The 131322-nt window shown below is 39.4% G+C and overlaps 1 protein-coding gene across 1 annotated transcript; it reads right to left on the bottom strand.

Moving 5' to 3' along the window:
* Positions 1-19362: 19362 nt before the first annotated feature.
* Positions 19363-111579, bottom strand: PREP (prolyl endopeptidase). Its single transcript, XM_069011057.1, has 15 exons — positions 111333-111579; positions 109963-110037; positions 103602-103735; positions 100529-100659; positions 96793-97002; positions 95428-95549; positions 85847-85952; positions 67939-68130; positions 59165-59362; positions 55469-55572; positions 35389-35525; positions 29650-29744; positions 26406-26537; positions 21906-22062; positions 19363-21128 (listed from the first exon to the last, which is right to left on the bottom strand). Exons 1-15 carry the CDS (start codon positions 111552-111554, stop codon positions 20834-20836), a joined length of 2310 nt encoding a protein of 769 aa, XP_068867158.1. The 5' UTR covers positions 111555-111579; the 3' UTR covers positions 19363-20833.
* Between the last annotated feature and the right edge of the window lie 19743 nt (positions 111580-131322).

Genomic DNA, 131322 nt, shown 5'->3' with positions numbered 1-131322 from the left:
TTGTGTAGGTGAGTGACATCTTTCTGCAAGGCTGAAAAGCAGTTGCTTATTTGCATAATGGCATTCACCTCATTGTTGAAAGATTAGGATTCATTTAATGAAAGTGGTCATGGGCGGAGAAAAATGCTTTTGTACTGAATTTAAATAAGGCAATCCTGCGCTTAGGTATTCCTCTTTGGCTTCCTAGCATAAGACACATGGAAAACCTTGACTGCCAGCTATCCTTGGCACTGATGGGCTTCATGTCAGTGAAGATAATTAATAATGTTGCTTCTTATGTCCAGCTGCTTAGATGTCAGTAAGCAGGTTACTTTAATCTAGTAAGTCAACATCTGCAATTACATGGAAAGAAAGAAGCACTGGAGAATTAATTTAGTACGGTCTGTGCTACCTAATGCAAAGAGACCAATTTACAATGACAGGAAATGAGGGTGGTAGTAACTAGGAGTATACCACGTGGCTGTAGGATGCAATTCTTTCACGGTATATGGTTTAGCTAAAATTGATGAAAGTTAAAACAAAAACCGAAATACAATTAAGCCATTATGAAGAATATCCAGACATAAAGAATCAATCTTTTATGTGCTATCTGTATTAAAAATGTTTGATTCAAGTGAAATTTTAGTAAAAAAAATGCTCAGAGTTACCTGGTACAGAGGCTGCAGCAAAACAAAATGGTAACTTACAGAAGAAGAAAGTAAAGTTTTTTAAAATGTGAGTATTTTGTAAATGCTTTGGATGACAAAGAAAAGGTGGAGTGCCTGAACCACAGCTGACTGCACTTGATAGTGCTCTTTTTTTTCGAAGTACAACAATTACATGTAGGGAAAATGACATTTAAAAAAAAACCACAGCAAAGAAGAACACAGTTTCCTTCACCTATTAAAATTCCTCTTTCTTGGTTCAGTCCTGACTTTGTTTTTGCACATGCATCTCACTGAATTTAGTCAGTAGCCCTCTGGATGACCCCTCTCCAAATCCATCACAGAAAAGGAGACCCTTGCTGACTTCAGGGGAGCTTAGGGGTAGCTCTGGATGAGGAAGGATTTGGGGTAGGTTCTACTGTTGAAAGTCACATGAGGCAGAACCCACATCATGTTTGCACTGACTCTGTCCCTTTCAGCAGTGAGGTCCTGTGGCCTGGCCAGCCTGGAGAAGGCAGGCTCTGACCATGGGTGGCAGGATGATGGGTGCCTCCCAGGCCTGTGCATGGTGGGGAGCAAGTCCTGCAGGATGTGTGGAAGGGAGGGAGGGAAAAGCCAAGTAAAGGCTCTGTCCTTGCAGTCTGCTGGCGTTATCCTGCCTGGGCAGAGCTGCGGTCGGTGCCTCTGTACTGCGTATGGAGCCATGCGAGGGAGGGCAGAGGTGCCGAATGCAGGGCAGCAGCCCTCTCTCCTGGTCCAGGCCCTGACTTGGCACCATCTCCCTTGTTTGCTTGGGCAGAGAAGCCCTTGCAAGAGCTACTCGGCCATTCCTGGCAAAATCTGTTTTTCCCTGATACTGCCAGGAAGCGCCTGGCTAGCTGGGCTCATTAGCCTGAAGTAGCATCTGTGGCCAGCTTCCTCCTGACACATGAATTTGCTTGTTCCTTCCCCATGCATTGATGTACAGATGAAAAAAGATACAAGCATTGGGGAGCCAGCCCATTGTCTGTGTGGTGTGGCATCAGGACAGCTGCTGTTTCCTCAGAAAAACTCGCCTGGGGCTTCCATGGCACCAGAGAGCATCTGGCTCCTGGACCATTTCCACAGATGCCTCCCTCCTCCTCACCTCCAGATGCTTGCCCAGACTCTGCCCATATGCAGGACCAGACCGACCATGGGAAACAGCCAGAGAAGGAGCTGGGTTAACGATCTCCTTTGTGACTACAGAAGCAGATTTCTGTGCTGCAGAAATCAGCAGGAAGGTGCAAGCTCAACAGAATATGAAAATTAGTGAGTACTGGTACGTCAGGGCTCGGGGACTTCTTTTCCCCAAACAGGAACGTGCTGCTGTTGTCACTGAGCAGCAGTGAAGCACCTCTGCTGCCTGTGTATTAGCTGTACAAATATATTACTGGCACAGCCCAGTGGGGGGGAAATGGATACATTAAGGGAGGATGGAGTTCAGAATATATATACTCATACCAGGCACACATACACAAGCTTAGATAAGAAAATGGATAACAATTGAAATTCAATTTAGGGACTTCATGGACTTTATTTTTTCTGGAAAGTGTCATCCACTTCAATATATTCCTTTATCTTGTTCTTCCTTAATAAGGATATTGTCTTTCAATTGAGTTAACTCTCCTTGTTGCTTAATTACTTTAAAAGAGGATTTCAATTACTCTTTTTATAATCTGTTGTCAGACATGCTTGCCTGCACTTTTTTATAGCAACGGAGAAATTTTTTTCTTTAGTCTTTTCTGGCATTATCTTTGCAATTTGCAGTGTATGCTTTGGCTAAACACATTCAGCCAAAAGAATAACACAGACAGATCTAATTGCAGACATACAGGCTAAAACGTACCTTCAGTGGGATTGGTCTCAAGAAGTATTTATGAAAGTGGCAACTGAATTGTGTTCCTGGAGGCTGGAAATTTGGGAAGGTCATTCTGCTTACTAAGGTGGATTGCCTGCCACAATGCCAACAGGCTGTGTATCACTGCACACATAAAATTAATAGATGCTACTAAAAACTGCACTGCTTTTGCAGTTATTACATGCACAGAAAATTGTATCTGTATGGATGACATGCTCAAATACTATAGTGAATGGCTGCATATGGAAATCAAAGGGGAATAAATAAAAAATACCATGCTATTATTTTTTATTTCTGCTTCAGAGCTTTACTTTCTGAAGCAAACATGTGTGGACAGATATGTACCAGAGATTTATCCAAGTTAATTTTCAAACCACAGCCCTCCGAGCAGGCTAATTTGCTGTGCTACAGCATTTCTGTGCAACAGCTGTAAAGTAGACATACTTGGTTTAGTGCAAAGCTAACTCAGAGCTGTCTGTGCTTGCTTAGTCCTGCAGGCACATAAATGCACTAGAAATCGTGTCCAGAAGTTTTCAAGAAGAAAGATGGAACCTAGGGGCTTTAATATTTTACTTTTTTTGTTACTATTTGCACTGGTTACAAAGCATCACACAGGAAAAAATAAGAAGCGGAAACACAATTTTTACTATACTACATTTTACCAAATGGTCTGTGCAGTAAAGCAGCAACAAACTAAAAAACAACCTCGAGAGAGTGATATGCCTGCAGAACTCCAAAATATTTCCCAATGTGCTGATCAGCTCATGTTTATCATTGAACAATACTGTAGCACTAGCTGGAATACAATGAATAACACAAGATCCAGCTTGAACAGTGTGAGAATCTCATCCTGCTGCAAATTGCTGGGAAGGGAAGAGAAAGGAAGGGAAGAGCAAACTAATGTGAAAAACATGCAAAGCACAAACATTAGGCTGGATTTAGAGAGCTGCAAGTTATTTTACAAGCGTTATAAATGGAATGTTTTTTCATTTAAATTAAGATTTTGAGATCTCATCTAGCTTACACTATAACCCAAGCATCAACATTAAAATGAATATCATTAAGGAGTTGAAAACATTTGCAGACATCTAGTCTCAGTCTTTACCCTCATGTGCAGGCCAAGCAAGCAGTGCTGCAGCCTGGTGATTAGCAGGAAGCAATTCCTGTGTTTGGCTCCACAGCCTGATGCTCCATGCCTGGGGAGCAGCTGATTCTCCTGCTAATGCACCCTGCAAGCTCTGTGCTCCTTTTTGTCAGATGAGGCTCAAAGGAAGGAGAAATAACAGGATCACCTACTGTGTTAGAGTTCATCCTGATCTTTTATATTGAGATAATAATTTAATCCCTCCTTCATGAGTTTTGATATCCCTTCCTACGCTAGTGGAAAACAAGCAGAAGATCTTCAATTGTGGTTGCCAAACCTTCTTTGGAATCTTGCTGACTTCTTGATGTGGGTGATTTCCTCTGGAAATAAGTGCTGGATAATAAGTCATATGGAAAATCATCTGTTTCCTCAGTGATAGATTCCCTGCATTGTCATTTCACCAAGGAAATTTTCTAATAACAGCAATCCCTTTTCTTAGAGAATAATTGTTATAGCTTTTATAGATGAACATCACCTTCTCAGACCTTCAGTTCTTTAAAAATGTCAACAATAATTGAATAAGAAAAAGCTGGCTGTGCTGTCTACTGTAATTTCCAAAAGGCTTTCAGCAAGGTCCTTCACCAGAAGCTTTTAAGGAAGCAAAGCAGCTGTGCGGCAAAACAGAAAGTTCATGTGTGGATAAATAATTTATTTAAAGAAAGAAACCAAAGGGTGGAAGAAAATGGTCATTCTTCAAGTGGAAGTGAGATTTTAAGGGGAGTCCTGCACAAAATTCTTACTAGCAGTTGTGCTTTTCAACACTGTCATACAGGATATGGAAGCAGGGTGAGGAGAGGGGTTTGCTGATAATATGAGGTTAATAATTTATTCTGGATAGCAAAGATGATTATGCAGACTTGCAGAAGGGGCCTGCTAGATTGAGTGGGCAATAAAATGACAGATGAAATTTGATGTAGACAAATAAGAAGGTGGGGGAAAACCAATCCTGTTTTCATATATAAAAAGATGGGTTGATTGCTTCCCTCAAAAGCTCTGGGGTATGACAGATAGTGCCATGAAAACTATTCATGTTGTTATCTGTATGCAAGCTTAGGAAAAGCAAGTATGAACAATTGCCAGGAAAGAAAGGAAGAGAAAACTGGACATGATCATCATGCCACTTCATATGTCCATGATTTCTCATTTCTTCTATTCTGCATGCATTTCTGGTCTTTCTTCCTCAAAAAGCTGTAGAGATGCTGAAAATGTTTCAGAAAAGGGCTATAAGGATGACCAAAATTATGAAACTGCTTAGGTATGAGGAACAACAAGACAAGGGAGCAAAACAGTCTGAAAAAGAGTCAATGAAATAGCAGGGAAGGGAGCCAGCACAGAAGGTAATGAAGGCATTGAAAGAGAGGATCAACAGCACACTCCTGGTAGAGGAATGGGGCACTGGCAGATGGAAGTAGTAGGAAACAGGTTCAGCTGACAGCACCGGAGGTTGTTCCACCCTCAGGGTGTCCCTGGGCTGTGAGCTCCTGCTCACAGGCATGGATGTCCAAAGTTTGTGTGTACTTAAGGGGCACATGACAAACTCATGGAAAAGAGCTTTGCTGAGGATTACAGGGTGCTGCAAGTCACCCTCAGTCACTGCTGGAGACAAGGCACCACCTTAAGAACCTTTCTGGTCTTATGTTGCAATTAGCAGCTTTAAATGTTGAAAAAAAAGACGAAAAGCAGAACCTTTTTTTTTGGCCTATGATAAGTGATTCCTGATCTGAAATTTGGAAACAGAAACCTACAGTGAAAAGACAAATGCAGTTTGACCCTTTACATTTGAGCCTGGTGTTGCACCCTTCCAACTTACTTTACTTCCTTGCCTGTACCAGCTGGGAGCACTCATGGGGAACCCCTTGTTTGAGTAAAAGCTGTGTTTGTGGCCAGTGTGGTCCCCAAACTTGTTTCCACCACTCGACTGTAGTACAATGCAATGTTATTAAAAGCATTTGGTTTTTCAATAAAGGTGGCACTCCTTTGGCCAAAGCCACATTAAACACGACACTGAATCAGCTTTCAAAATGAGCTATCGAAATGTCCCGATCATTTTTTTCACTCCTACCAAGCTCAGCTCACAGTGCTACCTATCCTTAAGAAATTATCAAAGAAAATACACTTGTGTAAAAACTACTGAGCATGATTTCAAGCTGTGCAGGGAAACAGATAATGCTATGAACTGGAGTATAGCCATGCTTTTACTTAGAACTAAAAGCAACCTAAGGCTAACTATGAGTTGGTTAGACTAAGTGCTAGGCTGTGTTTAACATCGTGTTTCAGCTGCCATTTGTTAGCCCACTACATTTCCTTTGTGAAGGAGAAGCTTCAGTCTGATCAATTCCATTGCTGCTAACGATGGACGAGGGATTTTAGAAAGCATCCCCAGGGAACAGAGAGCACTGCTGGGCTGTTTGCCTTCCTCCCAGAGTTTTCCTGTGGAAGGCTACAATATAATTCTTTGGTTTCAGCAGTTAATTTACATCTGTTGCTGTCTCTCATCTGTTATTCCTACTCCCCATGCCTGAGACTGTCGTACTTTGTCCTTGGCATAATGATTTTCAATGAGTGTGTATGATGTAATGAAGAGGATTATTAGTTTCTAAATTATGATAAGTGAGAGCAAATGAAGACTTAAAGATATCAGTTCTCTGAGAAAAAGACTAGAATGAAATTAAATCAGAGAAGAAATTACAGAAATCTGGAATAGGAGACATAGACAAAATTGTTTACAATTAGCTCATTGGGTCTTTTCTGTATAGACTACATACTCTTTGCACTATTTGTTAAATAGACTAATGACTCCTCTGTGAAACAATCTCTTTGAAAACAGTCAGAAAGCCTTCTTTGGGATCACTGTTGTATATACCATGCTGCCAAGCCCGGCATGTGGCTGGGAAGCCGCCTTCACCCATGTTACACCTGGGACAGGGCAGGTGTGTGCTCTGGTACCACGTTTCAGGTGTGTTTTCATGCAAGGGTTTGAGTGTCTGGCTTGTAAGACACAGAAGTTTAGGTATGGGCTAAACTCAAAACATGCATTTGCATGTCCAAAAGATGACACTTAAGAAATTTGTGCATTTAAATCTAGATGCTTGTATGACAGAATTGGAAATAATCCAAGTAAACATTTCCAGTCTATCTAAGCATTGCACTTGGGGGGTCTGCAGAGACAAAGCTTGGCGCCCAAATGCCTTTTGTGGCTCTCTGGGGCACATCAGAGCTGGTGTGGAGTGAGTACATGAGACTTTTAGACAGGTGTAGGATGAGATCTCTGTTTCTGATCCAGTGAAAAATATTTTCTTTATTCAACAGATGAATGCAAAAAACGTGAGTTCAAAAACTCGAGCCATTTATCATTTGGAAGCCAATATACAGCATCTTCAATTTTCAGGTCTTCAACAAATTCGTAGTTGGTTTGTATTGAAAAATGGGCATATGAAATAAACTCTGACAGCAGAGAAGAATAGTTGAACAAAGCTGCCAGTCTTTGAAGTAACTCCTAAACCACCACAAAGTCCATACTCACACCAGTAACCAGAAAGCTTTGCACTACAAAGCTTCAGGTGCTGAGACAAACTCATGGAAAAACCTTTGAAAAGAGTTAAGTTGGTATCCCACTTTAATTCGTTGTCATCCCAGGAGAAAAACCATTTGAAAATAATAAAATGCCACCTGATAAAGACTGTATTCATATTTGTAGTTGCTGGACAGTTTCTATTTTTGAAGCCAAGTGAGTGAGTCGAGTATAAATTCTGTATTTGTGGCAGCACAGTAGTACCAAAACATATTTAAATACTTGGATTGTAAAGTTATGAGTAATCTCCTCAGAACAGGGATATTGGTGTCAGAGATGTGACTGGGCATCCACTTTCAAGCCCTGCTCTGGCAGACAAGGTAAAAATAACTAAGTTTTTTTTTTGGAGGGTGGCTAATTCTTGGATGACTCTAGACTTTCCTTCAGAAGTGCTTCAGCCTTACTGTCAATGTTGTGGACATAGACTGCACTTACATGAGCTTAGATAAGGCTTCCATTATGGCCCAGATGTAAGAAGGTTGTTCAGTTTGAGATGCCCAAGGGCTGTCCGTGATGTCTCTGCAGGGCTGGAACACACCTCCCAAAGCCTGGGAAACGTGCACCCTTGGGAGAGCCCCTCGAGGCTGAGGCAGTGCTCAAGAGCATCTCAAGTGTCACCAGATGTGTGAGCAACTGAACTGCTCCCCTAGTGACACACCATTGATCAGGCACTTCTTAGCAATCACCCATGAGCTTATCTGACACAAGGGCTATGAGAGACTTAACAGGTTACTTTTATAAAGATCTTTTAAAAATGTGACTCTGGGGGTTTTTTTGTTGTTTTTTCTCTTTTTTTTAAATTTTTTTTGTGCAACACAGATCTATAAAGCACACATACTAGCTAGCTGAACCACATTTTAACAGGATGCCCTTGCAGTCTTCATGCAGTCTCCATTCTCTGATTTGTTTATCCATAATCCCACCTTTTACTATTCCCATTTCCCCTGCTCTATTTATGAAAGAGACTGTGCTGAAAGCAGTCTGGAGAAGTGTAAATCATTGTAGCTTGCTTGAATGTAATGGAGTTAGAAGAATTTATATTAGGGAAGGATTTTGCTGTTTCATTTTCAGTTGTCATGGGTTTCTCCAGCTCCCTTTGCTGTAATACCCGAGGGGTGCAAACCTAGATGATGAAACAGATTTGTGTCGTTTATTCAGATGGTTAAGATTTATCTGTCCATTATAAATGACAGATTTCTGTTCAGAATTCATTAGGTTTAAAGATTTTGAGAAACAAAATTTTCTTTGTGATATTTTGATTAATTCTGATGTGATATGAAAGTCATCATGTGTCTTCCACAGAACACTCCCGTATTAGACAAAACAAAGACTTGGAGGGCAGTAATGGATGTCTGGTGTAAGAGTAAATGTACTGATGTGGAAAAATATTCTTTGTGTAACAGAGGCATCACAGCCTTTAAGACATCATTTTTTTGGGTATATAAGATAGAAGAAAACTTTTTCCTTTCAGCATAATGGAACCTTGTCAGGAATTATGAAGCACAATTTTTCAGGTTTTAACACATTGCTGAAGAAATGGAATTTTTTGCTTTTGACAGAGACAATAGCTAATAATTCACTGTGCATGAAAATAATACCAAGACTGAACAAATCTGCAAAAGACATTGTTAACAGAGGTGACAACAGCCGTTAATCTTAACTTTTTTTTTTTTTTTGCAGCTGGCAAACTAAAAGGTATTTTCCATTTCCCTCTGAAGATGTGTCTATGAGATTCATTGTAGCACTATGGTAAGAGGGCAAGAATGAACTAAAAATGGGATGTGTAATCTGAATTGTCTGAAGAATAAAGAGAAACCTTCCAGTAGGCTCCTCATAACTTTGTCTTGAGCATCTTTAAACTGAGCTCGGTGCACATGTGCCTCCCAGTAAAGTTACTGGGAAACACAGCATGGGGTAACAGCATCCCATTGCCCATTTTACTACTGGAATCATTCCTGCCTTTCCTTGCATGTCCAGAGCACCTGCAGCATCAGTGCTCCTGACAGGAAAGGCAGTCCTTGCTTGATGAGGTAGGGTGGCCACTATTGGCAAGTGAAAGTGAGGTACCCAGGCCCTGGAGGACACCTGGGCACTGCAGGGCTCAGCAGCTGTGGGGAGACCACAGAGCCCTGGTGGCTCCTGCGCTGCTGCTGCTGTGTTGCTGTGAGTCAGGCTTTGTTCCCTGAAAGCTGGAAATGATGAAGGAGGCTGAAACCCACAATTTCTCCCTACTGTTTCAGACTTGTCCTCGAGGATCAGAGTTTCCCCTGCTGCCTCTGTCTGAGACTCTAAGAGAAAGGGAAACCAAAGCACGCAGAAAGAGGTAAAGAAAAAAGCCCATCCACTGGGCAGAAGCATTTGAAGACGACACTGACAACAGGGCAAAATCTCACAGCCAAATATGAATTTAGGAATACTAAAATGTTACTGCTACAAATCCAATGGAGGACACATAGGGAAGTCTCTCAATCCAGCAGAACTGCCACTGCAGTTAAAATAATAAGCAAGAGGTCACTGATTATGAATGGAGGCTGAGAAATAATCCCCCAAGTGCTGTTTTGAACTGGCAAGAATTTGGCAGGAGGCACTGATTAATGCTATTGTGCTCTTGCTCCTGTTGAGAGCTTACAAGTTTTTAGCAGCAATCTGGCAGAAAAAAACAGAGGAGCAGCAGCAGACCTGCTGTTCTTTGAAGAAACCTTATAAAGGTAAAGGTGGAACCACACCAAAAATCTCTCACAGGCTTAGAAGAAGCATGGGAGTCTTATGATTATGTAGGAGCATGAAGGACAGTGAACAACAGTATGCTCAAACAGGACTCCATATTTTAGGACCACACCGTGATGTGTCCATGACACACTCAGTGAATTCTTGGAAAAGAGTCTCACAAAATATTGGCAAAATCAAGTAATTTTATTTTCAAATTGCCTCCATTTTGTGATGGATGTACTTTTTTTTTTTTTGTTCCTGGACAAATGACAAATTTTATGCAATTAAATATGAATTTTAGGACATGTGTTTCAGTGAGGAAAAAAAAAAACCAAGCAGCACACATTGAACCCAGTATATATAAGTTTGACCAGGAAACTGAAAACCACATTTTGCACCAATAGCAGAGGTGGAAAATGGAAGTGGAAAGGCAGAAACCACTGGCATCAATGTCAGCATCTACAGGGCAGTCAGTTAAGTTAGAAGAGAGAAGAAAAAAAAAAGAAAGGAAATCAGGTTAATTATCAGTTGTCGAGCCAGCTTATAATTGTGTGAGTAGAGCAAAGGATGTGTAGGTATTTAAAGGCATTTCTAGTAACGAGCTGGCACCAGCAGCTTAGGTTTGTTTTGATCAGAAATCAAAGAGCTCGGGAAACTCCTTGATAACCCTTGCATGAGTGCAAGTAGTAAGGGAGCAGTAATGCACAGGTACATACATGGTCCTTTGCATAAAACCATCTCTGAGCATTTCACCTGTTTCTCTCTTACAAAACACTGTGCTGCTCAACCTTCCCTCAGGCCAGCCAAGTCACCTCAGATCATCACAGGGGATGAAGACACACAAGGACTGAGCACAGAAGTGCATTCCCTTGGTTGAAAAATCCCAGCAGTGGTGGGGTGTCACATTAAGAGAACATGTGATCTTAGTCTTTATAACCTTATTCCTTTTTATATCTTAAATGGCTTCAGACTGACAGAGCTGGAAAGTGTTTAAGAATGGAGGAAAATGTTTCCTTTCTACAACCACTTCGCCACTTTTCTCCCACCATCTCTCTAGCGTGAACAATCTTCAGGATGTGTTATGGAGACTTGAGAACCATCATGTTTGGTTTTTTTTTTTCCTTCTATTTACAATTTACAACAGTAAATTGTACAAAAAAGTGATTTGCTCCAGCTCAGAGGGGATTGTCCACACTTTTGTGGTAAGGTTCAGACTTCCCAGGACTTGAAGTGGGCAGGTGCAGCAGGGTCTCAGGCTGCCACTTTTCCGATGCCAAGCCTCCCCCGGGGGCAGGGCTGAGAGGGAGATGTTGTTAGGAAAGCCTGCAGTGCTCCCTGGGGTGAGCTGCTGGCATGGAGGCAGGTGGGGAGCTTCCTGGGGATAGGGCACAGCTCCCTTGGCCTCTTCCCTTTGCTGGCCATTCCCTGTGTTCTCACCTGCCCCATCACTGAGGGTGGCTGTGATAATTAATGACCTGCAGTTCCCAAATTGTTCAAGGACTCAGTTAAATATAGGCACAAAATTAGCAGTGACAGAACTACCCTAGTGAAGTACACTGAAATATCTCGACAGGTATTTGAGGGCTCTTTCGTACCATCTACGCTGCAACTTCACAGTTACACTAGTGTGAAAATCTCCCTGCTGTTTTTGGGTCTGATCTGAAAGTTCATTGCCAAAACGGGAAGATTCACACGGATTGTTGTGCTTTGGATGAGGACTGCCTTCTGCTGCCAGTGATTTTTCAGCTTCCAGTACTGAAAACCTTGTGTTGGGAGGATGGTGTTTCACTTTGAGGAATCCCCAAACTCCTCCGTTCTGTTGGATTTAGTTTGAGTTAGACCTTGTTGGCTGTGTTTTCCTGAAATGAGAATAGGGAAATGCAGTGCCAGACATACTATTTGTGTGTCTGCAGGAGATGCTGTAATGAAAACAGCACGGAGTGTGCAGGAGGAGAAGCCCACATTGCCTTGGGGGGGGGCCTGTGTCTCTGAGACAATTACAGGGACAAGTGGCTGCTGTAGAGGCAGAATCACCATCAGGGCTGAAAGCTCTGTGAGCTGCCCATCTTCCAGCGTGGAAAGCACACTCAGGCAATGTCTTTTCATAGCAATTTCAAGGAATGAGACGGAAGAGATGCACAAGAGGTGGCAGCAGTCTGTGGGGACAGCTTGCCCTGGTGAAATAATGAGGGAAAGGAAGAAACAACAGAAGCTAAACCACAGCTAGTTCCAGCTAGAGGAGCTAATTAAACAGACCAGCAGGAAGTTCAGAGCAGCAGTATGTCTTGGGCATTACTTGTTTGTTAACTAAGGACATCCAATTCTCACAGAAGCAACTGGAGAGAAGGTTTTTCAGAGCCATGAACGTTCCAGAAGTGTTTCTTTAAAAGCCAACAGCTGGAGTTTGCAACAGATGGTGAAAGCACAGTGAAAGCAGGGATTACAACCAGAGGGCAAAATGGGAATTGTAATGCTAGTACTGAACATTCCTGATGTGTGAGATCTAGTCATCTATGGGTAATAAGCATGCTGTCGCAGTCCCTCTTGCAACCCAGAACTAAGATTTGAGCGAAACAGTCCTTAGGAGGGCCACGTATGTGGGAACCACATGTCACCCAAGGAGAACAACTAGTCTTCAGAAACTGGCTCAAGGGATTTCTGAATTTCTAAAAAGTGATCTGCAAGAAAGCAGAGAGAAAATGAAGCAAAACCCCAAGGAAAGGTCTCTCTCTGCATGTGTGTGTGTTAGCCGGCAGTTTGTTTGTTTTGCTATCAGCTTTTTAGTCATTCCCATATGTTGAAGCTCCAGGTAATTCCAAGAGTAAACAAAGTTAAAAAGCAAGACAGTCAATGAATGAAAAACGATCAGGTGTAATGTGACTAGGAAAGATGAGAACACCTTTTGGAGCTAAAAGGTAAGGAAAACTAGGTGTTCCTGTAACATGCAACACATTGTAGAGAATGGGATGGGAGAATGAGAAGGATGAAGCTGCTGCTGTAAGATATGGGCTCAGAGTCAATAGGAGGATCTATGTCAGAAAGGCTTTAGGTTTGTAAGGCTGAAGCTGTCATTCAGAAAACCCTGTCAATTCACTGCTTCCCTCCAAAAATACCTCTCATGCAGGCCAGAAATCTCCCTTGGTAGCTGGAGGTCTCTGCTGTGCCAAAGGCCTGACCTGAGCAGGACTTCTCCTCTGCACTGAATGACAGGCCAGGCTTAGTTTCCTGCCAGCCTCATGCTTTACAGGATGGCGGACAGCTGAAAAAAGTGAGCCAGTGGTAGAATTTTGGCAAGCCCTGGAGAGATTGGGGACCCCCAGCTCTCCTTGCCTTGGCTGCTGTTGCAAGGGGTCTCCATGCTCCTGGCATCTCCCTTATGTCTATGTGGATCCTGGGTTGGAAAGCCACGGAGATCAGCTCCACGCTTCTGTTGCAAGGAGGAAGACCCCAGGGAAGCTGGCTTCTAAGTTAAACTGGTATTTTCATTGAAATATGTGCTGGAGATAAAGATAACATCTTCTCCCAAAAGGCTTGCACAGCCTTCTAGGGCTTGACAGAAGAGTAATTAGCTTCCCTAGATGTCTGCTGTCATCCCAAACAGTGGAGAAAACCCACAAATGAGATGAGCAGGCTAATAAACTTGAAAACAAAAATAGCTTTGAGTGCAGATGTTTAAAGGAAGAGAAAGGTAGCCTCTGAAATCTGGCAGCATTCAGGCCTCTGCTGACGCAGGGCAGGTGGTCCTAGAGACCTCAAATTCCAAACTTATTTCCCTGAATTTCCCTGAGTGTAAGCCCATTTTTCTCCACAGCCAAGACCCATGTCACACAATCAAGCACCCAGAAGTATTTAGGTTGAAAAAGACTTCTAACCTTTGACCGATCACCACCTTGTCAACTACACCATAGCATTGAGTCCAGTTGTTTCTTGAACACCTCCAGGGATGGTGACTCCAACACTTCCCTGGGCAGTCCGTTCCAATGCCTAACAACCCCTTCTGTGAAGAAATTCTTCCTGATGTCCAGTTTGAACCTCCACTGGCACAGCTTGAGGTGAGAACCTCTGAATTTTACCATGGCAGCCAGGCAGGCAAATATGATTAACACCAGACTTCTTTCTTGTACCTTAATTCAGGAGAGGCATCTCCCACTAATCAGATCCTAACAGGAAACGAGGATCAAAAATAATGAAGCAGTCCAAAATCTCCAATGAAATGTTTTCAATAACTGTCTAACTCATTAGCTGTGGATACAATATTGCTGCTAGAAAGATTTTTTCTTGCTTCTTTCTAGGCCCGTGAGATACTTTTCTCTCTCACCAAGATATTTGCAGAGTCCTGTAAACTATGAACACCTGCGACCTTGTAGAACTATGTTTATGGTACAGTAGAAATATGTTTTGACAATGGATGTTTTAGGATTTTAGCCAATCACCCCCAAGGGGTGGCTGATCCTTTGTCCAATTAGACTATGAATAAAAAAGTCTATTAAAGAGTTTGTAAAATAATTAAATAAATCAATCTTGCTGCACAATTCCTGCCTGCTGGATCTTCTCTCCTCTCCTCCCTACGGCTGCAGGATACAGTAATAATTAGCTGGAAGCAATTTTGTAACTTTGATACCCCTCCCCCTCATTTGACTTCCTCTGGCAATCACAGTGGCCCTGGAAAGCTCCACCAGGCAGGAAGAATGGGCAGCAGGCCCATGGCAGCAAACTATTTAATGACTGGGTTGTTGTGTGAGTGACTGTCATCTGTGAGAGGAGGATGTTTTCCAGTTTGTCCTTGGCAGCTGAAGCTTTGCTGAAAGACAACCACATTGCAAAGACAGGGAATTTCAAGAACTGCTTTTGCTTTTAGGCACTTTGAGAGATGCGTGCTCTTAGGAAGTTCAGATTTTGATCTGTACTTCCTTTAAGCTCAAGGAGGGCTGAGCATCCCTAATTAGGAAAAGTAATCCCTTTAATTTCAAAATACAGCTGGAGGCTTATTTACATACAGTCAACCATAGAGGTTTCCCAAGCTCTTCAATTTATAGGCAGTGATCATCTATGGTTATTTCACTTTTTTACTGTAATGTGAAGTTCTTCTAGTTCAGTCTAGAAAAAAGGCGGCCTTGGGCTGACCTAATTGTGGCCTTTCAGTACCCTACAGGTATGAAGTCTACAAGAGAGATGGAGAGAGACTATTTACAAGGGTGTGTAGTGACAGGACAAGGGGGAATGGCTTCAAACCTAAAGAAGGCAGGTTTAGATTAGGTATTAGGAATAAACTCTTCACTATGAGGATGGTGAAGCACTGGAATGGGTTGTCCAGAAAAGTTGTGGATGCCCCATTCCTTAAGTATTCAAGTGTTCAAGACCATGTTGTTCAAGACCATGTCCTGAGCACCCTGGTCTAGTGGAAGGTGTCCCTGCCCAGAGCAGGGTAGCAGGAACTAGATGATCTTGAAGGTCCCTTCCAATCAAAACCATTCTATGATTCTACCTGTGTGTACCCAGTGAAACACAAAATGAAAGGTAAACCCTTCAGGAACTGAAGCTTGGGTCTCCTATCAATGGTCTTACGTCTAGAGCTTTATGCCATTTATGATGAAAACATGGTTTTAATGCTGAGAAGCTTTAAGCTAAACCAAAAAGCAGTTTCAGCAGTAGAATGCTAATAATTTACACAAAATACATGAAATAGGAAGTATTTAACAGCTTGGCCCAGCTACTGAAAGAGATACCTGCACCTACCTACATTACAAAGCTTGTTCTACTACACCAGAGCTTTCTCTGAAATAGCAGTACTACCAGAAAACAACATAGTTTGCTGAGAAATGATACTGTTTCATGTGAAACAATCAGAAGACAGTAAGTATTGTTTATCTGCTTCTGTTACTGTTCCAAAGGATTCGGAAGAGTGAAATGCCCAAGCCCTTTATTCAGTTTCTTCCTCAGGAAGGAAACAACAGTCCATGTCACAGCATTTTGTCACTTGCTGTCACAATGACATGTGTTGTTACACACCAGAAATGGCCTAAAAGAATAAATCAGCATGGGTAAGAGTTTTTCACCAGCTAAGCACTCTCCAAATTTCTAAAAAATTGTATTAACTGGTGTAAAACTAACTAATGAATAAACTCCTCTGTTATTTAGTATGTTCATGGTTGTCCAGTAACTGCTAGGTGGCAAACTTTTTTTCCTGCTGCTCTTGTTTTCTGACACTTTCAATGTCCCACAGCAGAATATTATTTGATGGCATCACTGAAATGCAATATATCTTCATGTTCATCTGTTCTTCTACTGAGGAGATGTCAGAGGTTAAGTAAGTACAGCTCTTCACAGGGAAAGAGAAGCAGCATGAAAACCATGGTGCTAAGAACTAAATGAAATTACCACCTCCTATTAGTTCAGGTGCTACTGCTGAACTTCTGCTTTTCTTCGGATTTATTTTCCCAATACTTTAAGAGTGAGACTAAGAAAATTATAGACAATAGTTTGGGCCTAGTGATGCCCTGTATAGGTTATAGAGAAGTATAAAATTTAATGCTTAGTCAGCATTACCAGATACCTACCTAGTACACATCTTGCCTAAACCACCATGTGTCCCCCCCACCTTAGGGGCTTCGAGAATGGTATCTCCTTCCTTTTCCTTCCGAGAGGCACTGAAAGCAGTGCACAAGCACAATTTACAGTTTTCTGAGCAGCACGTGGCCAGCTGGTAATGTCACATTTGCAGGGCCGTCATCCATACGCTGATTCCAGCTGTCATGCTGCATCTGCTGTGGGAACTGGAAATGTTTAGTGAAGTCACCACACACTGACTCTTCTTACTCAGACTTTCAGCACTAAACCTCCACTGTGATGGGCAAGGGCATGAGCACCAAGTTTGTTCCTTGCCTCTGTTACTCCTGGTAACAAAGCAGAGGGATGTCTACAGAAAAGAGAGTCTCACTAGTAGGTTATTGCTTAGCTTTGGTTTTAAATGTTGAATTTTCAGTTATTCTTATGGAAAATTAGGAGAAACAGCCAAATCACAGTCCTCCTAGTCCAGAATCTCAGTTAATTTCTGCTCCAGTAGCTAGTCCAGCTTCCACTGAGGGACTCCGTCACTAGGATTGCTCTGCCATGAATAAACTGAAGACATGAGCTTATTCAGAATTTTCTATTCATGAATGTTATCTTGAGGACACACTATAGTTATCTTCAGGGACATGAGCATCGGAAGGCTACCCCACCTCACTCTTCTACAAGAGCAAGCTAAAAAAAGCCCAAGGAATGCTATTTTTTCCCCGTGGCATGCCATATATGAAGGCAGAATTAACACAAGGAGAAATGAACAAAGTTGCCAAACCTGGCTGTTCAAACCAGCATGACCTATCTAAATTCTTAGAGGTCTGGACAAAGAGATAATTGCACAAAAGTGGTCTACTACAGATTTTCAAAGTAGAAGAGCTTGGCAGAAAAATGTGTGGTTGTTTATTAGCCTGGCTTTCAAGTCCCTCCCATGGCCTTCCCCCTAAATCCTACTCAGCTTGGAAAACCCCTTTCACAGGAGAGACTGTCAGGAAGTCTATAAGCAGATCTTTAGGCAATCCTGAGGGGCAACCTCAGGCTAAAAATAAATAAATGAGCTGGCAACACTGATCTTTGAAAGCTGCTGCTTGATGCATTAAATCCAAGAGTACTGCTGCTCATGTTTCTGCCTTACTACAGACAGATAGCAAAGTAGAGCCAAGTCAAGAAAATACTGGTCAAGAAGCCCTAGGTGCCAGGGACAGGTATCTCCAAACTCTGTCTTGAGTGCAGTTTATTCTTACATACCCACAGGCCAGCTGCCCTCTTTCACCCTTGGACTATGGAGCACAGCTCCCAGCTGAAATCAGTACATACATACATACAGATATGTATTTTTTTTTTCTTGCAGCTATCAAGATGTAAATTAACTCAAATGCAAAGGAATTCAAATATCTCCTCTGTAAAGAATATGAAGACTCTCAGCTCTTAAAAATACTTCTGACCTTTTTCACATAAATCAACTCTAATGCAAAGGTACACTCACAGGAGGAAAGACAACTAAGATACCTTGATATCAGCTGTGAAGAGTATTAGAAGGAGAAATATGTAAAAAGTTCATTTATTTCCACATAAAACCAGATTTTTCTTCATGTAGCATAAGCCTCTTACAGGACTTTTTTGGGGAGCTGGATTTTGGCACAATTCTAATGTAGTTTTGAAAAAGCAGATAGTTGTGAGGTTACCTTGCCCAGCTTGTGAATTTTGCTTCACATACCGGAAACAGAAGCCACAAAACACAAGAGTATTTTCATAAAATAGCATTTCCGCTATTGAAAAAGGAACTTAACCTTGTAACTAGACTAACAGAAATTTCATTATGTTTTATACAGCAGGAATGGTTTGGCTCCAGGTCTATTTAATCAAAACCCCGAAGGTTTAAATCCCACTATATTACAAGAGCATTACTTGCTCAGACTTAATTACAGATTCCAGTTGGATATGACCCTGTCTGCCTCAAAAGCAGCAACTCAGATAACAGGACAGCTTTGCAACATCATTATTTTGGCACCTGAATCCTGAACTTGGCACAGCTGATTAAGATCAAATAAATGTTGATGTGATGACCCTGCTACAGAAACAAAATGCCTTCCCAGTACTGACACTAGCATTCTACAAGTGATACTCTGGAACACTGTGAGTAGTGGCTCCAGCAAGCAGCTCCATCTTCAGCACTACTGATTGCTGCTCAAAGAGAAATGTTTGTTTCTGAACTCCCCAGATTATGGGTCATCTGTCACGACACTGAGTCATTCAGGGAACTCAGCTTTAACAGAAGGCTTCAGAAGGAAAAGGAGTTACTTTTAACCTGTTCCAGAAGTTTTGCACTTGAGCAACGGGAGAATAAGGAAAAGCATCTTTAGGAACAGACCTAGAGGTGATTGAGGTAGCTGTACCCAAGCATTTGCAATTCAATGCACTGACACAGTTCAGCTCTATTTCTCGAATGTCTGAGGACTGTGTTTCCACACACCCTATCCTGCAAAGCTCTGTATCAGAGGTGAAGCTCTGATATCTTGACAGTAACTATAAATTCAATAGAAGGCCACATGCCACAAATACGAATATTACAAGTGGAGATGGCAGAGCTTTATGTGCTTTGTTTCTGCCACGTGGGGAAGCTGTTGAAAATTTCCAATGATCAAAGCAAGCAGTTCATATACCTCTGGGAAAAGGGGGGTGCTAAACCTGCACCCTGTCTTCACAGCCTGGAAGGAAAAAAACAACCCTCCCTCAACTCCCTATTCTGGTTGTTTATTCAATGCTGTGATCAGAATGCAAGTCTACAGAGTCTTGTAAACAACTGTAATGCCTGTGGATCCCAAATAAACCCCCAATAACATACGGGTTTTAGGTGTGGTATTTCATATGAAAGCAGAAATAATTTTTTATTTTCTCCTAAAATCATACATAATAAAGGCCTGGAGAGGATAATCATTCCTGGACTCCAGAGGGAATCAAAAGAAGTCCAGATCATGAGGGAAACACAGAGTGACTCTGGTACAAATTTATTTTTATTTTTGCCCTCTCTTTTAAATACTACTCCCTCCTCTTCCTGCACCGAGACACTATTTGCTTAGAGATAAAACTCCTGAGCCCAGAGTTAAAATACAGTCCTTAGGGTCTAAGTATGAATGTAATGACAAGCATGATTCTGTAAGGTTAGATCAGTTCATCCAAAACTGAGAAACAGTGATGTTTTCTGGAGGGGCAACAAGACTAATAATAGTTGATAGAACACTTTTTTCTCTGCAAAATCAAACTTTAATTGCTGCAGTGCATGAGAGATTAGACAGGAGGCAAATACTCACATCTTCTTTATACCTCTTCAGCTTAGATGGTAAAAATGGCAGTTCAAATAATGTGCCTGTGTCAAATCATTAGGGAGTCTGACTACGAGCTCTTGTTTTGCAGCCAAAACTAGGTTATATGTGCATGTTCAGATTTTCCCTTGTTAGAGAACGTCTTGTCAGAAGCATCAGAAAAAAATTGAACCTGAACAATCTGGACAAAGCTGTGGCTTTGGGTTGGGGTGGGGTTTTTTTGTTAGCTTATTTTTTGTTCATTTATTTAAATCAGTGTCTGGTCTACTCTTCAGAAACAGTTAAAGAAATAACTTCACATGGGTTGTTGGAGGGTATCTGTATAGCTTGACTGAGATTACAGTGAGAATCTAAGACCTCTTCAAGTTTTTCAGCCTCCAGTTTTCTGTGCAGAAATAAATGGCAGAAGAGAAAACTGGTGACATTTTGAAGACTCTTTGGAAAGAAAGAACAATTTAGCAACATCATTATTACAGATTGTAACACGATAATGAACAGAATGTAATATAAGCTTTTTAATAATATTTGATGTAACTGGATTACTGTCTCTTCAGTTTTTCATGGTTATCACTGAACACCTTCAATTTACATTCTTAAATTACTGTGTAAATAAAATATGCTCAGAGTTCTTGTACGTGAACAGTACTTACATTTAATTACAAATGATCTGGACATGTTTATAGATGAAATACATTAAAATTGTTTACAGGAAATAACCTCAACTAGCACTAATTTTGAAATCTAAATTTTCACAACAGTACTGAGAGTAGCTCAGCTATTTTTTTGAACATGCTTTTCAAAATGGAATTTGGAATGCAGTAGAAAAAAAAATCAAAGAAATGCCAAAAAGAGGGAAGCACAGAAGATCAAAACTCCATAGCAGGTTGGATCAATAAAATATTAAACTGTAGTTCTTAAATGTAAGTACTACACCAAGTAGTAGTGTGGCTGTTCTTAAATGTTAAAGCCCTTATTTTCTAAAGGAGACAGTAATAAGCATTTTGCCTATTCAATCCACTCAAGATTTAGACATCGTGCTATAAAAGCAAACATATCTGACACTTCTTCTATAACTTTAGCAGTTGGCTTTCCTGCTCCATGCCCAGCCTTAGTGTCAACATGGATGAGAAGCGGATTGGTTTGTTTGCTGCTTCGGCCCACAATGTACTGCAGGGTAGCGATGAACTTCAGTGAGTGCAGAGGGACCACACGGTCATCGTGGTCTGCTGTGAGAAGCAGCGTGGAGGGGTACTGGACACCGTCTTCTTCTGGTAGTTTGACATTGTGAAGTGGAGAGTACCTGAAAAAAACACACAAACGTTTTCTTCAAGACTCAACAAGAAGGTCCTTTCCTATTGAAATCGTCACAGTCGCATTTGTTAGCATTCAGAATAGAAAGTTCTCAGTTACATTAATCAGAATTGCACTAATGGCAACTGACACACAGTCATGGCCACAGATCTCTGGCTCTGAAACATGAAGCAAATACATTTCTTTAGTTTCAGAGAGATGTATGTGTACATCTCACAGAAATGTCCAAAATATCATGAGTAGCCAGCAGGGTAACTGCAGTAAAACCTGTCAAGTCCATAGCAGGATCCACCCTGCTGGAAACAGGGAAATTGAGACTCTCAACAGAAGCTAGTAAATTAATTAAGATCCTAATATGGTCTAGTGCCATTCAATTCCTACAAATAAATCCCACCCACATTGTATAATACAATTCACAATGGTGACTGTCCCTTCCTCATGGTAAAAAATACAATTTTTGTAGGGGTCCACTTGAGAATACTCTGTTCTAATAGCCTAAAAGAATCATTATTCAGAAAGAAAACTTTATGACTGTTAAAAGCTGCTAGGAGAAAAAGGTCTTTGAAAATACGACCACTTGATTCAACTGGGCTTTGAAGACAGTCTTTTATTCAAAACTGACTTTTGGAAGGAAATGCTGAACTCCCCAAATTCAGTGTGGGAAAGGATGAAGTAATCATCAGAATAGATATTGATCATGACAACCGGAAACTGTTGAGCAGACTACATGTTTTAACAACCACAGAAAGTATTTAAGGGCACTTACTTGCACAGCCATTCAAACTGCTCTTTACAGTCGGAGCAACCATAGTCAGTGGTCCAAGCATGGCCGATGGTGTACTTGTGGAATTTGAGCATGTCCATCACTCCCACTTGGGCAATAGCACAACCAAATAGGTCAGGGCGCTGATTAGCACAGGCAGCTTCAAAAGGAAAACAATTCCATTAGCATTCAGATCTTAAAGAATTAAAACTCAGCAGTAAAAGGTTCACTACCAAGTCGCAGAAGAGAGAAGGCTGTCAGTGAATATGAAGTCAAATAAGACTTTCAAGCAAAACTGTAAGCAAATACACAAATGGATAAAAAATACAACTCTGAAAGATGGTGTGTTCAAAAGAACTTAAGAGCCATTTCTGTGCTCTTCAGACACCAAACATGTTGCTCTATGAAAACTGCCTTTCAAACCACCAAACTGGATCTGAAGGAGAAATGAACTTCTAAAGCATGCGACATTTTGAACTACGGACTGAAGGTACCTAAACCAGTCGCTGTTTAAACTTTTAATATTAGTATCAAGAAAGAAAAGGGCATTAAGGATCAAAAGCCCTCCATTTACTGATGCAAGTTGTCTTCCATAATTACTATGTAAACCCATATGAAAAGAGTTTTGATAAAAGCAGACTGCTACAAAATCAGTGGAATAACCTCAAATTAACAAAGGGAATTACTGCTGTTAAAATTTTCTTGTTCTACGGTTTTTATCTTCCTACAACTGGAAAGGACAATTTCTTTAAGAATAATGCTTACTTATGTATTTTAAAAATAACTGCAGTAGGCCCATCAAGCTCAGTGTTCAATTTGTAAGAGTGGCAACTGGCAGATACTCTGGGAAAAGGTGTTGAACAAATACTGGGAAATCTCTCCTTTTAATTATCATCTGATGAACTGTAAGTTTCTCTGAGTTGGAATTATCTCCAGCCATCCTATTAAACAGCCATCAAAACACACTTCCCCTGTAAATACAACTATTCCCTCTCTTAATGTTTATTCATCCAGTGTTCATCATATCCTGTAGCACTAAGTTCTTCAATTCCAATTCCTGTTTCTTGATCTAAACCTTTCGCCTGCTGATTTTACAAGTTCTCCTGCTTTTTTTGAATTTTAAGAAATAAGAGCACCGAAATTTTCACGTAACTACTACAATGGGTCCCAGAATCCCTTAATTAATTCAGAACTATTCACTGTGCATCAAGATGTAGGTATAATCTTTCCCAAATTCTTCTTAACTCCTCATTTTTGTCCATTGTGAAAATGGATTGATTATTGCCACTCTTTGCACCCCGCTAACCATGATATTGCTATGACATGACTTTGCTTCCAGCTCAGCAAGGACTTTCTTTCACAGCCTTATGTGAGGAAGCTTTTGAAAATCCAAGAATAACTCCTCCCCTAGATCACCATTACAAGCCCCATATGCAGCCTGACTCCTTCAGATAGCTCCAATACATTTGAAAGCTGCAGCTTCAGCCTGCAGAATTCTTTTCTGTCAGCTATTATTTATTGGTTTCAACTAGCTTGCCCATTAGAGAAGTCCGATTTACTCATCTGCAGTTTGTGTATCACCATGAACCATTTAAAACTTGGCATTACACTTGCCCCCTTCTGTTCCTCAGATATTCAGGCTTAGTAGCCTGCAATTTCATATCAGAGTTCACTTAGGATCCTGCATGTGCACCATCTGGTCCTGGCAACATACTGCTTTTCATTGGATTGATTCATTCCAGAACCTCTTCTGCTGATGCTTCAACTGGAGTCAGCTCCCCAGAATATTCCCCATGAAGACAGACTGGTGCAGGGAACTCCCCACACTCCACAGGAGGGAACATCAATACAAACAGACCATTCAGTTCTTCTGCTTTGCCATTATTTTTCTTTAATGCTCCTTTTACATCTCACTAACCTGCAAGTCCCACGGATCGTCTGGCCAGCTTCCTGCCTCTGATGTGCACAGAAAAATGTCATTGCTAATCTTAATATTGGAAGCAATTTGCTCATCAGTCTCCTGTGGTCTGTCAGTCCCTGCGAAGAGTTGACACTTTACCCTATTTTCTTAATTTAAACATGATTTTTACTTTCTGAAAGATGAAACTTTACTTCTGGTCATCTCTGATTTTTAACTATGCTAACTCTTCCTTATTTATGAGTTGCTTTGATAAAGTATATATAGACCTTAAAGAGATCTATGTAAAAGATCTTTAGGTTTTAACTGAAGCTTTTGATCAGATCCCCCCCTTTCAAGCTATTTTCTTTTATGAACATAAATTGCATTCTGGTAGGAAAAAAAAGCCAAAACAACTACCATAACATTTCATTTTAATAGTCTTTATTTCAGAGTATCTCTTGGAGCACTGTCTGTTGCTCAGGATTTTGTAAGAAATTGGTCCTTGCTAGTTCCTTAAGTAGTTACTTCAGTAAGAGATCACCCATGGAGACAACTCATCCATGCACACTGCACCTTTTTAATTAGCCATAATAATTATATTAATTAATGAAGTGCAATGTGGAACAACAATTTATTTGTGAATTTTATCCCTCTATACATAACTTTGAGCTTTAAAATTCAGTATGAAAATACGCCTTCAAAACGTCGGAACTGGTTTTGTCTAGCAAACATGAGAGGTCAAACACTGCTTTTGCAGGAAGGTTTTCAGCTCACAGCTGTGCCACTCTGCTCAGCTTGGGGATCACACTGCAGGACAAGGAAGTCTTGTTTTGTGGTTGAATGAGGCAACAGCTCAGGGCTTTGCAGTCCTCAGAGTCACCTCCTGTTAGTCTGACTGAAAGGAAACAGTATTTTGGAAGAGTGTCAATACTCTTCCTTGTCAGCTTTTTCTTCAATAAATAAGAACGGACAAAATCTGGCAGTGAGTCATTAAACCTAAAGGATGAGTTATGATCTCTAATGTTGCATCAACAGCTACTGCAAAATTCATTCTTGCTTTAATGAAAAAGACCTTACATGAATTTCCTAAAAAGACCTTACATGAAATTCCTAGGAATACCTAATTCTACCCAGTCAAGGAAAATCTCTATCTGGCTCATCAAGAGCATGGAAACCCTGCTTGATTGTAATCTACCAGTAAATGCAAGGGGAGGATTCTAACAAGATTTTTTAGAGCAGGGAGGTCTAGATTCCTAACACCTGTCTCCTATTAGAATGATGTATTCCCTGCAGATGTCACTTGCTTCCCCTTACTGAGGAGCCCAACTAAATAGTTCAGCCAGTAAACCAGGGGGTTTTATTAGTGAAGCTAGGTAGGATGAACCTCATCCTGACTGAAACTGAAGTCCACGTAAGCAGAGACCAGTATTTTCAGGCACTATGTAATATGTTCTAAGTTTAACTGCTTTTCCAAACATGTATTTAGGCTCACATAAAATTGACTTGTGCAATGCCCACATTCCCAAATGGAATGCAAATGCTTTAATCCTTAACCATACTCACCCATTTCTATTTTCAATGCACAAACACCTCCTGACACTTGTTACTGAGAAGCATATAAGCAGAAACCAAAACACAACTTTACAAGTACTTGTTACTTGATCTCTAAAACAACTGCTTTTTAAAAATAATAATGCAGGTCTAGCCAAGATGGCTTAGACCAAAGATCTGTACAATTCCAAATCCTGTTTCTTATGCTGGATGCTAATTCACTGAAAAATTGAATAAAACCAATAGAGTCAGTATACAGCAGCAGATAAATACAAAAAGGAGACCAAGCAGAGTGGGCCTGGTAAAACTGCTAGTTTTCTATAATTCAGTGGTTTATGAACTTGAGGTGCCTTTTTTAACCCCTTCTCACACAAGTAGCTCAAACCTTTCATACTGTCACTTTTCATGTTGCTTAAAAAAAGGCAAACAGACCCTGAAATTACTACTTTGTGTCTCCTTTTCCTTTCAAAATTGCAGAAAAAAATCAGCTTCTTTTTCTTCTGCTACTTTCGGACACTTTCAGATAAGGATCTTATCAGAAATAAATTTTGTAGCTCTTAGACTGCATAGAACATGAGATCTTTCTGTGACAAGACTTCTACTTAAGAGGAGGCTATTAATTTCCTTGAATTTAAGAACACAGCAGTGAAATTTAAGTGAACAAGATGCATTTGTAACAGACCACACACAGTTTCCCAATGCTACATAACAAATTAATAGTTCAGTAGTTATTTTGTAATGGTTAATCTTAAGAAAGAAAAAAAAACCCAAATGTTTTTTAAACCATTCTTATTTCTGTGTGATTCTACCACAGGGTTAGCTCTTACCACACACGACTGTGTGGCTTTTAACAGTCAGCCTTTGCCAGAGACTGCAGAATCCCAAAGTCCTATGCAAACAGCAAACCAAGTACTACTGTACCTATTTAACACCTGGTATACATTAATGCATTGACAATGCGGCAACTTTTGACAGGCAGATCTCATCAAATTTTGTCTGGTTACTTTAATAAACCCAGCACCAAACCTGGGAAATAGACAAGCAGTGCTTACCAACTAAGAGGCCCCCATTTGAGCCTCCATTAATAGTCAGCTTCTTTGGGGATGTGTAGCCTTCCTTGATTAGGTATTTGGCAGCACACTGAAAGTCATCAAAGCAATTTTGTTTGTTGGCCAAGATACCACCTAGCACGGAAACAAAACAAATCAGTTGATACCATCAAATCCTTTTGATACCATCTCTTCAGAAAAACATGTGTACAAAAATACCTGGGAACAATTCCAGTTTCATGAACATTTTAATAATTGATGCAGCTCGGAAAGACAGCAAAAATGAAAGATTCTGTCAACACAGAGAGGCTATAAGATGGCTGTGTCAATAACTCTGATGCTTTCAGAAACTCTGAATAATACATACCTATATTGTGGAGTGATGCCAGGTAATGTTCCTAACCAGTGAAAGGAAAGCTAAAAGCTTTGCACAGCAAAATATATACAAAATGACCACATATAATCCATTTGAGGTTTGAGCTAATGGGACTTTAACATCATTAAACTCAGTGACAGTTTCTTAATGCAGTAAAGATTCAGCTTATAAAATAAGCTATATAAAATAAGCGCTTCTGATTTCCTGGATATATAATATGCGGCTGGTAATTTACTTTTTTTTCTTTCAGCTGTTTTCAAACCAGATGATATATAGCTATGGTCAAAAAGGGACTTCAGAGTTGCATCTTGCTTTGGAATTTTATTCATTAACTTTCAATACGTAAATGCTTAAGATAATGCCATCATGTTGAATGAAATTCCAAATTTCATCAGGTGTATGAAGGAATAAATAATGACAGAAAATGTAGGTCTTGATAAATGTAAGTCTTAATTGATAAGACTCCCAAGTCTGAAAACAAAAAATTTTGCAGGGTGGGATAGGGAAGGAAAAGGATGGTTTTCCCTACAATCTTTCAATTATTTTAGTAGAAGAGTATCCACTTAGAGAACTCACAGTTGTCCAAATCTTGCCTGTTAGGCAAGGGACTAAAACTAGCTCCCCCTCAAAGGTTATCCTACCTAAAGACCATGGTAATCCCAGGCTAGGGAGAAATGGGAACTAGGAAGAAAATCCTTGTGTTCCTGTAGCAAAGGCTGTGGCCCACACAGGCAAGCGGGACTTAAAGGATGCAGAAATGGAAGCCCAGTTTTTTCTGCTTTCTTTGAAAGCTGGATGTTTATTCCAAGCTGATTGCCTAAGGTTCCCCCTATGGTCCAGGAACCTCCAGGAAAATTAACTTTACACTAAAATAAGTGAGATGATCTACAGTCTGGAGGTGTCTCTTTATCTCCGTTGTCCATTGAGTGATCCTAGACAACCAGTTTAGAATGGTTGCTTCGTTTCTATGTTGCAGAAGTTTAGCAAGTCTGACGTTGAATCATAAATATCTTGTAGAACTGAAACCAGTACATTTTAAATTTTTTGTCTTTTTTTTTTTAACAAATACACATCATTCTCATATTAACAAGACCATTGAAGAGAGACATACTGTGAAGAGAGACATACTGTGACAACAAAAAGGTCTTCAAATATGGGGCAATAAAGGAGAAATAAATCTTACTCTTTACTCAAAGTACCGGGCTGGTGTAAGGTCAGAATCCTATCTATACAATTAAACCTAAGCAAAAAAAACCTTCTGTAATTGCTTCTGGAATTAACAAAGAACAGATGCATATTTTATTTGAAACTGCAATAAAAGACTTTGGGTCAAAATCAAGCAGAAAATAGGTGGATCAAAGAAGCATTATCACATTAAGATAAATTTTATTAAAATCTATTACAAATCAATCAGAAAATTAAAATTAATAAAGAATACTTCATCTTTAGCAATAATATCCTGTATCTGCAAGCACATACAGTTTCTATTTATGAAACTATTACATAATTAACTCAATTGTGAGGAAATGACCCAGACAAATAGTTACCACAGATGAAACAGTAAAATCAAGATGCAATGATCTGGAAATACCACTTTGTCTGATAAAAAGATATTATGGATTACTGCCATGGCAAATTGCTACATCACAAGCACCACTGTTTTGGTACATTTGGCTTGCTGACAACATTTCTGGCAACTTATCTACCAGATTCTTGGAATATGAGTAAAGTATCACCATTAAATAATGATGGGTATGTTACAGAGATAAGAAGGACTTTTCAAGCTTTTTCCCCTCATAGAGGAATGTGGACAGTTGTCAACAATAAGGCAAGTGGACAAAGACAATTGAATGATTAAGACAAAGACTTGATGGGAAAAACATGGATATCGAAAGTGTTAAGAAAAGGGGAAAAGAGATTGGACAGAGCTTTGCAGTGTTTGACTTTGTTTTTCTGTGGCATAAAAGTCTACTTAAAAAAACCTAAAAGGTCAAATGGTTGCCTACAAGTTGGATCCCCCAAGAGTGTGAAGGAGATGATTTCAATGCACTTCTGGAGCTGTTGCTTTCATATGAACTTCAATCACAGAATCACAGAACCATTTAGGTTGGAGAAGACCTGTACGATCATCAAATTCAACCATTAACTCAGCACTGCCATGTCCCTAAGACACACCTATGTGTCTTTTAAGTACCTCCAGGGATGGTGACTCAACCACTTCCCTGGGCAGCCTGTTCCAGTGCTTGAAAGCCCTTTTGGTGAAGAAATTTTTCCAGTCACATTCATCAAAAAAAAAAAAAAAAAGTCTATTCATAAATTATGCAAAAACAATATGGAAGAATTATATTCTGAACTCAAGAGTTCACACCTTCTGTAAAATTCTGCAAATGATTTTTTTTGAGTGTGTGTGATACCAAGAGAGTCTAAATAGTCAGTGTTGTTGTCTTGGGGATTTAGAATTGAGCACCTGCAATAACGGAAGAGGTATGTGAAAGCAAGACAGGTCTTTTGCAATACAGACAGACATTTTTTGTAAGATCAGTTCAAGATAAAGAGCTGCTTTTTCCAGTGTTTAAGTCTACGGAACTTGATCTTGCTTAAAAAACCATAATTATTTTCTTGGAAAATATTGTCTTTGTACAAAACTGTTTTTAATTAGGGGGCAAAAATTAAAAGAATCTAATGAAAACCATCAGATTAACACTGGACAACGTACAGCTCTAACATGTAAGTAAGGAAAAAAATCTACTTTTTTTTCAGAGTAAGTAAAATGCAAAAGGAGATGTGAGCATGGAAGAGGGAGTGAAAAGAAAATGTTGCAATTTTCACTGCTAAGCCTGCAGTTTTGTTCCTCTGCTTTGACTGACTTACCTTTGTGCCAGGTCTCTCCATATTCACCACCGCCCCGGATGTTCGCCACTGCTAGAATACCTCCCAGGTGTCGCACAAAAATAAGTCTTGACACGCTGAAAAAGCAAACAGATAGAGGATTACTTTTATTTTCCAATTTTTATACACTCACCACTTCTGCAGAAATACTTTGAGGGAAAGATCTCTCCCAAAATCAATGATGAAATTGTGAATGAAGTCCCTCTTGATGGCGAACCTGAGTAGTCAGGCTTTTTACAATGGTTATCCACAGAAATGAAACTCCCAGCAGCTTTGGGAGAGGAAGGAACCAGTGCTGGCCTACTCTTCCTCCCTTAGTTCTGCTCTTTGAAGGAGAGTGGCCACTGGTTTGGCCTGACAGATGGCCACTCAGGACATGCCACAATTTTAAAGAATTATCTTCGAGGTCATTAGTGTGCAGATTAGAGTTATGCAGTACCACTGGGCCTCTGTAGCTTTCTGAACTGTTCCTTTTTCATGGGATCTCCGCTTCTTCAGAGAGGAAAGCAAGACTTAGCCCAAAGGAAGAAAGCAAAGAATTAAAACTTAAAATCAGCACTTGATCTTTGTTTATGAGCAGCTATTTTCAACCTAACTTCTGCTTAATATATTTCTTTTGGACCTTTGTAATACTGTGTTTGCAAAGAAAAATTCTGTATCTACCAGTCTTTTGTGCCATGGTCAGCAGTAAAGTGCTGGGCAATCCCATTCTTATTCATTTTCATCTTGCATTGCTAAATACAAAACAAATAGTATAACATAAAATTACAGGTTCTGCCTCCCCTACTATCTCCTGAACCTGTCTGAAAGCCAAAACAGCATATTTTTTTAAAATGCCAAACTGCAAAATGATCAAAAATATTACTATCATTTTTTTTCCAATGGACTGAAGTAATGTAAATTATATTTAACAATTAAAATAATTTAATTGTTGATCTGTTGAGGCAGTAGCTTAACATAGCAGAAACTGCAGAAGGCCAACCACACAGATGCCAAGGAGACAAGTAAAATATTAAAATTTAACCTCAACAAGTCTTTTTTTTCCCCTCTAGTACATTTAAGTTTCTTATTTACTTGAATTCTTTGCTCATCCAGAAACCACTGTCTGCAGAAATTAAATTTGTTCAACCACAAGGGCAAGGATTGGGTCTTTTTTAAGTCCCACTACTGCTTATCAGAAATGGCTTGAAAGATGGTAGTCCTTCCATGTGTCTCATGTGGATGTAGTATCACAACAGGTAGAATTTTCATACCTCCCAAAACAATTATCTACGTACTGGCACATGTTCTTGAGAGTATATACCAAGAAGTAAGGAAATAAAAACTACAAGGATAACTGGTAAGAGATATCTGCATTTTCATGACCATCAAAGGAAAGCTTTTCCACCTAGGCTGGTTATGTGGCCATCAGATGGCTCAGGAGGCATGAATTATCTCAGCTTCTGTAAAATCAATTCTCAACAGCATCACTGTAAATTGCATTTTCCTTAGATTGCTGTGACATGCTGATCAAACGCAAGATTGATATTCTGTAAGCACATTGCCCAAAGGCCAGAGAGCATTACACTGGCAAACTCCAGGACTCCTAATTTCAACAGATTTCAACACAGCTAATGTGGAGTAGCCTGACAGTAGGTTGCCTCATTAGACTGTGGCTTCTTAATTTTTGGTATGTAGAGTCACAAAACCTTCCAAAATATTCTCCACTTCTTTTCCCTGTCTGTGTCAAACGTTGGACCTCTTGGTCCAAAGTTACTTGATTCCCTAATAATCAGAAGTAGCAAGTGTAAGAATTACAGGTAAGGTAAGAGCTTGCTTCCCAAATATATTGCCTGAGAATACTGAAAAAATAAAATATTCCACAACAGAGTCCATCCTCTTCCACCTGCTGAAAGAAACTGTGCCTGTCTCAGGGATCATGGTGAGTCAGGACCCTAACTTGATCAATACTTTGAGACACATGCCATGAGCTTGTAACAAACTTTCTCAAAAGTACTTTTAAGTTCAAGGAACCAGGTTTTATAAGCATAGAATCTGAACTTGCTACTTTCTAAAAAAGTGAAACTTCCAGGTAATCAGACAGCACAAAGCTCAAGTTTCACACACAACCCTACTACTGCCTCCTGTGTTTTTCCAGGTGGATTCTTGCTTCCAAATTTGATTTCAAGTCACCTTTGTGGCTGAGTCACAGCAAACTGCCCAGTCAACCTGGATGGCTATGAAATGTCTCGTTCTGCAAAAGAAAGTCTGGGTCCCTGCTCTTTCCAACAGTCCCTGTAGCCTTTTGCTCATTACACCTGTTTTTCTTTCTCTTCTGGAAGCAGGATAAAGGAAAGGGCAACAGGGTCAGGATGGAGTCAGTGGAGGGATTAGAAGATAGTTCCCGCCCTGGAGAGCTCCTTCCAGACCCTCTCATCACTCTTAAGGAGCATAACACAAAAAATAATAAATCAGGTATTGTTTTCTACAGTAGAGAACAATGTGAGGATCTATGCTTCACAGAGCAAGAACACTTTTCCAGAATTACTGATCTGATTTCAGGTATTAGAGCTGACAGAAGAATGCAGGCTAGTGCACAGGTGATGGAGAAGAAGTCCTGAGTTCACTGGACTTGGTTGCTTTCTCAGTTTTTGTGGAGCTGAATGGAGCAGTAACAGAATAAGCAAAAGGAGTAATCCTCCACTCTGCACTGAGGGCTGCTCTGTTGCTTGACCTTTCTCCAGGCTCACAGTCTCTCCTCCCTGCACCACCTCTTTGCTTAAAGGCTGGGAACAACCTGGCAGTGAAATGCAATTTCACAGTCTGCTGCACAACCAGCTGTATTCCAGGATGAGTTAGAAATTGCTTCTCCTGTACCCACGCAGGCACACACAGAACAGTGAAGGGAAACATGTTGGTTCCTACAGCGTGGTTAGCCAAATCTGAGGCATTAGTAGTGGGTTTGTGATGGCATTTCCCCAGCAGCTCTGCCAAGGCAGTGGTATCAATTCCATCAGCCTTCACTTGCACTTGCTATGTGGGCTGTATAATTAATGACAGTACTCTAGCAAGCACCATCTCAAAATGCCATCAAATGCAGCTCTCCAGTCCAGAGAAGCATATGAAAGATGCATGCTTGCATTCAAAAATAAACCACTACTGTAACTGACTTAATGACTTTGGCCTGTCATTCTTGCAGTTATTTCTGGATCCTGTAACCTGTTGGTTCGTTTCTATTGCTTTCAGTGAAGATTTTTTCATTTTTGATGTGAAAAGGAATGCTAGTTTCTGAATTAAGCAGAAATAAGCTCCTCAAAGCAGAGAGCTGACTCACACTAATGGGTGTGAAATACCAGTAAGAAAATACTGTACTGGCTGGAAGACATACAGGACAGAATTGAACCATTGGAAAGGAGAGGATGAAGTGCTTTGTGGAAAGTTCTAAGAGCCTTAAGTTTAAATAAAACAACCCAGGAGTGTTTAGCTAGGAATTTTTTTTTTTGGTTTTTTAAAGGTAAGCTGGCTACTACTTGGTTACATTTCCATAGCTACATCTCAGCTCAGGACCAGGTGAACGATGTGGCAAGTCTCAGCCTTGGCCATCCTGTGGCTGCTTTCTAGCACTTGTGCCTGTCTCCATCAAAAAAAAAAAAAAAAAAAAAAAAAAGACCAAATAGTGGTGTTGGGCTGTGGCTGGAACAGCACTTGGACTTGGGAACTCCTTGTGGAGTACTGCAGTATACAGTAACAGGGATGGAGTAAAACATTAGTGGAATCTGCCAGGTAAAGGGTGAACTGGACATCCTGCCTTTCTGTCATAAATTCTCTCTCACATTTCCTTTCCCTGATTTTGCTTGCCTACTTTTGGAACACATTCCCTCACCAAGTACTCAATTCTCAAGTTATTAGCCATAAACATGCATTTGAAGGCTTTGGCTTTTTTTTCTTTTAGAAGGAGACAGCTGAGAAATCGTATCTTGATATTACAGGGAGAGAATAAGGAGGGAGGTGTAGCCAATCATGTTTTATTTACATTGTCAGTGGGATAAAATATTTAAATCTGAAGGTCACTGATTGTTCTCTGTGCATTTACTTTTAAGCGACTGTTACAGACTCATATTCTTAATTTATGAACTGTATAATGAAGGTTTCATAGGGTCCAGGAAAATATCGGTCACTGCTCCTATCTCCCATCTTCCTCTCTTCTAAATGTCAGCTGCACCCTCTTGCTGCTGTTTGCTGGACTCCTACGGGAATCAATTTTTAGCTTGCCAAAATGGCAGAAAACCACCCACTCTGTTTTGCTGGGATAGTTTTCTGTCATTCTTGTGAGGTAAATCAGCTTAGCAAAGGCTCCAGCAAGCACGAGGGCCCAATGGATGGGAGACAGAAGTAGGCAATGTGAAATACCTTCTCCTTTTGCCAGCAACCAGCTTGTGTCAGCTCTGCAGTATGTGAAACTTTACCTTAAATCAACAGATATGTAATATTTATTTTATGTTCTTTAAAAAAGAAAACATGGTAAGTTTTATCACAGTTTTCAGCATTTACAATAAACTGTAATAAATCAGTGGTTGAACTTTACTAAAAAGGAATTAAAAAACTATGCTAGTTATATAATTGTGTCTCTCAGGAACCACAGGAAATTAAAAGTGTAGCTTTATGAGGCAGATAAAAAGCTTACAAATAATCACAGAACACAAGATGGGAGGTCCATTGTTAGACAAGGTATTTGCTAAAAAGGATGAGAAACTGTAAATGCTATTCAGAAATACAATCACAGCAAACAAGAAAGGCAAGCACTACAAAGGATTTCTTGATATGTGCTAACTCTAAAGCAAGACTGGTAGCACCTAAACTTAATAGGACTGTTTCGTAACAGATTGTTTATCTGTGGTGAGTTGCTCTTCTGCTACCTGAAAAACTGTTCTCTATTCAGCCCTTTCCATTTGTTTTCCTCTGCCTCACCTGGAGCATTTCTTAAGTATTCAAACACTGCCTCTTAGCAAGTCTATTCAAATTGCTTTGTTTAAGAAATAAGCCTTTTCTTTAAAGAGATCATCTATGCAATAAAGCTTATGGCTTTTGAGAGCTACAAAGCCTGTTCTGCACACAGCATTTTTGGTTTACGGGTTGCTTTGCATTTGCAGAGACAGTATCATTTGTGTCTCAAGGCACAATCCTCTTTCCTCTTTCTTGATCGTATGGGACATAGAAGGATTTTGCTTCTGACGTAATCTCAAAAATGTAATACGAAAACGCAGCCAAATTTTAATTATTTACATTAATTTAGCCAAACATTTGATTTTCTATACTATCTAGACATAGCTAATTGTTTAACTTGAAAAAAGAAAACGTCCTATGTTATTAGTTCAGCAAAGGCTCAAATACTTCCTTAATATATATGTCCATGATTTTCTGTTGAACTCAGTGACAGAGAAGGAAGAGGTTAAGGCGCAATCCTAAAGGCTGGGTGACTGTTGTAAACCTCAGGAGAGCAGAGCACTTCTCTGCTCTGGCTTAATTTCTTCTGCGAGCCCAGGCAAAACCCTTGAATTCAGAACTAACAAAGCCTAACAAATGATGTCTGGGCACTGATGTGCAGGCAGCCCTTATGGTGCCCATCTTGCTCCTCAGGGACCTGAAATGCATCCTGTCAAATTCATTGTCCACTCTGCCCACAGTCTGTGACAGTTGTTAACACCAGATACTTCAGAAGAAAGTGGGAATCACCCTGCTTACCTGTAGCTTGGTGTAATTGATATGTTGAAGCCTCCATATCCATACAAGAAGGCAGGATGAGAACCATCTAATTTAATTCCTTTCTTGTGAATAATAAACATTGGGATCTTAGTGCCATCTTTGCTAGGGTAGAAAACCTAAGACAAGAGAAAAAGAAATACGAAATGCTCTTAGTGCTGTAACTCTCCTCAAGTGCTGTTAACAAGAATCAGAGGTGATTGTTTCTGTTGTGCCTGATGGGTAAAACCTTCTGAGCAACTTGAACCAATTGCCCAGGTCAGGTTCAGTAATGGGCACCACCAGCTTGGTTTCTTAATAGCTCTGGAAAATGTATCAAAATGAGACAATACAAATGATGGTATGATGGTATCATGTTTAGGCGTCTTATCTATCAATTCTACATACAAGAGGGTTTAAGAAAATGTTGCCAAAAGAATACAGTTCTCTGCAAGGGAAGGCTGTGAAAACACAAGGGCTACATGGTCCATCACATGTGAAAGGAGCAAAGACTGAGCTGGCACAGAGAACAGAACTAAAACCAGATTACCTGCACAGATGAATTCACCAAGGCAAGTCTGTGTCCAGCAAAAGTGGACTAAGCCCAGTCTTTCAAGGTTGTCTCAGAGACGTTTCACCTCACCAGGATGGAAACACAAGCCACGAAACTTTTGTAGCACTTGGTGCATTTTCAGACATTATGTAGCAACTAGAACCAGAAGTTGCAGGATCCCCAGTCCATTATGTAAGACAACTGAACTGCCCACTGGCTTTCAGGAAACCAGCTCCCAAAACATCAAGTATCCACATAGCACATGCTTTCATATGTCTTTCTATTGCTTGCTGCCACAGCACTGTGTGAAGCTAAAAGCTGAACTCCATGTACACAAACATAGACTATAATTGCTTAACACAGTTCCCACATCGTCTTGTTTTGATGCATGTCTCTGCCTGCATACTCTAATTTGGGATCCACTGTGTCATATTTTGCCAGTCAAGCAAAACACGTGGCTGTGAATGCAGTTTATTGCTTGTCCTAAAATTCTGGCTGATTCCTTTTCACTGCCTCGCTTTAACATCATTGCAGCTTCTACTCTAATTAGAACAAAAATGTAGTAAATGAAAAATGACACATTTTTATAATTTAGTCGCCTGTTTACAATCTCTGCTTTTAAAGGAAATAGTCCTACTGTGATTTATAATGCACATGATCAACAGGTTCTATTTTTACAAGACATGAACCTCACCAGTAATATGAACCTATGCAACACATTTATTCTGAGCATTGCCTGTAATGTGAAACATGTAAATCCACATGGCATGCTGAAAACAAAGTAATCACATTTAATTTTAGTTCAATCATTGCTAAGGAAATGTGAGAAATTTCAAACGAAATCACATCTACCTCCAAAGGCTTTACCAAAACCTCTAGACATATTACAGATAAAAATTCAGTATTTCACAATGCCCAGTAGATGGAAAAAAGCCCAAAAAACAAAAGTCTAAGGGCATTTTTACACAGATGAAATCACTGTTTCCAACTGCAGCCATAACTGTGCCTTAGCTGACAAAGTGCTCGTCAGAATGGTAGAATATAAACAATTTTCACTTTAAATATTTACTTGAACACTATAAACAAACAAAATAACTGATGAACAGGAGAACTGCTGAGGATGATGATGAGGAGTCCCAGAGACTCTTCCATAAAATGCCATCCACCAACTCCAGCTGTTGCTGGCAATTCTCGGGAAGCGAGCACCTGGCCTTTCCACATTTCCAGAAACTTACTGCTGTTGCCCAGTCCTTTCCTGATGATTAAAGTATGCCACGAATTTTAATGCTGGTTTCTGAATGAGGACTTTATTTTTTTTACAACTCCCTAAAAACTGACTTCTGTAGGGCTTTTATTGTCATCAGTTAAGATAAAACATGCCATTAAATGAAATCTCAACAGAAAAAAAAGATGCATGTCAAGCTGACACTTGCAATTTAAGGGTTTTCAGTACTATCTTTGCTAAAATAATGATTATCTCTCCCTGCAAGATGAACACACAAGAGAGGGGGGTGGAAATCAATTCAGCGAGACGCTAAGATATGTGAAGCTATTTAAGCATCTCCAGATAGACTATTTTCAACAACTGATTCAATCTCACCTTCAAATTAGCTGTTATCTCTGAAGCAAGTCCAATGGTTTATTCATGTAACCAATAAAGGGACGTGCTTCTATCTCAAAGATTAAGGTAAACTGCAAAGGGCAAGCCCTAAAAAGGATTTCCCAAGATGGTGTTTCATGCCTAATTTTAGATGCTGTCAGCTTTTACAATGGTAAATGCTCATAAAAGGGTACTACATTTTTCTGCTTTATCACAGACAGGAGTGATCCACTTGTGCCAGCCACATTATACTACTCATTGTTCATATATTGTCCAATAAGGTCTCATGTCACTAAACTCAGCATATGTAAGAACAGGACAAGTTAGAAAAATTTATTTGAAGGGAAAAGGATGGAGAAAAATACTTCAGAAGTATTTTTATGAATGCTGAAACTCACCATTCAAGGAGGGACCTGCTAAAAATAAGTATCTTCAGCCTTTAGGAATGCAACAGCAATGCTGTGTGGTAGACAGGGCACTCCTGCTGCGTGCAACCCTTGGTGCTATTCTAGGACCATAGTGCTGGAGCAGTACAGCAGCCCTGGAATAGCTGTAGCTTTGTCTCCGTCTAATATCCCTGTGTCACATGGCAGTGGGGTCTCCAGTGCCAGAATCACCTTCAATTCAGATGGCAGAACCTGAGGCATACATTTATAGCCTCTAGTCTACTTATTGTGATGCAAGGAAAAAGCAACACTATTTGCTATAAATTACATGACATTAAGCTGTATAAGCTACACAAAGCCCAATCTTTATCATTCTTCTTTAGTGCACACATATACGTTTAGAGAGTGGTGTGTTGTTTTGTTTTGGTTTTTAAACTTAGCATTTGAAAGCAATTTACACTCCATCTTCACCTGAAAAAGTCAGTGGACGTTTATGTCAGAGACAGTTTACAGAGTAAGTTTTACAAGCAAGTACAGTTAACAGCTCTGTGATTGGGCTCGTAAATTTACTTAGGGGTTGAACAGGATAAAAATGTTCTATACATTCATTCCTGGGGAGCTCTTTGTCCTCCTAATTATTATCTTTAAATGTGCAGTATTTATGCTAGGTGAATGTTCACTTAGGGAAGAGGGGAAATATCAGCTTGCATTGTAGACACAGACCCTAATTCAGAAAGACTCTATATTTATCCACCTCTGCCTCTGCTATGACAAGAAGCATCCTCTCCATCTCAAGTCACCAGGAGGCAAAACTAAATCTTTTAGAAAAGTAAAAAGATTTGAAAAACAGATGCTGCAAATAAAGTTTTTCTTTCATTTATCTACAGAGATAACACAGCCAGACATTGATACTTACACACAGAATTAAAAATAATTAAAAATAATTGGCAATCATCCGACATGCACTTCTCTTACAAGCAAATATGAAATCAGTATTTTGAATATTAAAGAAAGTGACGCAATAAATCCCCACAAATAAGTAAAACTAATGCACTCATATTGTGCCACATAACTAAAAATACCTAAAATTATTGACATTGAATAGAAACTTCAATTTTTAAAAATTAAAAACCTCAACAACTTCTGAGTTTTTATTTTCACTTTTACTCCCTTTCAGAACTATTTTTTCTGTTTATATAATGGAGACATTAAAAGATGCATGTAATTATAATTGTTGGGGTAAGAAAAGTGCACCTGAAATCATCTTGCTTTTACAAAACCTAAAATCCTTCTACACAAAAAACCAACTGCAAACCCATACACATTTAAAATTAACCTTCTAAGGTATTCAACACAGGTTTTGAAACACTGCTGTAAAACACGCATCTAAAATAATCTTGTCCATATTGGTCTAATGTATATATGTTTTGAACTGTGAACAATATCTGAATGTTCAAAAATCTTTTGTCATTTGCCTGACTCGCTCATGAACGGCAAAGCATTAAAATCCAATTAAAAAGTGATCAGTTTGTCTTGTCAAAAAGAATTATTTCCTGTAGATAAAACATGAATTTTTATACCTGAAAAGAAACTTTGATTTCTGATACTTGAAAACACTCCTTATGTCACAGTAGGCTAATTATTCTTAGGAAGGCAGTGGTTATTCTAATAATGTCTCTCTCAAACTCTCTTTCAAGATTAGGTATTACATACCAGAAATAGCAAATGTTTCCATGTCTACGTGTGCTTGATCAAAACCAGGTGAGAATTACACTTGTCATTAGATTGACATCCATTGTGTGAAATGCCAAAAAATTTTACAAAAAGCAATTAAAACGACATATAAATCAAGCTGGAATGCTCCTTATTAAAAATTCATGTTCAGTAATTTAGGTTTATTAACACCACAACAATGCCTTTAAAACAATTTTTTCCAATGTCTCCTATATTTTCTGAGATAATTCCTTTTCACTTGAAACAAACACAGGATTTAGCAGTTTTGTGAAATTTAGTCATTGTTTTCTGCTTCTAGGCAAGAGCAGCTGCCCTCACACACTGCTGCAGCCACCACAAAGTTACAGACAGCACTGCGGAGGCAAAACATTCTGTTCAGTCCCAGCAACCCCAGGCACAGGGGCTATAGGGAATGACTACTTCAGGTTTTACTTCTTGGAACTGAGTTTCAAATATCCAGTTTCACATAAAGTATTTCCCTTGTTAAGTGAAGATTTCTCATAACACTTACACCAACATTTGAGATTTGTGGAAGAAAAGCATAAGGAATTCATAGTAAATCATGTGACGTTGCCCATGTTTTCCGAAATGTCAATTCCCAAATGCATCGTTAAAGGCTCACTGTTTTAAAAATCCCCCACTAGTATCTTTGAAAGGTGACCAGGACAGTAAACTTAAAGGAGTAGTCCCTGGAGAAAGTTTTCCTCTACAGATGGAACATCAAGGTTTTCAAACCTATATTTAGGTACCGAGATAACAGTGCCTGAGGCTGAACAATGCCACACAGGAACACGTCCTACTGACAAGCCCTAACACTTGGTGCTTCAGGAGGGCAAGTCACAAAGACCCTGCTCTCACACCAGCAAGTCTGAACACTTCTGCTGAACTGGCAGGCAGGGAGAAATCCTCTCGAGATGCCAGGGCAGAAAACTCACTGATTCAAACAGAATCATGTGCTGCCTTCCACAGCACCTGTCCATAGCCCATTCCATCCCTCATCACCTCTGACCTTACAAAAAACCTGACACTAGTCTGGGGCTAAAGACTATACAGCTCATCAGAAGCAAAACTCCCTATTTATTGCAGCAGTGGCATGGACCCAAGGATAAGATCAGCAGTGGCCCCTTAGGCAGCTCTGGCAGCCAGCCAATGGCCACCCGTAAGAGCAGCTCTTACTAACCACCAGTTCTTGTATTCTTATATAGAGCATAAATCAGAAGTCAGGAAAAATAACAGAGAACTGTTACCACTACAGAGTAAATCCACAGGATCTGAGGTTTCCTTTCTTCAGAGGGGAATCCTCATCCATCTTCTTTAAGCCTCTTAAATTAGCTTCAAAGCAATTCTGTGTGGGTTGCAAAGCGTGCTTAACACAGAGCTGGAGAGGGGCCAAAGTAACTCAGTACAGTAAAAATTCATGCAGGTAAAACCCAGAAAGAAGAACACCCACCACAGACGTTTGCAAAAGCACTATGAAAATAATCAAGAATCTGCTCAGAAGAAATTGTTTCACCACCCACCCACCAGCACAAAAAGCAGACTCATGCTGACAGAGGCAAAGTGCCAGGAGATGGTCTTTTAGAAGAAATGTCTCCTTGCTACTAGGTTCAGCTGCCTAGCTGCAATTGACTGCAGGGAGGTCTCTCACAGGGTGGTGGGAGGATGTAGGGGAAGACAAGAGAAAAATACAGGTGAAAGATCACAAATCCTCCAAGACTGGCATGGCAGAAATTGCTTTTAAATCACTCTTTTCTAGATAAGCTAAAAGGTATCATCCCCTTTATATAAAGCCTTAGTGGTAAATGGGATCCAGTGAGACCCCTACACACACTCTACTTCTGCAACCAGAGAGGCTTCGTGCCTCTTCTGTTTATCCTTTGCCCCTTTCAGTGCAATCTCAGAGCTTCCTGCAGCAGAATAATTAGAATCTGTCAGGTACAGTTACTCCTTTCATCAGTTTGCCTTGAAGATGACTTAGTGTACAGTGTAGAGACAGACAGATACGAGAGATAAATTTACCTTTTCATTTAAATATACATTGTAGTCACATTAAACAGAAAAATGTCCCAGGGGCCTTTGTAAGTGACAGTCTCTTTTCTGAATTACCTCTGTGCTTATGCATTCAGGAAATGTACTACTATGTAGTATAGCATGAGACAAGCAAAGGAATGTCTCGATGGAAGCAGCACACCATTATGAATAAACCATAAATAACAGCTGCTAGCTAGTCCATTTTCTGTCATTAAATCATGCTTTACTTCACTGAATAAACTGCTCTGACGAGGCAACTCACTGCAATAGTGTGTAGGCATTAGAAAGTAAACACTACTCATTTTTACCATGCTGGAAATCAGTTCAAAGCTGTGATGAGAAACATGATAAGAACAAAAATGTACAGGCAACTTTCCACGGGTAAACAAGAGGGAGAACTCACTTTTTTCAAGCTACTTCACAATAACTATTCTTATTTATGGTTTTATGATGTGGTAGGTGCACACACCTAATCCAATGTGCTGAGAAAGAGATACATTCACTCAAACTAGCTAGTAACTAGCTAATTTACCTTTTTTCTTTGACTCCATCTTGCTTCAAACTTGCTTGGTCATCTCAACATAGCCTTATTGCTGACTGTTTACAAGCTTCAGGAGGATGACACAACTACTGTTGGATTTTCTCCATAACATAGGGGCAGCTACACAGTTCAGGGTGCTCAATTTTCACTTGCAAACCCATACCCAAATTCTTGCACAGAGAAAATTCAGTCTTGACAATGGGGATGTCAAGTGCCAGCTTGTGTCAAAGCCTTGAGAGGATCCATGCGTTTGCTGACATGGCCAAGAAGCTTTGTTCATGACTTTCAAATGCCAGGCAATTTCAGAAGGCTCTGCCCTCTCTTCCTTAGAGAATCATACCATGTTTATAGATGTCAAGTTGGCTACCCAAATGCAGAAGTGCTATAAATCACTAAACACCTACAAAAATTCTGCATGTGGCTAGTACAATAATAAAAAGCCATTCATGCTTTTTGGTTTGAAAGAAAACAGAGATCATCTACACCAGACAGTGCATGTTTCAAAATCAGTTCCAAATCACTTTTCCTGTGAATATTTATTCTGAAGTACTTACTGAAATGAATAGGTCATTAAAAGTATTGTGAAGCAATTCCGTGTGCATTTTCTCACTCAAATTATAGCTACATATAATTCACTTTCTGAGATAAACTTGAATTTAAAGTTACTCATTTGTGCCCCTACATGATTAAAAAACCACCAAAATGGTAGCAGAAGAAAAAAATCCCTTGAGAATGGTCGAGGAAAAACTTAAGTCCTGGAAAATATCTGGGGTGCTATCTTAGAAAAAAATAATTCTAAGGTTCAGATGCTATTGATTTTGAAAATTTGCTGTGGAGAGAGTACTATTGTTTTCAGATTTGCAGTAGCCATTTGTACAATGAAGAAAAATCACTCAGTGTGTAGCAAGAAGCAGAAGAGAATTATGAGTTTTCATTCATTGTTGTGACAATACTTAGGGAAAAAATTAAACCAAATCTAGTATAAAGCAACCCAGCAAAAATTTCAACTGCTGGTGTAGTTTCCAGACAGACGTCAAAACCAAGACTTTGAAGGTACTTCATACCAGGAACACCAAGGAGTGTGCTGAAGCACCCTTGTAAAACTCTTGGAACAGTGCAGAGAAAAATGAATAAAAAAGAGGAAGGCTTTTTTTTTTAAGAAGCCCTAACACTAAGGACAGTTTGCAGCAATCTTTCCTTTCTTAGGCAAAACATGAACAAGACAGTAAAAGCCAATAAACTTGTATCAGACATTAGGTAATCCACAACTAATAATCAACTATCAATAAATACATGTATCAAATGTCTAATGATGACAGATCAACTAGAATGAGTGCTATCAATTCAAAAACCATCAGTAAGCAGAAAGAAAAAGTCAGGGATGTTCCTCCTAGTAAAAGACTCCCTGATTTCAGGCATTCTACCATTATGCTTTGAAACTTTTTCTGCATCCAGACTATTTTTAGCTGCTAGCAGGGATCTCTGTACACTGCTACTTTCAAAAATAAGTGACAAATTGGATGAAAAGCAAGCAGTTCAGGGAGTTGTCAGGGAGAATTTATGTAGCAATTTTTCCCTGTCTGTGAGAACAGAAGCTGGAACTAAGGAAATAATCTATTTCTTTATATCATTCATCTACACAGTTGAAACACTGGTTACTGTGAATAAAAATGATAGTTTTTAGAGGCTTTCCTTGTCCCATAAATCTCCTGGGAGATGTCTCAAGGACAGAGCAGAAATAATTAATCTAATGAAAGATAATATTTCATCCGTACCTCTGAGCAGTGTTGATAAAATCAAATCAACTGCTAAATGAAGATGCAAACTAGATTATCATTAATAAAATTGCACACTGATGAATTTGTGCTGCATCATAAGCAGACAAAAGCCCAGAGAAAATTAGTGACTGAACTGTTTCTGGGTAGAAAGTGAACTGAAAAAGAACTTTCTTTTTTTTCCCTCAAAAAAGGATTTTTCAGGATGCCCCAAGATTTTGTGATTTTTAAGTTTTTACTACTTCAGTTTTTATACTGAGGACGAGTAAGAGAGGTCTGCAGAATGATTCTACTCATACGTGTTCCACTTACACAAGTTCACAACTCTGCATCTCTGGATACTTATCAAAGCACTTTGTGTTCAGCTTGCCCTCTCTCTTCAGCAATGAACACAATTTAAGAAAAAACAACCCACCAAATCTGTTGACAAAGCTATTGACTAAGCTTTTTAAGCTCTGTCTTTTTTTTCTGTGTTTAATATAAATGGAGACTATGCCCTTCAAAGTGGCCAGCAACACCAATGTATATATGCTAAGAGGTATGATTGTGCCATCATAAACTGGTAAGAGAGATTCTCCAACACCTCCTCTCTACTATTTAGCAAAAATTATTTGCTCAGTATAAACTGAACTGCTCACAACTATTATATGATCATCTTTGTTACCATGCATCCTTTTCTAAGATAATCATGTTCACAGTGAATGCTAGAGTTATAACTTTAGATTACAATACATGTTATAATTTGCTTCCCTTTTTCCCTTTCAATAGCAGAGTCTGCTCCAAGTAGTGGCCACACACACTCATTTACTTTGCAGAGGTTCTCATTTTCCATATGTCTATGTAAGATCCCACCAACATTTGAAACTGTTGTTTTCCACTCTCAGCTCTAGTACTCTGCTTTCTACCATGACGATGAATGTTAATTAACAACAACAACAAAAACAACAAAACCCCTAATCCACCAAGCAGTTTTGACCCTGGATGAGGACAGCAAGTATAATTTTACTGGGCTGCGGTGATTATGTGTGTGTATATACACATATCTCAAGAATTTATCTGCATTTTTTACCAGTTCTAATTTGGCTTTGTCTCCTTTAGGTAGCTAATGCATAGCCATCATTATTAATCTTCCAAATCTAATTTATTTCTCTCTTCTGCTTCAAGCTGTGGTTGATAAGGGCCCTGTGTTGGTCTGCATTTCCATGCTATCCAGCACACTGCTGATTGTGGTCCATGATTAAGACTCTTAAGTCCTGCAATAACCAAGTAAATAAAAGAGCAACAACCTTCTAATTTGTTGTCTGCAGGCTGCCCTACCTCCTTAAACCTCTTTGTAACAGTTGGATGCCAAGCCTAATAAATAACTGCATAAACTAGTTATGAACTTGTGTGTGCCTGGAGGCTGCAACTCTGAAACACAAACCTCCCAGCTCTGCCAGAGCCACGTCTATTCTGAAAACACTCCAGTTCCCTGGTTGCCTACAGGGACACTATTCAGAATGAGAAATGTATCCACTGTGAAGTATTTAAATGGGAGTATGGAGCTGTGGTGAAGCTTAATTGCTAACAGGAAACACTGAGACACTGCAGAAAAGAGGTGACAAGGGAGTGCTGTTTGGAAGGAGTAACAAACAGAAGGCAAAACTAGCTGAAATAGTAAAATGCAATCCAGCAAGGCCAGAAATACAACCTACTACAACCTGACAGATGCAATCACATAAAGAATAGTGAACAACTCACTAAAAAGTAGTTTAGAAAAGTATCTTAGAGTTGTAGACATGCCAAACCGAACTTGAACAATGAATTGTTAGGGAAAAGGCAAACCCTACATGAGGACATAAACCAAAGTCTCACCCACAAGATGTTATGAAGTAACCCCTCCTGCTGCATTCACATTTGCAAAGCCTCAGCTGGAGTGCTGTGTTCAGTTGAAACCGTGACACACCACATGCTGAGCATCTAAACAGATTCCAGGAAGAAAAAGCAGAGTGATAGGAGGCCCAGGAAATACAATCCACTAGAAAAAACTGAACAGAGCGCAGATTTTTTTGTTTGTTTGTTTGACTGTTTTTAGTCTAAAGGAAAACAAAACTGAGGGAGACACAGGGACAGTCTCTAAACATGCAGAAGTTGGCTGCAACTAGAAGAGAACTAACTGTCTTCCACATCAGTGAGGGACACAAAGCAACACATTTCAAACTCAAGAAGGGAGTTCAGGTGAGGCCTTTAGGTGGTGTATCCCCTATTCACTGCAAAAGCTTTTTAACAGTAAACTCGGTGAGAACCTGGGACAGATTGCCTAGGGAGTGAAGGCTTTTAAACACAAGGCAGACAGAAACCAGGCAGGAATAGTACAGGCAGAAGTGACCTGCCACAGTGCCCAGGACAGATCAGTGTGCTCTAGCCACAATGGCCAGTTTTGGGACATGGGTACATGCCCACATCACTACCATGTTGACATTCAGGAATTGTAGTTTCTTCTCTTCCCAGTCTTTTTGCTCCTTGTTTATTATGGCAGATTTTTCTGTTCACAGCTGCAGCCACCTGTTGGGCAGTAGGAGCTGGTTCCTCTCTTCCTGCAGGAAAAGCCAGTATCCTACCTCCTGCGTCTCCAGTGGGTTAGATGAGCTTCTGAGATTGTTCTTATACAGATTTTATATGATTTTAAGAAGAGAAGCTTCAAAAGCAGAAGTGGAAAAGACAGACTCTAAAGCAGAACTAGCGCCTCCCTTCTCACTCCCTTTTGCCTTTCATAAAACTATGACTGAGAAATGTGAAGGCCATCCAGGGAGTTTACATAAATACAAAATCTACAGGAATAGCTGGTGAACAGAGACATATTGAAAAATCCACCACTTGCATTACGGATCTGTAATAGTTAAACTTGAGAAAATGGTTTAAAAATTTAAATATTAAATATTTACATGTTAAAACCAAAGAAAACATTTTTAAAACTTGCCCATATGTATACTACAGATGTGCAAACACCTATTAACAGAGCGCCCAACACTTCAAGTAATATGAGCTTCACTATCAAATAAATGACTATAATTGCTACTGTTCTGGAAATCTGTTTGAATTTAAACACTGTCCTGTGGCACAGACAGATATATACCTGTGTATATAACTCTTACTAAAAGTAAATCCTCTTCCTCAGAAACTTAATGACTATTAAATGGACTTACATGACACTGCTAGCACAGTACTGAAAAATACAACCAGGAAAGTCTGGTTATCCTGGTGGCCCAGTAAAGGAAGTCAATGTGTCTCTCCCTGCTGGGTCAGTGGCTCGAATGCTGGCCCACACCAATGATGACTAACTGCAATCATCTAATGATCTTTTGCCAGCTGTGTGAATAAAACTCATGACTGTGGTCCCAGAGCAATCTGTCCTCAATGCAGCATTATCATCACAATTAAACCCCACCTCCCCGGCCAGGCTCCATGAGGCAAAGTGATGGGTGGGCAGATGAATAGAAATATTCCCACTCTGCAGAGGAGCACTCTCATTCTGAACAATGCTGGCATGCCAAAGTTTGACATTTATCCTTTTAGTGACAAAAGAAAAGGGGTAGCTATCACTTTTTTTTTTTTCAGTAGAGGACTATGTTGAAATTTCCCATTTTTATGACTACTTGGTTTAAGCAAGAATTAAACAGCTATAAAGAGGCTTCAGAGCATTTTTTTTGTGGAAGCATTCTGTGTTTGACCTTCCACCATGGATGGTATTGGCCATTCAATCTGCACTGTACAAGACACAAAAACACCATAATGATCAAAAGACTCCATGTTGTCAGCCTTTATTACTATTAGACGTATTGAGAAGGGGGCTTTTTATTGATGCTGAAGTTCTCTGAACTGCTATTTGTGTAAGATTTTAATAACTGTCTTGATTAAGTTTTCAATCCACATCTGAAAACTCAACTCTGAGGATCAGCAAGCCACTGCCATTAGAACAGAAAACCGTATCCCCAGAGCAACACCTCATCAATGTAGAGCCACAGACAAATTTCATTCTGAATGCTTCTGTTCCTGTAGAATGAAGTTAATAATATTCACTACCTTTGAGAAATAACACGGATAAGCCTGTACAAATGGGAGAAGAAAAGTTGGAGGTAGATTCCCACTGAAGAACATTAAATAGAATTCTTACTTATCTTGTGAGTAAGAGAGTTAATCAAAATAGCAATGTGTTTATGCTTAATTACTGGAGGTGAGCTCAATCAGAGGAGTGAATATGAAAGTTGGAGGAAAAATAGAAGGGAAGAAATTCTTCAGTGACTTGTTTAGAAAGAAGACAAACCCCAAGTATTTTCACTACAATATTGTGATTTTAATATCTCTTTATAAGCAAAGAACCTACCTACTGAGGTTCCTGAAGACTTCAACACGTGTTCATTTAAGGTGTCTGACTGAATGACTTTTTAAATATTTTTGATGGCAAAAGGTATTTTCCCATTTACTGTAAAAATCAAAACTATTTTTTATTTACAATCAACAATGCAATCATTTAAGACATGTGAGGCAATCCTTTAAGCTCCACTACAATTGCTTAAGCTCTTGTTTAAAACTCCTGCGTGTAAAAAGGAATTCACTACATTATGTTTAATGGTTACGGGTCTGTTTTAGTCCATGCTATTTTGCCTTGTGTTTTAAGGAATCCTGAGAAAGAAATGGAGTGTGGAATGCATCTTGGGATTAAGTAAGCCAACTAACATCTCCCTTCACTAGAAAAGTGGAAAACAAACCACTGCAAGTTCAAACAAAAGTTCTACTGAGTAAGGCATAAGAATAATATTTCATAATGAGCTTTAGTTAGACTACTAAGCAATCACTTCTCTTGTAGGCTTAAAACAAATGAACATTTTTATAAAGTCTAGAGGTTCTACAGACATTTCCATTTTAAAAAGCTCTCCAACTCCCTGCATACTCAGCAGAAAAAATAAACAATTTACTATTAAAAGCTTGGAACTAGTGAATCACAAAGCCTATATGACAATCCAAATGAACACAGAGAGTATTATTTTAATATTTTAGTATTATTCCCCACATTGTGTGGTCTGGTAGTGTGCTAATTCTTTCTAAGAGCAGTTCTGCACTCCCCTCCATCCTAAACCACATTTCCATCGTTCTGCATTCTGCTGAACAAAAGCTCCCAACATAAACTGTGCATCAGTCCCCTGTGGTATATGAGGGGATAGAGCAAATCCAGACATTTAGACCTTAAAACAGGACTTGAACTGGATTGATGAAGAAAGCAATGCAAAGTCTATTGCTTCATCCTCTTATTTAGAATAGAGAGATCTGGTTCCTACTCCAGATACCTAAGGAATCTCTGAACTGCATTGGATGGGGCTACTTAAATATAATAGATGTAGAGCCAACTGCTACTTTGCTACTCTGGCATATGGTTTTCAAAGTTCAAGAGCATTTAAGGTCATCATAGGAAATCCATCTCTTGATACTCTACCTAGATGTAAAGTCCTTGATTTTGACAATTTCCTCCTTTAAAAAGGAGTGTAATGTGGCTGCAAATAGGTAATATATTTAATATACAGTCTCTTGGCTTTCAAGAACTGCAAGGGCCTTTAAACTAGAGCATTACATTTTCAGTTAGTGTTTCTTCGTTGACCTCCAATTAGAAGAGGTAATGGCAGACAAATGTGGAGTTTGTAACAACCACATGCCACGGGCATAAGATGCTACATTCACACAGGCAAACTGCCAATGCTGTCACAGTTGTCACTGTAATTTTATTGATGTCCTCCAGAGTGAGACTGGTGCCTTGGTGCCAAAACACTAGGTGAGATCAGAGCCAAAGCCCACAACCTCCTTCCTGGGAGCTCTGAAAGAAGTGGCTCAAAGTTTACTTCCCCCCTGCAAGAGAGCAGGTGTCTGCCATAATGTGGCAAGCACTAAAACTGTGGTGTTTGTCACATTCCTTCTCCCCCCAGTATTTCACAGAATATGCTGAGTTGGAAGGGACCCACAAGAATCATTGAGTCTAACCCCTAGCCCTGCACAGGACCATCCCAAGAGTCACACTATGTGCCTGAAAGTATTGTCCAAACACTTCTTGAACTCATTTTCTTCCTTACTGCAATACAAAACCTCAAGGAAATAAAAAGAATAAAATAGAAACAAACAGCAACAGGCAACTTGTTTTCCCCAAGCATTAATTCTATCCTCCCATCTCATGAGATCACAGCAGGATTCAAACCCCAAATACTGTGAGAAGAAAGAAAGTCCAGCTCTTCAAAAATCAACCCCTTTTTGGTTGTGATGGATTCTTAGGAAAGGGATGAACACGATGCCAAAATGACTTATTCCTCTGTAGAAATGGGGAGAATTATTTGTCTCTGCCTAGAATCAGTGTAAAGTATATGCCTTTAGCTCTCTGGTGTAAAAGTGCTTTGTCTCAGCAGATAGATTCAAAGCTACTGAACTTTTCTCCAACTTACAATTGATGTATTCATATAGAAAGTTGCACTCAGAGTTTTGGTCAATGGGGGTGGCATTTGGGCCGGCGCTGCACAACATCTTTGTCAGCAGCATGGACAGTGGGATTGAGAGTATCCTCAGCAAGTTTGCTGACACCAAGTTGTGCAGTGCAGTGGATATGCTGGGGGGAAGGGATGTCATCCAGAGGGACCTTGGCAGGTTTGAGAGGTGAGACTGTGTGAACCTCATGAAGTTCAACAAGGCCAAGTGCAAACTCCTGCACTTGGATCGGGACAATCCCAACCACAAATATAGGCTGGGTGGAAACGGACTGAGAGCAGTCCTGAGGAGAAATACTTGGAGGTGTTGGTTGACCAGACACTCAATGTGTCCCAGCAATGTGCACTCACAGCTCAGAAAGCCAACTGTGTCCAAGGCTGCATCCAAGGAAGCATGGCCAGCAAGTCACCACTCTGGTGAGGCCCTACCTGGAGCACTGTATCTGGCTCTGGGGTGCCCAACATATGCAGGACACCAACCTGTCAGAGCAGGTCCAGAAGGGGCACACGAAGATGATCAGAGGGCTGGAGCACCTCTCCTATGAAGACAGCTGAGAGAGTTGAGGTTGTTCAGCCTGGAGAAGGCTCTGGGGTAGCCTAATTGTGGCCTTCTGGTCCCTAACAGGGGCCTGTAAGAGAGCTGGAGAAGGAGTTTTTACAAGGGCATATTGCAATAGAACAAGGGGAAATGAGTTTAAACTGCAAGAGGGAAGGTCTAGATGAGATATTAGAAATAAAGTCTTTACCATGAGGATGGTGGGGCACAGGAACAGGGTGCCCAGAGAAGCTGTGGATGCATGATCCCTTGAAGGGTTCATGGCCAGGATGGATGGGACTTTGAGCAACCTGATCTAGTGGAAGATGTCTCCGTGCATGGCAGTGGGGTTGGAACTAGATGATCTTTGAAATCCCTCCCAGCTCAAACCATTCTTTGATTTTATGATATATATTTAGATAAGGGGAAGAAACAACATTAAGACCACTTTACAACTACACTGAAAAAACCAGACCTAATTATAGTATCAGCTCTTGCACTGCTTTGCAGGTTGAGCTTACTACAGTTTTCAGAGGACACTGCTTTCCTCTGTTATTTTCATATTAATGAGGGAATCTAATGCTCATGGAATGGATACCACCAGCAACAGCAAGATCCAGGAATAGCATGGGCAGGTGCTGTACACAAGTTTCTCTGCCAATCAACCTCAAGACTGACTCATCTTCTCTGAGTGTTTCATTTCCCTGAAGCAGAGATTAATCACTGTGCCAAACTGTATGGTGTAAAGTTCCACTTGGAATGACAATGACTGTAGATAAATTTTCCCTATCAGTGCCTCATAACTTGAAATCAGTACTGCAAGGGCTTCGTAATGGGAGTGAAAGACTGAGCAACAAAAGAAAAAAATTCTCATGAAAATTACTTCACCTGCAAAAGTAATTTCTGCAAAAGAAAGGAGGAAATTCATTCCAGCTTGAAGAGAAATATCCTTTTCAAGACTTGGGCTTCTTGCATCTGTGCAGCAATATCTAAACAGCAGCTGCTTTTTTAATCAAACTAAGTTGTAAAACCAAGTTGTTCAATGAATTTCACCTTCTGCAAGAGCTAATCCAAAATGCATCTCTCAATAGCTGCATCTACTTTTGGTTCTTCTCAAAGTATTTTAAGTACTGGAGGGTATTCAAAGAATGGTGAAAGGAGCCAAGCAATATTTTTATTGTTGCAATTTTAACACTTAAAAGCCTACACATCAGCCTAAAAGTAGGTGAGCTGTGAGCCACACCAGAAGACTGTTTATCCATGATAAAGTGTCACTGTGAGGTGCTAACATAGGGAGGCATATAAGAACGTAGTTGGCAACTTTACAAAGATAAAATAAAGGCTTTTTGTTTAAAGCAACAGTTGAGTTATTAACACAGTAAACATCTTAGGGCAAGTGCTGTTTTTAAGTTCCTGAAAAAGTGCTTTTTCCTTCTGTAAAGCCCACCACAGGCCATTTCCTGAAAAAGTCTGCCATTGTGATAGATGGAAGTACGCAGGGAAGCAAAACCAAATTTCAAGAAGTGCTTGGCAGAGTAATTAATGCAACCTAATGTATCATTTAACAAAAGTAGATAGGATAAATTTTTGATGTGTGGCAAGCATCTTAAACAGTTTGACTTTTCCATGAAGGTCACAGTCTTTCAAGGTAAGGGCATAAGCACAAGCTACAGCACAATAAATCAGACTATGTACTTGCAGGGTGTCCCATGGAGCCGGTAACTTACAAACATGCTCTTACCCTGGAGCAAAAGTCAGGTATGTTGAAACAGCTCTCCCTTCAGTGCAAGTTGGCTAATTTGTTCTTAGTTTGGGCTGTCAGAGTGCAAGATCTTAACCCTAGGTACAAAAAATGCAGCAGCTCTACCACAACTTTTCCTAGTGTAGTAAATTTATCACTGGTCCACCCTTGCACTTTACAACTTCTAATACTGTAGATTGGATTTGAAAGACCAAAAAAACAGGCACTGTGGCAATTTTCCAATTGCCATTAATTCAGGTTTCATATACACGACACCTTACATTTCAGATCAAATCTTGACCCAGTTATATTGAAAGACTGTTAAAGAATAACTCACTACAGTTTCATATATGCTACACAGCGAAACTGGGAGGATTGCTAGTATTAGTAGGTATTTCTTCAGGTATATGAGAATCAAGAAAGAACCTTGGCAGGAGACCCGCCTTTCATTAAGGACATGTATTAGGACAGAGTCAGCAACATTATCCTTTACCACTTAGTAATTCTCATGGAAATTAAAATTATTAAATAGATTCTGCAGCATTGTTCATTCTTCTACAGTAATCAGGTTTTGCCTACTTTCAGTATATTTCTTGCATTCTTGTTCTTGATTTTTTTTCACAAATCCCTGCAATGTTGCCTGAGTTTTGAAATGGCTATGCATTCATCTAGGTTGATAGCCGTTTATACCCTGCTTTGATACCCTTCCATCCCCTTTCCCTCCTCCAAGCAGAAGCACCACCAAGGCTCTAAGCGAGACCACACAAATGGAAATGAAGACTGGAGTCCATCTGACCTGTGCAGCACTGACAGGCTCAGTTACTACAAACTTGAGCAGGCAGTCCCAGCCCTGGCCCTGACAAACAGCCTTTTTCACAGCTCAGCTGAGATTTCTCCATGGATCTGAATAAAAGATACCAAAAACTAATTTCCAAGACGTTGCTGTACTGACATCATTTGTTGGTAGAAGGCAAAACTGGATGACCGGTGAGCCAAGAGTGATCTTTATAAGCACCGATCCCAGTATAACTACACAGGTCAGATTTCCCTAGAGCTGGAACTGAGCAGGAGCTGAGAAAGAAAAAAAACAGGAACAGTGATACTGACTTCCACCACATTATAGCCTAGCAGTGAATCTCTGCCAGTGCTTTAGACAGTGAATGTTTCCAAGGGCATAGCAACAGCATGCTTCCTCCTTTACTCCTCCTGAAATTATCTGTATTGCTGTTCTACTTTTCCTTGATTTAATGTAATTGATTTAAGTGTAAAATGAGATCTTATTTTTCCAGACATTTATTTTGTAAAATTTGATTTACTAAAAAAAGACATTATTTCTAATTTATAGCAACCTCTTCTATACCCTTTTAAATTACATGGCTATTTGTGTTTCATTATTATCCTTCTGGGTTAGATGGCAGCATTGTAATTGTACCAAGTTCTTTCCTAAAGAGAACGTTTCCTTTCTCTCATCCAGCTCACTCTGCCCTGAAGTTATCCTGCGGAAGTCCCTTAATGAATTTGAGTGAAGCAGCACAAACATATTCTCTGTGAGAACACTTACAGCAAATTGTCCTCTACCACACTCTTATTTCTGTCTGGAGATGCAGAGACAAACAGTTGGGGCTATTTACAACCACCTCATGCACACATACTACTGTCTTTATGTTTTCAGAGAATCTGCCTTATGCATATGTCAGAGGCAAAACTAAAAATAAGATATTAAGAGAAGTATCTAATTTCTTTTCAAAGACTCCAAGCCATGCTGTCACACTGTTGCTTATCTTCTACATAATTTCACCTTTTTCGAGGCCAAGCTTATAAAAATTCCAATTTTGGCACTAGACATTGTTATGCCTTTGCCTATAGAAAGAAAAAGCCTCTATTCCATTCTTACTCTTACACCAGAAGATGAAAAAATCCTACACATAAAATAATGAATCCATCCTCCAGTATTTATTCTATAAATTGCAAGTTTTAAATATGCTAAGAATCCCAATAAAATGTTTTCTAGTTTTCTAGTTTTTCTAGATCCCTATGATTTTGGTTGAGTCACCATCCCTGGAGGCTTTTAAAAGACAAGTAGATATGGCACTTAGGGACACATTTAGTGATAGACTTGGCAATATTAGGTTTATGGTTGGATTTGATCTTAAAAGGTCTTTCCAACCTAAATGATTCTATGCTTTCAACAAATTTCCATGAACTCTCTCTAGAAGTTCCATACCTGTCTTAAAAGTCATGACCAGGGCATAGTATTTTATCAGGGTCTTACCAAAGCTGTGTTTAGTGGAAAGATCACTTACTACTTAAAATGTATATTTTGTATAATCTTTGTACGCACAATACTTGTTATGAGGTCAAAGCAGTTGTCTGTGAAGAACGCTGTATTTTCCTGAACCTGTTCCATATCATCTGTAGCTTACACTGTTTTCCATTGAAGTAATTTCTCTTAATGCTATGAACCTTAAATTTAGCTAGTTCTTATACACTTTCACTATGTGTAATAGGCACCTCCAAAGGAGTCTTCACGCTACTACACTGAGTTACTTGTCTGAACCTACAATAGTATTTCAGTTCAAAACCAAAGCATGGTTCTAAAGCAAGTCTCCTCACCAAGAGCCAAGTCCAATTGTCTTGAGCTCTGCCATAGGTGATTAGAACAAGACAACAGGGTTCATGTTTATTACCTGAATTGTCTGGTAAACCGAAGGATCAAATCCTTTAACAGTCACTTCTCGGAAAACTCTTGGCTCCAGTTCCTCTTTGGTCAGATCACAGTGATATATAATACCTAAAATACAGAATACAGTGCAAGTTTGACAGCTTAATACATAGCTATCATTAAAAAGATGCCAGTTTAGGCACTGTGATGGAGTAATGAATCGTAAAGGTAACTCACCAGGGTGAAAAACAGTAGTTCTGGACACATTTTTTCATTTATTACATAATTTAACACTTACATACATGCACTTCATCTAGGGAGGGTGCAAAGGCTTTCTGTACAGAAAGAGTAATTCTCACCACTCACACAAAGCCAGGGGGCTTAGGCAAAATAGGGCAAAAAAAGTGTTTTCATGAAGTTAGAAAGCACTTATTGAGAATGATAACGCTGGAAGAAAGAAATATAAAGTCAATTTTAAAACACTCCCTTTAGATCCACCAGACTGAGAATAAATGTATCAAGAATTTCACTCAGGTGAACATTTTTCTCCTTGTGATAAAATATTTGAAATTAAAATTCAAATGGACTCCAGGTAACAGTAAGAGCTAAACATCCACTTGAAATTGTGGCAGACTAGCACAGGTTACCTATGGAACTGAACAAAATCCAGTCTTCTGTAATTTCTTTTTACATCCTGATCCTGCAGGTTTTAAGACAACTTCACCTGAGTTGTATATATGATTTCCAAAGGGCTGTGCACATGACAAAACTTATATCTATAAACAGTATAAAACTTCTAGGTTTCAGCAGAGGCTGAATCACAGGGACTGCAACTATCTAGACACTACACAGATGTGTAATTAGCCAATAATAAATTTGCATTTGAACTATAAAACATATTTCCTGTCATTCAACCCTAATAACATTTGAGTATGCGCCATACAACATGACTGTGGTGTTTGCACACTGGTTAACATACTAAAAAATCCTAATATTCATGCCTGTACTACGGATACATGTGATACATAAACTAACTTGAGTGTTAATTATCCTTTGTTTTTCTCCTTTACAACAAGCTGGTCCCTGCAAAATTTAAAACATCTATTAGGGAAAAGAACACTAAAAGGTATGGCAGTAAGCACTTTACCGGGATCCTCAATGTAATAAAGTTAACCAAGGTGGGCAGGACTTGGCTGAAATACTGCTGTATTTTGTGTATTACAGATACATTCAGGAAACAGAAGTAATTATTACAGAAGTTATAACTATAAAAGTTCATACTGACTAAAACACGAAATAATGAGGAAACTTATCTGATACCAGAGAATTGTCTCTTTAAGTCACTTTTATAGACTAGAAAATCAGGAAGATAGAGATTGATAAACAAATGCAGATGTAAACTAACATTTCTAGCAACCAATAAAGCCTTTTGCCATAACGGGGCATTAACAGGGGACTAAAAGAACTACCCTAATCTGCTGGGATTTTTTTTTCATTTATCACAAAATGACTAGCAAGCCTAATCAGGTGCAAAGAAGCATTAAGGCAACATTTCCCTTAAAGATTAGGATCCAGAAAATGATGCAAAACTGCAGTGTAAGGCGCTCCAGGCAGTAACAGGCAGAGCAGCTGTTTGACACACAGGCAGCTGCCTAGGCTGGGTAATGTATTGGCAAATGCTGCACACAGAGCAGGCAGAATTGCCATGTCTTAGCAAACCACATGATGAAGGATAAGCACAGACTGCATTTCCAGAGCAAATCAACCTAATGTTATAGTAACATGCAATTCAACCCCTGCTACTGCATCTCCTGTTCTATTTTTAGTGTCACAGAAGTTAATATCAAAAAGCATTGTAATATTTCTTAACTGTTTTGCTGGGTGCTAAATAAATGCAAAATGCCAGAGTGGTCACCTAAGCATCTGACTAGAGTGGACAGAAGGGATAATCATATTTTTCAGGGAATAACAAAAATTATTTAATGATGTCAACATATATGGGTTTAGAACTACTTTATTCATTATTTCATATATATGTTTACTATTACTTTTGTTGTAGGTATTAAACACAAGTATGTTAATTTATTTCTCATTAGAAAAAAACCCAGTAATCCAACTTAATACAAGTGCAAATTATATTGATTTCCAATAGTAAAGTAGGAATATATGGTTAACCAAGGATCAGCCCCATACCGTTTGTATGATTATTCCACTGGATGAGGTGAATGAAGGTTTCACACAAACTAAAAAGGATCCATAAACCTACCTAAAAATTACTTCTTTCCTCATTCTTTCCTTATCCCCACACAGTCTACCTACATTTCTTACCTTCCCTTTTTCTTCCAGATTCCAGGTCACTCTGTCCCAGTTAGCAGAGCTATGACACAGTGAATTTTTTGTAGATGCTGAGCAAATGAATGAAAAGGAGAAAAACAATCTGCCTAAGCAGCCAGCGGGCAGTGAGAGAAGCCATTGCTGGCCAGCTGGAAAGCCACAGGCTAAAACAGATCTGTCATCTTCCCCTACACTTTATATCAGCTGCAGAGACTCTGCTGGCTCAGCTGAGATGAATGGTGCAGGCTTGTAAAACTGGCAACTTCTGGCCCATGATGTGGGCAAGTGAACTATGAACCATCAAGCTGGATGAAGTTAATAGATAAATGCAAGAGTGTCCTCAAGCTACTGTCGAGCTGCAATGGCTACAACAATCTGAATGCTGTTTAAAAGAGGAACTGAAAACATAACATAACATAGTTCTGTTTATGTAAAGAGTAAGATAATAGGAAATTCATCACACTTCTTATCTGCCAAGATTGAAACCTAATTTTCATAATTTGACATACTCCTTTTTAGCAAAACCAGAAAACTCATCAAAACTATTATACAGCCATTTTGCAATGTAACGTTGCTGTGCTCTAACTGAAACAGAGCAAAAACATAGATCAGATGCTATAAGAACATTTTTTATCCCCTTACAATACACATCCTTGGAAGAAGATAAAGATCCTGAAGCCTATCTGCTCCTCCATATTTGTATCCTGTCTTGTATTAGGTATTGATTGTTTGGGCCATAAAGAAAGAAGAAGAAAAAAAGAGCGAACAGTAAATACATTTTCTTGTCATATATTAGATTGACAATTGTGTAGAAACTCCCTTCCTATGCAAAATCCTAGAATATTTACTGTTTTGCCACACCTGTATTATGTAATGCTTTGGACAGCTCCAGCTTTGCAGGACTGTACAAAGAAGACTCCTACAGCAATCCAACACCAAGTACTGTAAGGACAGATAGTAAGGATGCTCATATAAGGCTATGCATAAATGAATCATAAATCTGTCAGAGAACAATTTCTGTGACTTTTATTAATGTTCCTTAAAATTGTGAAAAAAATCACATTAAACACATTAACAATTATCTTCTACTGAGTTTTTCACCTTCTATCCCACTGTATGAAGCAAGAACTGTGAAAATGCTATAATTTTATCTCCAGTACAAGTTAGTCTTGAGTCTTAATGCAGGTGTCTCAAATACTAGTAGGCACATTATTTAGGCTTGATGGATCAAGGACTGATACATTTTGATGTGTACAACCACTGCTAACATGGGTGGAAGCAGTTTTATCTGCATCTTAGACATATCAAATAACTACTAAACTATAGAAAATGAGAAAGACACTGTTCTCGGGGAAAAAAAACAATAACTTCAGACAAAAAATCTTACCTGGAGATAAAAAGGAAGTAAACTGGTAGAATATTTCAGTGTCCTTCTTTTGGCCACTATATCCCACAATACTGCCAACCTCTAGGGGAAAAGTCTTGAGATGTGCACCAGTGGCTAGGTCATGAAGCTGCAGGACATTCTTCACGTCATGCAGGTAGCACAAAACCAGGAGATTGGACCTCACACAAGCAACCCATTCTGCACAGAATGGAAAACAAAAACAAAGCCACAGAAAATACAATTAAAAAATGTAAGAAAGAAAACAATCAGATAAACTCTGATCCTAAAATTCTTTAGAATACCTAAATGCATGCAGCAAAATTTCTGACACGCGCTGCCTTTAACTCTTAAATCTTTGTAAATGAACCCAAGATAAAGTCTGGCATTCTCTGGAAATGCATTAACCATGCTGCTTAAAGTTAATTTATGCAGACACAGGAATAAAGAATTGCTTAATCAATATGCTTATGCATTTGGGATATTTATAGATCAAAACTGCTCTTAGATATCACATATTTCAATGCATAACCCAAGCAAAACATTTATCTTTGCCAGCAATACTTATGGAAAGTCACAAAAATCAAAGCACTCATTATGATTTATACGAACTAAACTCATAAGGAAAAAAGACATGATCCCATATTGCACATTGAAGTGTAGAACCCAGACGTTACTATTAGTCTTGGTTCTATTGCTTAAGTAATCAGGAGACTATTCTTCTAAGCAAGCCCTATTGGGTCTAAGAAAAGGGCTCTTCTGGGGCAGTACTCTCATCATGCCATTAAAAACCCCCCCACGTGCTTATTCAAGATGCTAATGTTGTTAAACAGCATTCTTGAGACTGGAAGGTAATAGGAGCAGTATGCAGCCCAGTGAACTCAATCCAGCAAAAGGACACAGAAACAAATCACCCTCCAGAGGTTCATTGCCTTTATGCCTCTCCTGGCAGTCCTAGTCCTAGTCCCACCTTGTCTGTGCAGCTATGCAGGAATGAGAACTTCTGCTCCACAGAACTTTTCCCATCCTGAGTTTGTTCCTTGGAATAATTACTAGAAATATATGAATCTGTTTTTCATGGTATGCTAATTTTTCAACTGGACTTTAGAATATTAAAACCAATTAATATAAAATATCTGGGCTGGCAATTTCTAAAAATCTCAGTGGTACTACCGACTATCTCATTTCAATCTCCATCTCTATAGCCTGTAAAGTGTAGAAACTCTTTGGAGCTCCAGTTCACCCACAATATATAATGTAACATATTGTCTGCTGTGCCATTGGCTTTAGATCTCTAGTGACAAGTCTATTTGTTTACTCCTACAGAGAGGAGAAGGGTTGAAACGGCTTAATCTTGCTCAGTATTTGTGTCATTTAAGAAATTAATTTGCAACAAAAGTATTTTAACTTCTCTTTAATTCACAAATTGAATACAAGCAAGACAAAATACAAGCAAGGTGAAAAATTAAAGTATCCTGAAGGAGGTAATGTGGAACATTTTTATTTGTTTGTAAGACTAGGTGAGGAGGTAATTCTTATCCTCTTCCAACTACATATGCACAGCTTCTTCTCTGATAAGTCAAACTGGACATCTAAATCAAGTGCACGGTACCACACTGGACAATGGCTTTTTTTTATCTACTGGAAGCAAAGAATGAGGAGATGCAACCAAATGAGCAAGAAAACTGAGGAAGGACCGACAGGGGCACACTGTAATGCCAAAGCAGCACTGTCAGATGGAGAGTTTAATGTGACAACATTGGAGGAAAAAATATTAGAACATAAGCATGTAAAAATTGACAGAATTTCAGTTTTATGATACTTTATGTTATTCACATTTTAACAGCTCTTTCCAGTTTCCTCAAAGTCCTATAAAACCAAATAATTTGAATTCACAGAGTTGTAAAGAAGACAGTCTTACAAATGCATCTTTGCATATTCAGGTTCCAGAATAGAAGTTCTGAGTTGTATCATGTGCCCCTTCCATCAAAACCCATTATTCTGAAAGCATACCATATGCTTTCATACTATATGCTTTCAGGTCTGTCATGACCCCCTAGAGGTCAAAGACCTTCAAATAATTTTAGCTTGTTTTGGAAGGACCAGTGAAATGTAATACTTGTCTTTCTAGACATATGAAGTCACGTTTCATAAACACCTAAATAAAGCTTTACTACTCCCCTCTTCCCAAACACCACCACATTTTCATATGGTTCATATTTTTTTTATCCTCAAACTTTCTAACTCCCTCATGAGCTTCTAGTCTAAATTTGGGAATTTTCTAACTAAAGCCCCAGAGGACACTAACTGAAATTTCAGCCATGATCTGAAATAATAAAGTAGAGCATAACATAACACTGTTTATAAATTAGTAATTGATGTGTAATTTTAGCTCTAGGGTGGCTAAAATTTCTTAAGTGAGTCTGGAGAACATAATAAACTTTGTAAGTTAATAGTTCTATTCAATTACGTATTTTGAAAGACAAAATCATTCTTGGCTGTATAAACAAGGAGAGCATGTAGTAATTTTAAATATTTTTGACATTGTCACTGCACAAATTTGCCAACATTTTAAAGTGGTTTATTAACACAAAATATGAATTAAAAAGTTAGCATCCCAGCAGTAACACACCTTTTTTGCATGCAGAATTAATGGCTCTGCAATGAGTATAAGATTCCATGAACTTCACTGGTATTCTCAGCAACATCTATAATTAAAATGTCCAGTTTTACTCCAAAATTTCTTGAAAAAAGTTTCACAAAATGGATTATAGACACTCTCAGATCAACTTCAAATGTATATAACATATAGCTTTACCTCAACAAAAAAAATTAAGGAATTTTTATTTTAAAATTGCGTTGTGGTGATGCTTTATTTCCTCACTAATAATGTGATTAAGCAGTTCAGTTTAATGGATTTTTTCATTAAGAGCTGAAGTACATTATTACTTTGACTTATTATTATTCATATATTTATGAAGAGATATTACTCTTTCTATTAAAAAGGTTCAATTGCCCAGGAGTAAGGCTGCTGTCTTATGTGGGGATTCCTGCTACTAAGGAACTTGCCTAGGAAGCAGCAATATTAACTCTCCATCACCTCTTCAGTTTACAAATTAGATGCTCTCAGCAAGGTGAAAATAACAGATGAGAAGACAATACAAAATGTTTTTAAAACATTCCATGAGATTTAGGAACATAGCTTCTGTGTACAGTACCTGTATTATAACTGGTTTTGATGCATTGCTAACTGCCTCCAAAACTTACAGTAATGGAAGCTACAAAGAAATATAAAAATCAAAATAGAGGAAAACACTGAAGCAGACTTGAAAGACCAGAAGAAAAAGAAGACACTAAGAACCAATGCTTATATACACAGCAAGCTAAAACAATGCAGAATTATTAACAAGAGCTAGTTTTTGACTGCAAGCTTTAGGCTGAGTCTCTGCTACTCCCATGCTCAGCACTGACAACCATAGATACTGTTGGGTGTGTTGCATTACCAGTCAACCTTTTGGTTTTGCTTGTGCAGTGCAGGATGCATCCTGCATGCCTCTATTTCATAGAAACTTTTACGACTCTGTGCTTTCAAATCTCCTGTCTAAGCCTGACATCATTGCTGTAAGCACCCTTTATAGACAATGGGGAGAAATAAACCATTGAACCATTTATTTTGGATACTCTGTTCTGGGATATTGTGAATTGCTTGCTGAGCAGTTTCACTCACACAAGTGGTGTTTTTTAAAAAGCTAACTATCCAAAACCTCTCCAGTGTATAGGTCAGTTTATTTTCAGTTAATACCAACAAACAGAGCAGTTTCTCTCCTGGTTACACCTAAATTTATCGACCTACCTACTTCCAATATCCATCAGGCACAGGATTTATATTCCTATACAATAAACACAAAGAGGTTGCCTTCTCCAACCTGAGCATCTTGCTTCAGGCATCAGAGAGAGATAAACACACTTGGAAGCAGTCCTAAGTAATGAAAGCAGGTGTGAAGAATTATCCTTGGTACTGGCCAGTTCTCTCTGAATATTACAGTGACTACTTGGATGACTACAACAGGTTACACACAATTCTTCAATAGCTAAATTTGGGCTAGAGGAGATACACTTCTTAACAAAGCCTAGAAAACTGAGCTCAACCCTGTCTAGAACTTTTAGTTCAACCTTTCAGAAATTCATATACTGCTACTTTCCAAAACCTTTTTTATTTTTATTTTGACAGCTGTCATTAGTCACAAAGCCATTAACTTGGCACATGCAACGTTGCTACGAACAACTTTTCAAAATAGTTTCAGGAGAAAAAAGGGTTGACTCCTCACACTGAATATCTGCGCCACTAACCTTAATGACTTAAAACAGTTTTGACCTTTCCCTTCTGCAACAGTAGCTACAGCATGTTAAGTGTCCGAATGTACAAACATGCTTTGACAGATGCAGGCTGAAATGCTGATGGAGAACACACCAGACTAGAAGAGCCAGGCAGCACAGAGCTTCAGCAAGAATTGCTGAGTTACCTGCTGTACACTGTGCTTATGCATCCAGTCAACGCACGAATTGTTGAGTGAGAATAATTAATGTATTTCAATGGACTGCCAAAGCTGCAGCTGCAAGACAGACCTGGAAGGTCATGGTGGTTTTTTTGGGCATCACAGACAGAGACCATAAACTTCACTGTCTCTGCACATTAACAGGTACCAACGCTGATCTCAACTAAAATGACTTGTAACCACCACTCAAGTCTACTTTTGAGCAGACTTGCAGGTAAAGCACGAGCAATTTACAGAATAAAACGTGAATAATTTACATGTAAGTAAATGTTGTCAAGCCCTCACAATATAAAGCATATGTCTTCTCACTGAGACCCCATCCTCAGTGGCAGCCCGCCATGTTAAAGTTAATGGGAAAACTTCAACCAGTTTCAACAAATCAAGGATTTGGTGCTCCTTTCAGACTTTCCCTCCTGGATTCACTACAGTGCCAAAAGACAAATTTCAGCAGCAGTAACTCCCCTCCCCATCTCCCAAGCATTTATGAATTAGTTAGCAGGTATGAAGTTAAAGGTATGAAGAAAAATACTATTTTTCACTTGGGAGTGACACATTGTAGCTGAGGGAACAGAAGCATTTTACATGCACTGAGTTTAGGTGTGCAGGTGTGTACAAGGCACAGGGAGCACTGCTAGCTTTGCCTGTGCTTGTTAAATGGCCAACTGAGATTCAAGGAACTGTTCAAGATCCCTCTCCACATCTACAACACATTCAGGAATATGTCTTATTTCTCAGCCCTCCTTGCTCAGGAGATCTATTCTGCTTTTCATTGTCACAAGGAAAGGGCTGGATACTAACTGCTGCTCTCCACTCACCCCACTCTACCAGTATTGAGCACTTTGGGTGCAGTGGGGGTTCTCACAGTTCTTAAAAGGAATAATTGAACCTTCTAAACCCAGCAGGTTTATCCCGTGCCTTAGAACTAGGGTTGCAGCGTCTGTTATGGTCAGTCTGCATTTATGGTTTCATAGCTGCTCTTCAATTCAGCATGCTTCTTGCAGCTATGTGGTCACTTAAAGCACAAGTTCAATGTCAGATGTGAATCTCTCCTGTGGTTTTATTTCAGACTCCCCGAAAATTAAAACTAACACTTTATAAACAAACTCCAAAGGGAAGGAAATGAGTCTCATCACACTACAATATGCTCTGAGGCACCCTCTTCAATTTCATTTAAAAATAGCTGTCATTTATTGCTTCCCCTCAGCTCACAGAGTAGAGATCTAAATTTACCTCATCTCTGTGTGAAATCCCTGCTGACAGTTGTAAAATGAAGTGTGTGTACAGCCTTACTGCAGGAATATGCTTGATTTTTCCCTTTATTTCCCAATTATCTCATTTATAAACAGTTTATGAAAAAGAAAGGGTCAAAGCCAATAGAAAATTCTATCTTAAAGAATATGATGTTGAGGAAACCAAATGACATTCACACCACCACGTAGGCATGTGTGTTTATTCCTTGGTTAGACTGTATCAGCTGTAGAGTCTAAGAATACAATGACACTTTGTGGAACATCTCTTTATGCCAGTGATGGACACTGGCAGATATTCTAAATTATCAATCTTGAATTTATTACTTGTAAATAAACCTATTTCTGTAACTACAGCTTTTATGAAATTGAATCTAAGTTAAGATACAGAAATGAACAGGCTATGGCTTCCAGGCAGGTCACTCAGAGCAGGATCCACATATCCCAATAAAACACATTTGTGACATAGGGTATCACTAACTATAATGCTTATAAAGAAATACTAATATGGCTAAACTACATCTTGTTAAAGTCACTCCCACACATAAGTAAAATTGGACAAGCAGCAATACCCATTTACTCTCTGAATCATTAATGTCTTAGCTTTTGCAGAAGGAGCTTCATTACATTGTCATCTCTTTATCACACAAATCAAATTCACTTGACTGCAAGGTTTTCAAGAATGAATTATTAACAGTAATTTCTATAATTACATCTTCCTTAACAAAGCTTGGAATGATTAAAAAAGCCTGACATGGAGACTGGCTTGCTTGCTGGCTACATCAAGTGAAGGAGTGAGGCTTTTTATTTATTCAGGAGTACAACTTCCTGAACATGATAAAACTCCCTTATCTTGGTGCTAAGGATACAACACTAATCTGCAAGTGTCTGTCACAAAGAAGCAACTGAACAATTTAAATTTACTTTACTGTAAGATCTACTATAGATTTATTAAGTTCTACTTAAAACTCATCTTTTTATGGAGACTTTCATTTGTTAGTTTAATCCAATTTCTTTACATACCATTCCAAAAAGCTAGAGAGAGAAGTAGACACATGACTGCCTATTCTGGCTTCACATTCAAATACAGTAAAAGATTAATGACACACAACATATTCCTGAAAGTCGCCCTGATGGTTTTATACAACAGATTATGCTTGCTTTCAAGTGTTTAAGAGCTGAATGCCTGTTGGGTTTACAGTCTAAAGGCCAGTGTCCTCAGCAAACCCGTTCATCTGAGCTTTCCGTTTTTTAAGCGCAGTTCTTGTTAAGTCTGTAAAGCCAAGGCTGTGATGTATAAGTCATTAAATGAATGTTTTCATGCATGCATGAGTTTTTTTTGTTTGTGCATGAACATGAACTCATCATGACTTTGCCTTTAGCATGAAACCAAAGTGGAGTATAGCTAAATACCACAGTGTAGTGAAGAGCAGATCTGGCACTTATCTTACTGGGAAGGAATAAATAGTCAGAGCTACAGAGCCACTGGTCAAAGCTCTTTTGGCTGCCTAGACTACTTTTCAGGTAAATCCACACATGGTAACCACATTTCATGTCAGTCACACCTTTCTGTCCCATTCTGTTTAGACACTCACCACGTCCAAGTCAATCCTTCAATTTGGTCCCACTCTATAAACTGCTGCTCCTCATAATTTAAGCATAGCTTAACAGACTGTCAGTGAATTTGCACATGACCAAAATTAAGACTTGAAAGCAATTTTTCACTTACCTCCATTATTAATTCTCTGCTTAGGACTTGAAACATACTTCATTTAAGATGCAGGTTGTTCCTGATTCAAATAGCTCACAATCTTAAAAAAAGATTTGTGTCTCACCAAGGTCTAATTTGCTACATTTCCATTCACTAAAATTGTCTCAATATTCTAGACCCCAGTCATTTGCAACATCACTACAATTCTGGATATGTTCAGAATCAACATTTATGTCACACTGGTACCTCTAGGTTGTGGCAGAAATCACACAGGACACATTGTGAACTGCAGACAGAAATTAAGACTTTTGTTTTTAAGTGACAAAAGCCTTAAGATGGCTTTGAAATAGCAGTAAAATAGGTTTGTCTTAGTGAGGAAAGACATAAGTTACCGTATATGCACATACCACATCATATACACAAAGAGAGCTCTACTCATTCTACAAAGCAGCTCTTGACTGGAAAAGTAGCACACATGAAGGAATTTGCATAAAAGTTTATTAATAAAAAATTCAGAATATTTTTTAGTAACTAATTATGCCAGTGAGATAAATCCTAACTGTATCTTGTACTGTATGGAGAGCAAACTACATAAATGTACACTAAGCATCTGTCAAAAACAGCTCAGAGGATGTTTTTCTGTATTATCTGAAACTAATTCTAAGCTTTCATAGAACCTTCTGCAAAATGATGGGATTAAAAAATGCACCTTTATTTTAATTATATCAAAACCAAAGATTTCTGTTTTGAGCTTGCTTTTATATTTTAAGAATTCCATGCTCTTCAACCTTCCTGAGGCTTTTTTTTTTCAAGTATTGTTTACTCCTCTTATTCCAGGAACAAAAGAAAATCCTGTCTCAGATTCACTAATTCTGCTCAAAGCATGCTGCAGTACAGCCAGATTTGCTCTTTCCCTTGTTTCTGCTTACAAAGTCCCTCTTGTTGTAATCCCTGGCTGTCTAGTAAATATTTATTACACTGACATGAAACAGGAAAATACTTTCCCTCATTTCCTATGAACACAGAATTAAAACAAGGACAGATGAAGCAACTTCAGTAGGGCCACACAGGATGTTGGAGAGAGAGAGAAAGAGATATTCTGAATCATTTGGATCTCAGCAAGTCTTAATTGCAAATCCTAAACAAAGTTTAAACACAGGAAAAAAGCAAGAAGGTCTGTAAAAGATCATTCAACGGACTAATTACTGAATTAATATGGAAAAAAGTGGAACAGAAGGTCTTTAACTTGACATGAACTCTTACCTAGAACATCTTTTTCATGTTCAGGGACGAGAACTTTCCATTTGGATTCCTCTGGATCACTGAAGTCAATGTTGATTAACCGATAATTTGGAGAATGGCGGTTTGTCTTGAAAGTGAACACTGTTCCTTCATTGGTGACATACTCATACTCGGCCTCAAAGTTATCTATCAGTTTCACCCATTGAAGAATTCCTGCAAGATCAGACATAGAATGTCAATTCTTCCTCTCCTCAAACAAAACCTTTCAACACCTGAGGGCAAGGCCTTCCTGACAATTGCTGTAGGCTCTTTCTCAAACAATGGAGGTAACCAGAAGTAATACAGCTATGGAAAAGCCAAAATGCATACCAAGTGGAAAAATGCCAGTTCACAGACATGTTAACATGACTGGTTTTGAGGAATTTTTAGCAAAATACATGCAACATACTTTCAGAATTCTGGCTAGTATTTCACCAGCTTTCCTAAGGAGCTGCTGGAGAGCTCAGATGTTTGCCACAGAAATGCTTCTACCACAGTGGCTGCTGAGAAGCCAACGCCGTCGAGCACATCAGGTTCTCATCAAGGGAGTTCACAAGTGCCCCCTCCTACAGACCTCGAACGAAGGGCTGCAGCTGAGTTGAAAGACTGCACTAAGCTTTCAAGCTCAATTTTATTTTTAACAGCTTTTCTAAAATTATTATTTAATTATAAAGAAATGATCAGGGATTTTAGTTCCTGCAAAAAATTTTACTTTGAATAGAAAGTTTTCCATTCTCCTTAAAAGCCCAGAACTTCCTCCAGAAGAGAAATGATGCTATTGGAATGAGTACAATAAACTTCAACATGAGGAATTTCCCTTTCAACTCAGAAACAACATTCCTGAAGTGCTGTTCTGCAGAAGCTTGTCACCACCAAAGGACTACTACAGTTAGCTAAAATATCTGCGTTTGTGAAGATTGAAATTGCATTTTCCCTATCAAACTCCTAGAGTATCACACTCAGTAAAAGAAGAGGACTTCTCTCAAACATGAATTACCTCCGTTTCAGACTGTGGTACAGAGTGGATAGTACTGACTCAACCTGGAAATGGGATTTTAAGACTCCACTGCTTTTTATTCACGTTTTCCTGTTTTTCAATAGGTTGAGAAGCTAGCAGAAAGAAAAAGCATCAAGGCTAGATAAGGTATGCAATATACTTGTTATATCTACAACCCAACCTATCATCCAAACTTACTATTTTAAGTATCATACTTTAGCTCTGCTGAAAAATCAGAATCCATATTGATATGTGAAACTAAAGCTCTTATATCTTAAAATAACATTTAGTGTACTGTCTGCCCTTTTCCTAAAGCTACAGGTTGGGTCTTTGCTTTTAAGTATAAAGAAATAAACTGTTCATAAATCTGTTTGTGAAACTCTATAATGCAATGTTTGCATCAATATAAAAGCATTTCAGCTTATTTTATAGTATTAAAAGCTGAGCAGAATAATGCAAGTAGATCATAGCTGAGCTGTAATTACTGTAAATTAAAAAAAAAGAAAAGAATAATTGAGGAAGCAATAAGATGACTAAGGTCATTTAAAACCCATTAGATGTAATAACAGAGTATAGTTCAGCCTGGTACATTCATAAAGTTTGTATTTCTTAATTGCCATTTTGGTTCAAGGAAAACTTCCCTGTCTTTTCATGCAAAGTGATAGATAAGCCAATTAAATTCTACTTTACATACTGCTGTAATACAAACTTTCCAGATAATCCAGTCAATTTAGTATCCCGAGTGAATACATTGCCCAAATTTTGATTTTTGCTGAGATCCAAAGTTTTGCTCTTCTCAGGAGATTTCATGTTGAAGAAAAATCCTGCTAAGTCATTCCAGTTGCTGTGAGTTCTACAGAGAAAACCTGCTTTGATGCCCAGTAAAAGCAAATCCAGCCTACAGTGAACCCTGATAAACACCAGTGAAACCATTTAAAGACCCCAAGTCGCAAGCACAGGCATTTCAGTAAATAAAAAATTTAACTGCAGAGTAACATCATAACAATACTGGTATCTGACAGAATGAAACCATTAAACTGAAGAGGAAGATTTCATAAAAAGGAATTGCCAGACTGTTGAAAACCCACACTTTTTTAATGGTAAATGTGCACAATAGTTGTAGTCTCCATGAGTGCAACAGAACTTGGATTCCATGAAGAAAAAGGACAATAATGTGACATTAGGGATTTGTATCGCTTCCTTGCAACTCATTCATCCACTCCCAAATGAACAGCTAGTAAAAAAGTAAGAGGGTTGATGTTCTACAGGGGTACAGTTGTTAGTATACAAAAACAAGAGCATCCATCTTATAAAAGTGACTTTTATGTAGTCCTTAGAAGACAAATACTGCAGATGAAATACTTCTAAACCACTGTCTCACTGAAGTGGTTAAATACGCCAACATCTAATCCAGGATCAGAGGCCGTAACGAGGCAACTACAAGCAGCCCTTACATCAGACACATTATTACTGCACAGGGTATGTGCTGTAGTTTCTCCAGGGAGAGGAGGTAACCCTTTGCCATGACACAGATATCAGACATAAGAGGATGCTTCTTTATGGCTGGTTGCAGGTGACCTAGTTGTGGCTGTGACTGAAAGGATGTTCTAGCATTGCCTCAGATCCTCCTGCTTAGGTTTCTCCTTTAGGCTAGGCAAAACAACTTGGTGACAAACACAGGAAGTTCACTGGGCACTAATATGGCTGAAAAGTGATGGGGACAGACACCATTTCTCCCCAGGTCATGCCAGTAGCAACACAAGGAAGGACAGGCCCATAGAGCTCACTAGCATGGCACTGCCCCCCTGTCAAGCACTCTGGCCTTGCTTCTCAGTAACAAAAAGAACAGTAAGTCTGTAAGTTATGACTTCAAACAGTACTTGAAAAACAAGGTGAAGCATGGACATTCAGTCCATTCTTCATAAAAAGACAGGAGGAGAGAAAGGAGTTGAAGAACTGGATCTTGACAAGACACAGGTTTCACCAGCAGCCCTCTGAGAACATGTGTCTTTGAGGAGAGTCACTGAGAAGTGGCATTTGTATAGTCTAAGGCTACTCTTAACACCTGAACCACTGAAGACTTCAGTTTAATCCACATAAGCATACACTGAGACAGATTTATTACATATAGGAAAAGCATGACAGTTTCCTGTATACTGCTGCTATACCCTAATCCTCTCCCCTGCCAGTCCTCCTATTAAAATACATTGATGAAAAGATACAGATGCTTTTGCCTATATCCTTTGTACCAGTCAGTTATTCATCATCACGTAACTGTACTACAATAGGAACTGCAGGTAGAATTCAGTGGACAGTAAAGCCATGCCACACAACAGAAAATCATAATCCTACAGAGCTAGGCCTCTGCAAAGGACAAAACAACATTCAGTGTACAGACAGACTTTTTAAACAAAGTTTTTGGATCCATAGAAGATCAAAAGAGAAATTGTATCAGTAAGCATGACAGAATAAGCCCTCAATCATGTACTGGCCTCTGAACATAGTAAAACATTCCTTGGTCTGCTGAGAGCTCTGTTTGATGAAGCAGGTCTGTAACTGAATGATGACAACGACAGGAGAAGGAAAAGCTAATCTGAACAAATTGATAACAGCATAAATTACCACAAGGTCTTGTTACCAACCCCCTTTAGACAGAAAAGACAGAGTTGCTGAGAGTCACTGTTAATCACTTCACAAAATGTTCTCAATACTTCCATATTTCATGTTTCATATAAAGGCCAAACAATCAATTCATGGCAAATAACCTCTTGTCTGTGCCTGCTGGAGCAACAGGGTTTAATGGTAGGGTTATCTGATGCTGTGAAAAAAAGTTTTCAAAAGGCAAACACCTGCATTTGGCTTTTTTCATGTGCTCTAGCAATCAAAATTATCAGATGAAGATGTAAATGTTCATCTCCATAAATTCCATTCTGTCTTGACATTTTTTGCAAGATAGCTTTTCTAGAAATGGGACAGTGCTGAGAAAGCTCAGGAAATGAACCAGGAAGTTTGGCTCATAACAATAGGACAGGTTTTCTAACCCAAAGAATGATGCCACATTTTACTATGGTACACACATTAAATAAATAAACTTCTACTCAAGGAAAGATCATGATTTTTTAACTCCTAGATTTTCATAGAATTACAGAATATTTGGGTTGGAAGGGATCTTAAAAGCCATTTAGTTCCAACCACCCTGCCATGGGTACGGTCACCTTCCACTAGACCAGGTGCTTAAAGCCCTGTCCAACCTGGATTTGAACACCTCCAGGGATGGGGCAGCCACAAACACTCTGACAACTGTTGTTTCACAGTACTAATCCACACTAGGTTTTATGTTCAGCAGAAGACAGATAATCTCATGGTACACAGCATAGATCAGATTGGAACAGACTGTTTCAGGGCCTGTGTGACACGTTCATAACATATTCTGGGAACTGAACAGCAGAGTCCTTCACTCAGACATCTACTTCCACATCAGAATCTAATTTCTTTTTGAATCATGCAATACTCAGTTTGCTCTCAAGCCCTTGTTCTGAGCCAGGCAGCTAGAGAAAAGAACTCAGGGTTTTTTTCCTCTCTTTTCTTTAAAGCCACAAATATTTAATTGTCTCACTCCGGTCTCCAAAGGCAAGAGAGATTTTCAAACAATTTGGACTCTCTTTAAAAGCAAGATCTCTCTATGTCTTGGGACCTGACTTCACTTATAAACATCTGAGAGAGGGAATACTGGAAAGGAGATATTAGGATGTTCCTGAAAGGAATGCAACTTTTGTGTTTGTATTGAGAGGGTACCACTCATTTTGCAGATGATGGATGATAGCTACTCAATGATCATGGGAAGTTAATGTATTTGCCATCTAAAATATAAATAAACGGAAGGATGCAATATTCATTCCTTTGAGTTAAAAAGTTCAGACATGTCAAGATATAATCAAAGATTAATTCAGAAGAAAGAAATCAAACACTTTTATGAGCAGACATTTCTCAATCAGTTTCAAGGCTCCAGTTTTACTTCCACTGGGATAATCACTCAAAAGACAGGAGAATAAATACGATTAATTCTGAAGGAGTTATGCCCTCAGACAGCAGAATATAGCAACAGAAAAGCAGGCATCAAAGGTAATCTCTCTCCCTCACACTACACCTTCTCTAAAATAAACAAATAAAAGCACAAATACCTCATCTAAAAAATAACTTCATTATGAATACTATTTACCCTGGTGGTGTTCAAAGCCAAGTTGAATGAGGCCTTGAGTGTAACCTGGTCTAATGGGAGGTGCCCCTGCCCATGGCAGGTAGGGTTGGGACTGGATGATCTTTAAGGTCCATTCCAATCCCTCAGCATTCTACGATTCTGTGATTTATATAGGTAATGTCCAGTCAAACAGTAACAGCATGAAGATGTCCTTGCTCAAATTAACAGCAAGCTATTTAATTTTGTAGAATAGTTTGCGTTTGGAAGGATCTTTAAAGGCCATCTGTCCTAGGTTGCAGTGTATTCTATTACCATCCTCATGAGTTGTTGAAATCAGGTGGGGCAGTGTTTCCTTGCCTCCTCCCCCCAGACTATCTTGCTGTTAATGGCCCATCATTGTCCTGCCACATGACTCAGAGATAACTCCCTCCGGACTATCTTCTGTTAATGAGCCTAATCAACACTTGGCCTCATGACTCATTACCCCATTGTGAGATGCTCCACCCAGAGGGAGGAACCAAGCATCCTATCGTGGATATAACCTGGGACTCTGAACACCAGAGACAACTCTTTCCACTGGATTTCCAGAGGACAGGAGCCCCACAGCCACCACTGGACTTTCTGAGGAAGAGCAGACCCCTTTACTACAGGATCACTGCTTCAGAGGATTGCTACCACCACCCTGCCTAACAGGGACTCAGGTTGTATCTTGACTCTGTCAGTTTGAACCAGTGTTTTCTTTTACTTTTTTTTCATTTTCTTTAATTTCTATTAAATTGTTATTCTGACTTGGGGCCTCCCACTGGTTTGTTTTCAAACTAGTACACCATCTATGCCAAGCCCCTTGCAATGAGCAGAGACATCTTCAACTAGATCCAGTTCCTCAAAGCCCCATCCCCCCTGAATTTAAATGTTTTCAGGAATGTAGCATCCATCACCTCTCTGGGCAACCTGTTCAAATGTTTTAACACACTCATTGTAAAAATCTTCTCCCTTATATCTAATCTAAAGCTACCCTTTTCTTAGTTTAAAACCATTACCACTTTTTGTATGGCAACAGGCCCTGCTAAAAAGTTTGTCCCCATCTTTCTTACAGACTCCCTTAAAGTTGTGAGGCAGCAGCAAGGTCTCCCTGAAGCCTTCTCTTCTCCACGCTGAACAACCACAGCTCTTTCAGCCCTTCCTCATAGGAGAGGTGCTCCAGGCTTCTGATCTTCATCATGGCCCTCCTCTGGACCCACTCCACCAGGTCATTGTCCTCACTGTGCTGGGGATCCCAGAGCTGGATGCAGTGCTCCAGGTGGGGTCTCATGAGAGCATGAGGCACAGAATCCCCTCCCTCACCCTGCTAGCCATGCTGCTTTGGATGCAGCCTACAATTGGCTATCTGGGCTGTGAGTGCACATTGCCGGGTCATGTCCAGCAATACCAAGTCCTTCTCAGCCCCAGCAGGGCTGCTCTCAATCCCTTTGTCCTGCAGCTTACATTGATAGAGGGGGTTACCCCAACATTGGTGCAGCACCTTGCACTTGACCCCAAGGAACTTCATGAGGTTCCCAAGGGTCCATTCCTTCAGCTTCTCCAGGTCCATCTATATGGTATCCTGTCCTTCAGGTGTGAAGCACCACTTGGCTTGGTGATGTCTGCAGAGAAGGTGCACTCAATCCCATTGTCTATACAGAACCTCTTCCAGTATGGCCCCATTAGACCATAGACACTTGTCACCAGTGTCCGTTGGGACACTGGGCTGTTGACCACTACCCTCTGGATGCAATCACCCATCCAATTACTCATCCACCCAACAGTCCACCCATCAAATTAGTATCTCTCCAATTCAGAGAGAAGGATACTGTAGGGGATCACAAACGCCTTACAGAAATCCAAACAGATGACACTCTGTAGTGCTTTTTTGTTGCTAATTTTATTTATTTTTATTGCTAATAATTTGCCTCAAAAAAAAACCCATATAAAATATGTATTTTTACTTATATTTATGTATACATACAATAAAAAAATACAGTGAAAGCAAAACTCTTAAATGTCAGTTTCAGGGATATGAAACATTTTTCTTAAACACTATTGTTGATCCTTCCACATATTTTTCAAGACAACTAATTTTTTTCTCCCTATTTGTTAGGATACAATAGGCTTGTTTTGATGTTCATTTCTGAAACTTTTTTTTAAAGTTACTTTTATCACAGAAAAGTTTTTCAGAAGATGGAAGAGTATTCTCCCTCCCACCACATTCCACTTTATAGCTGATGGCTGCTGTTGCCTCACTATCTCTTGTTCATTTTCATTACAAAGGTTTTGATCCACTTTTTCAGGCTACACAGCACATACTGAGTCATCCCTTTGATGTTACTGTATATAGCACTGGTCATTGCTTATTTATTTATTTAGAGAGCCTGATAAATTGCAAGACTAAACTAAAACACAAAAGGCCAAACAATCCTATTTTCAACACTGAAGTGGACAAACATTACCTTTTTCCACCTGCCCTCAAGTCACATACATGCTTTCCTCAGTGTGAGGAAAAAAAGAACAACCTTCTAAACAAAGAAACAAAAACCTTCTGACAGATAGCCTTGCTCTTACATTCTTTCTTGCAATCTTTCTCTGGTACAAAGCAGCTCCAGCTGACAATGACTAAGCAACAAGCAAGCTGTGAACTTCTGTGTTTGCTCAATTTTTATCACATCTTTTCAAGCCAGTGGTTCTCAAGTATTTTTCACTAGCTCCTATTCCCCTACATATGTCCTCCCACCACCTCACACTGTTCCCACCAGACACAAACTACCAACCTCCAAGCAGCCCAGTACCCAAGCATAAGAGCCCTGACCAGTGTTCCCTCTCTGGAAAGCCTTGTATCTCCTACTTTAAACAAACCTGTCTCTAGCTTCCCTTTCCAATCCAGCAATTCAGGTGTGCTTTTCCATTAGCCAACCCCGTCAGCTTTTTGCATTCCAGAAATCACTGCAGCCTTTCATTAAGGCTATGCTTCTATGTGCCCAGAGGTTTTAAGAAGAGCCACCTCTTCTGCTCCTCATGCTGGTTTATATCCTTTCTTTTTTCCCTCTGTTCTCATGCTTCAGGTTCCCCAGGAAAAGTAAAGTGGGGGTCTGCCCAGAGCTCTGAGTCAGTAACTCATAAAACAGTTCTACAGCGCACACAATAGGATCCTGATTTTTTTATTTCCTACCTGCTACCACAATACAAAATAAAGAAAAAGGTCAATATTAAGGATAACTTCAACAAGACCAGTAGGCAATGTCATGCTGGTTTAAGTTCATAGCCAAGGGTGATTAAATAGCTTTCATTTATTTCTTCTTGCACACCCAACAGATTGATGCTAAATTCCTTCTCCACTGCACCAAATCACATATTCAAAAGAGTAAACAGTCAAGGCTGACAATCTAATCAAAAAGAGACAATCTCATTTCTCAAGAAAAGGGAAAAAACAAAATTACTACCAGGCACAGAAGCATGAAAGGACATGCTACAAAAAAAACCCCACTGTTTTTGTGGTTTGATTGGGGTTTTTTTTGGTTTGGTGTTTGGTTTTTTTTTTGGTTGGTAGGGTTTTTGTGGTTTTTTTTTTCTTTTTTGTTTTGTTTTGGGTTTTTTTTGGTAAGGTAAACAAAAAGGTTTGCTAATATATAATAGCTTGATTACTGTGTATCCAGCTGTTTGGCTACTATGAGGCATTTTCAGGTATACTAAGAACAGTTAAGCAAAGTGATTAATGAGAGAAATTTTCTTGTTTGACTGATTCAACAAACAAGCAAACCTGAGTGCTGTCTGTACTCTGGAAGACAAGTTTGATAAAATAGCTACTAAAAATTGTGCCTTACAGTGCTCAGCTACTGGGTAAAAACATGTGTTTTTAAAGAAATACTTAGCATTAGATCACTTTTAAATGTTTGTAACAGGAGTCAAGAGTTGAAAAGTCTACTAGGAGCTTAGCAAGATAAGTAGGGAAATCTGGAGTCTTCAATGAGGGATAATCTGGACATGAACCCACAGTGCTGTCCTTCCTGACCCAACAGGCACTGCACTCCTGCTACTGATTCATAAAGCAAAATTATACCATACCAGTTGGCTATGGTCAGTACCATATCAGTTGGCTGACGGAGTGGTCAAACCCAGACAAGAATCCCATTATTTTGTCCCTGATCTTTCTAAACCTCATCCCATAAGGAAGTAAAGAGGCAAGCACAAAGGGAAGAGCTCCCATATCCACAGTTACTTGAAACAGAGTACAGCAAGGGAATTACCCCAAAAGCTTAAAGAGCAGCCAGCTGTCTTCTTCCAGTGGGGTCTTCTCACAGCATTGTCTTGCCACAATACTGTGAATTATGACAGGTCTTGAGAAAAGCAGTACTTGTAAAACACTGATATGAGCTAATAAAAACTTTTTTAGAAAGTGTGTTTGGTTAGTTAATTGTAAACATAAAATTCCAATCAGTAAACCTGGCCATTTCTAACAAAGAGTTTTGTCACAAAAACTGTGCCACGAACTGGGTTAACCTGGTGGGATTCACAAGAGGCCTGTGATAGTAGGGGAGGAGGGAAAACAATACCTCCCAAATCTCTTATCTTTTCAGACTAATTTAAAATCCCCATTAAAATGAAGCTATTATGTATTTGTCATAGGTTACTTACCACAGTGATTTTCTATTCTAAAAAGGAGCATTCTTGGCACAAGTAGCTCACAATGGCCCACTTAAAAACCCAGCAAACAACCCGAACATTTGAAGAGGAAAATGACTCAGTCTGTATACAGTAGAAACCCTGTGAAGAGGGGAAGGGAAGCATGAAGAACATTTTAGCTAATCTGGGAGGCAGAAAAGATGCTCAGATGCTCCCTGTACAGTTCATGGAAAGAAACAGAAACACTGCAGTGTAGATTATCTTCCGGGGAAAACAATCTTACAAGGATTATCACAGGAGACTGCACTGCAAATTTGATTAATCTACAGCTGTTGACAAAAATATGACATACAGTAAAGGGGGAAGACCTATTGACACACCTAAATTTTCAGATGGAGAAACAGACAAGTTAAATCCTTTGAAGTTTCCTAAACATTTAGAAATACACTTCTGTCATTTATTAGATGTGATCTCCATCCAGAGACAAGATGATTTCCCACTCAACACAGGGCAAATTAACTTCCACTGAGCCACAGCCTGAGAAATACATGAAGAATCAATGAATGCACAGGACACAACTTTCTTCAGTACAACAGAACTAATAAAGTGTCATGCTTCCAGAGGGTCTTTGATGACATCATTATCACCTCACTTATTATTTAAAGGGAGTATATGCAAGAAGAAGCAACAACTCATGCTGTACAGGAATGAAATGCATTAACTCAAGATTACTAAAGCAACAATTAAGTGGCAAATATTGGACAAACCATGTTTCATAAAAAGTTAACTTGTGAGCAAGTTAAACCAGAGGTTTCCAATTCATCAAAGCAATTTACTTTGGATTGTTAGCAGAATCATTCTGTTCCGTTTCTTGGTGATTCTCGTGGAACAATCTGAATCTTCCCTTTCAGCGTCTCAGATTGAAAAGGTGCAAATTTACTTTTTTATTTGTATTGTCTAGACAGACAGCAAAAATGGGATAGGCATGTAATTGAGCATAAATATGGAAGAATTTCACAATTTAAGAAGGTAAAAAAGGGTTTTACAGTTTTGTTTTTTTGATTGAATGCGCTTATCTGCTTAATCTATTCAAAACAGCCACAAACTGTTCAATTTATTTGAAATTTTAAAAGAAAATATTTTCTTGCAATAAAAACATGCCGTATATCAATAAGAGCAAAAACAGACGACTACACATTCCTTTCACCTACTGGGGAAAGAAATATTTGAGCTCCTGTGAGCTTGTTATGGGATATATTGTGTTCTTTGATGATTCCCACAGTAGCTGACTCATCCCTGAATTCGCTGCCATCTCCCAAGTTCTATCAGGTAGATATTTATTAAGCATTTTCTATTTCCACACATGAAACATACTGTTTAATTCTGCACTCCTGTTTCTTCTCTCTTTTCCCAAGACAGATCCCCCCTTTATCACCCTGCTTCTCCACTCTACCCTGCAAATTTAAGTAAAATAATTCAACCAGCTACTGTGCTCTTTGAGGGAAAAGACTTTGTCTCTCAGACAGACAAAATAAAACTTTATTCTGAGCAAGCAGGTCTCTTAACATATAGGTAAAAATATTTTCAAAAAATTGTGCCATGTTTCTAATCTACAGTAAGTTAGAAACAAAGCCCACAAATGAGCTACTCAGCCTTAATTCTAACAACCCTTAAGTACAGCACATTTGCTCTTTCTAAATTATGACTTTACAATACAAATAATTTCAGAACTATGAGAAATTTGTTGACGTAGGTTAGCAAGCATAGTCCCGGAAGGGATATCCTTGCTAAGGGGTGCTTACAGCTTCCTCTGGGACCTGATAGAAGCTATCAGCTGGCCAGTTTGAATATGGACAATTCTTTAAGCCACTTAAAGTTGTGACCGCCTCTGTGATACACACTTAAGAATAGACAAACTCCCCCCCAAGCTCTCTCTCGTTTCCGGCGCTGGCACAGGTGGCTGCAGGCCCCGTGCGGGGCCCAGTGGGCCCGGCCCACGCCCTGCTTGGGCCAGGCCGGGCCGGGCCACGGCCAGCCTGGAGCCATGGGCCTGTTCCAGCCATGGAACCTCCCCCCACTGCCTTGCCGTGGGCAGCCGGAGCGGCTCGGAACCCCCCCTCCACTGCGGCCGAGATTCAGCAAAGCGGCACCTCTGTCCGGCAGAGGCCAGGGGACCAACAGTGATAAGCCACATTCCAGCTGCAAGGCCGAGGTGAGATTAACCCTTTTATTGCTGTGAAGAGCTGAAAACCTGAGGGAAGAGAGAGAGGAGATGCTTAAAGCTGAAAGTCTGTTGTGAAGCTATGATATATCAGAGTATCCCGTTGTAATTTCATGAAGATATGGGGGGTGGAGTGTTCAGCTCATAAGCAATAGGCAGATGCTGCCGCAGCTGTAATTTCATGAGAAGTTTGGACAGAGAGAGATGAACCAGATGAACCAGATGAGGACTTTTGCTCCAAAGAGGAAGGGAGAAAAACCTCAATTCCTAGAGATGCTTCCAGAGATAGTCTTAAAGATGAAGATGACCCTTTACTCCCAGGGAAGGAGAAGGGCCTCTGTTTTTTTGTTTCTGAACAGCTCAACCTTAAAATTGTACCCCAAAAAACTTCAAGAGTGGACCCTCGAAAACAGTTGCAGGAAAAGCTGCAAGTCGGGGGAAGGGACTCACATTGCGAGCAGAGAGACTCCTCTTCCTGAATGGACTGAACAATATTTGGAAGTGGGTGGCTGTCTCGGTGTGATACTGTTTTCATAGCACGAGCAAGAAGAGACTTCTCTTTCTAAATGGACTGAACAAGGTTATTATGGAAGTGGTAAACAGACTGAACATCTTAAGGGTTGTCTTTACATTGTCAGTGGGAGAAGGGAGGAAGGTGGGGGGGGAGGAGAGTTCTGAAGGTGGTATAATTTTTTTTTCTTTTCTTCTTTTAGGTCTGTTAATAAACTTCTTTATATTCATTCAAGTTGGTGCCTGCTTTGCATTTCTCCTAATTCTTATCTCACAGAGGATAAACAGTAATGAGTATTTTAGACCAAACCACTACACTAAATTGGTGTTTCCGCCCGGTTACAAACCCAACCCGCGACACCAGACTTGAAATATTTAATGAGTATTTAATTTCCCACATGTTCAGCTGTGTGCTAAAGTAGACTAGTTCAGGTAAATCAAACAAGTCCCCCAAAATTAAAATAATAATGAAAAACTACATCAATAAAGTCTATACATGAAAGAGAAGGCTTAAACTTTTATTTAATTATATGAAATCTGCCACCTCCCAACCTCTCCATATCCAGTGTAATATTGCCAGATTTCCAGTTTTCCAAATTTTTAAGTCCTCAGTGAAATGAGAAAAATTATAAAAACAATCACTTTTTCTAAATAACCTGTACAACATACCATCAAAGGGATCTAAACTATGAATCATTTCATGGAAACACAAATGCCTTTCACTGAATGCAAGTGCCTCAACCTAGAAACCACAATATTGCTATTCAGTACAAGAAGAGTTAGTAACAGGTAACTAGCCTATGAAATATCTATGACAGGAATTGTTTATTATTGTGATCCCTTCATAGTTGAGGGAAGTCCTAACCTTTGGCTCCACCCAGACAAGAGAAGTCAGGTCTGCCTATTCATCCTTGCTGCTACAGCCAGGATGCTGCTGCAGAATGACAGTCAGTACACTGAGCACTGGAGCTTCTACAGCCATAGTGGGGCTTTAGTCCATAAATACACACAGGTGCATTTATCTTGACCTGCTGCTCAAACAGGACTTAAAATCTGAAGTATCTCAAAGTTAAACAATGGAAAGGACACTTCTATAACCAGCCTCTGTGGGTTTTTAAAGGACAGGTCCAAACACTGGAAGTGATATAAGGAACATGGCTGTAAGAGGTCTATTACAGAAGGAGGAAAAAACAAGAAGAGGGGAACAGAACAACCTAAGTACAAAATTACTATTACAAGATTGTAATACCAGTTGTGTCCCTTCAGTTCTGAGGTACATTCCATGTATTAGGTCCTTTGCCTTGATTACTAGCTCTTACTTTTTTTCTCTTCATTACAAAACCATAGTCCCATCTCTTGACAGAAGCTTTCCTTGGTCAATCAGTTTCAACAATCCAGGTAGCAGTTTAGTCAATATCACCTTAATAAGGTGTTAAAAACATAAGTAACTAAGAATTCAATGGTCATTTTCAGCTTTCAGTTGCAAAATCAGACTTATTTGCACCTCTGTCTTCAGCAAGCACCTCTCAGATGTAAAAGCATTTTGACTGAAATAATCAGAGCCTCTCCAATGTTATTTCACCTCTTCTTTATGGTCACTAAGTTGGAGTTTCACTGTCACATCACTCTGTCCTTAAAACAGCATCTCTATCAGATGTGCTACCTGCTAGATCCCAGGCTACCTATAATATCATCCATTTTCTTTCATTTTTCAATTTCCCTCATTCCCTTTTTGCCAGTCAGTACAATTTCTGAAATAACTAATATTCACTCAAATAGTCCTGCAACTAGTTCTCTTTTTTTTCTGACATCTTCGCAAACATCTGTGTCTTAATCAGATCATTTTCTCTCTCCCTTCAACTTTGTACTTTTTTCAGATGCCACAGGAGAAATATCGCCGCTTTAATTTTTTCAAGTTGCTTTCAGTTCTGTGGTATTTCCCTTTTCCTTTTTCTCCCTTTAATGTTAGAAGCATGTGAGCTACAAGCCATGGGCATCTTTGGCAATCAGCACAGGGGTCCAAATCTGCCCAGAGAGACACTTGTATTTCACATGGACTGAATCACCTTGAAGGAGCAGAGGAGAGCAGAAGCCTCAGCTAATGGTCTAAACAGGTACATTCAGTTCATCATCTTATCCCATCTACAGTCCAGAGGTGATTCTCTCTTTATCTCCAACACAGAATTTGGCAGTGAACAAAGTCCTTCATTACAGCAGAAGGTAAGAAAATTCATTAATCATCTCATCCACTTTGAGTCTCAAAGCAGTCAATGATGTAACAGCTGTTGGATGAACATGTGGCTTAGAGCAACTCTGCCTTGTTATCACATACCCAACTCAGCTAATAGCCCATTCAAGGAAACAGGTTTACAAATTTAAAACCAAACAGCATTACCTCACTTGTCCACCCCATAGGTCCTTTAAATCATATACCTCCCTATTACTTGCTTGTGATATTCCAGTGCATTTTCCCAGTTACAGCTGTTAAACTTTATTTCAACTCTGAGAACACACTTGTCATTTCAACTCTGAGAACACACTTGTCTAACACACTTTGAATTGATCTATGACTTACAGCTGTCACTTCTGGGAAAAATCAGAATAGAAAAGAGGTTGTTTAAGGAGATCTCTAGAAATGTAACTGTGCTTATAACTGCTCCTTCTAATCCACAGGTGGGTTCTGAAATTTCATTATCTCAGGTCACCACAACCTCCCAGTGATGACAAAGCCCTGCTGAACACCATAATGATCCAATTAAACAGATGCACAGGAAGGGTGAATCTTAAAAGTCTTCTTAAGAGAGTACAACACATAAACAGAGTCTTGTATGCAACGAATAGATGTAAGTCTCTGAACTCTGGAAATAGTGGAACCTAGTGGTGCATGGGTTTGTATAAAGTCATTTGACATTCTAACTCAATTTATATTGTGATTCAACATAAACAGAGTGTCATCCAAGAATTCACACAGGAGAGAGATGTTATGAATATCAAAGTTGGAAGACAAATCTTCATTGACTTGCATACCTCTAATAATCCACAGGGGAGAGAACTTTGACTGAAAGTGGCTTACGTCTAGGATGATAAAAATTTCTTCTGAAGCCTTCTCCACATCTCAGGTATCCATAAGGGTGCTCATTTGAGTGAATTTTCAGGGTATAACAAGATTAAATTTATGCCACAAGCTTATGTTCTCACCTCTGGCTGGCCAACTGACCTCCCGCACACTCTTGTGAGAGTTGGACCATTGGGACTCCTGCCTTATTCCATTACCACTGATTGCATTTGGGAGCCAATACCTCAAAAAGCAATGTGGGATTAAGCATCTCTTATTTCTGTAGAAAGCAGGCTGCAATTAAGGAACAGGAGACATTCATCCATACACATCCAAGAGAAAAACCAATGATTCAGCAGCAATTCTAGGTTATCCCATTCTGTACTATTGCTGCACTGTTGTCCACCTGATTATGCAAGGCAAAAGTATCCTTGCAGGTTAGACAACCCAGTAAACAGAGCTTTAAACCACAAAAACAGGAGAAAGAGATTTCTCAACAAGGAAGATGTGGATGGGGTAGGCAAGCCAACGGCCGGGGTGACAAGAATGAAAGAGACACAGCAATCAACAAAACAGAGCTGAAGTGGAATTTCTCCAAGCATAGGCATGTAAAGAAGGACGTGCCTGCAGAACAGCCTCATGGAGAAGCCCCTCAACCCTGGACTGAGGAATCCGTATGCCTGGGTGCCTGGCATACTCTACACTGATGCACACAACGTGAGAACAAACAGGTGGAGTTAGAAGTCTGTGTGCAGCTTCTGGACTACCACCTCATTGGGATCATGGAGACATGGTGGGATAGCTCACAGGACTGCCGTGCTACAATGGATGGATAAAGGTTGTTTAGTAAGGACAGGCTGGCAAAGTAAGGAGGTGAGTTGTCCTTTATGTGAAAGAACAGCTGGAATTTGTGGAGTTCTGCCTTGGGACAGTTCAGGAGATGGTCAATAGCTCATACATTAAGATTAAAAGGCAGACCAGCACAGGTACTACTGTAGTGGTATATGCTGTAGAGCATGTAGTAGTAGTAGTCTACTGTATGTAGTAGTATATGCTATAGACTTCCTAATCAGGAAGAAGCAGATGATGCCTTCTTCAGACAACTGGAAGAAGACTCATGTTGACAGACCATTCTCCTTATGGTGGGAATTCTAGCCACTGTAATGTCTTCTGTGTGGAAGGACAACGCAGCAGGGCTCAAGCAATCCAGAATTCTACAGTGCCTTGATGATAACTTCCCAAGGTGATCATGAAGCCAAAGAAATAAAGGTGCCCTGCCTGACACGATATGTACAAACAAGGAAAAATTGGATGTGCATGTGGAACGTGCTCGCAGCCTTGGCTTAAGTTTGGTTGTAGACAAGTCAGTAGTATTGTACTCTCTTTAGCCTGAAATACTCTTTTAACAAACAAGAGAACAAGTTTCTTCAGATCCAGTATTCAGCAAAGAGCTACTGCAGTATTTATTCTGTTTCCAAAGTTTCTGAAGAGAGAAGCTGCAAGAATCAAAAAAGCTAAGTTGTGTTCTATGCAAAACACATACTGAAGAATACCTTTCAGTAATCCAATACTCTGGAAATACAAAACCACCAATCAATAAACCAACTATGCCAACCTTCAACAACAGCCATAGGGAGTAAAGTGCCATACTTTCAGCTCATACCATTGTGGCTACAAAGCCCAATACACAAAACCAAAAGCTACTCCAACTAGAAGGCAAGGAAGGAGCATTTCATGAAAGCACATTTGAAATACAAGTTGACACTTCTACTGTAACAACAGTGATGCTACCAAATAACACTGGAGGACTTTTGTGTATTTCCTAGTACTAGACATAGAAAAGAAATATTATCTATAAGCCAGTTACTTTTTGCAAAAGAATGCTATCAGCACTTGAAGGGACATGTGTGAAATTTTTAAAATATGAAAAAAAGTTTAAACATGGAAAGGTACTACTGGTGTAGAACGAAATAGAACATACACTGGTATGGCTGCTTATACTATGCCCATTTTTCCTTGCGACCTTTTAAATAAACTACAGAACTAAGAATGGAGTTTTTCATCTACTCATACATAACAGAAAATGAAATGCTAGCAGTGCTTATTTTCTCCATAATTTATTATTTTATCCTTAATTTCTCCATTAAGGTAGCTAAGCAGTAGACATATTTAAATATATATATATATATATTCATTCAAACATAAAGTATTTCATTTTGTCTTAAAAGGAAGCAAAACTTATAAAGCAACACATACCTGATATACCCTGAGACTCTTTCTGTAGATCACAGTACCACAGTCTGTTCACTGGATCACAGCCTTCTCTGATAGACAGCAAGACATATCGACCATCATCTGACACCTGTAAGAAGTTACAGAAAAATCAAAGACAATTCACTCTCTGAAAAAAAGGCCGACTTCAAAAAGTGAGTTCACACACACAGAAAAATCTAGTGCTGCTCTTAAATGAACATTACAACCTAAAATCACATTATCAATTATCTGATGAAGCTTCTTGGTTCACTTTTGCACATGCATGCATACACACCCCCCAGAATTTCTGAAATTGTGTCTGCTAGCACAGAAAGTCATCAATTAATCCTTCTTGCTACTCAGGCTTTGCAAACACACCCCATTTCCTGACAAAGCTTTTGCAAGTCCAACAAGGAAAGGCAGGAAGTAACAAGAAGTCATCAACTAAAGTCTCCCTCTCCTGACTGAGCTGTTTTGAGCATATTCCAAAATTACTGTATCTCGATGTTTTATTAACAGAGCTGATAGAGAAGGCCATTTCCTGTCCACATTCTTATATGACCATATCTAATGGAAATTTAAGCCCCCAGTCACAAAATATGAATCTGGCTTCTGGAAATTTTCCACTTGGCACTAATACACATCTTCAAAACAATTCTTACACATATATTGTAATTACTTCTTAGATATATTTCAGTTTACATTTGCAACACTAGTTATGCAAAATATCTGTAGAATGAGTTACCCAAAATAAATTTCGTAAGAATTAGGTTCTAATTAAACTGCTATTTCAACAGATCCACAATTTTGAAGACACAAGAATGGGACCTAGTAGAAAGAAACAAATCTCAGTGTATGAAAGTTAACAAAAAAACTCCAACAACCACACACTCCTTGAAACAAAAACAATCCTCAAATGAGTGTTTCCAAATCGTATTTTTACAGGCATTTTGTTAAGAGTTAATTATACCATGAATAAAGTCCATACAGTCAAAAGCTCACAAGACAAACAGAAAAGAACACCTAAGATTCCTACTGTAGCCAAAAACCACCCCATTATATGAAACTGCAAAGACATCTTTAACAGTGCAGCCTGAAAAATTGAGATATTTTGCCTCCTCCTTCCTTGAAACAGGTATATCTGGAAATGGAAACCAAGATTGGGTGGTCTTTCTTGAAAGATGCATCTTCAGTGGTTTTAGATAAGCAATAATTGCAGGTGTCAATTTTAATTAAGAAAATGACTTCAATATGCTGCTTAAACATGTGTCTGTACTTGTGAAAGCACCAAGTTTCCTTCACTTCCTCACCAAAGGAAAAACCATACAAATTAATTTTAAGTTTTATATAAAAAAAAAAAATCAGTTAACCTCAAGAGTAAATTCTTTTAGTCATGGTCAGAACCTACATAAATTTATTCTTTGATTCTGTGAATAAAACAGAGAAGACTGATAACTTTACTCAAGAAAGAACAGAGATTTGCAAATTTCTGATGTTTTTGCAAGGGCAATTCAGAACCTCTGATGACAGCAAATCTGAGTACATCTAATTTTTCCTTCCATATTCCCAGCTGGACTAGTTAAGAGTTGACAGCAGTTTATGTTTAATTTGAAGTAAGAATTCCCAAAGTATCTAGCTGGTAGGATACCAATTACGTCTGTCTCTATCACTAAAGCTATTCTTATACCAGTTGAGTTCTACAACCCAAAGGAATTTGACAGAAACAGGACAAGACAGTTGACTGCAGCAAGCTAAAAAGTTCAGTATTATACTACAGATTTAGACATCCACATTGCAAAGTTACAGTTTGATGAGCAATCTTGGCAGCAGCATCATCTTATGCAGTCTCCACCTCTAGCTCTTCCTACTGCTATAGTTGCTTGTGTCCATCCAAGTTCATTCCCCATGTCATGCCAGTACAAGCATCCACCATTTGTGAAGTAAACCAGTTTGGGGAACTGATCTAACTGCAAAAATGGGATATTAAAGCAAATTTTAAAAGCCCCCAAAAACAGAAAAGAAAAAAGAATCCAGAGAAAAAAACAACCAACCAAACAAAACAAACAATCCAGGAAGGGAAGGAGAAAGAAAAAGGAAAAAACCCCAAACAATCCACAATAAAAAAAGAAGTCTAAAAGAAGCCCCTCTGCCAGATTAGTACCTCAATCAGTTCACTGCTCAGTTGCACAAATGGCCAAGCTAACACACAGCATCCAACAGCTGGAAACATGAATAATGGGGGCAGAGATTGCTCAAGGCAGCTCATATTGCAGCACTGAGGAATGTGTAATCACAGCCCAAATGCCACTGACCCTACACTGTAAACAGACAAGAACCTGGGTTTCAGGATGGCAAAAGGAAATAGGATTTACCAACTATCATTTGGATTGTTCTTATACTGCTACATCATCTTCATGAGCTGAGCTGCAATCCTTGCTCTTGGTTCACAAATTTATGAACTGAAATTTTATACTAGTACCTCACTCAAATCTCAGAATTCATTCATGGTTCAGCATAAGGGGGACAGCTGCAATGTCAGACCTGTTTCCCACATTTAAGATGAAAAGGAAACATATCTCAAGAATTTCGGAGAGAGATCTGGAATGCCAGTCAGTGCACATTTCTCTCATTAAAATAATTACTATAATTTCAAACAACACAGACTGGTAAAAGGTAAGCCGGTTATAAAGCAATTGCAACTCTTAAAACAACATTAAGTATCTGTCAAAACAGGACAGAAGAAATCCTGTAGCCTTTCAACTGGAGCTTTTAAAAACCTGCAGCATAACAATGATTTTACTGGCATAACACAGCACTAATCCCTAACTCAGCGCTAGTAAAGGAAGGATTATTTCAAAGAGCTGATGTTGGTATGAAGCTTTTAGTTTCACTACAACTGTCATTCAGTGAGATGGCAATTTTGAGTTGTTAGATCTATTATTTCTTAAATATTTGTTGTGACCATATTACACCACACCAACATACACATCAGTATCACTAAGATAGCTGTACTCCCAAGTACTATTTTATTTGGTCTTTCAAGCATCAAAATCTTTAAATCCTCCTTTATAGAAGAGTTTTGGTTTATAGTAGGGTTTTTTTTTGTGGGTTGTTTTTTTACCTAGTAATTTTGTTTCAATGTTACCTGTTCTCTCCATTTTGATGAAAAGCAACCACTGCTTAGACAAACATTAAGAGTGATTTACCCATCACTTCAATATGGCAATAAGCACCAAAATAAGAAAAATTATTTAAAGCCTAATTAGTAAAAACAATCTTCTAACCACTCAAATATTCTCTTTTGTTACAAAATACAACTAAGTTATTATACAAGCCATATAAGGAACCCCAATGGGTTATGAGGATCCACAGCAAAAGAAAAGTTAAATATTTTGCCTAACAGCAGCAGCACATTTCAGACCAAAAATTCATACATAATTAAACAAAAAACAACAACAAAAAAGAATGAACAGGAGAAAGCTGTCAGGTTTTTAGACTTCCTGGCTCTATGTATCACTCTAAAATGTCAATATGAACAATATTAGAGTGTTCTACTTTCAAGTCATGTGCATCCCAACAGCGAATATTAATGCAAGTTCTGTGAACACTACCTGGACAGTCACCACTGCCAGTTTCAGGATAGGGAAGAGCTCTCTATATTTAGTTCACAAATAGGGGCCCTTAGAGTGCATCATATTATATTAAGGCAACTATATATCCATATCATTCCTTTATAGATAATAAATTAAAAGTTTTACTACCTTTGCCCTTTTTTATCATCAAGTTGGAAAAAAACTAATAACTGTGTAATTTGTTTCTGTGTAAAAAGGTACTAAAAATAAAACAAACAAAATTCAGTTATTAGATCCTATGCCTGTGTTGAGAAAAAGATAAACCCTCTTCCTAACTGCAGCCATTAACACTGTGGTAATCTACAACCTGATGTGCATCTGCAGTTGTTTCACAAACTACTGCTCTTCATGCACTGGTGCCCTTTGCATATGAGACAGCACTGGCATTGCTATCTAATGCACTTCCAATGAAGCACAGCAAATGAATCATGTAAAAAAAAAAAAAAAATCAAAGTTCACAAAAATCACAGACAGAATCAAAGCTTTCCAACAGAGCTAAAAGGTCAAATTACTAACTGAACTCCATGTATCCAGCCAAGAAAGATCAAATAATCCAGAAAAAGAAAGATGCTTGGCAATAAAGATGCAGCCATGCAATACATTAACAAGTAGGAACTAAAAACTCATTGCATCAATAAGCTGCATTTTAACACTGCTACAATTTTCACTATATGCTATGGATGTAACAGCTTAAAACCACCCAGAGTGAACGACCAGATTTTTTTTAAAATACTTATTTAGGACTGCACCCAGTCACCACAATAGAACACACTCATGACAGCAGTTACCTCCTCAACTTTAGATATATGCTGCACAAAGATTTTGCATAATACCACTGACCCTGGATATAACTCGACTAAAAATAATTTACAGGCAAGAAACCTTTCCCTTGCTGCAGAAATTACCTCTTTTGTTATTTATGGGTATTTTAAAGCTTTCTATCAGATGAACAAAGGAAAATATTAAGCCCAAAAATCCAAAAAGTACGTGGCTTCTACAGAGAAAAAAAATTACTGTAAACATTTGGCAAGTAAAGAGCAATTACACTTTCTGAACAGCCTCAAGTGTTTTAATACCACAGATGTGCACATGCACCTGTGCCACAAAGATCTGCCTGCATGATGACAAAGAACCCCCACAGCAGTCTCCCAGCCTTTCAAATTCCACTTCTATTATCTCCGTTTTTAATAGAAAAATAGAAGTTATTTTCTTTCCTAGAATAGGAAACAGTGTTTTCACTAAATGACTGTAAAGGGTTGTGGGTTTTTGTGGGGCTTTTTTATGGGAGTTGCAGGCTGTGGTACTGGTTTGTTGTTTTTTTAATGAAAAGAACATAAAGCTGTCTTCTGATATTATCTTTGCAGCGCTGCCAGAAAGTCACTGAAGCTTGCAAATAGCTCCTATCACATTTTATGTTCTTGCACTCTTTTGAGATGTTGAGGATTGGGGCACGAACTCCCTCTCACAAAGCAACCTCTTGGGACTGTGTGCACAAACTAAGCCACCTGAAGCTGCTACTCTCAGGCTGTAAAGGCTTTGTTTTGTTTTCTATTTACAGAGTACTGGTTTCAGAATCAACTAGATTTCAGAAGCCCTAATGATGGGTGATCACAGGAATGCATAATTTCAGGATGAGGTCCAACAGAATCCTCTTCCTACATTCTCAGACACAGGCCTGACACACTTTACGCAAGACATGGACATGGTTATATGTAAACAACATTCTGATGTATTCTATCCACCCACTCCCCAGATTAGAAAATTTGCTCTGGGCATTAATTCAAATTTCTTATTCCAGCTGTTTTTTTATTCTTGGATTTTAGATACGATGTCCAGTATAAAGAACACTTCTATTCTGAACATACCCTTTTGAGTGTCTGCTAAGTTTGGGGTTAAAGGAGCACTACCAAGCCAGGGAACTGGGATTTTGAACCTAGATTATTGCGCTTATGAATATTTCAATTCCAACAAGACACCAGGCAGCTTTGTTCAGAAGAGGAACACAGCAACCATGTACACACATATTTACATGCATTCTCTTTCCTAAGTCTAGCACAGAATAAAATCAGTAGCCTTCTGAGGTGACAAACATCACACACAATTTTTACTGTGGCTTTCAGCTTGTTTTTGAGCAATGAAAGCACCAAAGCATCTGGAACCTAACTATGTAAGAGATTATCATATACCACAGTCCCATGTGCAGCCACAATTACCTGCCTCTTTCTTAATAGCAAAACTCCCCAGGCCTACTGCCAGGGCTGTAGAAAAATTCTCATACTAGGCTTCTATTCCAGATTCAGCCTTGACTAAGACAGTGTGAGGCTTTAGAAAAATTCCCACAACCCTGCTTTACCCAGCAGTATGTCTCACTTGAGCAAACTGACAATGTTTTCAGCCCTTTCCCTTCATGCTGCTCACTTTTCCCCTGTGGATGCTTCAATGTTGCTGCAGTGAAGACGCTACAGCCAGCACACATCTGGCACAGCTTACTCCTCTGTGCTCTGAATTTAATTTGCAAGATCACCTCCCTGGTTTAGAACCACTGATATTAACTGACAGCTCTAAATATAAAATAAAAAAATTTTTCAAAAGTAATAGTCAATTCAGAGACAGTGCACTGTGTTTGGTAGAAAACATGAAAAACTGTATTTATTTTACTGCTGGCAGAATTGGGATCAGAGTTGACCCCAGAACTGAAGGTTCCCTTCACCCACTCCTTTCTGTTCTGTTTACTTTCCTGCTGGTACCATAGGGACTTCTCACACTACCAACTGTGAAGGACTGTTATATAACTTATTGTTTAACTTTAAGAATAGCAGTCTGTCTGTGAAAGAGAGATATGCTCAGTCAGTCTGGAGATGAAGCAAGAACATGCCACTTAAACAGAGAAGCAAGGGAAGCTCCTGTTTTCCCAGAGTACCTATGACATTGCCAAGGTTTTAAAAACCTTCATACCAGACTGCCCTCTGCTGGGGTGTTATTCAATTAACCTCTATCCCTGCTCTTCACAACTCTCCCACCATTCGACATCTGTACTAGAAATACATACGCTTTTTAGACTAAATGAAAAGGTTTCATAGCCTCTTTTTCAAAACTTACATATCTGACTAACAACAAACAGACTTTTTCCTCACAAACAATCCATTCAAGTAAAGAGCTAGAAATGCATCCATATTTCTCTGCCAACACCATTTTCAGCACCACAGATTTTAAATCAAGAAGACTTGGGGCTGGTGTTGAATGTATAGTGAGGAAAAAAACCCTGAAGCTATTTTCTTGCATATTATCTTGTAAATATATTATGCTGACAAAATTTTATACAACCCTCTTTTGTCCTTATGAACGACCTAGTTTCCCATCTCCATTGAGAATACGCACCACTGACTCCCTACAGTGCACCTGAGATTGTTTTTCTGAAGCATCATGGCAACATTATTAATTTTGCAATATCTGAAGGATCTCCTTGTCAGGTGCTTTTCACCTGCAAGCAAAGTATTTCTCTTCCTTGACCTTGGCTGCAAGACCATAATCCAAATGTTTTCACTGAAGCTTGTGTAAAACATGTCTCTACCTAGTGGGACTAGCAAAGCTGGTAAAATAAAAACATTTTTTAATCTGACAGTAGCACATGAAAGCATACATTTTATAACATGTTGAGCTGTGCAAAGTAGTATTTTAAAATCTATAGCAGCATCTTAGAACCAAGGAAGCATATTCAGGACAGCACCAATAAGCCATATAACTTGATTTTGACTAATGATATTTTAATTTTTTCCCCATTACTTTGTGGTCTTCCACTTCCTCAAACACTTAGAAAAACTGACCAGAAAAGTCATTGGAATGGCCTGAAAAGAAGATTTTTAACCCACTGCATAAGGATGAAACCACATTTTGCAACTGCACTGCTTTGGTTTGGTTTTTGTTGGTTTTTTTTTTTTTGTTTGTTTTTTGTTGTTTTTTTTTTTTTTTTAAATTGCAGAGTACTTTTCTCCTGACCATTAAAACCATTTTTTCACTAGTATCAGTACAACAGAGCCACATTTTACAGCTGGAGCTCACAGCATAACCCCAGAATATCAGCTGTTTTAAAGTATTCTCACTTAGAAAAGTTAATGATTATTTACAGACGTGGATCTCTGCTTTTCCACTTCTCCTTAAAACAGCATTTGTTCTTAAATACCAACATCTCTGAAAGTTTATGGCTCCTTGAGGTCAGGAAAACCACCATAAGCAGCCATACCATCCCTATGACATAACTTTATTAAACGAGAGCCCACAATAGGGAGGTGTTTCTCTATGCACTGTCCTCCTCACTTTCACAACAGTTATGGGGCTCTTCCAACTCCAGTGGTTTCAAGAACTTGTAGCTGTTCCTTTACCTCCCTGTTCTGCAGCAAAAGTCTAATTAATCAGACTGCAACAGTCCTTCCCCATGGAAGATAAATTTGCCTTCACAACAACACATGTAGTTTAGCTCACGATACTGGAAAGGAATAATAATAATAATAATAGTAATATGCATCACTCATGTGAATCAGGAGAAACATTATTACAAGACATCTGTCAACAACAGAAAGCCCATTTATTTACGGAACTAGAGGAAAAATAAGGATAACGATGTCCAAATTCCATTTCATTGCCAGTTAAACCCAGAACTGACTAGTTTTTGAGCAGTTAAAAAAAAATCCCAAGTCCCATTTGCAAGCTTCCACTGATACTCAGGTCAGTTGTTAAAGATATGTTTCATGAATACATGAGATTGTGTAAAAAAGGTTGTGGTTATCTGCAGAACCTACAGATAAGTCTGATTTGTTAGAGAAAGCTCAGGGTCATCACCTTGCTGGGAAGCCCTTCACATTTTCGCTCACTGTCTCATTTCAAATCCCACTGTTTAAATTCTTTGAAAGAACCTTTGTTTTCTGGCAGCCTACAGAAAAGATACCCCGAACATTTTCACGGGTTAAAGTGTTGAAAAGTGACACAAACTGATGATCACATTTTTCAAAAGAGGTACTCGCAGAGAAAAGTATTTCTAAAAACTGAATACCCCAAACCAGGCTAAAAAACACTTCAAGTTCCTCAAAAGTCTCAGCTCAAAAAAAGACCAATATAGAAACAAAACGTACTGTACAGAGCATTGCAAGTATTCATCCACAGGAAAAACATCAGTTCCCTGAAAAATGGAACAACCATCACTACATTCCAGCAGCACTTCAAAACAGTGCACTCAATTGCACATCACTAAATCTAATATGGAGAATAAAACACAGATTAATTACAAAAGGTTTACTGGGAGTTTGCACTATATACCAGTAGCTCAACAAAATAAGCTTAAGAAAGCAATTCCAGCAGCAGTCACTGCTTCCACTTCTAGTAACACAGTCTGTACCATATGTGTGCTCATAAAACTTGTTGTAGAGCAACTTAGAATTCTTCAATTTTACACACAGTATTAACAAATTTTGACTTGTATATCTCCATTCCTCAAATAAGCAGAACAGATATATTTATTTTTCAGGGAAGACATTGCAAAAATAAATATAACCCAATAAATACATGGCAGGGAATATCCAGACATGTTGACTATTAGAATAAGCTTTTTGTGCAGAAGTAGAAGCTGGGGCTAAACACTGACCAAGAAGAAACAAGAACAGTGACACGTTGTCTCTCAAATGATCTTCTCTGTCTTGGAATGTCTATCAGGCAGAAGGACCTCAGTGAAGAAAAAGAGTATATGATTGTGTCATTGCAGACTGGAGGAGTGATTTAAAGCAAACTAGGGAGTCTTATTTTCAGGAATTCTTAATCAGTGATTCTTAGTTCAACTGTCAACTCTGCAACACTAATAAAAAGTGTTCTTTTAACAATATTTTCAAATTAATATCCACTATCAGTTGTTAGAATCTGAAAAACAGAACATGATAATGATAAGGTGCAGGACATTTACCATACCTCAGCTCCACCCATCCATTTTGGTTCATCAGGAAATTCAGCACATAGGATATCTTCTGACTGGTTTGTTCCTAATACGTGGTAATGCAGCTTTTGATGCAGATTAGTGGAGGTCTCAGTGCCTAGTGAAATGCAGATATTTAAACCAGTAAGTTCTCAAAAAAATCCAACAATCATATGAAATCCCTAGAAACTTCTGTATTCCTCTGTATATAAAAGAGAAATTCAGAAGAGAGAACTAGGAATGGCTCCACACTACAACCATTGTGCTCCAAACAAACACCCTCCTAAAAAAACAGGTAAAACTTCACGTTGGAAACCTGTTCAAACAGTATCCCTTTCCTTTTACTGTTGGTAATACCTTCTTCAAACTTGAAGATTTATCATTTCAAGCTTTGCTTTCTAGAAATACAAGCAAGCAAAGTGATGAAAACCACGAATCCCTGCCACTCTCTAATGATGTTTTCATTTCCATTTCACCCAGAGCAACTAAGGGGAGATTTATTGCTAATTAACATTCCTAGAAATCTTCATACTTCCATTTGCCGAAAACATAAAAGTGATGTATTTTAAAGCACTGCATAAGGTGCCCCTTGATTCATTTTTTTAAAAATTTCATTCTTGCAACATTTTCCAACACTTTAGCTTTTGAACTACAAACAGGAAATAAAAAACCCCTCAACAAAACAAGGTTGGTATCTATCTTGCAAGTCTGGCAAAATTACAGGTTTCAGAAGCAAATACAGAGACAAAATTCATGTTCTCTCCAGTTTAACAAAGAGCACATCTCCAGAAGAAACTTTTCAGTAGCTCTGCGTTATCATAAAAGCTGCTAAATTCCTTCCCCACTGACACTCCTCTGCAATTCATTCCACTTTGTGTGGTGCTACTTGAATTTAGATGGCATAAACATTTTGTTTTGCTTTGCTGTGAACCACAGATGAATTAATCTGGTTGAACAACAAAAACCTTATGCCCCACATTGCTATTCATCAGGTCAATCTCTCAGAGCAATTCATCTATGCCCACACAAATAGGTAAGGGGAAAGATCTAAGTAAGCTGTCACCAGACATCAAATTGTAGCCAACAACACCAACTATATGGAACCTGAGTAAATCAGCCCAAAGAAAAAGAAAAGGAGCAGCAAAGTTTTATGAGAAAAAGAGGGGCAGGAAGACAAGAAGGGACTCACACTAACTGAGCATAGGCTTTCGCCATAAAAGACATAATTTGATCTCTAATTGCATAACCAATACAGCTACTTATCTCAGTATAAATTTGTAGAGCTAATTATTTGTTGCAGCAATTTACTGCAAAAGTGATTTTGCTTCCACATGGCACACAATTAGTACAGTCATACCTACCATCACTTTTCCCATCTTGTTTTGGGTAGCAGTTATAGAACATGCCTTTTCCATCATGGGTCCATGCCATACAACTGAATTTAACTCTCTCCAGTGTATCTGGGAGATCCTCAGGACCTTCTACTTTCATAAACTTGATAGTAACCCAATCAGAGCCACTAGAACTCAGGCCATATGCAAAGTATTCACCGTCTTCGCTGAATGCATAACCTAGGAAATCGGAAACAAACAAAATGAAGAGAGATTAAATTGGGATGCTAGTTAAAGGAACTGTTCATCAAACATTGAGAGAAGGTTTATTTTCTAAAAAACAGTGCAAGCAACTACATCTGCTATCACATGGGATTCACAGCACTTTTCCAGTCTCTGTGTACTTCTCAGTTAGTTCACAGATCCAAGTTTAGGCACGGATACTCAGTAAGTATCCATGTTCAGTGGCATAATTTATACCCAACATCTGAATTATGGTTTGAATTATACCTCTTCTACTTCCCTGAGTTTGGCAGGAGGAGCTGGAAAATGAAAATGCACACAGGTACAGAACTTGAGTAAAATTTTAAGAGAGAAACAGTACCAAAGAAGCTAACAGAGATGCATGCTATGTATCCTGAAATAGTGTAAACACCACCTAAAAGATGGAGTCAATGAAAACTAGACCCTTTTAAACCCTGAAAACTGAAGTAACTGGGAAACTTTGCCACTAGCATGCAAATGGTTAATTACCCGTATTCTCAGCTAAGAGCTCTGATATAGATTTCACTTTTATCCAAACTGTGAGGAATAAAGAGCTTCTATCATAGTTGATAAGGATCAAATTCATGCTTGCAAATCAAGTCAGGTGAAGAGACTGAATTATCACAGGCCTGTACAGACCTTAAAGTATTTACCAAAGAACGACCTAAAAAAATGCTGCATTTCATAGACACGGTAGTTTTGAGAGGCACCACTGTGCCACACCAATATATTCTCCCCCATAAGAACATAAGAGTGGCCATTCTGATTCAGAACACAATTCCACCTAGCTGTCCTCAGGAGTAACCACAATGTGGTGCCTACACAACTAAGAACAACCATATAACCATTGGATCAACCATATGGAACCATATGGAACAACCATATAACCACTGGCTTGGCATGGATCTTAAAGATCATTTAGTTCCTACCCTCCTGCTGTAGACAGGAACACCTTCCGCTAGACAAAGGGTGCTCAAAGCTCTGTCCATCCTGGCCTCCAGTGATGGGGCATCCACAACTTCTCTGGCCAACCTGTTCCAGAACCTCACCACCTTCACAGTAAAGAAGTTTTTTGTAATAGCTAATCTAAACCTATTCTCTTTCAGTTTAAAGCCATTCCCCCTTGTCCTACCACTTCATGCCCTTGTAAAAAGTCCTTCTCCAGCTTTCTTGTAGGTGCCCTTTAGGTACAGGAAAGCTACTATAGGGTCATCCCACAGCTTTCACTTTTCCAGGCTGAATAATCTCAACTCTCTCAGCTCTTCATCAAAGAAGAGGCGCTCCAGCCCTCTAATCTTCTTCATGGCCCTCCTCTGGACTCCCTCCAACAGGGCCATGTCCTTCCTACAGGCCAGATTTGGATGCAGTACTCCCTCCAACAGGGCCCAGATTTGGATGCAGTACTCCAGGGAGAGTCTCACATGAGCCCAGTAGAGGGGCAGAATCCCCTCCCTCACCCTGCTGGCCACGCTGCTTTGGATGCAGCCCAGGATTAAATTGGCTTTCTGGGCTGCAATCACACACTGCTGGTTTGTGTCCAGCCTCTTATCCACCAGCACCCCCGAGTCCTTGTTAGCAAGGATGCTCTCGGTCTCTTCATTCCCCAGCCTGTGTTGATACCACACAATGCAAGCACAATAAGAACAAAATACAGGAATAAATGCGAGAACAATGCAAGCACATGTAATATTTCCCTCAAATATTCTTACCACCTCCAACCATTTTTAGTTTAGCAGACACCTTTTCCATGCAGTAGTTGGCTAATACTCCTCAATGCTTCCCTTCTCCTTGACTATGTCCAGCTTGCCTTTTTCCACCACCACCGTCCATTGCTAAGGGATTCTACAGACCTACTTCTTGCAGCATAAACAATCACCTTCTTCTGTTTGCTTTGGGCCTGACTCCCACTGCTTTCATTTGATATTCCCTCATTCTTGTAACAGAAAAAATAACTAATCAGCCTTTATTCCTTCTCTCCATCCTACTGCATGCCACAAATGATTCTGCAGACCTCTAATATCTTTGCTAAATTGTCCCTTTTCCAAGCTGATTAATCCAGGCACACTCAGTTTTTTCCCTTGATTGTTCCTACTGCCCTCCTCCAAACTGCATTTCAGAGCCCCTTTTGAGCTGAGGAGACTGGGACTTGATGTAGTATTCAATGGCACAGTATAAACTCCTGGGTTGCTAATCTAACAGTGTCTCCTGTATTGTTCTTTATTTCATGGAATCAGAAAGGTTGGAAAAGAGCTTCAAGATCATAGACTTCAACCTTTGACTAACCACCACCTTGTCAACTAAATCACAGCACTGAATGCCACACTGAGTTGTTTCTTGAACTCTTCTGGGGAGAAATTTCTTCCTGATAAATAAATTGATATTTGGTATGCTTGTTTCGCTTCTACCAAGAACCAAGTTGACATTTTCATGGAATCATGTATTACACTCCAAGCATTGTTCCCAAGAGGTTATGGTGAGCTCAGGAATTTGCTCCATCCATTCCTCCATAAATGAGGTTAGGATTGTTTGTCCCCTGTGCATCACTTAATTTATCTGCACAGAGACTTTTACCCGTTATTTTATTGGCCACTTATTATTATTAAGGTCTTCCTGCAGCTCTTCAGTCATTCTTCAGCCTGGAGTAACTTTGTATTGTCACCAAGCTCTGCTACCTCACTACTCACTCCTTTTTCCAGTATGTAGCAGCATACTGAACATTGCAAGTCCTAGCACAGTCCTTGACAAGGATTTTCTGGTGATTTCCATTTGACAGCCCATCAGTTCTTCCTTTCCTTGCCCTTAAATCAATTATTTATCAATACCAGGAGTTCTCCCTCTTGTTACACAGCTGTTGGTTTTCTAAGTGCATTTGGAAGGAGACTATGCCGTAAGTCTTCTAGAAATACATAGAGATTATATGAATCCAATATCCACAGATTAAGGCAGGACTTCTCAATAAAAAAAGCCATATTGCTTCTTTTCAACTAGGTCACTCTTAGAGAAACATTCACTAATTCTGTCCTCTGTTTTTATTAACTGTCCTTGAACAGACTTAGAGGGCTTTTAGGTTCCAGAGTCTGCTTCTACAAATCAGCAACTAGGGAGTATGAAAATGGACAGCTAAGAGAAGTTACAGTCCTAGTGAACACCAACAATTTTGTGATCATAAAAGTTAATGCTATGTTCCTTCACAGTCTCTAACTTGCTGGCTTGTGTTAAAGATGTAAAATACAACTTTAAGGGAACTAATCAATATAAATACATAAACTTTTTGTCTTTGCTATGGACAGCTTCAAGAGCTGCTCATATTCCATCGGAAACCTGTTGTGAAAAAAAGCACTGGGAAACTGAACCAAGTTAATTGTGGATACAATGTAGATATAGAAGTGTTCTTCTAAAACACCATACAAACCCACACACAGCTATTGTGATTACTTTGATTAAATTTTCAACTTCTGCTGAAGACTGAGACTTACTCAGCAGGAACTGCTGTCTCACTAACCTCGTAAGGCCACAGTGCCATCATCAGAAAGCTTATTTGGATCGAGAAAAACTTTGGCATCAGCATCCAAGGAGTCTTGTACATATAAAACTCGTTGATTCTGGAGCCCTGTATTGTAGAAGTGAAAATACCTAAAAGAACACAAGAGGGAAAAATTAAGTAGGAAGAACTCTGATTCTCAGTTAGGCAAGCACAAAAAACTTGTATGAGATTGTCATGAAGTGAATAAAAGACAGATGAGTATGTTAGGGAAACACAAGTTTCACATCAGAGTAGGAATCATGGCTAGGATGCATCCAAAATATCCTTTAAAAATAAAAGCTGCATTTGCCACAGTGCATTTCAAAGAATTCTAAGTATACTATAAATTCCACATAACTGTCTATGTTAAACATTTCTGGCAGCTGCAGCATTTCTCTGTTACAAGTACTGGCACAGGTTCCCATCCCTTATGTTCTCAGGTTTGTCATTCATATATCTGCTTTCAACCCATACTGAGTGACAGACTTATGTTCAAATGAAACAGAATGAAAACTGTTTCATTTGCATTTACCAATGCCCCTAAAGATGCATCTTTGAAAAAGTTGTAGGAACAGACAATTACAGAGTTGCCTTTAGTGAGTGATACTCTTCCCATCCTAAGACACTACAGATCTCAAAGAAATTAACACCCATATTCTATGCAAGTCAGAAGTACTACATTTTTCTTCCTTCATAGAACTTTACTACACAAACATGTGACTTAACAAACCAGACAGCAGCTTCACCTGGGGGAACAGGAGAATTTATGAAGCAATGTTCAAACCTCAAAATCAGTTCATATATTCCCTAAGACTGACCAGTACTTGGGTACAAACTTGGGTACGAACATGGTAAAGCCAGAAGGGGAAAATACACTCACAAAGTCCTGGTTAACAATATCAGTAATACATTAATATTACAATATATTTATATATATATATATATATATATATATATATATATATATATAATATTTTATATATATTATGTACAATAACAATATAGTAATACGTTAAAAGTAATAACAAAAATGTTCAGCAAGTGCTAAACTGAAAGATTAAAAGAAATAGAAGAAAAAGAAAAGTAATCTTCCATTTGACCATGCATTTTCTTGCCAATTTCACCTCTGCAATGCTGGGCAACAAGCTGGGAAGCAAAGGTCCAACAATGAGACAAACACAGCACCTCCCTGGGCACCCTCCCTTTCTGCAGCCTCTACAGAACAACTCTTCACACACTGTCCTTTAGCAGCTGTTCTTCATCCAGAAACCAGAGTAGTTAAATTTAAGAAATTTTAAGTGTCATGGGAAGTTTAGAAAATTCTTGAAATAGAATAGTTCCTTCCCCCACACCTTACTTAGTGTTACTTAATTTGGTAGAGACCTCTTGATCGCCTCAAACACCACAATATAGGGCTTTTCTGTATTATTTTTGAACTGCTCTGATTTAAGTCCAGGACATGCCAAGAAGGAATATCACTCAGAAAGACTAAAGAGACATCTATTAAAATCAATGTAAAGTGTCATAAATTACAAGCACATTAAGCTCCTGGCACAAATGTTCTTCCTGCAGGACAGTCAGCTGCATCAAATTAAGAACTTGTATCTCTTAGCAGAGACTGTATTTATCAGTGCCATGAGCACTTCTGCAACATGAAGCCTTAAGAGCACTGAAGGTACCGACACCCAAGGCGTGTTTGCACTGCGCAGGGAGAATGGGTCAGAGAACCCAGAGCAGCCACTGACCAGACCTGCTACATCTGCAGGAGCATCTCATACAGACTAACAAGCTTTGCCTGACTCACTCAATAAGGCATACTTCTCCAGATGCAGCACTGTCCTAAACAGCTCCACTGCTTCTGGGCTTAAACCTCACACCTCTATACACTGACATGTTGTGCCACATCCATGACAATTTAAATCCACGTTAAATCCACAAACAGCTTGGGTTCACTCCCTGCCATATAGCTTCACAAAATCCCATACAGTACAGAATTTCCCTCCCCTAGTAACAAGTATCTGTGCCTTCCTCACAGCACAGATCACTAAAACAAATCACTCTCATTATCTGTGTAGAAATCTTAAGGCAACGAGATATGCTCTGCTCTTTCTCATCATCTGTGGATGATGGTGAACACATAGCTGGCATATCTGGGTGCCCACTCAACATGGATCAAACAAATTGAAAATACTGAAAAAGATTCTCTGTTTCCTGTGACTAAGAGTGGCTGGTTGCTTGCACTACCCCTTTTTCAACTGCTAAAACAATTTCTAGATGTTATGAGGTAATAAGCAGTTTCACCCCTTTACTTCCTTTCTCTAGAAGCTTTCTGGTGTTTCTAAAAGAGATCAGTAGCAGCTGCAGTCTCCAGACCTTGAGTAAGACACAGAAACACCACATCTTGACCTAGCCACAGATTAAAACAGGGATGTAAGTAGGCTAGGCACTGGAATATAGCAGGATTTCTTTGTTTCTACAAAGACAGATCCTTTTGCATCAGTTGCCTTAAGTCCTTCAGATGATTTTTCCCTTATCCCCCTGCAGCTACAGGAACAGTTTTTCACAAGGGAATTCCTACTGCTTTTCACTGGCTATGACTAGACAAAAAAAGCCCACTAGCTGCTCAAAGAATGACCAAGATAAGAGCAGTGTTCTAGCAAATATGTGGAACAAAATGCACATGAGGGGTTATGCTGTTTTCAGATGATGTGCCTTTAACTATACTAACAGTGACCAAGCTTTTCTGAAAGGAACTCCTCAAAGCTTTACCTTCATAACAATTATTCTACAAAATCTGAGTTCTGATAAGATCACAAATTATTATTCTTCCTATAGAAAGAAAAGACAACAAAAGAAGAAGATAATATGATTGGAAACTGGAGAGAGACAAGCACCTTGGGCTCTCCATCATGCAATCACACGTTAACATTGGCTTAGTTTTCCTACTTCCCAACTATAAAGAAATAAATACAATTTATAACTTGTTTTCCTAATTAGTAGCCTCTGACTTGCTTCACATTCATCACAACCTAAAAAGACATTCCTCACATACCTTTTTCCTTTCTTGAAGTGGCAGCTGTACTTGGGATAATCATAGAGCTCAGTCATTCGTTCCTTGAACAGTCCTCTGACAGGACACTGCTCAAGAAAGGGTACTGTGAGCTTGTTCTGAGCCTCCACAAATGCCTGAAAGAAAGCAATCAAAAAAATTTGAATTCAAGCAGAAATGTATGTTTTCTGCAGAAAACATTTTCAGAAGAATGCATCACAGTCATCTTTCCCCCATATAGATTATGCAGTGTCACACATGAAGCATCCTACATGCTTATTTGCATTATGCCACAATTCTTTAATAAGACTCAACTTATATATTGAATAATGACTCTCCAGGACATACACTGGGGTAACCAGCCAAAGGACAAGACCTTCCTGCCTTTCCCCTTAAAACACCCCAAAACCCAAAACAAAACCCCAACAACCAAAGAAACCCTAAACAAACAAACAAAAACCCCCAAAACCCAAAGTAACAACCCCAAAAAGAACACCATGCTTTTAAAAATCTCTCCCCATATTTGCCTAAATGGTAAATATTGCCCACAGACTGCACTATTATTTTAGGAGCTGGGAAAGGTTTTAAGATGGCACAAAATGTCATGTGCATCATCTGTTCATATTATTAACATAACACACACAATTAGTCCCAGGCAATATTTCATGAGAAGCCTGAAGTACTGTTCACAGATCAGTTCTTAGGAAAAAAATATCTAATCTCTGAAAACTTTGGGAAGTCTGGTTTCTTTAAAACACTCCAGCTCCCTGTCACAAACACTTAAGGACAGTGATCAAAACCATTACCACTCCAGCTGTTCATTGCATGCATGGAAAACCTGGTGCTCTTGCTGGTGTTTCATCATCCCTATTTATAGCATGGTACATTAACATAAAATTAATACCTAAGCATCTTAGGGTGAATCACAGCTGCTAACAAGCAGATGGGCAGGCTTTTCTGTCTCTAACACGAAGCAGGTAGGACAGGACACTGTGTATGGCAGTAACTCACAGCCAAATGCCACAGTGGCAGCTGCAGTGTCACCCTTGGACTCCAGCCACTCACCTTCAGCACGAAATCCCGTCCACTCATCTCTTGCTTACACGGGGCTCTTCCCCAGAAGAGGGTTTGAAAGAACCTATTGTTTCTACCTGTCCTGAATCTGTCACACAGCAATCAGATCAATGCATTTTAACATCTGAGTTACACTTCATTGCAGGGCATGACCCACAGGAATAGCAGGGCTACAATCCACATTGCACAACTTGTGCTTCACAGACCTTCAGAAAAGCCAGCTGCTGTACAGACAGAGTACCTGGCACACACTTATCAGCTGCTATCAGTGTTTTGTCACATATTAATTCTTCAGGAGAAGAATTAATATGTGCATAGCACATCCCAGTGGTAAGCCAAGCAGCCACCACGTTCTACTGCTATAACCGTCCCCCCCATCAGATGGTGAAAGAACTTAATCAAATCTCCCCAAGAATTATGTGTATCTGAATTGGTTTTCTCTAAATGGAAACACATGAATTTCAAAGACCACATACACAAAAATCTGGACAGTGGATCCCACACAAATAAACTAACTTGTCCCAGTGCTGTGACATTTACAGTAAAACGATGGCTTATAAAAACATGTGTAAGACCATCACCATCCAGTGTACTGAACGGGCAAAAGCACTTTCCAGTTGCATGTAGTGAACAGAAACTGGCACACATCTTAGTTTCATCTGTCAATAACAGGACCAAAATGGTAACATTGCTGCAAGGGTATACTGGAACTGTTTGTTACTCACTTTTAACTGCACAGACACATCTTACCACTCTGCTTTCATTAGTGATATTCAAAGAAGAAACACAGACTTTTCCTTACAAGCATTTGTTGCACAAGAGCACGCTTACATACTAGCTATTACACTCACAACTGTATCACTAGTAATTTTGCTTTCACAGGAACTTAATGGATTTTTCTCATTTCCAATTACTATACACTAAAGGTTCCAAGATTAATTGTAAAACGAATGCTAGTGCTGTATGAAAAAGGAGGAAGGAATTACAGATTTTTCGAAGAGTTTTACGGAGAACACAGTCCAGTCTGGAAACTTTCTGTTTCCACACTTCTGGGCATAAGGTTGCACTCATGTTTAAAAAGCAATACATAATTGAAATGTTGCTCCAGGTAAAGTACAGGAACATATGTCAGCAGAAACTCTCACAGTAAACAACTTCATCTACCACACTGAGCTAAACAGATGCCACTCAGGCTACAGGGCTAACAGTAACCGTACACCTTCATGGACTGAGAAAGATTTTTATTGTACCTATAGATACCTCCATCTGACAATGTATCGTAAGCCTTGAACCAGGACAGACTTTGCTAACAGAAGAAAGGACAGAATAAGGGTCCAAGTAAGGCAACTCCTTATGGCTATTTCGGAAACTAAGGTAATTTGAAAAACAAAACAATTTCTGAAGCATTGTACTAAGAGTAGAGATGATCTACTTGAGGCTGAAGTGTCTGGCCATTACTTACATAGCCAATTGTTATTTTAAACAAATTGTTTAACTAAATTTCATCTAAGAAACACACGCCACATTCTTTTTAACCATGCTTTTTTACAACCTATCAGCTTTCCACATTCTACTAAGCTATTCTCTCAAGATAACTATTCCACTGACAGTATGACAGTACACTTTCCAAGAAAGTCTCAGAATAGAAACTGTTTCAACATTACCAGTTTTTATTATTAGTCTGAAAAGTATTTACAGTTTATATATATATATATATTCAGTCAAGCACAGTTCAGTGCAACTCTTACAAGAGAGCACATACCTAAGTATTACAAAATACAAAATAAAATTAATCAAACTTCTTGTGACTTGCCCCTTAGCATTTACTCTTTTAGTGTTTAACAAATAAATATTCAAAGTACAATCGGAAAATTTATCAAAACATGAACAAAACACTACTCTATTATAATTCCAAATCCATTTAATTGTAGATTTGAGAGTTTCAGTTCTAGTCCTAATTCAAATATACACATGTTCAGAACAGTACAACCCAACCCCACATGATCCCTGCTTTTTCATCACTTGTCCAGCCCTCATGTCTGGAACAAGCACAGCATTACTGCCTACACTGTGAGTTAAGGTACTGTATATGACTGACATAGCAGCAAAAGACTTTGCTGTAGTCTAAAAAAGAGCTTATTTCCCACAAAGCGTTAAAACAAACCAAGAAGTTGAAAGTCCAAAGCCAAGACAACAGTGAAAGTGTGGTTTTGCAGTTTGTGGTTTATGTCATTACCAGAAGCGTTTCACCTGTGTAGCACATTTCAACTATGCTGGGGATGTTTCCTCAATTTGTTTTAGAAGTCAATGGCCAAACTGCAGCAGAGCATGAACTCACATTCTGCACTTCCCTTCCCCAAAGTGAGACAGGAACTTCCCCATCTGAACAGGGGTTCATTTTAATTTACATATCTGGAGAAGGGAGTTTGTTTGCTTATAGCTGCCCTTGACTGCTCCAACCAAGCACACACGGGAAAAAAAAGGTGATACAGTAAAGCACATAGATTGTGAATATGGAAGTGCATACTTCTTGAACAACAGCTTTTCCACAAGATATTGAAGATGTGATTTCATGATTGGCTTTATTAGCTCTGAGACGGTGCATTGGATCTGCTTAGCCATCTGAAGATTTCAATAACTTTTTTTGTAGCAGATACATGCACTGCATACATAAGACCATCGTTGTGACCCCGCTGAAAAATTTCTAAATTTGACTTTCACCTAATTAAAAGTAGACTGTGGGTGGCTAGAAAAGGAAAGATCCCATTCTTGGACCATCTTAGATCCAACTATCATGTGGCCTTGGGGTGACCTAGATTAAGCACATATGTCAATAGAAAACCAATCCACAAACACGTTCGCTCCCAGAACATCACCTTGTGATGGTTATACCCATGCAAGGGAGGGACGGAAGCATTCGTATCAGTGCAAGAAGGGGAGAGAAGGCAGAGAAAAACCACACAACCACTTAACAGAAACCTGCAAATTATACTGGGTCAGGTACAGCACCATCTTGCACTCTACTCTCACTGCAAAAATACCTGATTAAGCCAATTACAAAAAAAAATTTCCACCCTTCTATGTTCACTGTTTGTAAACTGCTAGCTATCAAGAGTCCACATAATCATTTGGACTGGTCACAGAAAATAAATATAATTTTTTATACTCATAGCTGTTGTGAGCAATTTCCTTCATCTCAGTCCCTTTAGCTCTACAGTGGATATCAGGTGAAAGCACCACGGACGTTTCAGAGTTAAAACCAATCTCACACACTTTTGCTTCTTTCTCCATGCTTCGGGGAATAGCAAACTTTATGCTCTGCTGACTCAATACAGAAACTAAGTGAAGCCTACTCATTTATTTTCTGTGAGAGCACCAATGTTTGACATGTCTATTCCTGCTACACCTAGAAAAGCAGAATCCCAACATATTTGTGTACCTATTTGACAGCATTTTTTTCTGACCTCTTCTACAAAAGAGGCAAACCAGCAAAATACTTTAATTCCCTTTGTCCATTAACTCCTGAAACTTTGGAATAAAATTATATACTTGCACACTTACTTACACAGGAACTCTTTCCACTCCTTTTGTCATACTACTACTGCACAGCAAAATTCTGCCAAGGTGTGTGGTTTTTCCAGGGTAGGCAAGTAAGATACAACAAGACCTTCATTCCACCAATATGACAACTTGTGTCTGGGCTGCTGCATTTTTGTGAGGATGTTGTAATTCCCTATTCCTTATTCTGCCTCCTGTATAAACTACAAGCTCTGGAGAATGGGATTCGCTGTCCTCCAACTGTTCTCACCCAACCTGTTCACAGTATGTGGCTATAGTATTGAATACAGGGACACAAGAAATCAGGTCTTTGTATTTTCTCAATCCCTAATCTTTTACAGGATCCCAAAAAACACTTTAGTAAGTGTCTGTAGGGCATCTCGAAAAGGAAGACATAACCACACATACATCCATCTCAATTTGGCACAAAATTATCCTGTGTTTACTGTTTCTTAAATATATCAGAATTTAAAAAATCAGTATTTTCCCAGCTTTCTAAATATCTCATTTTCAATATTAATGTCCATGGCAGAGTTTTTCACTAAAACCTGATCCCAAATCAACCTTTTTAATCCACATGAGTATTTATATATGCTGACAGATTTGCAAGTAGGGAAACAGTTCCTAACTGTACACATTTTATCTTGCTCTTGCTAGTTACTGTAAGTTCTATTTGACCAGCCTCAGGCTCATGAAAATGTATAAGGTAAGCACATACACAGAAGAAGCTAGAAGGAATCTCACTAATGGAAAGCCACACTGTTGGATATTTTTGAAAGGAGATCCTGCCCTTCATCAACTTCCTGACACAATCATGCATGCTGCGTAGACGCCAGTGTTTCAGATCTGGAGCTACAATTGTCACTAAGTCAGTAGCCACTGCAGAGGAAACCCCCTCCACACTGTCACCTACCACTTTCTGGCCATCATCCCTCCAACCCCCCCATACCATGAATATCAAAGCAACTGGCTCACAGACATTATTTAACATGATTCTCTCCCAGTGAAACACCGGTTCCAGCAGCACATTCTCACTATACCAGGCTGCAGGCTGAAAACACTGCAACACCTGCATTCTGTAATAACAGACACTAACAAAGCCTAACTTCAGGAGGAAAATGTTTTTGGGTTTGCCTTTAAAAATTAGTTTTAAAAAATGCACTCACACACTTTGTCAGTTTTTGAAGAAAGCAAGCCAAAGAAACTTTCCTTCTACCTTTTCCTAACTATTTTATTATGGCAATTTTAGATTTTAGATGTACTTAAGACAGTGGACAAAGCACCCTAAAATTTAAGTGTTTCTCTTCAGTATGACACCACCACCTTGATTCAAACCAGCCAAGAAAAATGGGTTCAAGATAAACAAGGGTTTAGTTTTGCAAATTCTGTGATCTAAGTTATACAAAGTGTTCCAGACTTTCACAGAACCATGGAATGGTCTGGGTAGGAAAGGGCCTTGAAGATCATTTAGTTCAACGCCCCTGCCATGGGCTGGGACATTTGCCAGTATACCAGGGTGCTCAAAGCCCCATCCAACCCTTCTCCCATTAAAACACAGGGACAAAAAAATGGCATTGCTGGTGTAATGGGATATCACATGATGTATACCTTCATTCACTATGTAAGTTTTCAAAAAAATATTGGCAGGTTCTTCAAAAGCAGAGTACCAATGCACCTGGTCTATAGAAGAGAACCATGTGAAAACAGCCATTCCCATGCAAAGAAAGGTTACCTTTGTCTGTTCGCTATCGGGATCTTCAAGCCAGCAGTATGGATCACTGATTTTACATCCATGGTAATCCGACACCTGAATTTATAAAAGACAATAATTTTAAAAAAGACATGCACACAAGCAAACTCTATCCATCAAGCAATGATAGTCAGCATGATGAAGGGCATTTGGAATTTCACAAAACCATACAGTGCTAAGGAGCAAAGAAAGAGAGAACCAACACAACCAATTGCTCTCAGGTGAGTTACTAATATTATCATTCTTTGCTGATGGCATCACAGCAGCACAGTAGTCCTCAGAAAAAAGCACAGAGCACCAGAAAAATGGTGAAATGCACATAAATTCCTTCCACAGGATAGATTAGTAGGCAAAAACGAAACCCCACCAACCAAACCAAGACCCCTAAGGTTTTCAAGCCAAATTATAAAACCTCATTACTGGGTGTACCCAAAATATGGTTCCTGGTTACACAAACGGTCTCTGGTTTAGCCCTCCCTACTACTCTTGCCCACAAATATGTGCATAATGTGTATATATATAAATAGTAATTTTTTAAAAGAATCAAAAGCCCACCCCCCAAAACAACAAACAAAACAAACAAGCCACAAAAGATTAACCCACGTGGTTGAATTTACCTGCTTTCTTCCTCCAGTACACAAAATGATTAGATACCTGCTGCTAGGGCTTGCACAGGTCAGCCTTTCAGTCAACTACGAAAGTAAATGCTTCAGGATTTTTTCCAGCTTTGGCTCATATCGGCAAACATTTTCGTTTAAATGCAATGTAAATACTTCCCCGGCCGGTGTCCAATGCACAATGCACAGAGGAAGGGAAAGAAAATCGAACCCATTTTAACCAAACTTACACCGTAATCCCGTGTGCATCCAGGTACGGTGGGAACACAGGGAGATGGGACTATGTTACAGACACGCCATCCTATATAAATAGACTATTTGTTCCTTTGCTGACGCTGCTGCAGCCCGGGCGGAGGCCTGGGTTTCCCTGCCACAAGCCGCGGTACCGAAGCTCCGGGATGCGCCGTGCGGCCGCTGCTCCTGCACCCCCGGTCCCGCCGCCCGCCCCAGACCGGCTCCCGAGCCCGCACACGCGGGACGTGCCCGGAAGCACCGGCGCCAGGGCCCGAATCCCGCCCTAACAAGCGCCCGGCATCTGCCGCGGCCCGCGGGCGTGACAAACCCTAGACCCTCTGCACGGAGCACGCCAGGCGTTCAGCCGAACAAAGCCCCGAGAGGCGAGGCAGCAGCCCCCGCCTCGAGGCGGCCCCGCGGGGGACTGCGAGCCGGGTGCCCCGCGCCCGGGCCCGGCGGCCGCCGCACGCCGGAGGCTGCCCCAGTCAGCGCCGTACTCACAGCGGTCTCGTCGCGGTACACCTCGGGGTACTGGAAGGCCTGCATGGCGGGCTGCGGCGGAGAGCGGTGGGAAGCAGAGGAGGAGGAGGAGCAGGCGGAGGAGAAAGAGGAGGAGGAGGCGAGGCGCGGAAGCGGCCGCGGGGCTGGGGCCGAGTTTCGGGCCGTGGCGGCAGCAGCCGGCAGCAGGCGCGCAGCGCGGCACAGGCGGAGCGCCGGCGCCATACGGCCGCCCTCTGCCGGCACCGCGCCTCCAGCACAGCGCCAGCGCCGCCGCAGCGCCCCCTGCAGGCTCCCGCCGGGTGGACGGCAGCGGGGCGGGGCGGGGCGCGATGGCGGCGGCTGAGGGCTCGGCCCTGCCGCCCCGCCGCCCTTGGTCTCTGCCCCGCCTCCTGGTCACCCTCCTCTAGCGGAGTTCTGCACCTGGCACCACCCGGGTTCCATCCTACTTGTAGTAAACGTTTGGAAAAAAATAAAATCGCAGGTTTTTATTCTTTTTCCTTTCGGCTCCCCAGCCTTGGCACACGGTGAGGGAAGAGGCTCGGGTCTGGCTCGCGGAGTTCCACTCCATGTTGACCGGAAAACAGAGCTGCTTTCTGGGTGGGGTTGATTCTTTGATTCTGATTCTGTGACTCAGGCAGCTCGAAGCCAGGTCACAGAATCACAGAATCGATTAGGTTGGAAAAGACCTCTGAGATCATCAACCTGCGACAGAACACCACCTTGTCAACTAAACCGTGGCACTAAGTGCTACATCCAGTCTTTCCTTAAACACTTCCAGGGATGGTGACTCCACCACCTCCCTGGGTATCCCATTCCAATGTCTAATCACCTCCTTCTGTGAAGAAACTCCTCCTGATGTCCAAACTAAACCTCCCCTAGCACAGCTCAAGACTATGTCCACTCGTTCTGTCTCTGGTTGCCTGGGAGAAGAGACTGACCCTCACCTGGACAGAACCTTCTTTCAGGGAATTGTAAAGACTGGTAAGGTCACCCCTGAACCTTCTCCAGGCTAAACCCGGCTTGGGCCACTCAAACCTTTAGTGCACTTCCATCGAACATGTCTCTACAAGTTTCCAGAGACTCCCCTTCACCCTAAAAGCAAAGGACAAGTTGGCCACCTGGTCCCAGTGAAGATGGCCACTCCAGAACACCAGCCCGGCTGGCTGGTGCTTGTGCCTCTCTACCTCCGACAGGGCGTGTAGTCCCATGCCGGCCCCGACTCTGGCCTGTGCAGCCAGTCTGCATGAAAGGGCACCCAGTAAAGGAGTTTCAAGTGGATGGCTTCAGGGTCACCCATGGGGTGTTTATTTTACAATAGGATTTCCTGGGTCAGAAAACTTGCAAACATTTTTCCTCCAGGGAGAGACCAGGTGTACTCCTCCTGCACAGTGGAAGCATGAAGGGGACAGGAGGTGCTTTGGCAACATGGCTGAATTGCTTTTCTTCCGAATGAAGCTGCTTCCCACAGCTTTTGCCAAGCTGTCCTGTCAGCCTGGGGGACTTCACTGCAGCTCTTCTTCCAGAGTAAACTCGTGTGTATGCGTGGTTAATGGCACCAGCTGGAGACACAGAGGTTTGTGTGTGGTCTTTAAAGGTCTGGTCAGCCCAAAGAGTGTTCATGGTTATTAATAAAGTAACCACCTGGAATGACAATGGCCTTAAACATTTTAGAAATGGCACCTTTATGATTATGAGCTCAGAACTGTGTCTTGATTGCCTTCACTTAATGGAAAGAGTTACCATCTCTAATTGGACATCCTGTGGAGGCTGAGGGTTGTGTACACATTAAATATTCCAGGCCCATAGTGGTCACTAAGTGACACAACCATGTCCATCATCTTTGCTTACATCCTAAACAACACCTATGCAGCTTCTTTTCTCTCATCCCTTCTCTTCTGGTCATTTTTCCTTCTTACTTTGTTTCTTTGTTAATCTTCTCCCTTTGCAAGGCAGCAGGGCAGCTGCTGACTACAACTACACCTTTTCTTCTGGAGCTCAAGAACATGCCACCAGCAAGGAGGTTAATGGCAATGCCTTGACACGCCCGCTGCTGATAAAAGCTTGCTAATTGTCTGAGCAACTTGCTTAGGTAGATACTGGCAAGCCAAGGCTGTTTCTGTCTAAAGCTTCCCAGACAGAATTGTATGTGCACACAAATTTGCATCACGGGGAGAATTATTATCTCAATACCTCAGTCAAGCATTTGGCTTGCCAGTGTGCAACACAAGCTGTACGTGCACAGTTTGTCTGGGAGTTTTGGACAGCCGACTGCAAATTCATTTCATAGACAGCAGCGGCCGTGCATCTCATTCAGAGCTGCAGTTTGCTTCATGAAAATGTCTTTTTCAGCCTGAAGCTGTTGTCTGGGATGAATGCATTTATGTTTGTCCAGAATGACTAAATGTTTAGCAGCTCGAGCAAGGCTTGAGAGTACCTCTGACTGAGCAGCCGAACATCCCAATATCCTGGGCATTACCACAACGTCTCCGAAGATCAGCTTCATGCTGTAAAAGCAGCCAATGTGAGGTGTGGTGAAAGTTTTGGGCAGCTGCGCTTCCTCCGCACAGCTGGAGCTCCCTGAGCTGGCGGGAGAGGGCGGCCTGACCACGCGGGTGCTCCGCAGCTCCACACTGGCAGCGCCCGTAGTTCCTCGGGCTCCAGCAGCCCTCTCAGAGCAGGGCAGGGTAATGCCTGTAGGGGCTGGCAAGCATCCAGTAAGCACAGCAATTATCCGTCACAATACCTTTCGATTCTTCCTAGACACAGAGAAGGTGGGAATATACAAAAAAACCAAAGTACAAAGTTGTCCAAGATAAGATCTTTGGACCTGTAATTTTACAAGCAGTAATTTTCTTTCAAAGGTGAGCACTAGGGACAGAAAGTGAATTTTCTCTGTACTGTAAATTTCTCCCTTGTTTGTTGGGGATAGTGGGGGGAGAAGGAAGTGAGCAACAGCAGAAGGAGTAAATCTACACTGTCAGATCTTTTCTCATCAGAAAAAGCAGTTAATACGGATTTACATAGTGTCTAAAACACTGCCCAAAACATGTCTTTCTTACCTGACGCCATGCACCCCCTGTAGAAATGAGAGTGAAGTGTGCAGTCTGCTAACAGAAATCCTTATAATGAAAGGTGTAGCAATCTTCTCTCTTTTCTCTCTTTTTCAGTGTGTTTGCTTAGCAAGAAATTAAAAGTGATTCACATTAGGACAGTACTGTGACTGAAAATTTGAAGCCTCTTAATTGTATAGTGTTGTAGCAGTAAGCAAATTTCTACTAAAATGTTACCTTTTCTTAGGCCTAACCAACACCAGCAGAGTTCAGCTTTGATATTTGCTGTGTTTTGAGGATAAATTGCTGAGTAAGCAAAAATTAATTTTCATATATTTAAAACAGAAAGTTTAAAAAACTCTCAGTAGTCTTTGTCATCTTATCACACTCCCATGTTAGCATGATGCTGATCATTTGCAAAACAGATACTGGTCTCTGCTGATATTAATTATAATTCTGCTGATCATCCAGTCATTAGCAAATCTCTTTCAGCTTAGTCAGCATCTCCACAATTACTCACTGCAAGTAGTATATTGACTCAGTAGGAAGTGAACTCATCATCTTGGTCAGGGAAGATCTGACAAAAAATCTAGCAGCAAATTTTGTTTTTACCTTTCCTTGTCGCCCTTTCCCCAGCCTCACTCACATTATGACTTACCAATAACTGGAAACTTTTCTGTTACAGAATGAAGACATGTTTGTACCTTTACTCCTGGTTTTTATACATGTTTTTTTATTTCATTTACTTGATCGTGGGACATCAGTTCTGCTGTTCAGACGTTTATCAACAGGTGTCAGCAGAACCTCAGTCTTGTGCTACGATGAGCGTGTGCTGAGGTGTACAAATAACTCCAGTTTCGGAGGAATGTGACTTTCCTGATGGGTTTCTATTTTGGAAGCACTGACTCAAGAGCTTAAGTCCTGTTGATTTTCGGTGATTCTTTGATTCCTAAATGTTCATCTACTCTACACATTAATTATGGTCATTGTATATTGTTTATAGATAATTAAAGGATTGCTTGTTTTTGAGCTGAATTATGAAGTGGCTTACATAATAAAATATGGTTTTATTATCTCAGTCACAGAAACTTCTACATGACACAGGTCTGGTCAATATTTGAATGTGCAATCAAGCAAAACAATATTTAATTGTGGAAAATTTCTCAGTACGCCATGGGACCGGATGGGTGCATTGAAGTCAGTGTCATGCTGCAGAATCATCCTCTAGCTTGCCCTGGGCTTGTGCATTGGTGTGCTTACATGCGCTTACGCTGCTGGTGCTGTGAAGCCAGTTTGGTGATGTAGTGATGTCCATGAAGCATTAGTATGGCATTGCCACTACAAAGTAGTATTAAAAGGTGTTTTATCAGGTGGGCAATCTAAACCAACATATCTAAACCAACATATCTAAACTGATGTAGGAGAACGAACACAGAGATCATAGCATAACTACATCCAATCCAAAATAACTTTTCTTTGAAGGAACTTTTTCAGATAGATGAAAGTTAAGGTGTTTTAGGTTCGCCTTTTCCTTGTGCAAAGGAAACCTGAGGCAAAGAATGAACAAAATTCTAATCATGGACAAGACTGATGATGAAATTTTTGAATTGACTCTTTTTTATTGTTATTAAATTTTAACATATAATTTGCCATTAAAAGAAGGATTTGCCTAAAACCAGAGATCACATAGTAAAAACTGTGCCCTTGTGTCCCTGGATAGATAGTCAATACTCAGGTCTCACTGCATGTTGTGTGCTTGGGTCATTTAATAAGTTTTCACAGGCACCTTCAGTGTTTGCAAGGTTTGTAGGTCTGGTCCCTACTTATGCACTGAATCACTGTGTTCCTGAAACCTAGATTATACTTACTTCAGCATTTCTGGAAATTAGTCCTAATCTTATACAATTCAACTGGGACTCATGGCTCAAGTATTTTGCCAAATTCTTCTTAAGAAGGCTCTTGCAGAAGAAAAGTTAGGAGTTGAACTTTTCTTGCTACACAGTATTTAACAGGGGAGAAGGGTGTGACATAAAGTCCAACAAAGTCAATAGAAGTTTTCATGTCTACTTTTGTCCCGCTCCTATTTCACTGAAGCTTGAATCACCCCTTCCTCCACCTTTTCCCACCAAACATCACTCTGAAAAAAGAGCTATCTTTATAAATATCATTTTCTATATAAAGAAATTATATTAATTCTTTGGTGTGGAAAGGTAGCAAATCCATATTAGTAAAATTTAAATAGAAGTGTTAAATTTCAGTGTTTGCTTTTGCCTTTCCAAAGTATCTTTTGTTGTTGTTATTGTATGCAAAAATACTTTATATGCTAACTCCTGCCTTCAGCATCAAAAGCAACTAAGACAATCTTCATATAGAAAAGGATGACAGTATAAATAATTCTTACATGGCAGTATCTGAAAATGGAGATAAGTATGAATTGGAAGAAGGCTTTTCATTCTTTTCTGTTCTGAAAATGTAAGGATAAAAATTTTCTTCCTTTGGATGAAATCTTCTGCCTATTAAAATCAAAGGAAGTTTTGTCACTGATTTCAAAAGCGTAGGAATGTCACCCCTAATCTTGGCAGTGAGCAAACCAGTAGGCAGCTTCCTGTTAACAGATTATGACATGTTGACACAATTTGAAATACACTAAACATAGGGAATCTGATATATTTTTCTTGGAAAGGAAAACAGTTTTAGCTCCTTTTAAAAGACTCCACATCTAGAAATATCTTCCTCTGCAGTCATCATCTAGCCATGTTTAATACATTTTGAATGCATGTGTTCAAATGGCTTAGAAATAAAACTTTCTGTTATGCCTCAGAAAACATTTGGTTTGGGTTATAAAAATATAGAAACTATAGATCCCTGCAGAAAGAATAAACTTTGGAGTTAGAGCACTAGAAAATGTGCTTCCAAGAGAGACTTGCACGTGCCTTTTAGAAGAACCTCTCAATACTTGGGAAAGAGAGAGAAAGAAGCCATATGCAATTCAGTGACCACTGAATCTGACATTCAAACTAAATTGGACACTGTGCAAGGTTATCACACACAGTGGGTGCTCTAGCCCCCCTCTATAACAATTCATTTAAAATATTGCTACTACAATTCCATAATGAAGGCAAAAATAAGAAGAATGAAAAAAAAATAAATTCCAGAAGTGCCTTTTCCGAAAGGCATTGGATTTCAGTAGATGCTAAATAATTATAATTCATTTTTTTAACATTTAGGGATAACTTTAGCCTCTTCTCTAAATGTGAGTCAAATCTAGTCCTGAAACTGAATAACACATTCCAATGGTCCGGGATATTAAACCTCTGTATTTCTAGTGCTGCAGACTCTATGTAATTCAGATGTGGACCAGGGCTTCACTGTGCCATTTTCCACACGTGGCCAGGTGGTAGAGATGCTCCATGCATTTATGATCTACTGCTTTCAATCAAAGTGAGGAACACAAAACCACAGGTAGCTTATATTCAGAGACGTGGAGGAAAATCGTATGATGTTACAGGTCATTGTGCATGTAACACTTGCAGCATGCCCACAATCTGGTGTTTTGCAGCCTGTGAGAAAGGAAAGCTCCTGGGGAAAGGTTGAAGGTGTATACTGGCAAAGTTATGTATGTTTTTACAGCTTCATCTTGTTTTAGAGCTTCACCTTGACTGGCAAAGCAATGTAAGAAGAGGACATTGCTGATGTGAAAGTTTCCCAAGTGCGTGATGACGGTGCCATGGGTTGTCCAAGATGGCAACATGGCTGCAATTTGCACAGAGGAGAATTATGTTGTGCTTGATGTCAGGGGAATGGATGGGAACACGAGAGGAGAGGGGAAGCCTGCTTACAGCTGTGGGCATGGATGAACAAGCAGGAAATGGGCTCTGTCAAAATCAGGGAGAAGCATCTTGTGGTGAAAGGACGAAAGTTGGACTGGTAATTTTAGCTGTGTGGAAGTATGAGGAAGGTCAAAGCTTTGAAGTTTTGTGCATCAAAATTTACAGAGAGCCTTGAGAGTCCTAGACTGAGGGTACTGGACAAGCTCAAGGCCCAAGCAGCAGAACAGCCAGTGATGTTAACCACAGTGACTGGAAAAAGCAGTATCAAGGAGAGCTTAGAAGACAGATTAGGAGCTCTGGTGAGCCATACTGAGCTTGAGCCGATGGCGAGACATTCAGAAAGAAGCAGGCTGGGCTTTGGGCTTGGACAGAAGGGAGCAGACGGGTGGATTTGAGTCACCAGTGTGAGCAGTTGGGCTTGTGTTTATAGCTGACCTTCCCCAGAGATGAGGTGCCCTCTCCACTGGGAGGAAGCCAACCACGGACAGAGCCCTTTGGAGCTCACAGAAAGCTGGAGAAAAATGAGGGCATGTTATTCTCCTGTTCCAATATGTGATTTGTTGATAACAAAAGCTTTTAATAACTGATTTTAAACCCTACAACCAAAACTTTTCAAGAGATACATTCTAATGTAGTGTGGGGCTGGTACAGAATCCCTATGTGGTTTACTCAGTAAATAGTCACTTTTGTAGAAGAATTTGGAGTTTGTCAAGTTACAACAATATTACGGAAAATGAATGTCTTTCATGAATTTTGTTATTTCCTTCTCTTGGAGAATTGTGCAGGAATTTCAAAGATCCAATACATACTAGAACAAGTTAAACATTTTTCTTCACCCGGAAATTTTAATTAAATTTTTGCAAACTTTTTTTTTTCAGGTTTTCTGTCCCTGTGGTTTCAAATTCTGATAGAAAATGTGGAGAAGAAGAAATTAAGACAAATTTCACGGAAATAAGTTCCTCTTCTGAATATTTTTCTTAGATGTTCTCCCTTTGCATTCAGTCTAGACAGAGGAGATATTTTTCAGTGCCTGGAACAGGTTCCTGAGTACAGCCAGAAAACATGGAGCAAATCAGAGAAATTGCAGAAATAAGTATGACACACTTGGAAGAAAAAAATTCCCTCTAATTCACTGCATCTAGTTGATCTAATTTATTTTTGCCTCTTGGCATGTCTTCTGTTCTAAACTCTGCACATGCCCGAGAGTCATCAAAATGCACAGGACAGGGCCAAGGTAAAACAAGGCCTCTGCTCTGTAATTTCAAAGACCAGCTATTCCAAAGCACTGCTGAAATTATCCAGGTCAGAAGAACCCTTTATGAATCTTGAGGAAAAAAAATTAAACGAGCATTTTTGCTAAATAACAGTGATGTTATTTAGCTCCCCTTTGCCCCATTCCTCTCATATGTAGTGAGATTGTGAAGTCAATATTCTTCAGCCATTTCTGATGTTTAGCTTCTGTAGAACCAACAGACAACCACTGCAGGTTATTTGATCCTTTACAAAAATTATTTAATTATCCACAGTTAAATATTCTAGAGGAAATAAAAGTACTTTGGAAAGAAACCTAAATGAGAGAAAAGTAAGAATTAAAGACTAGGACACCACATCTTCTGCAAGAAGGGTCTTGCTTGCCTGGTAGACTTTCTTTGATCTCTAATTATGTTAGATGCTATGTTGTTGATGTTAGTGCTGTAAATAATCCCTCTCTGAATTCACTAATTAAATCTTTTAATATTATTCATTCCCTCATACCAAAACTTACTTTAGTAATTAAAAATGTCATGGTAATTTATGCTGGCCGTATGACTATTTTGTCAGTTATTTATTTAAATAATTTTATTTTATTACAACCTCACAAAAATTCATCCTCATCATTTAATTAGAGATGTATGTGAAAAGCCAAGAGGTATTTGGAGTTAGGCTGTGTTTGTTCACTTTATTTATGTGCTTACTCTTGCAAACTTCAGGGTATTTACAAAGGTATAAAGGGTAACAGTTGTTACCACACCAAGCAAAACTTGCAAAATATCTCCATTTGCTTCATGATAAGCATGTTATCTAGATCTTGTAAGCACTAAAGAGATCATAGAAAGAAATGTACCTTTCTCTTGTGTAATGCTACCTGGATTTTCTTTTTGTCTTGTGGGAGACTGGCAAGTTGCTGTAAACCAGCTTTCTTAATCACTTGTGCACTCATTGCCCTTTTCCTGATACCACTCACATGAAGAAAGAGACATTTCTACACAGCACTTAGGATTTCTCTTTTACCAGAGCTAACTGAAGGCGACTGCCTATGTAAGATCTTTCCTCATGCTGGCAGCTCTGAGCTGGGGTGTTTCAGCTAAAGACACATTGGGGCATCACACAGACTTTCTCCAGGACTCAAACCTTCGGAAAAAGCACAGTAAATTTAGTAACCATGCCCCTACACCTACTAAAGAAACGGAATTTGTCTTCTAGTTTCAGGATAATAAACCTAACAGCCTCATTTCCTGGAGGGTGCTGAAAATAAATTCAGCCAGACCCCTTGTTCCAGGGAGTGGAAAAGTTGGCAAGTAGTGTTCTCCAAGGGAAGTCAAACAGAACAAATCCCTTGGTTGGAAACACAGGGCAGCCTTCCTTTTTCTCTTTGCAGAGCACAGAGCTGAAATCATGGTTGTCTGAGTTAACCCTTTTTATTCCCTGGAGGCTGTCTGATATGCAAAATAGACATCAGGCCAACCACCAGGCTGGAGCAGGTGGCTTGCCTGCTGAGCCATCCACTTTCTACAGCCCACCATAGCCAGGAGAGATCAATTCCCCCTGATTTACTCCTCGTAACTTCTCCTTTTAAGGAGGATTTGCTCACCAGTGGGGAGAGGCACTCAGTGATCAGACAGAGCACTACACCTGGGCCTGACACTTCACAAGTCACATTAAAAAAAGAGATTTATCTATGTCTTCCCCACTGCCATTCAACCCCTCCAGTCCCCCTCATAATCTGTCCCTGAATGGGCAAGATCCGGTTTGGAATGACAGCAAGGAAATGAGGAAAGCCTTAATTCCCCAGCTCCCTGGGAGTTTGCCTTAGAAACCACTCAACAAGCCCATGGCTCATGGTTACACTAATCAAATTGTCGAGCTCATGGTTATAGGCAGGTCTTCTTTGGAACCTCATGGTTCTGTCCCTCCACCAGGTCCTTGCCTTTCCTCAAGTAAATTAGAGGACGTCTTCACCATATGTGAGCAGAAATCTTATGTTACCTTATGCTGTGTTGATTGAACTACTTGAAGATCTTTCTGCAGTGACTCAGGGAGGACCCCACCTGGTCTAGAGAAACAGGGAATTCTGGAATGGCATCACTGGAGGACCATCAGCAGGTCTGTTGTCCAGCTTGCACCTACAAAGCAGGTGATGAGTAGCTAACATATAACCAAGTTTCCAGCCCATATACCTAAACCTTTCTGCTAACATCCAACTTAACTCTGCAGTGAAGAGATCTTGCACTGTTTTGCTACAAATCTTGCAGAATCCAATGCTGCCCAAAAGTGTGCTCTGAAAGCTCATTTGCCAGTACATACTATGCTGTCTGGTATGGTAAAAAATGCCCAGTCCCATGAACTCAGGTCTCCTCCTCCTTTCCCCTGCCCTTGCATACCTGCACACTCAGCACTTCCCTCGCATAAAGCATGATCTGCCTCTAGGTTTGCTTATCACAGTCTCAAGAGTAAGTACTATGCAAAGTTAAAATCTGTTGAGCACAAGGGCATTTGACCCTGACCACAACCTGCTGTTCCTTTAACAAACAATTAAGACATTCCATGTGTGACTAAATTTGAAAGCAAACCCAAGAATTAACCAGCTTGTTTTAAATAGGGATATAAATAAGAACCAGCCCAGCCATTGCCTAAGAGATAAGCCAAAACTTTGGGGCTCAATAAAAGTTCAGTCACTTCCGAAGGCTGGATATTTATTCAGGGAACAGGGTCATAATTTAGGGAAAAGGTCTTTATTTAGGGATTTTAGGAAACACAATGTCCCCCTGAATCTCATTTCTATTTGAGTAAGTTTCCTCTGAGTATGGATGATGCTAAAGGAAAATAACAAAGCCAAATCCATTCTTGCCTAGCACAAAAAGTACTTCTGTGGGACTTCTAGTCCTAGTGTGAAGTAGCAACAAACAAAATAGTTACAGAGGTATCTGCATAACTTTGCACTGTGTATGCATCTCATGGCTTGTGAGAAAAGAATGCAGTAAAAAAAAAATCTGCATTTAAATCAGGTTTGACAGAAAAGCTTGGCTGGCCTAATAGAGATTAGCTTTTAAAAAGATGCTAACAAAAAATATTCAAATTTTGAAGTTAATGGCACTTTGCTTGATCAATTTCATTAAAATGGCAAATATAGTTTCTTATATGAAATGGTGTACTAGATCCTTGAATAAGAAAATTAAAATACATCTTCTAGAGGTTCATATAATTATGTGTTACAGTTCTGAATCATATAATTTAGGAAAACCTAAAATAGTTTTAATGCTCTATCTAGGTAAAAAATGCTATGATAAAACTGCATGTATCAGGAGAATCTGAAAGTAGCTTTTTAGCATGAAAATTTTCTCAGTGGCAGAAAAATAGATGGAAGGAGAACTTTGGTTCTGCTTAGTAGTGTGAAGTTAACAAAACCGGTAATTAAGTTATGAGATCATGGAAAGTGACTATACCCACACATTTTTCGAGGTGATATGGAGTGCAGAGAGTTCGTTTTTCAGGGTTTGTAGATTGAAGATTACACATTAACCACTAACCTAACTGATAACTCTATGGACAGAGTCCATTCTTCTATGTAACATGGCCTCACTTGTCCCATGCATGATGTTTTATGAGAGCTCTAAAACTTATGCTTGCACTGTTTTCTTGCAAATTATTTTCCATGTAGGTAAATAGAGACTTTCCTAAAGGATTCAGCAAAATATCTGAGGATTTTCATGCAGATAAAATGAAACCTTACATGAAAACTACTACAAGGAGGAGTTTTACTTCAGAATACGAAGTGATCAATTATTCCTATTACTTTTGAATTGAATTTGGAAGAGCGCTGCTGTTTGCCTAAGAATTTCACACTACAGCCTATCACTGCTGTGTAAAGCTTAAAGACTTGAAAGTATTTAAGTACCCAACAAGTATAGTGATTTCAAAGAGACTGGGTACATGAGCATATTTGAAATCTTAGTGCCCTCTACATAAAATCAAGGGCAGTAGCAAGGTCAAGGGGTTTTTGTGATGTTTCTGACACTTCTCCTTTTTGTGAGAGATTTTCTTTGAGTAGAAGAGAAATTGCTAATATGTCTGAAGTTGCTGGTTTAATATTGTGTTTTAACAGCAGAGGAAGGTAAGCATGTTGTTACAGCAATTAGTGCAATGGTAAGATTTGTTTTGAAAAGAAGTTTTCGTGCAGTATTTTAAATAGATGTTTCATGGCAGTCTGAGGGGTCGGATGAAAGTCAGAAGATCCATTTGTTCTGGAAAAAATATAAGCACACAATCTTTGTAATTAAAATCTTTAGTGTCTCATGCTACAAGTGAACTAAAATTTTGTAGCCATTATAGTAAGTTAACACTCAGATATAACACAGTGGTATCAATATTGAATTCCATTGTCGTGTAGATCCCTTGTGATAGTTTTTTCTTGAAACCGTATGCAAATAAAGGGAACACATACCATTCATTAACTAGTACTTAAGTTTCTGTATGCATTTATAGCATTAACAAAACATTCATTTTCAACCACACAATTTTTTCTGTCTATTTTCCACAGATGTGCTACAAAAGTGTTTCAATCACCATGATGTTGAGGTTTTCTCTTATTGGTAAAAAGAAATTATAGGTCTTTTGTTGAAATCAAAAGGATTCAGAGCATTTCAATGTCTATATTTGCAAAATAAAAGTCATACTGAATCTTTTGATTCACCCATTTGTTCTCCCTTCACCATCCTAATCCATTTTCATTACATGGCATATTTTATTAAACATACATTTACATGTGCCTACTATTTCAAATCTACTAACTAATACTGTGATATTTCAGCAGGATTTTCAAAAAACCCACCCCCAATAATTTGATTGCTTTCTCCCAAATTTCTGCTTTTCCAAGAAATTTGAAATTAACAGCTTTTCCACAATAAAAACTGAATATCAAAATGTAAAAAAAAATTGTGCTAAAAAAAGTTTTATTTTATAACTAGCAATGGTAATTTTCATTTGGAGTCATCTAAAAAATGCATTTCTTCTCTGTAACATACAACAAATAAATTAAGTTTTCACTTAGCTGTGGCAATAGTTACATTTTTGAAAGCTTTCAAACCCAAAAATATTTAGAATGTTTTAATTAACTTCAGAGAAATCATATATTTTTGGTTTCCTGAAAACTCACTTTAAAAGGCAGATAGTACCTTCTTGTTTGATTTTTGCCTCTTTTGAGGAGCTTCTTAAAGATCAGAAAGTTTAGAGGTCAACGAGATGATCTGACCCTTAGTAAGTGAACCCCTAATTATTCCAAAAGACTGAGGCACAGAGGATCTGGGATCTTCATTATTCTCCGAAATGCGATGTTTCCACTGAGCTCTGTTGAGAGATCCCTTTCCTCAATCAGCTCCTTGCCTGCCCAGCAATTCTATACTTTACATTCTTGTTTTGCAGATAACACAAAATCTGTCAAATGAAATATATACTTGATCTTTCTTATCATATCATTTTACCACAAATGATGCTGCACATGGTATATACAATTTTAAAATAGTGCTAGAAACTATTATATCCTGCTTCCAAAAGTGAAGCTGTCTGAAGTCTGCAGATGCTGGCAATGTCTTTTGAAAACCTTCAGAAGCTTGATCCAAAACCAGCTCAAGCTAATGAGACATTTTCTACTGACTTAAAAATGTGATTCCTCAGAGTGCAATTACATGTTGTGTGTTACAAAGAAATAGGTGCATTTTACTTTCAGGCTTTTTAGGGTGTTGCGGTGTGGAGTTTTTTTAAACGATCAGTTTAAAGGCTAGCTCCAAAGTCCACTGGTCTCAGAAGGCTGAATCAAGCTGAAAATTCTGTTCTGTGAGTACTAAACATTTTTGCTAAGGCAAAACTCAGCTCACAAATGCACCCATCACTTACCCAGCTGACTAGATCCTTCCTCATCCTGCTTTGCCCTTCTATTGAATATGAGGGGTGCCCATGTTTGCAAAGAAAGACCCTTGTACTGAGGCAATTTGTTTATAGCTAGATTTAAGGACTGTGACCTGTGCTCCGAAGCTGTAATGATTAATGATGCAATAATGAAAAGGTTTCAGGCACTAGACCCCCTTTTCTTTGGGTCTGATATTAACAAAATGTCTAAGTATTTTCTGATCCATACTCTGAGAGATGCCCATTTTTTAAAGGTATTTTATCAACACACATATGCCAGTTAAAAATAAGTAAGAACTGGGGAATTTATTCAGTAAAAATAGTGACTGACCAGGAGTGAGCTGCAGTTAGGAGTTCTTCATGAGTTAAATATGATATTTTACTTCTTCACTGCTATCCACCTCAGTGAAACGGGCTAGTCTTATTATAAAGAAACAGACAGATTTTTGTCTTTGACCTGTTTTTTGTTGCAGGTTCCTGTCTTTTAACTTTGATTTGTATAGCTGCACTGTCTGCTGCGTGCTGGTGTCCCCACAGGACCCTTTGTTTCCTACCTTTGAAAACATTCAAAACAAACAAGACCCTTTCTCTTCCCATAGACAGTACACATATTATTAATGGTTATCTACCTGTGATAAGCAGAGCAGTATCATTTTACATGACTTGAAAGGGTCATCCATATCGTCAAGCACAATTAACTTGTCTTACTCTCACAAAATGGGCTGGGGGAAGTAACTAAGAGGCCATACTTCTTCACATACCTGGAAAACAGTTCCAGGACAAGAAGACACCTAAAAGACAAAAAAAGCTTCTAAACAACAAGCACAACAGGCTTTCTATTGAGAAAAGAAACTGTACTGCACCTTCTTGATGTGATACTCTCTGTGGTGCCTGTGTGTGTATTTACTGAGATTATCAGTTGCATACAAGCTTGAACAAGTTGAGCTTCAGGATTTAACTTCCTGCTATCCCACTTTTAAAGGAAGCAAGCTCTCTGAAATATTTCTGGGAAACAGAGTGAAAGTCGTTTCGAGGATATACCCAGACTTCAATAAAAAGTGTTCTGAAATGTCGCAGAACATGCACTGTTTCTCTATGCAGGTTTTGTTTTGCAGCCTGCCTAGATCAGAAGAGCAAACTAAAAATGAGTGGTAACTCCAGTTCTCTGAAGGAGGCTTTCACACCCTACATACATTTCAGTTCTCAAAACTAGTAAGTGAAGCAAAGATTCTGCTTAGATGAAAAAAGGTCAAAGTATCCCCTCTGAGTCAGCACTGAATCAGTGTCCCAGCTGATGTTTAGTGGAGTGCCATACTCTTTCATTAAGAAGAAATGAAGTTGATCACTTGGGCTGTGGAGAATGGCATAGCAGTTGTCACAATAACACAGCTATTAAATGCGTGACGTGACCGAATGCCTTATCAAAGTACTGCTCTAGCCACATACATTTTTCCTGCAATTAAATTAAATATATTTTACTTCCTGTCTTAAATAACTGTGTAGTACTGCTGCCAACAAGGTGCTGACTTTCAACAGAAGAGTGATTGACTGTCAACAGCACATCCTTTAGAGTTTTTTCCTGAAATGTTTTAGGATCCTTTAGGAGAAAGTGACCTGGTTAATGTAAACTTTTTCTTTACTAATAAAATTACAAGTTTGAATCTGTCATTTTCTTTTTACTACTAATGAAAAAAATCTTTACAATGCCAATCATGTTGTGTCTTTTCCCAGGTTAATATACTTATATAGGGAGAGATGGCTGGAAGAAAGTTAGCCTTTCTTGCTCAGATAAAATTTAAAATAGAGAAGTAACTGAACAATGTCTATTTTCTGTATTTTTACAAAACAAAACAAAATAAAACAAAACAAAACAAAACCAAACCAGTAGATTTATTTTCTCCAGCAGAAAAAAATGTCTTGAGAAAGTAAAAGTATTCCCAGATAATTTCTGTCAATTACAAATTATTCTGTGATTCTGTGAATAATTTCTATGTTTGTTTTCACCTTGATAAGAAAAGGGAAATTGGAAATGCTTCAGACATCCATTTTTATTTCTTTGACAATGATTAAACTAAACTGGTATGTTTTGGTAAAGAAATCAAAACGTCCTTTCCTCATCCTATAGTGTCAAATTTTTTGCCAGCTCTACGCTGAGCGAACGCACTCTGCATGAAAACCGGGAGGTTCACAGGGGTTTGGAACAGGCTGTAGAGGGCGAGTATTGTCCCGCAGGGAGTCCCCGCGATGCAGCGAGGGGCTGAGGACGGACCAGCTCTGTCGGTGCTCACAGCCCACGGCTGCTGTAACATGAAGCTCGGGAAAGGTCAGCGGCCGCGCTCTGTAGCCTGCTCTCTGCCTATCTGTGCTATCTCTTGAAATAACAGCGACTTCCAGGACTCCTTCACCTTCTTCCCTCTCCGGCCCCGGCATCCCTTCCCTCCCCTGTCCTTCTCTGGCACACATCCTTCAGCGCCACTCTCTTTTCTTCCTTGAGCTTTTCCTGTTGTCATCACAAAGACCTCTATGTCCTTTATTGTACTGTGTCCTCTCGTTGCCTGGCTCAAAGGCTATCTCTGGCTCTGGAGATAAAGCCTCCACTAAGAAAAGGATGGAGATTTAATTTGGAAAAAAAAAAAAAACAAAAAACAAAAAACCATAAAGGGTTAAGAAAAAGAAACATGCTGGTGCCCTGTTTTGGGAACAAATCCACTCTCTCTGTGTTTTAGTCACATAGGTAAGTTCAGAAATTGCTCTTAATTATCTACTCTCTCCTTATCATACCCAAACTTAGTGAATTTCCTGAAAAATCTATTTATGATCTGTACCCTTGAAACTTGGAAGCAGTTCTTTTGAGAGAAGCTTCCATATTACTCTGCCAAGAGGATTACCAAAATAGACCTCCATTGTTATTTTTGAGTATTCGTGACCCTTCATTCGTTTGTTTGTTTAAAAGGGATATTTTTGATTGAAGCTGTTCTGCCTTGGTGACAATGAAAGTTGAAAAGGGTGTTTTAAGCAATAAAAAAGTAATTGTTTAAGTTTGCAGTGCAAATTATTTCAGAGTGGTTTGTGTATTTGAAAGAATGAGACTGCTTCTGTAACATGCTATATTATATGGTAGATCAGGTACTAAAAAACTTCACTAACCTGGAACTGGAACCTTGGGTAGAAAAGTAATTTCTTATGTACTTTTAGGGTATAAAGTCTTGATTAAATTTTCTTCTGAAATGAAGAAACCGTCCTTGCTGCAAGAGATCTGCTTGGGGCTGCAGGGCCACCTGTGGTTCCTTTTCCCACGTGTTTCTCACAGATGTGCCAGCAGTGGGTCTTTTGATGCTGGGAGTGTTTGTCACTAGCAGGGCATCCTTGGCACCTGCTCAGGTGGGGCACCAGCCTGGTAACTGGCAGGGGAGAGGGAGACAGGCTTTGCTGTTCACAGACACCAATGCTGTGCAAATTAAACAGCTGACTGCAGAGGGATACTTCGGTGAGTACCTGAGTCCCTTCTCTCGGCAGTACATGTAGCAGAGGAAGTACCCTGTGCACTGTCACACCACAACACTGATGGCATTGAGGAGTAATAGCAAGCTCTTCTCCTCCTTGCATTGCTGAATTGTTTTGCTGCAATACCCATTTCACATTTGAAAAAAGGCAAGTAAGCAAGCAAACCAAGTGAAGATTCTTAACCTAATAAAAATACGATGAGCAGTGCACACAGTTTAACACATTTTGTCATTAACTGTTCCCCAGTGCCTGCTGAAATATTTGACCAGACTCTCCAAGGAAATTCAGTTATAATTAAGTAAAAAAGACAGTAGAGCCTATTTAAAAAGGATGTATTTGTGGTAAAATAGCTTGAAAATGTTCCTAGGACTGAGAGATCATTTCTAAAAACTTCCATGCACTTTGCCACAATGCTGTTCCTGGTTTCAAAAAGACATCTCAGCTTGTACCGACAGAGGAATCAGAATAAACTCTGATTGCTGAAGCTACATTACAATTTAGGTGCATCCTTTTACCCTCTCTACTGAAGATAACAAATGTCTTCTTCAGCCCCGAGTACCTGCTACCTATTTCAGGATGGAGCATTGAGGTCGTGCTCTGACCACATATATAAACATATTTGTAAATTATAGTGTATACATACATGTTGCCTTCTCAAACATCATAGTACCTATTAATCAGTGGTTCATTTGCATTGCTTGTTTTTGGATTTACTTTTGAAGCTCCTAACACCCAAGGCGGATCTGAGCTCAAGAATTACAGACATGGTGTGTCCTTGCTGAAAGTTTCACTGGGAGACTTCTGAAAGGAAATTGTCAGTTTTCACACAGAGAACAAGTATTCCTTTCCCTTAACAAATGCATAGACATCTGACTATACCATTGTCAAATGCCATTAGATAAATGCCCATCTTGTAAATCTGGTGGAATTATATGCCATTTACAAGAACATCCACTGAAAAGTAATATTTTAGATCCAGAAAAAAATACTTTATCAAATGGTAATTTCTTAAAATTATGGATTATCCCATAACTCCAGTGAATAGACATACTTATATCTGTGCATTTCTGTTCCCCAAACCCTGTGTTTTTCTTCTGAAAATGATGACCAAGATGTTGTCTCCATTAAGATAAGTGGTAGGATTTCAGGTCGATAAATTAAACTGAAATCTCACTGGAGGAAATCCTAATCTCTTCCAACTTTATTTTACACTATCACTACCAGAATAGCCCCTTTATTTGACAGGTAAAATTATAGTAAAGAGTGATTGATTTGAAATAAAGTCATGACAGAAATTGTGTGAGTGAATGGTAGAAAGTATTTAATGGCTTTGTAGCCATAGTGATTAACTCTTGGCTTTGATAGGTTGATTTAGACTGCAATCTAGAAATACTGTTATAAATCCTGCTCATCCGGTTACAACAAGCCTACATGGCATCACAGCTGCCACTTTTCTGTCATCTCTTTCCAGAGAAGAGTTTCCATCTAATCTCAGTGGATGATGACCTAACTTTGCTTATTTATGTCCTTTTGCTGGGGTACAGCAATGTGATGTACGCTGGCTTTTGAAGCTGAAGAAACATCAAATGGCACAGGACACTACAGCATATAAATTATCAAAAGTTAGTGAAAAACTTTTCTTTTTCAGCTTCTACAAACCATTACGTGCCCAAATCAAGAGATTCCCATGCCACGTGAAGATCATGGGCAGCAAAAGCCTTCCTCTGCTCTAATGAAACTAAGTGTGATAAGGATGATGATCTTTGAGGAAGACAAATTATCAGATAAATGAATGAACTCCTGTCTAAAGAATACCATTAATTTCATTAACTTCCCTTCCACAGGCCTGGCACCTTGGGGCCCATTTCTTGGACTTGCTTGCCTTACATAATTATATTTAGAACAGAAATTAGAACATATTTTTCAACCATTGAAACAACAGGTTCTGAAATAGCTGCCAGACTTGATGGAGAAAGAATACAAAATTACTTCTAAGATAAATTTATGAACGGGATTAAATAGCAAGATATGATGATGATGATCTCCTAGCATGGACATCAATATTTAAGTCATCAAGCTTTGTTAGTTTCATGTGTGAACCTTCTGATCAGCACTAAAATAAATGTGATCTCAGTTCATGAATGAATTGTGTCACATTAAGGAAAGGCTTTGCTTTTCTGCTGGCCACTAGCAGAGACCAAAGTTGTTTTTTTTTCTCTTGACATTAAACTTGACTCCAAATTTGTTTTGTGTTTGAAGACAATTTCTTCCTGCCCCTTTCTGCAGCAATAAACTGCCTACAGTAAGAACAAGGATATCACATAGGATGTGCTGGGGCTCCTGGCTGCTCTCTTGGGTGCATAAAGTAACCACCAGATTTGGGATCAGGAACACGTTTTCCCTCATGCCCGATTGGTGAGGCCCATAGGTGTCTGCAAGACAGTG

Source organism: Aphelocoma coerulescens, chromosome 3 (assembly GCF_041296385.1).
Source record: "Aphelocoma coerulescens isolate FSJ_1873_10779 chromosome 3, UR_Acoe_1.0, whole genome shotgun sequence".
NCBI classification, from domain to species: domain Eukaryota; kingdom Metazoa; phylum Chordata; class Aves; order Passeriformes; family Corvidae; genus Aphelocoma; species Aphelocoma coerulescens.
Note: the sequence above shows the minus strand (reverse complement) of the source record. Positions and strands in the feature narration are given on the sequence as shown.

Bases quoted from the DNA above. Each gene is read 5' to 3' on its own strand.
- PREP (XM_069011057.1), bottom strand. From the start codon at position 111,554: ATGGCGCCGGCGCTCCGCCTGTGCCGCGCTGCGCGCCTGCTGCCGGCT. The intron at 97,003-100,528 runs GTTAGTGAGACA...CCGATTTCCTAG, and splicing joins TGGCACTGTGGCCTTACGAG to GTTATGCATTCAGCGAAGAC. The intron at 35,526-55,468 runs GTAATAAACATG...CTCTTGTCTTAG, and splicing joins CGGTTTACCAGACAATTCAG to GTTTTCTACCCTAGCAAAGA.